The sequence below is a fragment of the Panthera leo genome, chromosome C1 (assembly GCF_018350215.1).
Source record: "Panthera leo isolate Ple1 chromosome C1, P.leo_Ple1_pat1.1, whole genome shotgun sequence".
Classification (NCBI taxonomy): Eukaryota; Metazoa; Chordata; class Mammalia; order Carnivora; family Felidae; genus Panthera; species Panthera leo.
The window spans coordinates 72,688,354-72,832,532 of NC_056686.1; the positions used below are offsets into that span (position 1 = coordinate 72,688,354).

General features: G+C 37.3%; 2 protein-coding genes and 1 long non-coding RNA gene across 11 annotated transcripts; 2 read left to right on the forward strand and 1 right to left on the reverse strand.

Moving 5' to 3' along the window:
• The first annotated feature begins 6,608 nt into the window (after positions 1 to 6,608).
• On the forward strand, positions 6,609 to 26,782 carry LOC122227780 (calcium-activated chloride channel regulator 1-like). The gene is made up of 14 exons (XM_042952491.1): positions 6,609 to 6,767; positions 7,785 to 7,925; positions 8,123 to 8,270; positions 8,628 to 8,736; positions 10,964 to 11,144; positions 14,926 to 15,153; positions 15,975 to 16,199; positions 18,607 to 18,784; positions 19,630 to 19,730; positions 20,087 to 20,311; positions 20,600 to 20,870; positions 21,641 to 21,811; positions 22,346 to 22,585; positions 26,442 to 26,782. The coding sequence occupies exons 1-14, from the start codon at positions 6,609 to 6,611 to the stop codon at positions 26,780 to 26,782; spliced, it is 2,718 nt and encodes a 905-aa protein (XP_042808425.1).
• LOC122227783 lies at positions 18,183 to 61,328 on the reverse strand. The gene is made up of 4 exons (XR_006206221.1): positions 60,799 to 61,328; positions 23,769 to 23,853; positions 22,711 to 22,901; positions 18,183 to 18,265 (listed from the first exon to the last, which is right to left on the reverse strand). It is a non-coding gene; the product is annotated as an uncharacterized LOC122227783 (long non-coding RNA).
• A 204-nt stretch (positions 61,329 to 61,532) lies between these two features.
• On the forward strand, positions 61,533 to 96,408 carry SH3GLB1 (SH3 domain containing GRB2 like, endophilin B1). Of its 9 annotated transcripts, none has more exons than XM_042952492.1 (11): positions 61,533 to 61,916; positions 72,325 to 72,466; positions 75,101 to 75,229; positions 77,369 to 77,502; positions 78,854 to 78,946; positions 82,444 to 82,530; positions 84,140 to 84,163; positions 88,321 to 88,410; positions 88,798 to 88,901; positions 95,347 to 95,572; positions 95,939 to 96,408. In XM_042952492.1, the coding sequence occupies exons 1-11, from the start codon at positions 61,845 to 61,847 to the stop codon at positions 96,044 to 96,046; spliced, it is 1,209 nt and encodes a 402-aa protein (XP_042808426.1). In that variant the 5' UTR covers positions 61,533 to 61,844; the 3' UTR covers positions 96,047 to 96,408. The 9 variants fall into 9 exon arrangements, with proteins under 9 accessions (XP_042808426.1, XP_042808431.1, XP_042808428.1 ...); XM_042952497.1 differs by having other exon boundaries at positions 61,534 to 61,916; positions 82,444 to 82,482; XM_042952493.1 differs by having other exon boundaries at positions 61,537 to 61,916; positions 88,798 to 88,898.
• Positions 96,409 to 144,179: the final 47,771 nt, after the last annotated feature.

The window sequence follows — 144,179 nt, forward strand, 5'->3', positions numbered from 1 at the left end:
ACAGAAAGAGAAATCAAGGAATCGATCCCATTTACAATTACACCAAGAACCATAAAATACCTAGGAATAAACCTAACCAAAAATGTAAAAGATCTATACACTGAAAACTATAGAAAGCTTATGAAAGAAATTAAAGAAGACACAAAGAAATGGAAAAGCATTCCATGCGCATGGATTGGAAGAACAAATACTATTAAAATGTCAATACTATCCAAAGCAATCTACACATTCAATGCAATCCCAATCAAAATTGCATTGGCATTCTTCTTAGAGCTAGAACAAATAATCCTAAAACTTGTATGGAACCAGAAAAGACCCCGAATAGCCTAAGCAATGCTGAAAAAGAGAACCAAACCAGGAGATATCACATTCCTGGACTTTAGCCTCTACTACAAAGCTGTAATCATTAAGACAGTATGGTATTGGCACAAAAACAGTCACATAGACCAAAGGAACAGAATAGAGAACCCAGAATTGCACCCACAAAATGTATGGCCAACTAATATTTAACAGGGCAGGAAAGAGTATCTAATGGAAAAAAAGACAGTCTCTTTAGCAAATGGTGCTGGGAGAACTGGACAGCAACATGTAGAAGAATGAAACTGGACCACTTTATTACACCATACACAAAAATAAATTCAAAATGTATGAAAGACCTAAATGTGAGACAAGAAACCATCAAAACCCTAGAGGAAAAAACAGGCGACAACCTCTTTGACCTCAGCTGCAACAACATACTCAACACATCTCCAAAGGCAAGGGAAATAAAAGCAAAAATGAACTATTGGGACCTCATCAACATAAAAAGCTTCTGCACAGGGAAGGAAACAATCAAAACTAAAAGGCAACTGACGTAATGAGAGAAGATATTTGCAAATGACATATCGGATAAAGGGTTACTATCCAACAGTTTCTATAAAGAAACTTACCAAATTCAACACCTGAAAAATAATCTAGTGAAGAAATGGGCAGAAGACATGAATAGACACTCTTCCAAAAGACATTGAGATGGCCAACAGACACATGAAAAGATGCTCAATATCACTCATCATCAGGGAAATACAAATCAAAACCACACTGCAATACCACCTCATACCGGTCAGCGTGGCTAAAATTAACAACTCAGGAAACAGCAGATGTTGGCAAGGATGTGGAAAAGCAGAAACCCTTTTGCACTGTTGGTGGAATGCAAACAGGTGTAGCCTCTATGGAAAACAGTGTGGAGGTTCATCAAAAAATTAAAAATAGAATCAGCCTATAACCCAGCAATAGCACTACTAGGAATTTATCCAAAGGATATAGGAGTGCTGATTCATGGGGACACATGTGCCCCAATGTTTATAGCAGCACTTTCAACAATAGCCAAATTATGGAAAAAGCCCAAATGTCCAGCAACTGATGAATGGATAAAGAAGATATGGTTTATATATACAATGGAATACTACTTGGGAATGAAAAAGAATGAAATCTTGCCATTTACAACAATGTGGATGGAACTGGAGGGTATTATGCTATGTGAAATAAGTCAGAGAAAGCCATATCATATGTTTTCACTCATATGTGGAATTTGAGATACTTAACAGAAGACCATGGGGGAAGGGAAGGGGAAAAATGGTTTCAAACAGAGAGAGAGGCAAACCATAAGAGACTCTTAAATACAGAGGGGTTGATGGTGGGGGGGAGGGAGGGGAGAATGGGTGATGAGCATTGAGGAGGGCACTTGTTGGGATGAGCAATGGGTGTTGTATGTAAGCGATGAATCATGGGAACCTACTCTCAAAGCCAAGAGCACACTGTATACACTGTATGTTAGGTAACCTGACAATGAATTTCATTTAAAAAAACAATAGAACTACCCTATGATCCAGCCATCACACTACTGGGTAAACACGAATTTGAAAGGATACACGCACCTCTATGTTTATAGTAACATTATTTACAATAGCCAAGATATGGAAGCAGCCCAAGTGTCCATCCATAGATGAATAAATAAAAGAGATGTGTGTGTGGGTGTGTTTGTGTGTACATAAAATGTAATATTATTCAGCTATAAAAAAGAATGAAGTCTTGGCATTTGTAACCACACAGATGGAGCTAGAGAGTACAATGCTAAGTGAAATTAGACAAAGAAAGACAAATGCCATATGATTTCACGCAAATGTGGAATTTGAGAAACCAAACAAAAAGAGAGAGAGAGAGAAGCAGACTTTTAATTATAGAGAACAAAATGATGGTTACTAGAGGGGATAGGATTGGGGAGATGGCTGAAATAGGTGATGGGGATTAAGAAGCACACCTGTTGTGATGAGCACCAGGTGATGTAACAAATTGTTGAATCAGTATATTGTGTACCTGAAACTAATATAACACCGTATGTCACTAACTGGAATTAAAATAAAAACTTTTTTAAAAACTTTTTAAAAATAAAAAATAAGAACCATATAATCCTCTCAATAGATGCAGAAAAACCATTTGACAAAATACAGCATCTATTCTTGATAAAACCCTCAACAAAATAGGCATTGATGAAACATACCTCAACATCACAAAGGCCATATAACAAAAGATCCATAGCAAATATCATCTTCAATGGAGAAAAATGGAGGGCCTTTCCCCTACAGTCAGAAACAAAACAAGGATGCCCACTATCACCATTACTATTTAACATAGTACTGGAAGTCTTAGCCTCAGCAATCGGACAGCAAAAGAAAAAGACATCCAAATCAGCAAGAAAGAAGCCAAAATTTCACTATTTGCAGATGACATGATACTCTATGTAGAAAACCCAAAACACTCCACCAAAAAATTGCTAGAACTAATACATGAATTCAGCAGAGTCATAGGTATAAATTCAACGTACAGAAATCAGTTGCATTTATTTTTTTATTTTTTTAAATGTTTATTTATTTTTGAGAGAGAGAGAAAGAGAGCACAAGCAGGGGAGGGGCAGAGAGAGAGAAGGAAACAGAATCCAAGGCAGGCTCCAGGCTCTGAGCTGTCAGCACAGAGCCTGATGCGGGGCTGGAACTCACAAGCGGTGAGATTGTGACCTGAGCCCAAGTCAGATGCTCAACCAACTGAGCCACCTAGGAGCCCCAGAAATCGGTTGCATTTCTATACACCAATAACAAAGAAACAAAAAAGAAATCAGTCCCATTTGCAATTTCACCAAAAACAGTTAGATACCTATGAATAAACCTAACCAAAGGGATAAAAGGTCTGTACTCTGTAAACTATAGAACACTTATGAAAGAAACTGAAAAGGACACAAAAAAAGTGGAAAAGCATTCAGTGCTCATGGATTGGAAGAACAGACATTGTTAAAATGTTGGGGCACCTGGGTGGCTCAGCCAGTTAAGCATCTGACTTCAGTTTGGGTCATGATCTCACAGTTTGTGAATTCGAGCCCCGCATCAGGTTCTTTGCTGTAAGCACAGAGCCCGCTTCAGATCCTCTATCCCCCTCTCTCTCTCTACCCCTATTCTCCCTCTCTCTCTCTCTCTCTTCCTCCCTCCCTCCCTCCCTCAAAAATAAACAAACATTAAAAAAAGTATTTAAGATGTCTATACTACCCAAAGCAATCTACATACTTAATGCGATCCCCATCAAAATACCACCAGCATTTTTCACAGAGCTAGAACAAACAATTCTAAAATGTGTATGGAACCACAAAAGACCCCAAATAGCCAAAGCAATCCTGAAACAGAAAAGCAAATCTGGAAGCATCATGACTCCAGACTTCAAGCTATATTACAAAGCTGTAGTCATCAAGATAGTATGGTACTGGAACAAAAACAGACACATAGATCAATGGAACAGAATAGAAAACCCAGAAATGGACCCACAACTATATGGTCAACTAATCTTTGACAAAGCAGGAAAGAATACCCAATGGAAAAAAAGACATTCTCTTCAACAATTGGTGTTGGTAAAACGGGATGATGACAGGCAAAAGAATGAAACTGACCACTTTCTCACACCATACACAAAAATAAATTCAAAATGATGAAATACCTAAACGTGAGACACAAAACCATTAATATCCTAGAGAAGAACATAGGCAGCACCCTCTTTGACCTGAGCCAGAGCAACTTCTTACTAGACATGTCACAAAGGCAAGGGAAACAAAAGCAAAAATGAACAACTGGGAACAACTGGCACTGCAAAGGAAACAATCAACAAAATTAAAAGACAGCCTATAGAATGGGAGAAGATATTTGCAAATGACATATCAGATAAAGGGTTACTATCCAAAATCTATAAAGAACTTATCAAGCTCAACATCCAAAAAACAAATAATCCACTGAAGAAATGGGCAGAAGACATGAGGAGACACCTTTTCAAAGAAGAGATCCATATGGCTAACAGACACGTGAAAAGATGCTCAACATCACTCATCATCAGGGAAATACAAATCAAAACCATGATGAGATACCACCTCATACCTGTCAGAACAGCTAAAATTAACAACACAAGAAACAAAAGGTGTTGGTGAGGATACGAACAGGAAACGCTCTTTCACTGTTGGTGGGAATGCAAACTGATGCAGCCACTTTGGAGAACAGTATGGAGGTTCCTTGAAAAGTTAAAAATAGAGAGGCGCCTGGGTGGCGCAGTCGGTTAAGTGTCCGACTTCAGCCAGGTCACGATCTTGCGGTCCGTGAGTTCGAGCCCCGCGTCAGGCTCTGGGCTGATGGCTCGGAGCCTGGAGCCTGCTTCCGATTCTGTGTCTCCCTCTCTCTCTGCCCCTCCCCCGTTCATGCTCTGTCTCTCTGTCCCAAAAATAAATAAAAAACGTTGAAAAAAAAAATTAAAAAAAAAAAAAATAGAGCTACCCTATGATTCAGCAATTGCACTATTATGTATTTAGCCAAAGGATACAAAAATACAGATTTGAAGAAGTACATGTACCCCAATGTTATAGCAGCATTATCAACAATAGTCAAACAATGGAGAGAGCTCAAATGTCCATCAACTGACAAATGGATAAAGGAGATTACAGTATAGAGAATTCAGATTGAGAGAGGTTGAACCAAAAAAAAAAAAAAAAAAAAAAAACCTCTTTCCTCCAAGGAGTTTACATACATATTGGGAGGCAGGGGAGGTATACTATGTATCTTAATAATAACAAATGCAATACAAGTAGTATTGCAATACAAGTGGTATGTAATAAGTGACTGAAATGAGTACAAAATAAAAATTACTTCTATTTTATGTTTATGTATTTATTTTAAGAGAGAGCGTGCACACACGAGCAGGAGGGGGCAGAGAGAAAAGGCAGGAGAGGATCCCAAGTAGGCTGTGTGCTGTCAGCACAGGGGCTCAATCTCACAAACCATGAGATCATGACCTGAGCCAAAATCAAGATTCAAGCACTTAATCGACTGAGGCACCCAAGTGTCCTGAAAGAAAGATTACTCCTACTGCAGATAGTTTGAGAAGATTTATGGGTGAGACAACATCTAAGCTTGACTGGCAGGGAAAGGACATTGTCAAGAGATGGAGATTGTTCAAGAACATTCCATTGAACTTATAGTTTCACTTCTGACATTCCTTACTCAAGTCGTTTTTGGGTAGGCTCAGAGACTCTTTATTCCCCAGTTAAACACTGGAAGACTATATATAAAGTTTTACAAAAGAATCCAATGAAAACACAGAATTGGCAAAAATTTACAAGAAGCTTTGTATTCATAATATAATATATAATGTTTAATAATAATGGCTAATATTTAGTGAGTGCTCATTAGGTGCCAGGACTCTTGTATGATTTCCAAAGAACCACACCCTGTTATTAAGGATCAAGTGCCTGTCAGTGACCAAGGCAGCAGTCAGGCTTAGACTCATCTGACTCCAAAGCCAGCTCACAATGTTATGTGTACAATTATTTTAAGCTAAGGGACATAGGCAGATTTGTGTTCAGTCCAAAAGAGAAATCTCAATTAAAGCACAGTAAATTGTCAAGTTATATAAGACTTAAAGCATCCACTGCTTCTTGAAAACTGAGATACACAAGTAGCCATCACAGAAGGTAACCAAAAACCCATTTTCCTCTTGACCCATAGTTGTCCCTGACTACTGTGATTATGTCACTCTCATCTACAGGAAGAAGGTAAACCCTAATTCATTGCCACTCCCATTCCAGTTCCTTCATTTGTTTTGTTTTGTTTTGTTTTGTTTTTTAAACAAACGTTTTTCACCTGCTTTTTCCTGGAGCTTCTTATTTCACTTCCTCATCCTTCCATAGAGTGCTTTTCTATAAAAAGATCCCAGGATTTGACAATCTCTTGATGATGAGGATGACGATGATGACTAACCACCATAATGAGAATGACAACTACACAATATAAGGAATTACTCAATTCGGTGAGTACTTAACACTTAAGCTGTTTTAGAAAGTATGATAAATGTGTTCAGCATAATCTCCATTGCTACTTAACAACTTAAATCTTTAGGATGAGGAAGTAAGATAAGGAAGTTCATCAATATGTTTTAGTAATTCATCATGTTATATTTATGCAAATATTTTGGGCTAGATTCAAATTCCTGAGTTAAGGACATACATAAATACTCTCCTTGCATTTCCACAAGGTTTATTGTAACATGCAAAAATGGTGCTCAGTCTGTATGCTATTCTATTCCTAGCTTTACATCTCTTGCCTGGAATGAAAAGCTCAATGGTACATTTAAATAAGAATGGATATGATGGCGTTGTCATTGCCATTAACCCTAGTGTACCAGAAGATGAAAAACTCGTTCAAAACATAAAGGTAAGAGAGAAAATTTTATTATCCACTTATTTTAATTTCAGTAAGTATTTTCCATCCATGTTGCCAAGACACATACACATGCTCGCACAGAGTTGTAACTTTCCAAAATTGCTTTGACAGTAGTCATCATTTATGTAGTATGTATCTAAACTGTCAAGATTAATATTTGCTTAGTTTAAGTATGATTTAGCACATATTAATAGTATTAGTCATTCCCCTAATAAATTATTAAAAGGCCAAGCCACAATATTTTTTCAACTTGTTTAACAGAAAGACTTTAGAGCTAGTGGAGAATTCTTTCCAAGTTTTACCTTTATAAAGTTACTTTTTTGTTTAAATAGTTAACCTACACTGAAGCGCTAGATTGTCATTACACATTTTTTCAGTTTTCGTACTTGTTCAACTCTAAAACATTTTAAAACTTTGATGTATTTGATTTTGAAGAAAATATTGCATATTCTTTGAAGTTGATTTACTTCTTAATTTTATTGGGGTTAGTCAGTATAATAAAACACTTTATATATATAGCATTTTAATATATACTATCCCTTTTGATCTCCTCAATATCCCTATGAGGTAAATTATTACCCTTGTTGCATAAGGGTAACACAAAATAAATCTAGCAAAGTGTTTTTTTTCAATTAACAAGGATAAAATCTACTAAGCTTTAAACTTTCAACCCGATTGTAAGCACCTCTCTTTGATTAAATAAGCAACTTGCCAACAGGCTCCAAGTCTTTTATCACCTTTATTTCTCACCCAGAACTCTTATTCCCCTCTCCAATCCTTAACAGTGAATGTAGTACTGGATAGGTAGAAAACAGCATTGATTTTTGAGCATATGGAAATGAGGAGTTTACAGAAAAAGAGACGGAGTAAAATTCAACGTATTTTTCAATTAATCTTTGCCAAAATATTTGGAGAAAGGGAGCTTAGATTTGCTTCTTCTTGTTTGTATATATACTTTCATGCTTATTTCACTGTGAAATTGTTACAATATATTTTTAATTTCTTCAGGAAATGGTAACCGAAGCTTCTACTTACCTATTTCATGCCACCAAACGAAGAGTTTATTTCAGGAATGTAAGCATTTTAATTCCAATGACCTGGAAGTCAAAATCTGAGTACTTAATGCCAAAACAAGAATCATATGACCAGGTAGAGTATTTTATCTAGCTCTTACATTGCTTTTTTCTTTCTGTGCTTCCTAAAAATTAATACTCAAATTTTTTTTAGTAATTCCTAATCACTACTTTAGTAACTAAATTAGAAATATTACTTGTCTTAATTGAGATAGAATAAATCTTTGTTTCTATCACTCTTGTGATGTTTTGGTTTGTTCCTCTGCTTTTTAGGCAGATGTCATAGTTGCTAATCCTTACCTAAAATATGGAGATGATCCCTATACACTTCAATATGGACAATGTGGAGAAAAAGGAAAATATATACATTTTACTCCAAACTTCTTGTTGACTAATAATTTGCCGATCTATGGGTCCCGAGGTAGGGATAGCTATTTTATTCTTCTACTTGTATTTCCGTTGGAAACAAATATAACACTATGATTAATATTTTTAAAGAATTAAAAAGAGAGAAATAAGTACTGATTAATACCTTTGTCTGGAAATATAGTAGTTATGTTTAACATAATTACACTTCTTTGTGTGTCTGTCAATAATAAATTTAGTCATTCACTGATACTAACCCATTTCAACATTTTTGACCTAATGAAAGGTGTCAATCTCTAAAGTTCTTTGACTCAATGATGCTATGGATATGGGGTAGGGAGATGTAAATTACATGGACACTGTATTAAAATATTGTAAATATAAATTTATGAATGGCAATATTCTTTTATAGGCAGAGTGTTTGTCCACGAGTGGGCCCATCTCCGATGGGGAATATTTGATGAGTATAACGTGGATCAGCCATTCTATATTTCTAGAAGGAACACTATTGAAGCAACAAGGTATCATTGTATTGAACAAATTTGTTTTCAAAGCTTTTCACTTATGACTTCTAAATTTTCTATACTTGGCAAACAAAGGCTATCTTGGTGATTGAATGTTCATTTAGTTAATTGCAATATCCAACCTCGCCCAATATGTATATGTCCAAATATTTCTGGGGATTCTACCTAGGAATCAAGATCAATCAGGAATTGGGACTCATTTCAGTATTCATGGGAATTGTACTAAAATATGTTATTGCCAGAGGAGAAAGGAAAAAGTTGTAGCCTAAACCTTGAGATATCTGAGAACTGGAGTTCAAGTTCCTACCCAATCTTTTATTTTTCCCAATCTTTTATTCCATTTGATTCATAACTCTTTAAGGTGAATCTGTTTCATGGAACTCAGTAAACCTACTAGAGCTTCATGTTATATATATTTTATTTTTCATTTAATCTTAAGCTGAAAAAAGTTCTTTTCATAAGGATAAGTGAGTAAATGACTTTTGAAACATAAATATATTATTATTATTATTATTATTATTATTATTATTATTATATTCTTTAAATATAAATATAATTCTGGGTAGATTTAGACAGGTCCTATTAAAAAATAGATGAGATATTTAAATACGGAGTATTTAAAGAGTATTAAAGAACAATAGAGGGGTGCATGGGTAGCTCTGTCGGTTAAGCATCCAACTTTGGCTCAGGTCATGATTTCACAGTTTGTGAGTTCAAGCCCTGCATCAGGCTCTGTGCTGACAGCTCAGAGCCTGCAGCCTGCTTCAGCTGTGTCTTCTCCTCTCTCTGCCCCTCCCATACTCATGCTCTGTCTCTGTCTCTTAATAATAATAAATAAACAATAAAAATTTTTTTTAAATAAAGAACAATTGAAATCAGTGTAACTGGAAATAAGTCCTTGGGATAAAAAAAATATATATATGAGAGAAAAGAGGTGTGAGAGAAACATGCCTCTCCCCATATCTTTCATGTTGTTTGCTTTATCCCCACTAAGCTGCCTGGATTCTCATGCAGACAGGGTTCTCATGCCATGCAACTCCTCCCTGAACCACCTCCCTTATCTAAACAATGTTTGTTCATTCTTCCAGACTCAGTTTAAACGTTTTTTTCCCCAAGGGCCTTTTGCCTCTCCCAACATTTGGGATCATATGTGAGAGTATCCTCAAGCAGTACACATGGGTTTCTCTCACACTGAGTAGCAGTGGTCTGTGTAATTTTATTTTCCACACTAGACTTTAATATCCTTGAGGATTTTTTAATCCCCTAGCCTTGGGCCTGGCACAAAGTAAAAGGTAAACAAACAACAAATTTTTGATAAGTCAATGAAAAATGAGTAAGTTTTCTTATCAGTCATAAAAAAAGATATGAACTCCAACTATGTGCCAGGTACTTTTGAGGCAGTGTAAGTTTAATTTTCAGGCTTACTCTAGAGCTAACCGTCTTGGAATATATGACTCACCATCATCTTTAATTCTTATAATACCAAAAAATATGTCAAAGTAGATTAATATCATGACACATAATATTAATGCAGAATAAAAGTAAATACTACAGATAAACAGGCATTCTTTAGAATCTTTTACCCATACCCCATCTCCCACTCCTTGCCAAGGACTTCACAATTATCTTACTTATCATAAAGACTAAATGGTTTGTTTGAATGCACAAGCATTTCCATGTAGGGTTTATTTTTATTTCTTCCTTCAATCTAGCTCAATGGTTTTCAAAATGTAAATTTCAAGATGCTATAAACACAAAACCACATGTGGTTTTGTACGTATGGTACACACGCATATATGTATATATGTATACATCTATATAGCAATATTTGTGTGTGTGTTTCATACATAGAAATTTAAGAGGGTTTTCAGCATAATGTTGACTCCCTCATTCCCACTAGGAAGCAACTCCTCTATATCTCTTAACTCATTTAATCTTTACAACATCCCTATAGCTTAGGAATTATCTTTAGCTCAAGGTCACACAGATAATAGACTTATTGGTCACATTAGTGAGCAATGAATGTTAATAAATATGAAATGTAATCATTGTTCTTGTTGACAACAATTGTAAATAGGGGTAGAACACTGTGCCTACTCTGTCAAAATGAAATGTTTGTCCGTGATCTATAGCAATTATCATTAAGGAAAGATTTTAGGATGTTAGTCTTTTTTCGTGATTTCTGGTCTTTATATGTAAATGTAATTTAATTCTTTCATCATAGATGTTCAACTCATATTACTGGCATTAATGTGGTTTTCAAGGAATGTCAGGGAGGCAGCTGTATAACAAGGCCATGCAGGCGTGACTCATTGACAGGGCTGTATGAAGCAAAGTGTACATTCATCCCAGAAAAATCCCAGACTGCAAAGGACTCCATAATGTTTATGCAAAGTCTCAGTTCTGTAAGTACCTTCTTTTTCTAGTGTCACAAAGGAACACTTCAGGAAAAAGCATTTATGGAAGCTGGATTTAGAACTATGAAATTATGTATACTAACAGAAATGAGGGAGATCATGCAGACAATTAATTAATGGCCATTTTCTCCAGCCTGTGTCAAGGTGTGTCTGGAAATGAGTCCACCTTTTTTTATTAACCAGTTTCTCTTCTTCACAAGAGAACTGTACCCTTTTCATTGATGTCACACAATTTCTTACAACATCCCTTCTTTCATTTGACTTCCATGGATTTGTGTAGTTCTAGAACTATAACCTTACTCTTAATTCTCTCTTCTAAGTGCTGGTCATACTACTTTCCTAAAGTAATTCATTCTATAGCTTTGGAAATGTACTAACATTCTAGATTTTCTATTATCTTCACACTAAAGTACATCAAGCTATTGCAAAGTGATATTGTGCAAATGTACATGGCTCTACATAAAAAATTAAGGGAAAATTTCACAATTACCAGTCTGACCAATTATAAAATATTAACAAAATAATTCAAGTTTTAAAGCTAATGTTTGACCTGAAATATCTGGTTTCAATGTATAAAACGTGGCAGATAAGAACAGGTGCCTTGGAGTCAGAAAGACTTGATATCAAAATGCAGTCGACCATTTTCAAACTGGGTCATTGTAAGCAAATTGCTGAATCTTAGATTTAGTTTTCTCTTCTCATAAATGGGAATTATAACACTTCATGACGCCATTGTTGTTAGGTTTATAAGAGGCAGTATAAATAAAGCATGATCATGGTGCTCAGCACAAGGTGAGTACAAAATAAATTTTTAAAGTTTTATTGTTTTAACGTATAAGATATTTGGATAATAGTCAATTGTCTCTTACCCTAGATATGTCCAGTCTCAATTAATGTAAACATATACATATTATAGTTACCTAATGAAGGTTTCTAAACATGTAAAAAAGATTTTTAAATATGAAAGTTATCAAAAAACAAATCAAAATAAAGCATACCAGCTCTAGAAAGTAAGACTAACTTATTTAAAAGAAGTAAATTTCAATATACTAAATCACTAGCAACAAATACTTCCATGGGTAGAGGTTGGAAAGACCTATTATTTCCAATAAAATTTAAAATTGTTTTAGAGCCTATGGCATTAATGATGAAGAACTTGAGTAAAAATAAAGATCTGATATTTTCTTCTAAAACTCTTAAATGAACTCAATTAGATATTGGAGTAGAAGTTGTTTTCCAGTCTAATAAAGCTCCCTCCTGGAAATAGTTGGAACACAAGCCAAGAAAGTTCATTTTAACCTGCTGAATCTGGATCTGCAAAGGCTAGCCAAAGAATTCAACATCCAAATAGACACCAGATCAGGTGACACAAGAGGATAATTGGAATATGTACTGTCTGTACCAAGCTATAAATCTCAAAAGCATCTGTCAAGGAGATAACTCATGCTGCCTACCTGAGACATAAATAATAATGAAAAATATCATGTAGCTGAAATATGGAAGGCATTTAATTATATAAGCCATGTCTCAGAGATAAATGCTGAACATCTTGTCCAGAATAACACTAATTTCTAATTATCATAACATAGATTAAATGAATTGCATAGCATCTGTATTCAAGGCATAAACTCAGACCCAAAAGAGATATGATTTGAAATACCGAATGCTCAATTCCATGATTTCCTTCCCTGAAACTTCGAATCCCACATCATGACCAACACTGTGTTAGGAGCTGGAAATACAAAAATAATTAAAGATAACTGTTCCTAAGTGACTCAATTTAATGAGAAAGGTAGAGATATAAGAATACATACAGAGAGAAAGATTTATGAGCCAAGTTCTGTGAGAGCACAGCAAACATCAAATGGAGGTCAGAAAATGGTTCCTAAAGAGATGAAAAAAATTTGTATTTGAAAAAGAATGAGTATGAATTTGCCAAAGCAGGAACAGGAAGGGCTATTTTAGGGGGAACAAAAGTTTATAAAAGCAAAGAGTGGGAAAAAGTTCAGAGATACCATGCATGATTACACAGTTGAGCACTGCCCAAATTATCTGCATCATGGTCACTAAAAAGTTTAACACTTATTGGACTAATTTTCAAGTAAAAAGCTGTTAAAACAAAATAAAACAAAACCAAAAACTTGAAAACAGGTCCTTTTCTAATTTGCACAAAATCTCCTGTCCCTTTTCCCAGTTGGGTTAGCAGAGACCCTTGTGAAAATTTCTAGCATACTCTAAGAACAGGAAAAAATTCAGTGTGGTATAAGCAAAGCATGGTGAGCAAGGACCAGGAAGCCAGATTGAAAGAAGGAACTGGGACCTACAAAGCTAAGGTGTTTGGATTTTATCTAACTAGTTTCAGACTGGTGATATGATCAGCTTAATTCTTTCAGGAAGATAACCATACTAATAGTGCAGGGGAAAATAGAGTGAGATGATTGAGGAGGTAGAGAGACCGGTCAGAAGGCCATGGCGGTAGGCAGATAAAAGAACATGAAGTCTGCAAATAAAGGCAGTGGCAGTGGCAGTGGCAGGGGAAAGAGGGCCCAGATTTGACAGGCATTTCATTTCAGCAAGACTTGATTCTCAGTCACCACTTTGACTGACACTGTGTTTTTCTCCCATACAATAAACCCCTTCTGGGAAATGTAAATCATTCTATAGTAAATGTAAGTCCTCCATATGAGAAGGAAAACAAAATCTTAAAACTTAACTAAAAAGTATTCAAATTTAATAATTTAGTTCTAAACTTGAGCTTACATCTGGAGACTATATCGGGAGGGCATTTTTAAATTTATAAAAACATTTAGGGGCGCCTGGGTGGCTCAGTCGGTTGAGCGACCTACTTCAGCTCAGGCCATGATCTCACGATTTCTGAGTTTGAGCCCCGCGTGGGCTCTGTGCTGACAACTCACAGCCTGAAGCCTGCTTCGGATTCTTTGTCTCCCTCTCTCTCAGCCCCTCCCCCACTTATGCTCTGTCTCTCTCTGTCTCAGAAAAATAAAAATAAATTTATAAAAATATTTCTAATAAGCTGAGGCTTATTGCAAGATGAATTCCTTCCTGAATGCTGCACTAGCTTATGGGAGAATTTTTCCAAGTTACAAAGTTTTCAAAACTTGGAGGATTTTCACAGATTCAATAGTAAGGAAACATCATTTGGCAGAATTACTGGATACAACTCACCACTTGCAACTGCAAGAAAAGCAATCACATTTCCTCATTTTCTCCCTATATTTTCATTACTTTGTCAGGAGTATTATTTTATGTCAGAGTTCACTGGAGCCAGTAACAATCCAGTTTGTTAAAATATCTGTTCTCAAGTTTTTTGGTCAACTATAAAGATACAGAAAACACTTGGGCAATTAAAGAAGGTCATTTTCTTTATCCCACTTTTAAAGGGCAGCTAAAAATCACTGCAAATCCAGTCCCTTTTCCATTAAACTAATTCAAGCTTGAGTCACCAAGGAGTTCAGAAGGGAAAATAAGAAGTTAGCTTAAGCAGTGGGAGTCACCACACTCCCCCCACTTCTACGATCTCCCTACACCTAAAAGGATCACCAAAAAACTTTCCAGTGATGGTTTCACCTTGCTTCCTCTCTACTGAGGTATGCAAAATGGATGCCAGATTGTTAGATTACAGCATAATTTTTAATTGTCAGGAGGTGAAATCTGTGGAGGATGTATATGGAAACCAGCTGCATATTTGGAATGGAAAGTAGTGATTACCAATTATTGTAATAGTGTCTTCTCATCGATTTTTTTCCAGGTAACTGAATTTTGTACAGCAGAAACACACAATATGGAAGCTCCAAACCTACAAAACAAAATGTGCAATCGCAGAAGCACATGGGATGTAATTAAGGATTCTGAAGATTTTCAGAATGCACCACCCATGACAGGAACAGATTCACCACCTCGTCCTACATTTTCATTGCTGAAGTCTAAACAGCGAGTAGTCTGTTTGGTACTTGATAAATCTGGAAGTATGGACTCAGTAAGACATTTATTTGTTATCTCTCTTAAATTAAGTATTTGAGCTACTAGAAACATAATTTAATCTTAGGTTTAGTTCTACTAAACTAAAATATATATTTATTACTCTAAGTTTAGTACAGTGATTCTATATGAACAAGTACTAGAAGATAATACACTAAAATGAAAATAATTGTTATGTGAAGATAATTGGAGTATGGATTATGTTTATTCTTTAACTTTTAGGCCTAACAAACTAGAAACAATGTAAATGAACAAAAAAATTTATACATACTGCCACCATTGAACATATGTCATTCCAGTCATTTTTCTGTTAGTGTATTTGTTTTTCCTCAAAAATGTTATTATATTTTATATAGTATAATATGATTTTTTTACTTACTATACCTTGAACACTCTCTATGGAAAAAATGATTTAATGATATAATTTTTAATGGTTGTATCATATGCATATACCACAACTTAGTCAAATAACCTCCTGTTATTGGACATTTTAGAGTTTTCAACTTATTAGTGTTAAAAATTATGTTGCAGTGAACATCTTTGTATGCATTTTTAAATTATTTTCTTAGCAGGAATTCTTGCATATAAATAAAACTGTTAAATAAAAAGGCATAGATTTTAAAGGCTTTTCTAAGCATAACATAACTGATTTTTAAATTTTTTCTTCAACATTATTTCTTCTTAATAAAATAAAGGAGTTAAATTCTAAAATACAGTAATCAATTACTATCATGATCTCTGGCCCATGAACAACTTTGTCTTTCACCAATCTGTTAAGACTTGAGACTCAGAAGTTATGCAGACATCTTTTTCTTACAGGAAGACCGTCTCTTTCGAATGAATCAAGCAGTAGAACTATACTTGATTCAAATTATAGAAAAGGGATCCTTGGTTGGGATGGTCACATTTGAAAGTTTTGCTACAATCCAAAATTATCTAACAAATATAACCGATGAGAATGCTTATGAAAAGATCACGGCAAACCTGCCTCAAGCAGCTGATGGTGGAACTTCAATTTGCAGTGGTCTCTCAGCAGGATTCCAGGTAAAATAAAAATGCTTTTCCAAATACCATTTGCCATTTACCATTGCTTTTCTTTTTGTCCCACTATCTTTTAAAAAGGGTCATGAGCTCACAGGGCCCTTATCTAAATAATTTATAATATCTAAATAACATACCACCTGTGGTTTACAGCTGGAGCCTCTCTGAATGTGATCATTCCACCAGCACACTCTTGAGGTACCAAGTTGCAATGGGAGTGGTTAAATAAGGGGGGAAATCCAGTGCACACATAATCACCGTGATTTCCTTAAGGAGCTCCCCATTTCTTTAACACTGCCACAGCCTGAACTTCTATGAGTGGACAATAATGCTGTGCCGGAGACTGTGCAGGGAAGAGGGAATTTAGCAATATTTCTATGTTATGGATAAAGAAAACCTTAGTTCATCGAGTTAAGTTGACAATTGAAAATCACAAAGGTAGAGGTAGTTCCTCAAGCAGTATAGTACCAAACCCAAGATACACAGGTGGAAGTTTAAAGAAATGAAAATTGTGAAATAAAATATTGGGAGAAATTTTTGAGCACTTTATTAAACTGCCTTTATGGTATGCATTTGAATTTCTTCCAACCTAAGATAGCCTCTATCTAAGCCTATTTATTGTCATTTTTTTAAGTTTATTTTTATTTATTTTGAGAAAGAGAGAGAGAAAGCAAGCAGGGGAGGGGCAGACAGAGAGGGAGACAGAATCCCAATCAGGCTCCGCACCATCAGCACAGAGTCCTATGCGGGACTCAAACTCACAAATGCGATATCATGACTGAACAGAAGTCAAGAGTCGGTCGCTAACTGACTGAACCACCCAGGTACCCCTAATACCATTTTTTAAGTCACAAAAACTTCGCTTCACTGATCCTCCCATTGGTTCACCTGAAAGTGGAGATTATTACTCTTTTCCAGGCCACTAACTAATACCATCTCTTAGCTCTCTCATAGAGTCTATTTTTTATAAAGCATATCAGTTTAAGGATAAACACAAGCTCTGAATTTAGACAAACCTAGGATTCTGGCTCTATTATTTATTACCTAAATGACCTTGGGTAAGTTATCCACTCAGAAAATCTCAGTTTACTCAAATAAGGAAATGTGGAAAACAATAATACCTAACTCATTTAGTTGTGAGAATTATGTAAAATAAGTAAGTGCTCAAGAAAGGATTCCTATTACTATAATAGACATAATTCTTATCTATGTCTATTCAGTTCAAAAATATGACAGTAATATATCTTGGGACTGTGTCATACTGTTTGTACATATTGGTTGGTATGTTTTTCTTAATATATTTTGATATACATCTTATGATCTTTTGACCAGAGTCTATTGCTGAATAGATTATGTCAAATCACATTCAAAGTTATGAATACCTCTTAATTACTTTTATAATTAAACATAGCAATATATAAGCATTTTTTTAGATAATCATGATCATAATCATAATCACAATAGCTAAAATTTATTCAGCATCTACTATCTTATTGCCTATGTTAAATACTTTACATGTATGATCTTATTTATCCTTACCATTATGTTTCCAGTCAAGTATTATTACTACACCTATTTTGTACGTAAGGAAACTGAGGTTCAGAGTAATTAAACATTGTTCTTAAGATCACATAGTCAGTAACTGGCAAATCTCGGATTCAAAACCTGTTCTTACCCCCAAATCCAAAAAGCTAATCACTACACTGAGCTATGGGGGGAGGGGGGTGGAGAACTAAACTCTAGCTATTCTATTTAGCAAATGGCAGAACGAGAATTTACTCCCAATTTGTCTGACTAAAGAGTTGAACTCTTACTAGAAGTCAGGAAAAGACAAAAACAAACAAACAAACAAACAAAACTTGTAATACTTGATAAATTTATAAACTTCCTACTTTATGTTGTTGGGTTTTTATCCCCAGGAAATCCTGAGATCCTTCAATAATCAACTAAAATACATAAAAAGGCATATCATTTAACTTTGCATACCTGCCTTTAGTCATGACTTTGCAAGTGCTGTCTAGTGTGCTGCCAAAATTGCCTGGGTCATTTGCCTCTACCCCAAGCATCTCCTGGAAAACAATAATAACAACTAACATTCACTTAGTACTTACTATTTGCTAGGCATTGTTCTAAGTGTTTTATTCTCCTTTCTTGGGTAGCTTGAATGTATATTGAAAGGATTAGAAGAACAGTTAACACTCTGTCTTTGAAAACCTAAAAGACCATTTTACACATTACACTTATTTCCATGCCAACTCAGCCTGGAACAACAATGCAAAAAAGTTTCCTTTTGCCTACTCTGATGCATAGGCCTAAAGACTTCTCCAAGACTAAATAACAGGCTTATTCTTATTTTAAATTGATTTAGATATGACATTCTATAACTAACAATCTGATTTTTCACTACCAGGCAATTATCCAGAGTAACCAGAGTACTTCTGGTTCTGAGATCGTATTACTAACAGATGGGGAAGATAATCAAATAAGCTTATGCTTTGAGGAGGTAAAGCAAAGTGGTGCGATCATCCACACTATTGCTCTGGGACCTGCTGCTGCCAAAGAACTGGAGACCCTGTCAAATATGACAGGTAAACCTTTGGAATGTGGCTTGAATAGAAAATACATTTTTAGTCTCTCCCATTCCAAGAGCTCTTTCCCCTTTAAACCACAAAACTGCTGAAAATTTTCCTATCCTAAAAATTAATCTTTGTCCCTTCCTTGTCCTTCTCTTTCAAATTAATCTTTCCTCTCTCCCCTCCCCCGCCACCTCTCTGCATTCCTACCTATACCAGTTTCTTCTAATATTAAGTCAATATTTACTGTCTTCATTCACTTCTCACCACTTTCTACCAATACCACCAAATTGAAATTTCTTTCTCCATGGTTATTAATGACTTCTTCGACTGTGATTCCAAAATTCTTGCTCATATTTGTCATGTTCAACCCTACGGTCCAGGTTCAGATAGCCCTAATTCATAGAAGAAGAAATGGAATCCTACAGAGTACAAACAATTTGCCCAAGGCTATAGATAAAGTACTGATTACCAATTTTTACCCTCAGCAATCCATCCTTTTCCATTCCTTATACCTAAGTAATTTCTCTTTTTGTTATTTCCTGTATTATTTTCTCACTTAATTTTTACTTAATTCTAAATTGTCATTCTCTAAATTACTTTAGTATACCTTAGTCACAACTAAAAAATAAGCAGCCAGTTCAAAAAATTGTCTTAAGTTTCATCTTTATAACATTATTGAGTGATTAGATCAGCTTTGTTACTGTGGCAGGCCCTTATATCTAATGAGTGATATAAAAACAATAATATTTGGCCAGTTCTTTAAGTTTTCTTCAAATTTTATTGATAACAGCACAAGAACAAGGATGATTTTCCCAATTAAAATTAATATTATAAAAGTAAATACAATTCCATTTTAGGAGGACATCGCTTTTATGCCAATAAAGACATAAATGGCCTCACTGATGCTTTCAGTAGAATTTCATCTAGAAGTGGCAGCATCACTCAGCAGGCTATTCAGGTTGGTATCTGAGAAAAATTACTTGCCTTTTCACATTTGTAATAAATCTTCATTATCCTGAATAGTCATCTCCTTCTGTAATAAATAATTTTTGCCTGAAAATATTTCAGGGGTAGAGAAAAACAGTCTTACTGTTTTTCCTTTTTTTGTGACACTTATAGCCATCTTTTCTTTTGATTCTTCTATTATTTATAACTACAAATGCTTTTATTTGCAACATTCTTCAAAGTAATTATTTTACTGAAATCTTATACATAAATTTAGAATTACTCTGAACTGACAAAACTTTGAAATTTTATTAACTAATTTTATTAACAAATTTGTTCTCTGTGTTCTTTGTTTTATTTACATAACAGTTGGAAAGTAAAAGCTTCACTATTCCAGGAAAGAAATGGATAAATGGTACAGTGCCTGTGGATAGTACAATTGGAAATGACACTTTCTTTGTTGTCACGTGGACAATACAAAAGCCAGAAATTCTTCTCCAAGATCCAAAAGGAACAAGATATGAAACCTCAGATTTCAAAGAAGATAAACTAAATATTCGGTCTGCCCGTCTTCGAATACCAGGAATTGCAGAGGTAAGAATATTCTTTTTTCTCCATGATTTATCAATCAATTTTGAGGGGAAAAAATGAAGATAACATGTACTACATTGTCAATATTAAAGCAGTGACAGATATCTGTCATAAAAAAAAGAAGCCAAGTAGAATGGTAAGAGATTCATATCTGTACTATTTACTTGCTTATAAAATTGAATATCAAAAACCATTACTATTGCCCTGCTTAAATTTCTAAATAATTTTGTATTCCAAACAAGAATAGGAAAATACCACAGAAGCTCTCAAATAGATATGTTGGATTTTCAGACAGGTACTTGGACTTACCACCTTCTAAATAAACAAGCCAAATCTCAAGTGCTAACAGTGACAATGACTGCTCGAGCAAGAAGTCCTACTACACTCCCAGTAATTGCAACTGCTCACATGAGCCAAAGTACAACACATTACCCTAGCCCAGTGATTGTTTACGCACAAGTCAGTCAAGGGTTTTTGCCTGTTCTGGGAATCAACGTAACAGCCATTATAGAAAGTGAAGATGGACATCAAGCAATACTGGAGCTCTGGGACAATGGTGCAGGTAATAAGAATCTGCATCAACTTCCACTGAACCTAAAATCCTACTACAGTCAGGTAACTTAGAAATAATGTGAATGGGGGCGCCTGGGTGGCTCAGTCGGTTAAGCGTCCGACTTCAGCTCAGGTCACGATCTCACGGTCCGAGAGTTCCAGCCCCGCATCAGGCTCTGGGCTGATGGCTCAGAGCCTGGAGCCTGCTTCTGATTCTGTGTCTCCCTCTCTCTCTCTCTGCCCCTCCCCCGTTCATGCTCTGTCTCTCTCTGTCTCAAAAATAAATAAACGTTAAAAAAAAAAAAAAGAAATAATGCGAATGAATCAATTTTAAGTAAATCAAATTTGATTTTAATGTTTTTAGTACTTTCTACCCAGTTATCTTGACCAGGCATAGATATGAGCACATTTATTTTCTTTACATCTTATGAACAGTTTTACTTTCCCCATGGAACTTGAGTACAATTTTTCTCCATTTTCATTAGTGTCAATGTTTTGCATATGTTTCTTCCAGTTTACATTTTCCTTATTTTAAGATTCCTATATGATATAATAATAGCTAATGTTAATTGAATACTTACTATGAATTACTTTTCCAAGCTTAAAGGTTAGCAAGTAGCCAAGCCAGTCTTTGAACCCAAGCAGACTGATTCCAGGGTTCATGTACTTCTACTCATTTCCAAAATTATTGCTAACATTAGTGCTCGTGAACAGTTAGGACTGTCACTGTTACTCTGTTGAATGGCTAATTATTACATTTTATTACATTGTATTATCTAGGTGCTGATACTGTGAAGAATGATGGCATCTACTCAAGATATTTCACAGATTTCCATGGAAATGGTAGATACAGTTTAAAAGTACATGCCCAGGCAAAAAAAAACACAGCTAGACTAAGTTTAAGACAAAAACAGAACAAAGCTTTATATATGCCAGGCTACCTTGAAAATGGTAAGTGTCATTAAGATCAAAATGTGTCATTTGTTTAGATAAGTTACATATGGCAAGCACTGAAATTATTATGTACTATGGAAAACAGAAGTATACAGTTATATATACAATCATCTGTGTATTTCAAAACCATATTCATGTTAATAGATCTAACACAAGACTATGCTTCCAATATGTTTTGTTTACATCCACCTCAGTGCATTTCATTCACATTGAAAAAAAATGACTGAGCACCTCCCTAGGTGACAACCACTGTGCTAGAGGCTTGAGCTACAAAGCTTTATAAGACATGATCCTTGTTCTCAAAGAGTTTACAGTTAAGTAATAAATACAGATATGTTAAGAGATAGTTCTAATATTGTCTAATGTCTCCTCAACTTTTAAATGACACCAATAAAACAAGCTTTTTTCACTAAAAGCTGTTACTTCTCAATGTCTGCTATCAATCAATATTAACCCTCTACAGCTGCAAGATGAGATTACAAGATAAAGAAACAGCATTATGAAAAGTCACAAAATTACTTTTTTTGGCAGGTAAAATTGTACTGAACCCACCCAGGCCTGATGTCAATGATGATACGGCAGAAGCTGAAGTAGAAGACTTCAGCAGACTAAGCTCTGGAGGGTCATTTATTGTATCAGGAGCTCCTCCTGCTGGTAGTCATACTCATGTGTTCCCACCCGGTAAAATCACAGATCTTGAGGCTAAGTTTAAAGGAGATCAAATTCAACTTTCATGGACTGCCCCTGGCAATGTCCTTGATAAAGGAAAAGGTAAGTTTCAAATTATGTTTTAAAATATGAAAAAGAAATCCCTTTGGCTTTCATCTGCTAAGAATTTTCTAATGTCCTATTTATAAATAACATGTATAGAGTGTTTATTATGAGCCATTACTCACCTACTTTCAGATGGAAAAATTGAAGCTCCAAGAGACGATGAACTGGCCCAAACTATTTCTATGTTTAATAACTTGGAAATCTAACCCACTCTTTTCAATTCTGTTGGGTCAAACAGCCTCTCACAATATGAATTGTCTTAGAAATGACTTCGAGAAGACTGCTCACACCTTTCTGTTGCATTTTCTTCTCCCTAACAAAGAAAAGATTTTCTAAGTGTTTATGTACTTGTATAATTTTATTCATTGATCTTTTGTTGAATTTTCAAACACAGTACTAAGTCCCTAAGACATAATCCCTACTCTCAACAGTCAGTTAAGTGCAGAAGACACTTTCTGCAAGTTAATGGCAGTCCATTGGAAGGCCAGAAACTCCTGGTTGGGGGTTCAGATCACAAGGTATATCATAACTTCCTAGGGAAGACTATCCCTGACCTAACTTTTAAAGAATGAGAAAAGTTAGCCAAGTTAAGTGACGGTGTCCCATGGAGAGAGAGGATCACATGCAGGGAAACTCACCAGTTAGAAGAGACTGGGCCATGGACTTTGAATAAAGTTGAAAGCTGAAATAGCTCATTCATTCAAAGTTCCTTCTAATAAATTGCCCTCGTTTCTGAAAGGTAAGGAACTTTTATCTATACTTTAAACTGAATTTAATTAGTATTTATTGAATGCCTATCATATTCCAGTATTGTGCTAGACTAGTAGATTCTTATGAGATAAAGCCAATCTTGCTATTTTCCCTTTAAGGTTGGAAAATTATCAATATCAATATGAGATAAAGCCTCTCAAAAGAAAAGATGCTTTTTAGTCTTTAATTTCCTATACAGCATTTTTCAAAGCTGTATTTCTTTTTATCATATTACATAAGGAAAAAATCATTCTAAAAAAACAAAGGAAACATAGAATATGCAAAAAGAGCTCTTTTGTACTTCAGTGTTGAAAACTCTTATCATGACAACTTCTGAAATATATTATTTTTTCCTGCTATGATCCTTAAAATTATGGCAGAATAAAATTTTAAAAAATACCTGCACTGAAAAAGCCACAAATAAAATTACCTGACCAAATGTTTAGTTCCAAATTGAATTCAGTCAAGACCAAGTCTTCAGTTCAAGATTGGGTTCATAATGCTGATTATAGGAACTAAAAGAAGGAAGAATGCATTACACATGGACACTGGGAGAGAAAGAACTTTACTATGTTTAACCACAAATGCCTAAAATTAGGTGGACCTAATCTCTATCTTTCCTTGTGACAAACAAGAAGAGGTTGTAGTTGCTAGCAAATGTTAACCATCAAGCATTGCAAAAGAAGGTAGTAGCAGTATCTCATTCTTAAAGAATAAATGAATATCTACATAATCTCCAATGAAGTACTTAAATTCTCAGGGACCCAATTTCCATATCTGTCAAATATAAAAATTACTAGGTGGCCTAGAAGTATTAAAACAAGTTGATGTAATTCTAATATTTTATAATTTTCTAATTCAATTATTTTGGGCATCAACTTAATAACTATATTGTTGGTCAACAAGAGGTCAAATACAAACCCAACACTGTGCCACATACTCTAGTTGATAAAAAAAAAGGAACGTAAAACCTACTCTTTGTCCTCAAGAATATAATCAAATTAAAAAGATAAATTGAACCTCCATAAAATAATATGGAAAACTCCATTCTGTGCAATAGGAGTCATCTGAGTGGATAAGATATGTGAACAAGTCTTCCTGAAGACATTGGGCTTCCTATTGGGCCTTGAAGAATGAGTACAATTTGCATCAGTAGGGAGAAGGAGGCACATTCAGGGAGTCAGACCAAATAATATGATCAAGTTCAAAAAAGCAAGAATTCATAATAAAATATCTGAATTAAAAATAAAGGTTAGATAGATAGATAAACAGACCCACCTAATTGGAATGCAGGGTATATGTGAAGAGTAGTAAAATGGATTGATCAGGCCTATTACCAAAAAACTAGAACGCTAAGACAGAGGGTCTGAATTTTTATTAAAACCACTAAATCGAAGTTATTCACCACACACTTAAAACGCCTTCAACATTTCATGATAAAATAGTTTTCACTTCAAACAAAGACATGTGATGTTCTTACTGTTCATGGCATTTTGGAATATGAGAATATATTTTTATATTGGTAGCTCTGGTAGATCTCTAAAAGCATTTTGGAATAAAAAAATATGTCAGGATCTTCCTTTCTTTTCTTGACAAAGTAACAGTTATAATAACTAATATTTCAAACATTTAGGTCCCAGACACTTTGCTAAACACTTTTCATGCATTATCTTATATAATTCTTACCAGTCAAGTACTAGGCATTCAATAAATATTTAAATTAATTGAATGATTGAATTTCCATTTTATACATAAGAAAACTGAAGGTAAAAAGGTTAAATATATTTTTCTTTGTTACGCAACTAGGAAGTAGTAGAATTGGAGTACTAATCAAAGTCTGCCTAGCTCTTAAGCACATTTTAACTAGTACCCATTCTAGCCTCTCTTCTTCCTTTTGCCCTTTATCCTTATCCCTGTCCCCCATACTACTGATGTCTACTCTCCCTTCTAGTCCTTCCTTTCAGCTTAATGAGAAATAACACAGATGTGGAATACTGGATGTCTTTCCTATATTTGAGCGTTATTGTGTTCCTTGTTCTAAAAATAGATTTAGCTCCTTATATTTCTATTTCTTAAAAAAAAACCTAGATTTCATTTTTTAGTACTATATGATTTTGAATTAATTTTTTGTGATTAGATAACTAGATAAAAATTGCTCACATATTTGCTTTTTTTTTTTTTTAAATTCTCAAGTTAGTTAACATACAGTATAGTCTTGGCTTTAGGAGTAGAACCCAGTGATTCATCACTTACATATAACACTCAATGCTCATCCCAACAAGTGCCCTCCTTAATGCCCATCAACCATTTATCCCACCCACCCCCAGCCCCCATCAACCCTTAGTTATTCTCTGTATTCAAGAGTCTCTTATGGTTTGCCTTCCTCTGTGTTTTTATCTTACTTTTCCTTCCCTTCCCCTATGATCATCTATTAAGTTTCTCAAATTCCACATATGAGTGAAATCATGTGATATTTGTCTTTCTCTTGACTGACTTATTTTGCTTAGCATAATGCACTCTAGTTCCATCCACATTATTGCAAATGGCAAGATTTCATTCTTTTTCATCACCAAGTAATATTTCATTGTGTATATATACCTCACCTTCTTTATCCATTCATCAGTTGATGGACATTTGGGCTCTTTCCATAATTTGGCTATTGCTGACAGCACTACTCTAAACATTGGGGTGCCACTTCGAATGGGCATTTTTTTTAATTTTTTTTTTTAACGTTTATTTATTTTTGAGACAGAGAGAGACAGAGCATGAACGGGGGAGGGGCAGAGAGAGAGGGAGACACAGAATCGGAAGCAGGCTCCAGGCTCTGAGCTGTCAGCCCAGAGCCCGACATGGGGCTTGAACTCACAGACCGCGAGATCATGACCTGGGCCGAAGTCGGCCGCTTAACCGACTGAGCCACCCAGGTGCCCCTGAATGGGCATTTTTGTATTAAGATGGAATAACCAGATAAAATCTACATCTGCAATTTCTATACCCAAATCCTAGTGTGTGTTTCTGATAGGCCCCTAAATGTAAGACAGTGTGGTGGTAATACGGCATCCTAGTGATTTTAATATACATGAAATTTCTATTTGTTTTCCAGCCAACAGCTATATTATAAGAATAAGTAAGCATTTCCAGGATCTCCAAGAAGATTTTGACAATGCTGCCTTAGTGAATACTTCTAGTCTGACACCTAAGGAGGCTGGCTCAATAGAAGTTTTTGAATTTAAACCAGAACCTTTTAAAATAGAAAATGGCACCAAAATCTATTTTGCAATTCAAGCCATCCATGAAGCTAATCTCACTTCAGAGGTTTCTAATATTGCACAAGCAATCAAGTTTATTCCTCCGCAGGAATCCAGTGTCCCTGCCCTGGGTACCAAGACTTCTGCAACCAGTTTGGCAATTTTAGGATTAGCTGTGGTTTTATCTATATTTTAAACTACAAAATGTATTAGAAATAAAATTCAATGTTATATATACTCGGTTAACATTTATTTAGAACTTAATTTGCAATACTTGTTTATTACAAAACTCTGTGTAATAGAAATGTACAAAAGTTGTAAATTTCCTGTTTGAGTTCATTAATAGTGATTAGTTGTTAAATGTAAATCAAAATGAATATACCATTTCCTATCTTTGAAAAATCCATTTATGAACTCAATATAAAAAGAAAATGCATATTTTACTTAAGGGTGTTTTAAGAAACATTTTCAAAGTGTGTTACAAATTAACTTGATGTAGTAACAAAATCAGAATTTACCTAAGCCCTTTGAAAAAAATGTATTTATCCACAACAGGAATAATTTTATAGCAGAATTATTTAGGCTTTATTCTTGCTTATGAATACTTCATGTTTACATAAACTATAGGAAACATCATAATAAAGTTCTACTTATATCCTGAGACCATTGTTAGGTCCTAAGAATATCATCACCATGATGCCCCATCAGGACAGGGATTTTTTTTTTTTTTCAATGCTATATCCTCAGCTTCTAGAATGGTACCTGACACATAGTAGATATTTTGTTAAACAAAATCAACAAATATAGGGGAGTACGGGAATAGGCAAAATGGGTAAAGGGGAGTGGGAAATACAGGCTTCCAGGTATGGAGTAAGTCATGGGGGTAAAAGGTAGAGCATAGAGGGGACAAAAGGAAAAAAATTAATGAATATTTTCATAGCATCAGAGATAACCAAATTTGGCCTGCTACAACAAAAAATAACCACAAAATATAATGTGCATGTGGTATCGTGAGGACCTGATATAATGAAAATAACCACTTAAATGGTGATCTGAATCAACACATAGCCTTTCAGGAAATTAACTGAATTATGTCAATCCAATTTATAACCCTCTAATAAAATGTAAATTCAGCTATCAATATAGCAATAGTGTGATTTTTTTTCTGAGAAATACAGAGAGTAACTGTTATATTAGAAGAAAATCCTTTGTTTCTAGGCAGAAAGATTTCAAAAACTCTTTGAATGTGTGAAAGGAAGAAGCTATATATGATATATCTGGAAAAGTCAGGACAAAAATCATAAAACATTAGTAAACCAAATCCAGAAGAATATATAAAAAATTATTATATATTATGACCAAGTTGAATTTATACCAAGAATCCAAAGATGGTTCAATATTAGAAAATCAACATATCTCATTAACAGGTTAAAAAGAAAAATTGTCATCTCAATACATAGATAAAAGTATATTATAATTTAACTATCATTCTTCACTAAAAATAAAACCTTTGAGGGCGTTCTGGGTGGCTCAGTCAGTTAAGTGTCCAAGATCATGACAGATCTCACAGTTTGTGAGTTCAAGCCCTGCATCAGGCTCTGCACTGACAATGTGGAGACTTCTTGGGATTCTCTCTCTCCCCTCTCTGTCTCTCTGTCCCTACCCCACTTGCTCTCTCTCTCTCTCTCGAAATAAATAAATAAATTATAAAAAATAACTAAATGATACAAAAATAAGTTTAAAAAATGAAACCTTTGAAAACTTTATTAACCTGATATTGTGAGCCTTAATGTCAAATTCTGATCATTTAAAAATAAAAGGGGGCATTAAATCTTCAAGTAAGGATAAGAAATTAGGTACCAGGGAGGTAAAATTCTAAATTCCTAGGAAAATAAATTATTTAAGAGCCTAAAAATCATTAAAAAAAATTATCGTTTACTATGAAAGTCTCAAAGGGTCAGGAGATAATTTGTTTTCAGCTATCTGGCCACTATACTGAGAAATCATTTATAGAACTTTAGTAGCCACTGAGGAAAGATTCTTATGTGGTAAGAAAACAAAGGAATAGAAGAATCAATAATTTGAAATAAATATACAAAACTGTAATTATTTGTAGATGACATAGAAAATCCAATGGAATTAACAAATAATTCAATCTAGTAAGAGAATTCTGTAAAGTTACCAGACACAAGGTCAATTTATAAAAATCAACAGCACTGGTCTCACATGTAAACAGCTTAGAGGTCATCACCCCATTCTCATAACAAGAAAAAAAATAACTGAAAATCAACAGTTCTTTTTAGATTTCACCAGAAAAGTAAGGTCACACCACAACTACTTTCCAGATACTATTAGGAAAATTAGCGCCATATATCTAGTAGAATAAAGTAGTAGTCCCTAATTCATGCTATACACAAAGCACATGCCATATTCACTGGGGAATCCTATCTGGAATGAAGTCTCAATTAGATAAGACAAATTTTAAAAGCTAATAGAAGAAAATGAAGAAAAATACCTGAGTGACCTTAGGGCTTAAAGGATTTCAAAAACTAAAGGCTTGAAACATTAAGAAGGAAAAAAAAAAAAAAACATGATGGGTTTACATACATCAAAATTGAGAAATTGTGTTCACAAAGAACATCATAGGCAAAATTAACAGCTGACAGTCCAGAGAAGATATTTGCAATGTTTAAAACCTGCTAAGGAATTAATACATGGCATGTGTAGGAAAGAGCTGCAAATGAATAACAAAAGCAAAGGAAGCCTCAATAGAAAAATAGACAAAGGTTATAAGTAGGCAAATCATTGAAAGGTAGTTCAAAGGCAAATAAGTGTATAAATCAGACAAATGCTCTAGAATCAGAGAAATACCAATTGTAACAGTATCAAAATATGCCTTGACATCCATTGGATTAATACAAATTAAAAATCAGATAGATAATACCAATTATAGGTAAGAAAGTAAAGAAATAAGACTTCTCATCCTCTACTGGAGGAGTGTAACTGAAGCAGTATTATAGAAAATAGTCTGATGGTACTTAATGAATTCAATATACACCTTGTCCAATGTTCTAACAATCACACACCTGGGTATAAACATCAAAGAAACCAGCACACTAATGAAAAGGCAATTCACCACAGTATTATTTTGTAGTTACAGAAAGTTGAAAGTTACTTTAGGTGTCCATCCCTAGGGGAATAGAGAAGTAAATGCAATGGATACAGAATCTGAAATACTATACTACACTTAGCAATAATATAATAGATGCATATACAGCAACAAAATTTATTTTAAACATACACTGTTGAGTGAAAAGGGTTGAAACAAAGTGCGGTCTCAAGACAATACCATTTCTATACATTAACACATAGACATATGCAAAAAAAATAACACTTTAGTTTACCAGCATATATTACAAACATCATAAAGCCTAAGCCTTTGAAGGAAGGAGAAATGGAAAAGGGTAGTGGATAGTGAAATAAAAATAAGTAAAATTATACAATGGAGTCAGAGGAGTTAAGATGGCAGAATAGTAAGAAGACCCTGGACTTGTCTCGTCCCTCAAACACAGATCAACATCAAGCCATTTTGAACACCTAGGAATTGATCTGAGGATTAACAGTACAATCTGCATAACTTGAGAGAAAGAATGTGGCAGGTACATGGTATAGAGAGGTGAATAGGGAGAGAGAAGAGCCATGGTGCCACAGAGGAGAGGGAACCCTTCTTGTGGAGATGAGAAAGGGGAAGAGAGAGCAGCACATTGTGTTTGCATAAGAAAGCACTCCCCCTGGGGCACCTGGGTGGCTCAGTCAAACATCTGACTTCAACTATAGCTCAGGTCATGATCTCATAGTCCATGAGTTTGAGCCCTGTGTTGGGCTCTGTGCTGACAGCTCAGAGCCTGGAGCATGTTTCAGATTCTGTGTCTCCCTCTCTCTGACCCTCCCCCATTCATGCTCTGTCTCTCAAAAATAAATAAACGTTAAAAAAATTTTTTTTTAATAAAGAAAGCACTCTGCCTAAAAGCAGCTAGAGAGAAAGAGTGAAAACACACACAAGAGCCTACAGTCTTTTATAAACAGTGGAGCACAGAGTCTGAAGTTTCAGAGGTCAGGCCCTGGTGGTGCTCTGGTAAGGAAGCAGGGCAGAGCCCTGGGAACAGGCAGCAAGGTCTGAGGATCCCATGGGTCACATGGGGAGACAAAAATGGAAAGTCCTCAAATACATGTAGGTTGAAGAACATCCAACTAAAAAATGAATGGGTTAACCAGGAAATTAAAGAAGAAATTAAAAAATAGATGGAAGCAAATGAAAATGAAAACACAACAGTCCAAAACCTTTGGGATGCAGCAAGGCAGTCCTAAGTGGGAAGTATATTACAATTCAGGCCAATCTCAAGAAGCAAGAAAGGTCCTGAATACACAGCCCAGCCTTACACCTAAAGGTACTAGAATATGAACAGTAAATAAAGCCTAAAGCTAGCAGAAGAAGGGAAATAATAAGGATTAGAGCAGAAATAAATAATATATAAACAAAAAAATACAGAACAGATCAATGAAACTAAGAGCTTACTCTTTGAAAGACAACAAAAATGATGAACCCCTAGCCAGACTTACCAGAGAGAGAGACAGAGAGAGAGAGAGAGAGACAGAGAGAGGACCCAAATAGATAAAATCATAAATGAAAGAGGAGAGATCACGACCAACACCACAGAAATATAATTAATTATAAGTGATTACCATGAAAAATTATATGCCAACAAACTGGACCATCTGTAAGGAATGGACAAATTCTTAGAAACTCACAAACTACCAAAACTGAAACAGGAAGAAATAGAAAATTTGAACAGACCCATAACCACCAAAGAAATTGAATCAGTAATCAAAAATCTCCCAATAAACAAGAGTCCTAGGCCAGATGGCTTCCCAGGGGAATTCTACCAAACATTTAAAGAAGAGTAAAGGTGTATCTGGGTGACTCTATCAGTTAAGCATCCAACCTTTAGTTTCGGCTCAGGTCATGATCTCAGTTTGTGAGTTCAAGCCCCACATTGGACTCTACTCTGACAGTGCCGAGCCTGTTTGGGATTCTCTCTGTCCCTCGCTCTCTGCCCCTCTCCCACTATTTCTCTCTCTCTCTCTCAAAATAAATAAATGAACACTTAAAGAAGAGTTAATACCTATTCTTTTCAAACGGTTCCAAAAAATAGAAATAGAAGGAAAACATCCAAACTCATTCTATGAGGCCAGCATTACTTGATTCCAAAACCAGACAAAGACTCCACTAAAAAGGAGAATTACAGGCCAATATCCTTGATGAACAGGGATACCACCTTCACTCCTGTCAGAACGGCTAAAATTAATAACACAAGAAACAATGAGTGTTGACAAGGATGCAGAGAAAAGGGAACCCTCTTGCACTGTTGGTGGGAATGCAAACTGGTGTAGCCACTCTGGAGAACATTTTGGAGGTTCCTCAAGAAACTCAAAATAGAACTACCACATGACCCAGCAATTACACTATTAGGTATTACCCAAAGGATAACAGAAATACAAATTCAAAGGGGTACATGCATCCCAATGTTTATAGTAGCATTATCAACAATAGCCAAACTATGGAGAGAGCCCAAATGTCCATGGACTGATGAATAGATAGAAGAGATGTGGTGTGTGTGTGTGTGTGTGTGTGTGTGTGTGTGTGTGTATACACACACACACACAATGGAATATTACTCAGACATCAAAAAGAATGAAATCTTGCTATTTGTAACAATGTGGATGGAGCTACAGTGTATTATGCTAAGTGATATAAGTCAGTGAGAGAAAGCAATACCAGATGATTTCACTCATGTGGAATTTAAGAAAACAGATAAACATAAGGGAAGGAGGGGAGAGGTGAGAGGGAAACAAAGCACAAGAGACTCTTAATGATAGAGAAGAAACTATGGGTTGACAGAAGAAGGTGTGTGAAAGATGGGCCATATGGGTGATGGTATTAAGGAGGGTACTTGTTGTGATGGGCACTGGGTGTTGTATGTAAGTGATGAATCACTAAATTCTACTCCTGAAAACAGTATTTCACTGTATATTAACTACAATTTAAATTGAAAATAAAAGGTAGGCCAGAAGGCATCAAAGACAACTTTGTCATCCTTATAATTTTGGCTGGTCCCCAGAACGCAAACATCTATACAGGGCCAGCCTGTTCACAATATTAATTTTGTTTTAATTGTGTTGCTAAAATATTATGCTCCGAGGCAATAGAAAAGGGTACCACTTCAAAGAAATGATAGAGGAGCCATGCTCCAGTGATGATAGGTTATCCTCAACTAAGGAAAATTATTAATTGAATTTTATACCTGACCTCTAATTGAAATGAAGAAACTAATAATAATTAAAAAAAACTAAAACTCATAATAATAACAAAGAAGAAACCCTATCAAAGCAATTCATCATATTAATAAATTCAAGGAGAAAAAATGCTGAATATCTCCAGAGATGCAGAAAAGGCATTGGATATATTCCACCACGTATCTGTGATTTTTAAAAAAGAAAAACTTGGCACATGGGTGGTTCACTCAGTTGAATGTCCCACTCTTGATTTCAGCTCAGGTCACGATCTCACCATTTGTGGGATCCAGCCCCACATCAGGCTCTGAGTTGACAGACAATAAATAAGTAAACATTTTTTAAAAAGAAAAACTTGCAGAACTGGTTTTTGAAAGGAACAAGTATCCAGACAGTTATTTTTAATTAATTAATTTATTTATTGTTTAATTTACATCCAAGTTAATTAGCATATAGTGCAACAATGATTTCAGGAGTAGATTCCTTAATGCCCCTTACCCATTTAGCCCATACTCCCTCCCACAGCCCCTCCAGCAACCCTTTCTTTGTTCTCTGTATTTAAGAGTCTCATGTTTTGTCCCCCTCCCTGTTTTTATATTATTTTTGCTTTCCTTCCCTTATGTTCATCTGTTTAGTATATTAAAATCTTCATATGAAGTCATATGATATTTGTCTTTCTCTAATTTCACTTAGCATAATACCCTCCAGTTTCATCCACATAGTTGCAAATGGCAAGATTTTATTCTTTTTGATTGCCGAGTAATACTCCTTTGAATATATATACCACATCTTCTTTATCCATTCATCTGTTGATGGACATTTGGGCTCCTTCCATACTTTGGCTATTGTTGATAGTGCTATCAACATTGGGTTGCATGTTCCCCTTTGAAACAGCACACCTGTATCCCTTGGGTAAATACCTAGTAGTGCAATTGTTGGGTCATAGGGAAGTTCTATTTTTAATTTTTTGAGGAACCTCCATACTGTTTTCCAGAGTGGCCACACCAGTTTGTATTCCCACCAGCAGTGCAAAAGAGATCCTCTTTCTCCGCATCCTCATCAACATCTGTTGTTGCCTGAGTTGTTAGTGTTAGCCATTTTGACAAGTGTGAGGTGGTTTCTCATTGTGGTTTTTCCCTGATGGTGGTATTTCCCTGATGACGAGTGATGTTGAGCAGTTTTTCATGTGTCTGTTGGCCATCTGGATGTCTTCTTTGGAGAAGTGTCTATTCATGTGTTTTGCCCATTTCTTCACTGGATTACTTGTTTTTTGGGTGTTGAGTTTGATAAGTTCTTTATAGATTTTTAATACTAACCCCTTATCTGATATGTCATTTGCAAATATCTTCTCCCATTCCGTCAGTTGCCATTTAGTTTTGCTAATTGTTTCCTTTTCTGTGCAGAAGCATTTTATTTTGATGAGGTTCCAATAGTTCATTTTTGCTTTTGTTTCCCTTGCCTCTGGAGGAATGTTGAGTAAGAAGTTGCTATGACTGAGGCCAAAGAGGTTTTTGACTGCTTTATCCTCTAGGATTTTGATGGTTTCCTGTCTTACATTTCAGCCTTTCATCCATTTTAACTTTATTTTTGTTCATGGTGTAAGAAAGTGGTCCAGGTTCATTCTTCTGCATGTTGTTGTCCAGTTTTCCCAGCACTTGCTGAAGAGACTGTCTTTATTCCATTGGATATTCTTTCCTGCTTTGTCAAAGATTAGTTGGCCATATGCTTATGGGTCCATTTCTGGGTTCTCTATTCTGTTCCATTGATCTGAGTGTCTGTTTTTGTGCCAGTACCATACTGTCTTGATGATTACAGCTTTGTAATACAGCTTGAAGTCCGGAATTGTGATGCCTCCAACTTCGGTTTTCTTTCTCAAGATTGCTTTGGCTATTCAGCTCTTTACTGGTCCTAAACACATTTTAAGATCATTTGTTCTAGCTCTGTGAAGAATGCTGTTGTTATTTTGATAGGGATTGCATTGAATATGTAGACTGCTTTGGGTAGTATGGACGTTTTAACAATGTTTGTTCTTCAAATCCAGGAGCATGGAATCTTTTTCCATTTTTTTGTGTCTTATTCAATTTCTTTCACAAGCTTTCTATAGCTTTCAGTGTATAGATTTTCTGCTTTTTTGGTTATGTTTATTCCTAGGTACTTATGGTTTTTGGTGCAATTGCAAATGAGATTGATCCTTGATTTCTCTTTCTGTTGTTTCATTATTGGTGTATAGGAATGCAACCAATTTCTATGCATTGACTTTATATCCTGAAACGTTGCTGAATTCATGGATCAGTTCTAGCAGTTTTTTGGCAGAATCTTTTGGGTTTTCCATATAGAGTATCATGTCATCTGCAAAGAGTGAAGTTTGACTTCCTCCTGGCTGATTTGGATGCCTTTTATTCCTTTGTGTTGTCTGATTGCTGAGGCTAAGACTTCCAATACTATGTTGAGTAACAGTGGCAAGAGTGGACATCCCTTAGACAATTCTTTTTTTTTTTTTTTAGTGTATTTTTTAAAAATTTTTTTCCATCTCTGCTACAGAGTTATTGTTGTTTTGGGTTTGATTGTGTTTGTTTGTTTGTTTTTTAGTTTATTTACTTTGAGAGAAAGAGAGCACATGGGAGCATAGGATGGGCAGAGAGAGTAAGACAGGGAATCCTAAACAGGCTCCACACTGTCAGCGTGGAGCCCAACACAGGGTTCAATCCCATGAACCGGGAGATCATGACCTAAACCAAAGCCAAGATTTGGACACCTAACTAACTGAGTCATGCAGGTGCCCCAGACATTTCTATATCAAGCATCATGATTTTTAGGAACCATGAGAAGCATTCTTATGAATGTCAAAAATGCACCAAAATACCTGCTAGTGCTGCTCCTATTCAATATCATGTTGGAGGCACTAACCAATGTAGAAAAACAAGATAATGAGTAAGTATGAGTATTAAGCGACAAAATTTTCGTTATTTTAAAACCATAATCATCCTCATAGAAAATCCTGAGAGAATACCAAAACTATATGCATATGAGAATTCAATATACAAAATTCATTAATATTCCTATTTATAAGCCAATATTTGGAAACAATAAATTTTAAATTCTCATTCACAATATAAACAAAACCATAAAATACCTAAGGAAAAAAATCTAACTAAAAATGAAGAAGACTGTTATGCAGAAAACCATAAAATTTTATTTACTTGAAGAAAAATTTTAAAGATCTGAATAAATGAAGAAACACATCACATCCATGTATTAAAATACTCAATATTAAGAAAAGTTTAGTTCTTGAATTATGATTATATATAAATTTTGATAGCTTAATAAAAAAACAATTTAAAGACACTAAAGTTTATGATAATAGGAAGCAGATATTTTCAGGCTCAAAAAAGGAAGGGGGCTGGGAAAGACATCAACAATTCAACAACAAAAAATGGGCAAAGGACATTCATAGAGAAGGAAAATGAAAAGGCCAACCACCTTAGGAACAGAGTCTCAATCTGGAAGGTAATCAGAGAAGTGCAGATTAAAACAAAACAAAACAAAACAAAACAAAACAAAAACACTAATTCCACCCAATAATAATTTTGATGAAAATGGGAGGAAATAGACTTTCTGCTAACAGAAATTTAGTTGCATTTAGTAAAATAAAAAAATATGTGCACATTTATAGGAGATCCCCCTAAAGAAACTCTTATATTTGTGTTCCAGGATACATGAAGACATTCAGTCCACCATGGCTTTTAACAGTGAAAACAGGAAACAATCTAAGTGTCCATCAGTAGGGGACTGGACAATTAAATGTGCTGTATTCGTGAAATGGGCCAATATAACAGCTAAAAAAAATAAATCATATCTATTCCCAATCTATACTGAAGAGATTTCAAATATATGATAAGTAAGGAAAATTGCACAAAGATAGGTACAGTATGGTATCATGTATATAAATTAAAACCATACAACATATACTATATTTGTTTGTAAGCACAGATAAGTAAGAGTATTTTAAAAGTTGTTTAGGCATAATATACATTAAACTCTTCATAGAGGAAGCTTTGTCAGAGTTAGAAAGGTGAATTGGAATGGGGGTGTTGGTTTAGTTCCCTAAGGCTTAAGCATAAACAGTAATGTTTTAGCCTTTTTTAAGAAAAATAGAAGATATAATAAAAAATTAACAATGTTTAATTCTTAATCAGAGCAATAAAAGTATTGTTATACTATTCTTTGTATTTTCCTGAATTTGAAAAATTTCTGAAAGTGTAAAAGAAAAATCTATTTCATTCCAGCCCCATTAAATAAATACGCAAATATTTTTTAAATATAAAGTTAAATTAAAGACATTAGTTAGTGTGCCCACATTCCTTGATCCAGTTCTGGATACAAAGGCATACCGTATGGTAAAAATGAGGGAAATAGTCTACAACATGACTCTAACCAAGATTTGTGTATCCTTACTTTGGTAGGCAATGGAAACTACAGATGTTTGAGCAAGTTATGATATGGTGTGAGCTGTACTTTTAGGAGTATTCATCTTTCAAACTTGTGTAAAGGAGACTGAAATGCAAAGATTATTTGGGAGGCTATTAATGAGAAATCTAAGCAAGAAGTAATATATTAATATTAATAAATGATGAATAGTAATAAACATGGAAAGAAGATAGTAAATCTCATTTCTCTCTCTACCTCTTTTATTATAATACCCAAGCACCAAAGGTACTTAAAAAATGTGGACTAAGTACAATTTTAATTCTTATCTCCTCAATGGAAATATTCTCAATAATTTTGAAAGTTAAATAATTATCTTTGCATGTAAATTATCCATAAATTTTAAGTCATTCAAGTATGAATTTGATCTTGTTATTCTACTGACCAGTAATATATTCATCTATCATGACCAAAATATCAGGGTTTTTTTTACCCATAGTATTCACAAAATTAATATCTGTTGTTCTCAGATTGAGACATTTATAGCAAAAGTAATAAAAAGTATAATTTATTGAACCATAACTTATTACATGGCAAAAAGTGGTGGACACCTTCATATATTTACCTATTTAACCTTTACTTTAGCACTGTAAGCAAGAATTATATTATATCCCCACTTAACTGATAAGAGAACTGAGGTTCAAATATATGAAATAACTTGCCCAAGATCAGACTAAAGCTAAATGTTGATACTGAGATGTAAACCAAAGTCTGTCTAATTCCAAATCTATGCTCTCTCCATTCCCTAATCTCTTCTTAATCTTAATCGATTTTATCAAACAACATCATTTATTTATCTGTCACATACACAAATTCCTGAGTTCTAAGTGGCAATGAGTATTGACAAGTCTCCATTATTAAAATATCTTTATAAATAAATACTTATTTTTATAAATAAGTAATTATGATACATTATGCTATCTCTTTTAGAGTTTTTAAGAACAGCTACTTAACCCCTTCAAACTCCAGTTCTTGAAATGGGGTTAGTAATATTTTTTATGTCACAGGATTGCTTTATTAATTGAGCTACTTGTAGTCACTGACCTAATTTGTTAATTGAGATTAAATGAGAGAAAATATTTTAGCATTTAACAGTGTTCCACATGTAGTTAGTGCTGACTAATATTATCAGCCACTATTATCTTATTATCATATTTTATATATATTTTGTTACTGATAGAGTTCGATCCTTTGATAAAGAATCCAAAGTCTCCATAACCTTCAACAGCACAGGAGAATCACATACTTGGTACTCAATATATAATCATGCAGCATCAACAACTTCAATTTCAAAGGTATCTACAAAAACATTCTCTCTCTTCATTAAATTAAAAATACGAGAATCATCTAACAGCTCAACCGAACACTGGAATCATAATTTTATAGCAATTAATTTTTTAGGTTAGCCTGACATCTAGTGGAATGATTGTAGCCACCCAAAAAGATTTAAAATACATAACTTAAAAAAAAATAACTAATAACTTCTGTTAAAGACCAATATGTGATATAAATGTTTTAAATAAAAAAGGAAAATCAACTTGAGTACTGACTTATTGTCAGGCATTATACCAAATGCTTCCATATACCTTATCTCCCTCATTCATCTATTCAAAGTATTTAGTGCCTGCTACATACTAGGCACTTATACAGAATCTTTTTTAAGTGGATTTGATCCTTGTCCTTTTGGAGTTCATAGACTAGTAAAGAATAAGCTATGAAACAAATAATTATGTAAATTATTAAAATTGTAAGTTGTGTTTAGAACTATGAAGGACTTTAGAAAAGAATCCTTAATTTAGTAGGAAGTTCAGGAAGGGCCTCTTTGGGGAAGGGATATGTGAGCCAACTTCTAAAGTAGCAATGGGGATTTAAGACAGAAGGAAAAGCATGTGTCCAGGTCCTGAGGTAGGAAAAGGTTTATTGCCAAAAGATTTGAAAAAAAGGTAGCGTGACTATAGTTGTAAGGGAAGCACACAGTACCCGATCAGCTTAGAGAGGTCTGTGGTAGCCATATCAAGCAGGCACTGTGAAAGAGTAGGCCCAGTTAAGGATTTATGATTTTTTTTATTTTATCATAGATAATGGAAGCCATCTGAAGTTTTTAAACAGGAAGAGATATGTAATGAGTAATAGGATTGTATTTTTTTTTAATGTTTATTTATTTGGACACAGAGAGTGGAGAGGGAGCCAGAGAGAGAGGAGAGAGCAAATCCCAAGCAGGCTCCAAGCTGCCGGCACAGAGCTGATGCAGGGCTCTATCCCACAAACCATGAGATCATGACCTGAGCCAAAATCAAGAGTTAGACACTTAACCGATTGAGCCACCCAGGCGCCCCAAATAATAGGGTTTTAAAGGAACACTACTGCCCCTACAGGGAAATGAAATGGAAGGAGATGAATATGAATGTAGTAAGAACAAATACGACCCACTGGGAGAGAATTTCAACAGTGCTAACAATAGATGGTTTGGGCTCAGACTACAGTGGTTACTATCAAGATATATTTTGAAAGTAGATTCAGATTCTGGTGATGAATTGGATATTGGAAAGGAGCTAGATAAAAACTGAGAATAAACTGACGGGTGATGCGGGGTGGGAGGGAGGAGAGGGTGGGTGATGGGCATTGAGGAGGGCACCTGTTGGGATGAGCACTGGGTGTTGTATGGAAACCAATTTGACAATAAATTTCACATTTTAAAAAAATGGAAAGGAGCTAGAAGTGAGGAACAAGAAATCACTGAAAATACTCCATTATTTCCATCTTGAACAATTGAATAGGTAGAGGTATTGAGGTGAGAAAGAATGAAGAAAGATTTGAGAGTGAAACCAAGCCTTATCAAAGAATAAATAACTCAGAGACATTTATCTATCTGCAAACAAATTTTGTTACATAGAGGGAGACAGTCATTAATTAGATTGTTGGCAAGGAAAAGCAAAGAACTGTACTTCTGAGAGAAAAAAATGCAGACAGTCTAGGAAAACTGAGTCTTGTTTGCACATCTTTAGAAATAAACTAATTAGCTGGTAGCAAAGAGGTCAGTCTAGGCAGTCTGTGCTTGTAAGGTTGTCCAGGGATAACACACAAAACAGTTTCAATTGTGTTCAATTTCCCCCAAACCCTGGGAGATTGGTGTGGAGCACACGTGGCAAGCTGTCCAAAGGTAGTGTCTACTGAGGCCTTTTAATTTGCCTTCGATGAGCTAGACATGTATCACTTCCCTCATCAGTATTTCTCAACTCCCTCCTTTGAGTCAAAACAAACTCCAGAAGATGCAAATTTCACCATGAGGGTTTCAGATCCTTTTCTGACTTGGTATTATCAGTTGTATGTCCACTTAAGATACTGGATGTGAAACAACATTTGAGATTTCTAGCTTTGATTCTATTGATCTGGCTGACCAGTTAAGCTAGGAAACAAATCACACAGAATTTGAAGGACAGGTTACAGATTTTCCTCTTTATTCTGATAATATTAACACTAAACGTTTGCAATCAGGAGAAAAACTGGATTAGAACCTGAATTTATAAAATTTGGAAAATGTTATGATATTTATGAGACAATTGGAAAGTTGCTCACTGACCAGCTACTTGCTAATATCAAGGAATTATGGTTAATTTTGTTTTAGGTATAATAATGGTATTATGGTTATGTTTTACCAAAAGAAGGAGTTCTTATTTTCAAAGATTTACATGTTGAAATATTAATGAAGTAAAAATAAAATTAGGAGTCATCTCTGTATAGATAGTTATACATGAATGAGGCAATTATCTGTGGTATAAAGTGAGAAGAGTCAGGGAATAAGGATGATGCTTTTGAAGAACTTTATCTATTAAAGACTGGAGAGGGGCTCCTGGGTGGCTCAGTCCGTTTAGTGTCCGACTCTTAGTTTTGGCTCAGATCATGGTCTCACGGTTCATGACTTTGAGCCCTGCGTTGGGCTCTGCACAGACAGCATGGAGCCTGCTTGGGATCCTCTCTCTCTCTCCAAAAACTAAATGAACTTTAAAAAAAAAGAAAAGAAAAGAGAAAAAAAGGCCACAGAGATGAAGATAAGCAAAGAAACTGAAGGGCACCTACTTGAGCAGTAGAAGGAAATCAGAGGAGTATTATATGACAGAAGCCAAAGGAAGAGAGGTTTCGACAAGCAAATAATGCACACAAAGTACTTAACAAAGTGGCTGGAATATGGTGCTCACTAAATATTGCATGTATTATGATGGTGAACGAGAAGGAAGTGGTGCAGAATACCAAGCAATGGTGAGAGAACAAGACAGAGACATCACAGAGAGTAATTTTTGTTGGGTGAGTGGGGAGGAGTACATTCAGAGTAGGAGGTTAAGTGGGAGGTACAGACATTGAGACACTAATCAGAGATAATGTTTTTAAGATCTTTGGCTGACATGGGAAGAAGATAAATAAGGCAGTGGTTGGAATGAGGCTGTGAGAATGAATAGAGGCAGTGTTTGATTTTGTGGCAATTTGGGAAGAGTTTAAAATGTAAAATGGTAAGGAACTAGTAGAAGGGGTGATATATATGAAAGATATATATATTCTTATATATATATAAGAATATGTATATTATATATAATATATTTATATTATTATTGTATTATTATTTATACTATATTATAATATATTATATATAATATATTTATATATAATATATATAATATATAATACATATATAATATATATAAATATATCATATATATAATATATTTATATATAATATATAATACATATATATGAAAAAAAAGGGATAAATGTATGAGTCCCAAAAAGATGAGAGAGGTAGGGTCCAGAACACACAGCGAAAGGACTGATCTTCAATGGGCAGAAGGACATCTCTTTTATTCTAACAGGTGAGAAGAAGAAAGGATGGGAGCAGATGTAGGCAGGCTGGAAAGATGTTCCCATTCACCCTTCTCTAGGAAAACAATTCTCTGGCACATATTCAGTGGTGTTTTAGTATGGAAATCTGTGGAATTTTCTGTTCTCATTTTCTGGTGCGATGTTTGATATTGTAGATCATTCTTTTTCTTAAAACTCTCCTGCCCTTTAAAATATATTTCAAATCGACAAAAAAAAAAAAAAAAAAAAAAAAAAAAAAAAAGCCTTAATATAATGAACGCCTATATACACTAGCTTAAGAAATACAAATGAAGGTCCAATTCTATTCTCTTACCTTCTCCCATGGATAATCACTATTTTGATTTAGGTGTTTCTCATTCCCATGCTTTAATACTTTTACCACTTTCTGAACTGCACATGTATCATATGTACATAATATATATGAATACATCTTTAAACAATGTATAGTCTTGATGTGAATATTTTAATCTTTCAGTGACAGTCTGGGAGAGGAAGATTTTATGTCTTTGTCTGAGAAGTGCCATTGTTTGGCACCCTGAAGTGACGGTTTAGTTGCATATTCTAAGTTTATTAGCTTTTCCTCAACTCTTTGAAGATACATTTAACTAACCTCTGGCTTCTACTATTGTTCTTGGGAAATCTGTTGCTGCTCTGTTGCTGATCTAATAGTTATTTTTTCATGGGTAATCTGTCTTTTATATGACTCTTTTCTAAATTTTATCTTTGCCTTTGCTGCACTACAATTTCACTGCAACACGCCTAGGGTGTACTTTTTTATTTACTCAGCTTGAGACTCCATGACTTTGAAACATGATTTCATCAATTCTGGGATATTATCAACCATTATCTCATCAAATTTCTCATCTTGCTTTCTGGAAATTTTGTTGGATAATATATTGAACTTCCTCAGTCTACCCTCAGGTTCTTAATTCATACTTTTCATTTCCTATTTCTCCATGCTGCCTTCTGTATAATTTTGTAAGAACTCTCTTGCATCTACTCATATCTCTTCATCTGTATCTAATAAGCTATTAATCAGTCCATAAAATTACTTTAAATGGATATATTTTAAATTTCTGGATGTTCTTTTTTAATCCATCCTTATTTTCACACTCTTACTATTTTCTTTAGGTTTTAATTGTCCTTTCCCTCTCACTCTGTATATCTCCTAATGGAAACATCATCTATCACATCTATGCAAGTGACTCTAAACTCTGTATCTTTAACCCAGTGTTCTTTCTTAAGCCTTAATTATCTATTTCTAATTGCCTTCCAGACATTATTAGATTTTTCGTGTCTCGTGTGGTGAGGTTTACCTGACACTTCATGTGTAGTAATGATGTGTCCCTTCTATGATTTGCCAAAGCACTTTTCTGTTCTACTCAATTAATACTTGGCAATACATAGCTTCACAGTGTAGGTTTTCTTTGCATGTGAATAAAACCAGATTGTAAGCCCTCAGAACACAAGGATCATGTTTTGTACTTCTTAGCAAGACTTCTGGATATCCTTAACTTCACTGACCACTTGAATGCCTTCAAAGCTAGACTTTCTTAGACTTGACTTTCCATAATATCATATGTGTGCCTGTTCTTTGGCAGAAGGACAATCTTTTATTGGTTGGTGTCCATTAAATTTATCATAGGGATTGCTCATAATAGGTTTGCTAGTTGATCTGATTGGTAAGCAACAGAAAAGTGGGTCCTTTTGAAATTTTCCTCGGGAACTTAATTTAAACTTATACCACTTCATTTGATGATATTGTCTCCTTCCTCCCATACCTCAAAGCATCAGTAAATAACTGATATGTACCCTTCAGGATAGGAAATTTATTGCTAGTGTGAGTCACATTAACCAAACTGACAACAATGTGAGCCAACCTGTTATTTTACTCTTCCTTTTTATCTTCATCCCAAGTCACAAAGTAATACCACTAACTAAAGTATAAAATAAAATTACAACCAAGTCTTATTTTATAGTGGAATGAATATTAAGTCCTCCCAGTGAAAACACGGGCATAAAGGGCAAGCTATTTCTAAGAAACACTTTAAAAGAGAATAACATTGCTACTAAACTAGCACTTTATTCAGGATTAATGGGTGTGGTGAACCAAATTATTCCAAAATCCTAAGCATAATAGGAAAGAAATTATGTCATTTTGAGGTGAAGAAAAGTTTCGGCTTGTTGGCTAGTATCTATGGCAAGCCATGTGGATTGCATCACAATTTTTCATTTGAAATGTAATGCAGATTTAAAAATTATATTAATTCTTAAACATGAAATACCAAACAAAATTAATTCAATTCCTTATTCTCACATAATAAGTTTTTGAGAAGAGGCTGGAATTCTGGTGGGTTTTTTTTTCTTTTTTCCTCTTCCTCTCTGCCTTTTATACAATGTATATACTTCTGTTGTAAAACACTAGAGCAGTTTTTAAGTATATATGATTAAATATGAAACTTCCCCTTTATCCTGCTAGGCCCTTCCCACTCTTTGTCCCTTTTTCTGCGTGTACCATTCTGTACTAATGTCGGCATATGAATAAATAAACCAAATCACACTGTATGTATACTATATGACTTACTTTTTCCCTTAACAATATAACTTAGAGATTTTTTTCCATTTTAGTATGTTTGTCTCCATAATTCTTTTAACAATTGTACAGTAGTCTACATTATGAAAGCACTACAAGTCATAAAACCATTTCCTTACAGATTAACATTTAAGTTGTTTCTGAGTTTTTATTACTAAAACCAGTATTGCAAAATAATATTTGTATACTTCTCTTTGTATAAATGTCTTTGGGTAGATTCCTGTAAGTGGAATTGCTGAGTCAAAGAGCTTATATATTGTAAATTTTGACAAACATGCAAATTACCATTCCAGATGTCTTTATCGGTGTATACTTCCTCCAACAGTGTATGGGAGTACTTGTTTTCCTACATCTTTCAATAACACTGGACATTAATGCTAACTCTTTGTTTAACTCCTGAGTGAAAAGTAAAAATAATAAATGATATGTACGGCCGTAGGGAGACAAAGGAAAAGTAAAAAAAAAGTGAGTTCTCATCATCTCACCTTTAATATAAGTTAATAGATAATGTCTAAGGTTGCAACAGATGGTTTTTTAAAAAGAAGGAAAAAAACTCACACAAAATGACTCTAATGAGGGGTTTTTTAGGATCTAGTATCTCTCGTGTAGAAGAAATAAATGAGGTTTAGCTACCCATTTTTTTTTAAGTTTATTTATTTTTTGAGAGAGAGAGAGAGAGAGAGAGAGAGCGAGCATGGTGCGCACAAGTGGTGGAGGGGCAGAGAAACAGAGAATCCCAAGCAGGCTCTGCACTGCCATCACAGAACCTGACTTAGGACTCAACACCACAAACTGGGAGATCATGACCTGAGCCAAAGTCAAACACTTAAACTACTGAGCCACCCAGGCGCTCCTATTCACTTTTTATTCCAGTTTTTTTTTTTTTCTCTCAAATGCAAGTAAATCCAACTTAATACCTTTTATAATTCTTTCTCTGTTTCCTCTCTTTCTTTCTGTGGTGTCTCTCTCACCCTCATGCTTCGTCTATATTTACAAAGAAAGATCTTCACCAAATATTAACATTGACTATTTGTGGGTGGTGGTACTTGGGTTGCTGGTTTCTTTCTTCTTTGTCCACATCTGTGCTCTTTGAATATTTTTAATGAGTAGAAATCATAATTATTAAATCAATAAAATTGCTATTCTAAAATCCAAAAAATAAAAATATGACAGAACTTTTACATACATACATACACACACACACACACACACACACACACACACACACACACACTGAAAACCCAAACAGTAAAGAAAGATACAAAATGAAAAATGAAAGCCTCCAACCCTTCTCACTCCTTACCCCCCTGTACTTTTACCCCAAAGATAACCCCTATAATAGTTTCTTTAAATTGTTTTTATTAAAAAGCCATGCATATACAATGTACTTATATAAAAATAGCACACACATTCCTTTTTTATTTACACAAAAGGACCCACGAATTGCTCTGCACCTTGCTTTTCTTATTAACACACCTTGGAGATCTTTCCATATCAGCACTTTCAGATACATGCGTCCACTGCAGGTCCTTGCTGCCCCACTCACTCAGTGTTCACAATATTCCAAGAATAAAAATTCCAACAGACCAGCCAGAGTACAAGGCAAGTGTGCATGGAACCTGGCAACAACTTATACGACTGAAAAGGATGACTGAAGGATAGGACAATCCAGAATTCCTCTTCCTTTCAGTCCTTCCTCACTCATCAATAAGCCAAACGTAAAGATAATGGTAGAATGAGCATATATCAAAAAATGAAATTTTAGAATTTGAATTATATTTGTACAGCACTTCCACCATTTTGGTAAGAATGAAATACAAATTGTGTAATTTCGATAATTATGCACACATGTTAAATGCTCTTATATTTGCATCTTAAAACTGGCATTGTATAATATGAAGATGTATGGTAAATTCATGCTAACAATTTAAATTTTGTTTTTCTTTGCTTAGGATGACATTAAATAGCAAATAAAAAAAATATGAAAGTTGAGAGAGAGACCACAGAAGAAAGGAAAAAGTTTATTTTAGTACCTTTGTACCTTTTAATGGCACTTTAGTCCTGCTTCTTGAACAAGAGCCTCCACACTTTCATTTTGCACTGAACTCTATAAGTTATGTTGCTGCGCCGTTTATCATTCTAAAAACTGAAAGGAAGTTGCAGTGTAGTAGAAAGAGCACAGGAGACTTTCAGTTCTTGCCCTTCAGTAGCGTGGCAGTTATTGATAGTTGTTTGTCCTGTAACTATTCTCACCCTCTTCTGTGCCAAGAGCACCACTGTTTTGTTCAGAACAATACGCCTTGTTAAACATTAGAATTTTTAAACTAGGCACACTGCACTTACCAAACTCTATTGTATTAAGAAGGAACCAAATGACCCAGGTCTGGCCAATGACATGTAAACACAAGTTTACTAGATGGGGCTTATGAAAAAGCTGTTTTCTTCATTTAGAAAAAAAGAGAAAGCAGCCTCAGTTGGCAAGTACCTTCTCCCTTCACCTTTCTTCCTTTTTTCTGCCTTGAATTTATATGTGCTGCCTAGAAATACAGAAGCCGTCTTATGAAGAGAGGATGAAAGCTACATGCTAAGAATAGCAAAACAGAAGTAAAGAAAGCTGCCTACCTCTGAGCTTCTTAGTAAGTGATAAAATAAATCCCTATTTGGGTGAGTCACCCTACCCAGGTTTCTGTTACCTGAGCTGATCAAAATCAATCTCTAACTAATACCAGCAGACTAAATAACATGAAAACTCTTCTACTACACTTGCTGGGTGAGGTGCAGAAATAATATTTTTAATACATACTTAAGCTTACAAAACTACAAGGAAATACTTAACTGGCAGAAGTAAAGAAGAAACTGAACACCAGAGCCGGGAGCACACAGTATGACCCTGTCTTGAGTTGGGAAAGGGATGGGTGAGGAAAATGCTGGAATATTCAAACCCATGGTAACTGGAGATAAGACTTTGAGCCTTTGAGAAAAGCAGGAACTAGAAACGATGAGCCCTTCCTCATACTCACCCCTACATACATTAAAACTCTGGGAAGTTCTATACCCTCAATGAAAGGGTAAATTAGACAAAATTCACACACACACACACACACACACACACACACACACACACCCGCAGCACATCAAGAGGACAAGGACGCTTTTCTGTCATGAAATGAACTCTGAAAAGAGGGAAAAAATGGACTTCCAAGACAATCTGTAATCATGATTTGTATTCCAGTTGCTCAGGGTTTCAAATTTACAATATCTGAATAATCTTGGAACTTCCAAGCCAAGAAAGAAGTTCATATAAAAATTGGTCTCTGGACATTGATAACCCTAAGAATCTCTGACAGAAGAAACATTTTTTAAAAATCACTAAAAATAAGTTTATTTTTTTTAAAAAGAGGCTACGAGATACAAAAGGTATCGATCTACAGTGAGTCAACAGACACAACAAACAGTATTATATTCCTAATCACCGAAGGATGCATCTGATTGACAACAGTTATGTAGTTTAAAATATAAACTAGTATCATTTACAGATCCATATATAATCAGTGAAAGTATAAAACACAATAGGTAATAATCATGCAACTTAAGAATAGTGGCTAATTCTTCAAAAAGAAAAAGGCAGGAATAGAATGTTAAAAAAAAAAAAAGATGAAGAACTGATCCAGTTTTAAGGAGGATTGAGCAACGTGACAAATGGGTACAACACCTGATCTTGGCCTAGAGGTTTTTGCTTTAAAGACGTTGGTGAAATAATTGGGAAAGCTTGAAGGAACTTTCTGGAAAAGGATATACAGAAGTTTTTGTACTATTCTTGCAACTTTTTTCTTGGTCTGAAATTGGTTCAATATGAAAAAATCGCTTTTTCAAAATAAGAGGATCGGTTCCAGTTCAACACGTAAGACGATCCTTACCTTACCTCTTCCCATAGGCATACCACATCTACAGCCACATATGGAATAATTTCCTCTGAAAAAACCTAAAGGCTGGCTGAGCAAAAACTACACATTGGGAAAACAAGAAAAAAGCCACACTGAAGCAGGTAAAAAAGGCTGGGCACAATCTTGCCATATACCTCACCCCAAGTGTGGCAACCTATAATCAAGAGGAAAATTCATAACCTGGAGCTTGTTCTTAAAGAGCAAAGGGTATGAACTCCATATTTGGCAACCCAACTTTAAAGACTTGCACCTGAGAGACAAGCTCCCAAAACACGTGGCTTTGAAAACCAATGGGGCTCATGCCACAAGACTGCAGCAATCTAAGAAACGGATCTCAAGGGGCTCACATGCTTGGACTCATCCCAGGGCCCAGCTCAGAAGAGCTAATAGCACTCAGACTTTAAGTGAAAGAGACTCACCTGCTTATATGAAAGCACTGGCCTGGGGGGCAGACATCTAATTTGACACACACACGCTGAAACCCTCTCTGGGGACACAGACTGATGGGCACCATCATTACACTCTCCTTCAGCCTTGCTCCAGCCAACAGGTGCCAACGTGTTCTTTTTTCCAACAAGCACCACCTTTACGTTTCCCTCACTTTGCACTAGCTGGTGGACGTCATCTTTGGGCTCTCTCACCGCCTTGCCCTAGCCTACAGTCACAAACTCGTTTTCTTTTTCTAGTGCCATCTTTACATTCCCCTTCTCCCTTGCTACAGCTGGAGAGCACCATCTTCATTCTATCCTGTCGTACACTAGCACATCAGTAACTCCCAGAAGCTAGTTTTTACACGTCTGGTGCTCTGATTTGTGCTGCTGCTACCCAGAGGATGCTCCTTGATCACCTGGCTCTGAAGCCCGGGGAGCTTGCATTCCTGGGTCCCATGGGGCTATAACAATCAAAGAGATAGTTCTTGGTAGGATACCACCCCTAGGATGGTGGGTGCACAGACAACACACTGAAGCACATCCCCAGTCTTTCTACAAAGAGGTTTATTACTTAACCTGCAGTTTCAGCCTGAAGGACAGCCTTCAGGTGTGGCACACACCTGGGGGCCTGTGGAGGCCCCAGGGAACTAATCCAGTGGATGCCATCTTTGCATTCTCCCTCTGCCTCACTACAGCTTGCCAGAATCACCTGTAAAAGACCTTATATATTTGTCTGGAGCCACAATTTTTGTGACTACTGCCCAGAGGATACCTCCAGATTGTCTGTCTCTGGTGGCCAGCAGGGCTTATGCTTGAAATCCCAAAGGACTGTGTATATTTGCTGCCTGAAGGTCTAGCATCCAAATCAGCCTGAATCTAGGTGCTGATTGAGATCCTCACCTTTGGGACACTGACAGGTTTTGGCACACCCTCAACTACTGGGAGCTATTAAAAATATAATAAGCTGTAATTAGACAATTACAAAGGTTTGGGAGACAACTCAAGCTAGGGCAGGGTTGAATGACAATGTTCATCTCCTACCCAAGGCCATTACTTCAAGACTGAGAGAGGTGTATCTTTCATCTAATACATAGAAACTAAGAGAGTCAAGTGAAATAAAGAAAGGGAGGATATGTTTCAAACAAAAGAACAATATAAAACCTCAAAAAAAAACTTAATGAAGCAGAGATAACTAATTTATCTGACAAAGAGTTCAAAGTAATGGTCATACAGATGCTCACCAAACTTGGAAGAAGAATGAACGAACATAGTGCAAACTTCAACAGACAGACAGAAAATCTAAGAAAAGTACTAAACAAAAGTCACAGAGCTGAAGATTCTGAACTAAATAACTGAACTAAAAAAATAGACTAGAGGTGTTCAACAGCAGAGGAGATGAAGGAAGAAAAAGGTTCAGTTAATTCGAAAACAGGACAGTTGACTTCACCCAGCAAGGACAGCAAAGAGAAAATATAATGAAAAGAAGGGAATATAGCTTATGGTACTTATGGAACAACATAAAACAGACTAACATCTGCATTATATGACTCTCAGAAAGAGAACAGAGAAAGGGGTGAAAAATTTTTTGAAGAAATAAGGCTTGAAAACTTCTTTAACCTCGAGAAGGAATCAGACATCCAGATTCAGGAAGCTCAGAGACTTCCAAATAAGATGAACCAAAAGAGACCCACACTAACACACAGTATAATTAAAATGTCAAGTCAAGGGCACCTGGGTGGCTCAGTCAGTTAAGTGTTAGACTTTGGTTCAGGTCATGATCTCACAGTTTGTGACTTCAAGCCCCACATTGGGCTCTCTGCTGTCAGCATGGAGCCCGCTCTAGATCCTCTGTCCCCTTCTTTCTCTGCCCGTCCCCCACTAATTCTCTCTCTCTCTCTCTCTCTCTCAAAATAAATAAACAAAAAAATAAATTAAATAAATGTCAAAAGTCAAACAAAAGGAGAGAATCTTAAAAGCCACAAGAGAAAAACAACTTGTTATGTACAAGGGAAACGCCACATGACTACAAGCAGATTTTTTTTGGTAAGAATTTTGCATGCCAGAGGGGGTGGCACAATATATTCAAATCACGGAAAGAAAAACTTTCAACCATGAATACATGAGTAGCTATCACTCAGGACTGAAGAAGAGATCAAGAGTTTTCTAGACAACCAAAAGCTAAAAAAGTACATCACCACTAAACTGGCTTTACATAAAATGGCAAATGTACTTCGTTGAGTTGAAAAGAAAAAATGCTAGTTAGTAACAAGAAAATATATGAAATAAATCTCACTGGAAAGGTAAATATATACTGAAGGTAATGGATTAAATGCTTATAAAACTAGTATGAAGGCTAAAAGACAAAAATAAAAGTAACTAAAACTATAATAATTAGTTAAGGGATACACAGAATAAAAAGATGTAAAATGTGACATCAAACACATAAAACAGAAAGGTAGGACAGTAAAAATGTAGAGCTTTAGAATGCAATCAAATCTAAGTTATCAACTTAAATAGACTGCCATAGGTACATAGGTTGTTACACGTAAGTCACATGATAACCACAAAGGAATATTCTATAGTAGATACACAAAAAATAAGCAGAAAAGAATCTATGCATACCACTAAAGAAAGTCATCAAACCACCAGTAAAAGAGCAAAGGGGAAAAAAAGGAATAGAGGGGAACTACCAAACAGCCAGAAAACAATTAAAAACAATTACGTACATAATTACAGTAGCTACTTTAAATGTTATGGACTAAATTCTCTAACTAAAAGACACAGAATAGTTAAATGTAACAAAACAAGATCTATAAATATGCTGCCTCCAGGAGACGTCAGATGTAAGGACACATACAGACTGAAAGTGAAAGAATGAAAAGGAACTCCATGCAAATGAAAACAAAAAACAAAAACAAACAAAACAAAAAACAAAAATAAAACAAACTGGGGTAGCTATATTTATATCAGACAAATTAGATTTTAAAACAAAGACTCTAATAGGAGATAAAGGGCATTACATAATTATCCAGGGGTCAATCCAACAAGAGATTTTAACATTTGTAAATATTTATGCATCTAATATAGGAGCACCTAAATATATAAAGCAAATATTAATAGATCTAAAGGGAGAAATAGACAGCAACAATAATGGTGGGGACTTTCCCCATTTACATCAGTGAATAGATAATCCAGACAGAAAATCAATAAGGCAACATTGGCCTAAATGACACATTAGACCAGATGGACTTAACATATGTATATAAAACATTCCACCCAAAAGCAAAAGAATGTGAGAATACATATTCTTCTCAAGTAGACATGGAACATTCTCCAGGATAGATGACATGTTAGGCCGCAAAACAAGTCTTAATAGGTTTAGAAAGATTGAAATTATATCAAGCATTTTTTCTGAACACAATGGTATGAAACTAAAAATCAATTACAAAAAGAATACTGGAAAACTTACAAACATGTGGAGATTAAACACAATGCTGTTAAACAACCAATTGGTCAAAGCAGAATTCAAAAGAGAAATCAAAAAATGCCTGAGACAAATGAAAATGAAAATACAACAGACCAAAATTTATGGGATGCAGCAAAGAGTTCTCACAGGGAAGTTCATAGCAATAAATGCATACCTCAAAAAAAAAAAGAAAAGAAAAGAAAAGAAAAATCTCAGTCTAACTTTACAGTTCTAGGAACTATAAAAATAAAAACAAACAAAACCCAAAGTTAGTAGAAGAAAGGAAATAAAGATCAGAGTGGAAATAAATAGAGACTAAGAAGACAATAGATCAATGAAACTAAGAGCTGGTTCCTTGACAAGATAAACAAAATTGAGAAACCTTTAGCCAGACTTACCAAGAAAAAAGAGAGAAGACTTGAATAACAAAAGCCAGAAATGAAAGAGGAGATGCACAACTAATACCACAGAAATACAAAGGATCATGAGAGATTACTATGAACAATTATATGCCAACAAATTGGACAACCCAAAAGAAATGAACACATTCCTACAAACATACAACTTACCAAGACCGAATCATGAAGAAACAGAACACCTGAACAGACTAATTACTTGTAAGGAGATAGACTCAGTAATCAACCCCCCCCCCCCCAACAAACAAAAGTCCAGGAACAGACAAATTCACTGGAGAATTCTATCAAACAGTCAAAGAAGAGTTAATACTGACTCTTCTCAAAATTCTCGCAAGAAATAGAAGATAGAATGCTTCCAAACTCATTTACAAGGCCAGTATTACCCTGATACCAAAACCACACAAGGACACCACAAGAAAAAAAGGTTACAGGCCAATATCCCTAATGGACACAGATGCAAAAGTTCTCAATAAAAATTAGCAAACCAAATTCAACAATACATTAAGGATCATACACCAGGTTCAAGTGGGATTTATTCCCCCAATGCACAGATGGTTCAACTTCTGCAAATCCATCAATGTGATACACTACATTAACAAAATGAAGCATAAAAAATCATATGATCACCTCAATGGTTGCAGAAAACATACTTGACAAAATTCAACATCCATTCATGATTAAAACACTCAACAAAACAGGTTTGCAGGAAACATATCTCAACATAATAAAGGCCATATATGAAAAACCCATAGCTAACATCATATTCAATGATGAAGAATTGAGAGTTTTTCCCTAAGATCAGGAACAAGACAGGGATGTCCACTCTCACCATTTAATTCAACATAGTACTGGAAGTCCTAGCCACAGCAATCAGAAAACATAAAGAAATAAAAGACATCCAAATTGGAAAGGAAGAAGTAAAATAGTCACTATTTACAGACAACATGATATTACATATAGAAAACCCTGAAGACTCCACCAAAAAACTGTTAAAATAAAGAAACTCAGTAGAAATTCAGGACACAAAATTAATATACAAAAATCTGTTGTGTCTCTATACAATGATGATGAACTGACAAAAAGAGAAATTAAGAAAGCAACCCCATTTACAATTTCATCAAAAAGAGTAAAATACCTAGGGATAAATTAAAACTAAAGCGGTGAAAGATCTGTATATTGAAAACTACAAGACATTAATGAAAGAAACTGAAGAAGACACACATAAATAGAAAGATATTCTGTACAGTATTGTTAGGAGCACCTAGGTGGCTCAGTGGGTTGAGCATCTGACTCTTGATATCCTCTCAGGTGCTAATCTCACAGTCGTGGGATCGAGCCCCATGTCAGGCTGTACGCTGAACACGGAACCTGCTTGGGATTCTCTCACTCCCTCTCTCTGCTCCTCCCCTCACCCAGTATAAATAAATATTAAAAAAATAAAGAATCAGTATTGTTAATATGTCTATACTACCTAAAGCAATATACAGATTCAATGCGATCTCTACCAAAACTCCAATGGCATTTTGCACAGAACTGGAACAATCCTAAAAGGTATATGGAACACAAAAGACCCCAAATAGCCAAAGCAATCTTGAGAAAGAAGAACAAAGCCAGAGGCATGCTCTCTGATTTCACACTGTATTAACAAAGCTACAGTGATCAAAACAGTATTCTCCAAAAACAAACACATAGATCAATGGAACAGAATAGATAGCCTAGAAATAACTGCATACATATATGGTCTACCCATTTATGAAAAATGAGCCAAGAACAATGGGGAAATAGTATTTTCAATAAACAGTGATGGTAAAATTGGACAGCTACATGCAACAGAATGAAACTGGACTACTATATTACACCAAAAGTAAAAATTAACTGAAATGAATTAAAGACTTATACAGAAGACTTGAAACCATAACACTCCTAGAAGAAAACATAGGCAGTAAGTTCATTGACATAGGTCTTGGTAATGATTTTTTTTCAATTTGACACCAAAACAACAAAAGCAAAAATAAACAAGTGGCACTATATCAAACCAAAAAGCTTCTACACAGAAAGGAAAACGTCATCAAAATGAAAAGGCAACCTACTGAATGGGAGAAAATATTTGTAAGTCATTATGTCCAATAAGGGTTAATAGCCAAAATATATAAAGAACTCATACAATTCAATAGCAAAAAAAAAAAAAAAAAATCCAATTAAAAAATGGGCAGAAAATCTGAGTAGACATTTTTCCAAAGAGAACATACTGATGGCCAACAGGGACATGAAAAGATGCTCAACATCATTAATCATCAGGGAAATGCAAATCAAAACTGCTACCTCACACCTGTTAGAATGGCTATTTTCACAAGTCAGGAAACAACAAGTGCTGGAAAGGATGTGGATAAAAGAGAACAACTGTGCACTGTTGGTGTGTATGTAAACTGGTGCAGCTACTCTGGAAAATAGTATGAAGATTCTCCAAAATTTAAAAATGGAACTCTTATATGATCCAGCAATTCCACTCCTGGGTATTTATCAAAAAAAAAAAAAAAAAAAAAAAAAAGAAGAAGGAGAAGTACTAACTCAAATCTGCACCCCCATGTTCCTTCATTACAGCATTATTTACAATAGCGAAGATATGGAAATAACCTAAGTGTCCATCAGGGGATGAATGGATAAAGAAAATATGACATGTGACATGCAAACACACACACACACACACCGTGGAATATTATTCAGCCATAAAGCAAATAAAATCTTGCCATTTGTGACAACATAGATGGCCTTCTTATGCTAAGTGAAATAAATCAGACAGAGAAAGACAAATACTATATAATCTCACTCATATGTGAAATCTAAAAACAACAACAGCAAAACCCAAGCTCACAGATACAGGGAACTGATTGGTGGTTACAAGGGGGGGGGGGGGGGGGGGGGCTCAAAGGAAGAAACAGATGAAAGGGGTCAAAAGGCACAAATGTCCAATTATAAAATAAATAAGTAATGGGGATGTAATGTACAGCATGGTGAATATAGCTAGTAATACCATATTGCATATTTGAAAGTTGCTAAGAGAATAGATCTTAAAAGTTTTCACCACACAAAAACAATTTTTACTACCTTTTTATTTTTTTAATTTAAATTTTAGTTAACATACAGTGCAATATTGGCTTCAGGAGTAGAATTCAGTGATTCATCACATACAACACCCAGCGCTCATCACAACAACTTCCCTCCTTAATACCCATCACCCATCTAGCCCATCCGTCCCATCCACCTCCCTCCATCACCCCTCAGTTCGTTCTCTATCATTAAAAGTCTCTTGTAGGGGCGCCTGGGTGGCTCAGTCGGTTGAGCGTCCGACTTCGGCTCAGGTCATGATCTCGCGGTCCGTGAGTTCGAGCCCCGCGTCGGGCTCTGGGCTGACGGCTCAGAGCCTGGAGCCTGTTTCAGATTCTGTGTCTCCCTCTCTCTCTGACCCTCCCCCGTTCATGCTCTCTCTCTGTCTCAAAAATAAATTTAAAAAAAAAAACATTAAAAAAAAAAAGTCTCTTGTAGTTTGTAACATGTTGGGGGGCGGGAAGGAAAAAAAAATTGTAACTTTACACATGGTGATATGGATGGATATTAACTAGACTTACTGTGGTGATCATCTTGCAATGTATATAAATAGTGAACCATTATGTTGTACACTTGAAACTAATGTAATATATGTCAATTATACCTCAATTTAAAAAAAGAAAAGGAAGATGAAGATGAGAAATAGTGCACAGAAAAAAATTGTCAGGATCTGATCTGTTGGACGTGATAAAGAAGAGGAAATAATCATAGGGGACTGGGATTTTTAGCTTAGGTGACTTGGTGCATATAATTCAATTTACCATTACAGGAAATCCAAGAAGAAAAACAACATTAAAGAAAAGGAAACTCAGCGCTGGAAATATTTAAGCGCTGTAGTTGGATGTTTAGATAGGAGAGGAGGGGTACAAAAAAAAAACTGTATACATCTTGATTTGCTTATTCATTTAACAAATGGAGAATCCACTGTGTTGCTGGGAATGTAGACCATAAAAGTATAAAAATTAACAATAAATGGTTTCTGCCCTTGAGGACTCAATCCAGTAAGAGAAATGGAATCTGCCCGTTAGCAAAGGATAGACTGGGGGGAGCACGTTCCCATAGGATGATGGGTTCGTTCTCAACCTCAGGCACACATTAGAACCACCTGGAGGAGCTTCTAAACATCCCAATGCCCAGTCCACATTCTGGGGGAGGGGATGAGGCACCAGTGGTTGCTTAAACTCTCCAGGTGATGCCAATGCACAGCCAAGATTAAGAGGCAATAGCTTGACTCAGAAGACAACACCTAGGATACCTTTTCCTTTGAAGCATTTGGTAATAATGATGAGTGTGCAGAGGGTGGGGGTGGAAAGGATAAAAGGTGGAAATAAGGGAATTTGATTGAAGGAGCTGCCAAATAGCTTTATGATATATAGTTTCTCTGTAAAGAAAAAGTATCAAAGGCTGAGAGTAAGGGTATATGAGAATAAAGTAGGAATCTTAAGGAGAGTGGTGAAGTTTTGCAGTAGGGTCTGCAGAGAGTGAAAAGGAGTTGATTAGGAAGAAGTAAAAGCATTTCTAGGCAGTTAAAGGTTCAACGGAAATAGGCAATCATGCATTGGTAGCAGCATCCACCTACAATGTTGTGCAATTTTCCCCTAACAACGCTTGACAGTTTGAGAGCATGAACAGAGAAAACATTCATCTGGGAACGTAGGCTGATGGGCCAGAAGGATGATGGGAACTCTGAGTTCTGGTGAGACTTAAAAATCGGTAAATAGTAATGAGTCATGGGACTGTAGCCCTTGATGATAGTAAGAACACACTAAATGAGTAAAGGAATCAGAGAGGTCAAGTGAGAGGCAATTTTGTCCAAAATGAGATTTCTAAATTTAAGATTTCAAGGTAGCAGAGTACAGGAAAAGTTTTGATAACAGAATCTTAATTGTTCATCCTAACTGTCTTTGTCCCTCCCCAATTGATTAGCCACACTGCAAACATGTTATAAATTAAAAGCCTGATCATCTCTCCCCACCATCAAACCTCATCCTTCCAGATAAATTCAATCAAAAGCCAGCCTAAGAAGTCTTAATTATCACTATCACCTCTCTTACCCTACTAATACCCCCTTCCTCTCACTCTCACCCAATCCTACACAAACTTTTATACTTTATAGTTTTCAGGCTGTGTTTTACTTTGCAAATCATCTTTTAATCCATATTTCAACAACCTTCCCAAAATACTTGATTCTGGCATTTCTTGTTTCCTTACTTTTAATGATGGTTTCTTTGGGGGAAATTCTTTAGGCTACTTGCCCATTTTTGTGAAGGTTTATTTAGTTAGAACTAGATAGATAATGTAATTTACAGATACACTTAATCAGCCACACTGTATTATGTTATCATAAGCTGATGCAAATAATCAAAGGAAATTACTAATTTCAACTCTTCCAAGTTGAGAAGTTCCCATTATTCTCTTAAGATCCTCACTTACTATCTGTGACGTGTCTATCTGATAAATGTAAAGTGAGAACACCAGTGTCAATCTATATTTTTTTAAAAACTTAGTGAAACAAATTTTTTTCTATTAGATAAAATACAAACCAACCTTCCAATATTTTTTCAGCACCCCCGTGGATCATATTGCACACCCCAATGAGGTACATATAAACCACCACTTTAGATGTCACTGGTCTAGGTATGAGGTAATGAACATCTTGTCAGCCACTAACAAAAAAAAAAAAAATTAAAATGCATATCATACTACCTACAATACCATTTCAATAAAGGTTTTATTTATTTTTTAAGCTAAAAATTTTGGGGAAGATTTCAGGTATTCAACACTTTGTATGATCTTAAAAACATCACTTTCATAATACTTTGTATTGGAATAAGAAGTTACTATAAGGAACAGATTAAAGAAAGCATTAAAAGGTAATCTAGAACCCTTCCAGAAAGACCTACCATCCAAATTAGAATTAGAATTCAAGTTACTAAGTACAGGCTGGAAGTGAATGTTTAAGAGCACTTTGGATTCCTCCTAGGCATTTCATCACATTGTACTTATTCAATTTCTGTCTTAGGAATTATTTATAAACTCCCATGAGAGCAAGGGCTATCTGTCTTGTTGCCTGCTATATTCCTAGCCACAAGAATAATGCCATTTGGCACAGAGTAGATATCCAAAAAATATTTACTGAATGAATGCATAAAAGAATGAAGTGGTATAAATACGGATTAAGAAACTAATCAAAGAAAAGAGAACAGGGGCACATGGGTGTCTCCGTCGCTTAAGCTTCCAACTTCAGCTCAGGTCATGATCTCACCAGTTCATTGGTTTGGCCCCGTAGTGGGTTCTGCACTGACAGCTCAGAGCCTGAAGCCTGCTTCGAATTCTATGTCTTTCTGTCCCTCCCCTGCTTGTGCTCGCTCTCTCTCTCTCTCTCTCTCTCTCAAAGAGAAATAAACATTAAAAAAGAGAGAGAGAGAAAACAAAAAAAGTGCTGAACATTGAGTTTAAGGAATACCTGCATTAAAGCCATCAGAAGTGCCAGCAGAGTGGAATGGGAAAGTCTACGAGGTACTGGGAAAGCCAGCAAACAATAAGGGCCTGGAAAGGGGTGTATTGCTGGGAAGGCACTGAATACAGTCACTGTGGAAGTCTGAGAAAAGGCCAATGAGTTTATCATGAACATAAAGGCAACCTCAAGAATGCTGTTTAGGTATAGTTACAGAAATAGAAGTCAATTGCATTGAATCAGGCAGGAAACGGATAGTAAGTTAATACAGGCAACACACGAGTCTTATGAATTTGTGAAACGAGAGAAACAGTATTAAAACTCTAAAGGGCTCAACAAAAAGAAGTGACTTTTTTTTCAAGTTAGGAAGATCTACATGTTTGAGGACAGGATTCAGAGTTTTTTCCTATAATGGTGGACACAGTTTTGTGATTCTAAACTAGAATGAACATAAATGATGGCAAACATATTTATTGTGAAGACAGACATCTGGAAAGAGAGAAAGTGCATTTCCACATAAAAACCTAAAATAAACAATAAATGAAAAACAGGATTCCTGATTACATATTTCCTTTTCCATATTTCTGGGAAAATAGGTTGAGATGAAATATACATGCAGCAATTTTGGTCTTGGAGACTCATTCTATTGGAGTTACCTTAGAAAGAAGTGGTTGTTTCTGTCACCACCACAGAGAATAAAAGAATACAAATATTTATATGAATCTGCTGTTCTTTATGTCTTCAGGAACTAATTTTTCAGCCGTTAACAATAGCTACTGCTTCTCTGCTGCTTCAGTAAAACATGAGCTCATTTCATTGCCTGCTGGGCCTGTATTTTCCCAGCCCTAATGTAACAAAAGGATACAGTGACAAAAAAAAATAACATGGAGTGTTTTATTCTTGAAATACTGTCTCTCCCTCTGCGCTATCGCCTGTTTTAACTTAGTTCAAGCATAGGTCGTATCGTGAGAGCTGCTTTGGAAGTTACTTGGCATTATGGGCTTTTGAACAGATTTCACTTCATATTTTCATTTGTTATTAAAATTCCCCACACTGAATGTTAAGGGTTAAGAGTTATTCCATCTCACTCACCATTTTATACTTCCTTGTGTCTCCCACCTGGCACTTTGTATCCCCCGTCACCGTACTTTGCACACAGTAGGCGGCTTGTGTTGCTCGAATAATCCAGCGTGGGCTTGCTGCCTTAAGGCACTCAAAACCCCCGCAGCAGCAAATAGTTAACGGAGCTTCTGGTGGGGGTGAAGGGCCCGAAGATTGTCAAGTAACCCAACTGAGAGCTCCTTGAGACCAGGGACAGTTTTGTTCAGTACGGTATGTCAGCCCCTGATTCAGTCCTGGTACACAGAAGATTCTCAATAATCCTTAATGAACAACACACTCAGTGGGAACTATAAACTCAGCCCTGCTCAGCAAACGTAAATCGAGTGCCACCAGGCGTCAGGGATCAGCGGGGCGTGGCTGCTACAAGATGCTAAGGAGTTGTCTGTTGGTTGTAATTTCATAATATTGTCATTCTGTGCTACAATTTTCATATTTTCCCTTGAAACAAAACGGGGGAATTTGGGTTGTCTCTGCTCTCAGTTTTCAGCGGCTAACCTGCAAACCAGGGCCCCCACGCCTCACTACTCGCTTCTGGGAGCTAACATGCCCCTCCCTCCGGTGGAGCTGGCCGAGCTTCCGGCGCGCCCCGCGACTGCGCCGCGGCGATCCAGAAGGGGTCGCTGTTCCCGCGACAACCTCTGAAAAGGCTCCACCCCGCGGCCGGCGGGGCTTCCTCCGTCCGGGACCCCGCCCCACACAGCTCATTACCAGTCCGTCAGTCTCCTTCTAGCTTTCGGCCGCCAGCGCCGACGCTAGCGCCAGACTCCGCCGAGCAGGCCCGACGTCTCGGCCGCCCCCGCCGCCACCCGGGCGCGCGGCCCGCCCCGCCCGTTCTCTCCCCTCGCCCCACCCTCTCGCTTCCCCCTCACGGAAACGACAGCTGCTGCGGCGGGGCTGGCGCCGCCTCCCTCCACCTACCACGTCTGCCCCCGCCACTCTCGCCCGGTGCCCCAGCCCGGCCTCGGCGCCTCCCCGCTAAGTCAGCCGGCAGCTCCGCCCGGCTGCCGCCGCCCAGGATGAACATCATGGACTTCAACGTGAAGAAGCTGGCGGCGGACGCGGGCACCTTCCTCAGTCGTGCTGTGCAGGTACCGCGGTGGGGGGGAAAGGGTAGCGCCCGAGAGGGCAGAGGAGGGGCCGCGCGAGGCGGCGGCGCTCCCCGCACCCGACCACACAGACCTGCTGGCAGGCCTGCGGCCGGAGGCCTGGGTGATGGGCGCGGCCTGGTGCCCCCTCCGGGCACGGCGGCGGTTTTCTGCCCCTTTCCAGTTCAACCGCCGCTTCCCCGGAAGCGAGGCGGGGTGGGGAGAGGGTGCGGAGCTTCCTCCGCCCCGGGAGGACACCTTGAATTCGGCTCCGGACCGAGAGACAGCACCGCCCGCCTTTCTGGCCCCACATCGCCAGGGCTGGTGTGGCCGCCCTCCCGGGGAGGGCAAAGGCCCTGCTAGCCCGGCGCGGTAACGAGAGAGACGGGCCTTTCTTGCACCACCCCCACCCTTTCCTTTCGTCTCTCTCCCTCTCCTCGCCGAGTCCAAGAAGGAAGTTTCCTTTTCCTGCCCCTGAACCGAAAGAGCTGCCAGCGCAGTTCCTTCCAGCCCTCTCTCTCCCTGAAAGGAAGGTCCCTGGGCTTAGGGCGGTCCGCGGGCGAAATGGAGATCGTCGGTTGGCGTCCATACTCTGCCAAGGCCTTGGGAAGCCTGGAGTTTGGGGGTTCCCACCTCGTTCTCAAAATGAGGAGCATCGGCAGCAGGACAAGGAGACGCTGGAGGGGAAGATTCGCGTTATGCGTGTTGTCAAGAGTTGTTATATTTCAAATACACTTTAAGGGGGAAATTTAGCCGTCTTGCGGCATTCCGCAGTCAAGGAAGTGTCAGCACTCGGGAACTTGGACAGTTTTCCCCAGCTATCACCCACATTATGTCAACTCGTTTAAATCTACGAACAGATGTAAATTTCACACAACATGAGTTATAAACAATCTGGTGCTTAAATTAATGACATAGTCATAGTAGCAACAACATTCCGTTTTGTAAAGAGAAAACAAAAATAATTTTCTAATACACATACCAAACTAATACTGAAATGTAAATCAGTTGCACTGCCTTATTACTTTTCTCCTTTACCCCAGTTTCATTGGTGGAGTTGATCTTACATTGCATTATTCTTGGCAAGAGAATGGTAGAAGTCGAGCTAGGTAATAGCTGCCTATATTGTGAAAAAAACTGTCAAACATATGCAAGGCATTTGACAGGTTATCTACTGTCCTTTCTGTAACTTTGCCAGATAGATGCTGTTAACCCCTTTTATATATGAGGAAACAGCCTCATAGAGGTTAAGTTACTTATTTAACTTGCATGGCTAGTAAATAGCCAAGTGCTGCCTGATCTGCTACTCATTGAAAGCTGCTTCTCTCTTGCAGAGTAGGCATTGCAGATATAGAATATAGAATGTTGCAGACTGGAGAGACTTTAAAGATCATCTAATATAATCTGAGCATTTCAATAACACTTAAGCAGATAATACTTAAGGCAGTGGGAAATTCCTTCTAGGTGTTGATTTCTAAGTTCCAAAATCTGCATGGTGAGTAATAAGCTAGCTGCCTTAACCCTTATCTCCTCCTCCTTCATTAAAATATAAGCTATAGATGGTTCATTTGGCCTGGATGGCTCGGTTAAGTGTCTGACTTCAGCTCAGGTCATGATCTCAGGTTTGGTGAGTTCGAGCCCCTCATAGGACTCTGCCGTCAGCGCCAAGCCTGCTCCGGATCCTCTGTCCCCCCCTCTCTCTCTGCCCCTTCCTGGCTTGCTCTCTCTCAAAAATAAATAAACATTTTAAAAATAAAACATATGCTATATTGTAAAGACATTGGTTAAAATGATTTATTGATTTAAATTAGCCTACTTCCGATAGTTAAAAGACAAGTGCAAGGAGGGTGAGTGGTTGAGAGTCTGAAATGATTTGATTTGTGAGACTTAATGTTGACTGAAAAGAGGCCTTCAATATTTTTTATTGCTGATTCCCAAAGATTTTGTTTGCCGAGCAGAGATTTGATGTTGTATTGCCACCCTTTTAAAGAGAGATGTGTTTTCAGGTAGAGAATCCACAGTGCTTAAATAAGACACATGTACTAGAATTTGATTGATTGATTGGTTGATTTTTAGAATTTGATTTAAATTGTTAGTAGACTTGATTTAAAAAATAAATCTAGCAGGCGCCTGGGTGGCTCAGTCAGTTAAGCATCCGACTTCAACTCAGGTCACGATCTCCTGGTCCATGAGTTCGAGCCCCGCGTCGAGCTCTGGGCTGATGGCTCAGAGCCTGGAGCCTGCTTCCGATTCTGTGTCTCCCTCTCTCTCTGCCCCTCCCCCGTTCATGCTCTGTCTCTGTCTCAAAAATAAATAAACGTTAAAAAAAAATTTTTTTAAATAATAAAAAAATAAATCTAGCAAAGCTCTCAAAAGATGTACTTTTCAGATGGATTTTAATTGCTCATTGCTTCAAATCCTTTAGTTTTTAAATTCTGTCCTAATCTTAGCTATCAAATTATTCTCAGTACTAAATACTTAAGTGCCTACTGCCATGTCTGTCTTACACTACTATTTTGGACTCTGGTGATACACTGGTGAATAAAATCAGCAAAATACCTGTTCTGATAGAGCTTATAATCTAGCAAAAGACAAATTAGTAAATACATCAGGTGGTGATGAAGAAAAAGGCCAGAAGTGATATGTTAATGGCGGGGATGGTGGTTTTTGCCAGGTTGTATAGATATATGATTCAGGACAAGTCTTTCCAACAGGATCAAATTCCAAGAGACCTCAAGGAAGTGACCATTCCAATTTTTTGGAGGAAAGGCATTTTAGGCAGAGGGAAAAAGTATGAAGACCCTGAGGTTCTGGGTTACCAGGGTTATCAGTTAGGGAGCTGTGGCCATAGGATAGGCAAAAGGTGATATTGACTTAGGTGACAGTAATAGCAGGGAAGATTCAGAACCTATTCAGTATTGCTTCTCAAGTTGGCTTGAGGCTAGGAGGGAAAGACGTGTTACGGATGACTATGAGGTTTTGGCTTGAGATTTACTGAGAAGGGAAAAATTTCAGGAGGAACAGACTCCTTAAATATTATCTTTTTCTATTAAGTCTGTATTTCTTAGAAATAGGTTCTGAAATATTTATGTAGAAGGTATATTATATCTGAGGATTGCTTTAAAATATTCTAGAAGAGAAAAAGGGAGTAGTTGAAACAATGGCAGAATGTTCACAGTTATGAAGCTGAGTTTCAATATACTATTATACTTTTGAATGTTTGACCTTTTACACAGTACTATTTTTTTAATTATGTAAAAAGAAAAAGATGATTCCAAAATGCAACATGTGAAATTTGGAATGCTGTGTAGTAATTTTCAACAAAAACACTGCTTTGTCATTTTGCTATTTAGTTAATAACTGAATTCCCAGTCTAAATTGAGTTGACATCAGTATAGTGCCAAGTGCCAAGTTTCATGCTAAGAATAGGGTAAGAGCTATGCCAGTTACTCATTATAAGTAATAAAAACAATAGGAATGGAATTCAGCTTTCACATTTCTAAATAATAATTTCTATTCAAATCAAATTATACCTTAAGGAATAGGTCATGCTCTTGGTGGCCAACTGCCATATCTTTTTTTCATTGTACTTAAAAGTTTTCAGATTAAAAAGTAAGCATTCCCTGTTTTAAAAAAGAGACTATTAAACATACAAATTGGTTTCATCACTACTCTCTTATAAAATCTGTTTATATGGGAGCACAGGGGTGGCTTAGTCGGTTAAGGGTCCAACTGTTTGTTTCGGCTCAGGTCGTGATCACAACAGTTTGAGTTCAAGCACTGCGTTGGGCTATATTTATATGCCTTGCCACTTTGAAAGAATATTAAGGTAAAATGTATAAATCAGTAGGAATATTTATTCCATTTGGGTGCTTTTGTTGTTCTTAACTCCCTCAAAATAATAGAATACAAAAGCATCAGGTAATTTATCCTCCATAAATTGTTACTTTATTAGGGACTTAAAAGCCGTTTAGTCTTAGTATCTGTCTTTTCAGTCCAGACTCCTTAGTTGAGTATTACATACTCCTTTCTGACCTTGTCTTTTTTTTCACTCATGTATACACACTATATTCCTATCAAATTATTTTTTAATTTCCAAAATATCTTGTACTTTTCTAACTGTAGACTTTTGTTCATACATTTAAATTCCTCTTCAGTGCCCTCCACCCTCTCTCTGTGTAGTCTTTTCCTTCCCTCTGGATGAAACTTCAGTCCATCTCAGACCCCAAGGGCTTGATGTGAAATCTTGTGTCATTTTTCAATTCTGTATGATCATTTGGCATTTTTTTTCTTCTAATGAAGGTCCTTGGAGCTGTAAAATTCTATTACTCTATGGCTTTCACATCTTTATAAGTTTGTATGTCCTAAGGAATCAACTCTGTTTCTTATTCCCATCTCACAATATCCAACATCGTTCTTTTATTTATATAATTTTAGGGGGTACCTGGGTGGTTCAGTTGGTTGAGCATCTGACTTTTGATTTCGGCTCAGCTCGTGATCCCAGGGTCGTGAACCTCCACTCAGCACAGAACCCGCTTAAGATTCTCACTCCCTCTGCCCCTCTCTCCTGCTCGTGCTCGCTCTCTGTCTCTCTCTCTCTCTCTCTCTCTCTCTCTCTCAAAAAAAGAAAGAAAGAAAGAAAGAAAGAAAGAAAGAAAGAAAGAAAAAAGTTTCTGTCATTTTAGTCAGGCAGGGTATCCATATTCAAAGTTTACTCTTTGAATCATTTAGTATGTTAAATAATTTGTTATTTTTATTAGCGTTTTTCTAACATTAAATCTGCTGAAGTTGAAGTTGACTAATGCCAGTCTAAAATTTTAAACTGTTTAATTTAACCTGTATTTATTGAGTACCTTCTAGGTGCTTGGCATTGAAGTACAAAAGTAAAGGAGACCTGGTCTCTGCCCTCATAGACTTCATAGGCTAACCCCAATTTATCATAATTAAGTATTTTATTCTTTGTAGTAAATATCCATTTTGTGAAGTACTATTCTGTTACTTCGTTTGATAAATGTTCCAAGTGGACACATTTCTACTTCAAAATTGATATTGAAGCAAAATTTTGCTCACCATCTTTAAAATAAGACCATATTGTTTCTAAAAAAATATTTTCAACTTAAATTACTTAGGAGTTTAATTTTCTAGTATTTCCTTTGAACTGCCTACTGAAGTTACTGTATAAACTTCATGAATGCCAGCTATTTTCTGAGGGGAAAAAAAAAGTCTTTAAAATTTAGTTGCAAGCTTGGCTTTCATCTCCAGTTTAATTTAGCAAAAATGGTGTGTCTAAGCCTAGAGGTAAAGATGAATACGCTGCTGCCCTCAACTAACTTCTGTTAGGTCCTATCTGGATGGAATTCTAACATGACCACTCACCCAAGCCCTTTTGAAATCCTGTTTCTTCTATAGAATTTAAACTGCAACAGCTTCACCGTGTCTCTCAAATTCTACTAAATAAAACATGTCACATTCAAAGTCCATACATTTTCTGATTGTGTAAAAACTTTACATATTTAGTGTTACCCAAAACTTTTCACATCCTTTGGTGCTTGGTGTTAATTAACTGATAGAAGATGGTTTGTTAACCTGATGTTAATATAATCACCTATGAGCTTAGAACAGTAGTTCTCAGTCTTAGTTGCACTTAGAATTACCTCAGAAATCTTTACAGGCTGCATCTCAGTCTAGTTAAAGAAGAATCCTTGTGGTTGGAGTTGGCATCATTGTTTTTGAAAGATTGCCCAGGTAATTCCAAAGAGCAGCCAAAATTGAGAATAAGTTGAGAAGGATCTAATTTTACAATTTACAAATTCATTATATTCAGAATTTGTGCTATACATTTTACCCTAAGAAGTTTAGACAACTTTTAAAATGTTACTTTACCCACTCAAAGAATTGATGGTTAGAGTTCATACTAAATAGATGTCTTTCATCATATAGTCTTTTTGCTTGTGCTTTTATCTTTGTAGTAAAGCATGGTATAGAATCCTGTAGGCTAGATGCCTATCCTGTAGTAAAGAAAGGATCACAGTGTCTGGCATAATGTGGCTGACTCAAAGACAGTCCTTTCCTTAAAGAAGTGTGTAAAGAAAATATGTGAAGAGAAGGGGATTATTAAGCTTTCGGTTCTCGTGTCATTTTACTATATTCCTAATGAAATCATTATGAAAGAATTGTATGTCAAATTACATTTTAGAGAACATTGGATTTGGACTTACAGAACATATTCTGACTTTCATTGTAGGTTGTTTTCACAAAAGTTTTTATTAAATGATACTGCTAAAAGTTCATTAAAATGCTTAAAATCAAACTATAGGGGTTTTTTTGTGGGTGTTTTTTGTTTTGTTTTGAGAGAGAGAATGTGTGTGGAGGAGGGCCAGAGGGAGAAGGAGAGAGAGAACCTTAAGCAGGCTCCATGTTCAGCATTGAGCCTGTTGTTGGACCAGATTTCACTATCATGACCTGAGCTGAAATCAAGAGCCAGACGCTTAGCCTGTTGAGCCACCCAGGTGCCCCTCAACTATTGTTTTTAACTAACAACTGGATATCCTCAGAAGACTACAAACTTAGTAGTGATTTTGGACTTAAATATGTTGAAAACAAAATTTTTTTATTTTTTTAATGTTTATTTAAACATTTCTGTTTAAATTTTTGAGACAGAGAGACAGAGCTTGAATGGGGAGGGTCAGAGAGAGAGGGAGACACAGAATCCGAAACAGCTCCAGAGTGAACTGTCAGCACAGAGCCCGACGCGGGGCTCGAACTCACGGACCGTGAGATCATGACCTGAGCCGAAGTCAGATGCCTAACCGACTGAGCCACCCAGGCGCCCCGAAAACAAAAATTTTTTAAAGTAAAATTTTAAATTTTTTGTAATTAGGGAAAGGATTTTTTTTTTTAATATTTATTTATCTTGAAAGAGAGTGAGCTAAAGAGGGACAGAGAGAGAGACAGAATACAAAGCACGTTCTAGGCTCTGAGCTATCAGCACAGAGCTCAGCACAAGGCTTGAACCCACAGTCTGTGAGATCATGACCTGAGCCAAAGTTGGACGCCTAACTGACCGAGCCACCCAGGCGCCCCAGGAATTTTGTGGTTTTTTTGGGTTTTTTTGGAAAGAAAAGGTCTTCTGTCTATCTCAGAAGGGTGCCATTATTATAATTTCATGTTGTGTTTAACCAGCATTCTTAAGATCATAAAATCCTTGATGGCAAAAGAACTGTGTCATATGCTGATTCTTTATCTCACTTACAATAGAAGAAAATATATACCCCATAAATATCTTTATTAACAATTTAAAACGCCTAAATTTAGCTGATGTAGCTCATTTTTTGTAAGCTTTCTTTAAAATATTTTAGAGAAACATGTATGTATTAAATATACTATATCGTTAACTTAATATGTCATACCTGCTGATTAATAGAAAAAAATCCTTAAACCCCCACAGTAAAGTCATGGGAGATACTGTGTTTTTTACAATTATAAGTTTGAGTAATAAAATATAAATGTATAATTTCAACCTAAATATATAACATTCGCAGTGTGTTTCTGTACTGGCACCTTTTTTTTTTTTTTTTTTTTTTTTTTTTTGCTCATTCTAGATAGGATTAAAGTTAACCTTAAGTTGATGGTTATTGAATATCATGTAAGAAGCAGAGGTGGACTATAGGATACAGCTGACCAGAGTGCTACGAACAAAGACACAGAGGCAAGGAAAAACAGAATATATTCATATAATGGTAGAAGAAAATACTAATTTTTTGAAGTCAGCAACTATTTACTGGAAGTCTTACAGTATAAAGAGACTGTGATTTAAACAGATGTGATATTGAAGATTGAATCGCAACACTGACACGTTAGGCAAAATGTTCATCACTACAGTTGTGATTCTTACCTGTGTGTTATAAGAGTTTATATTGGCTTTGGGTTTTAGGTTTTTTTAGTATTTGGTATAAAATGCACAGCTTGGTATATGGCATTTTCTAATTTATCTTAAGCCCTGACACTGTTAAAAATACGGAAGTATTTTCTAGAAGATTCATTAGCACCGCCTTTATACGTGTTAGTTTTTTATAGAAGTCCTTAACAGGGGCGCCTGGGTCGCTCAGTTGGTTGGGCATCTGACTTCCCTGTTAAGGACTTCTATAAAAAACTAACGTGTATAAAAGCAGTGCTAACGAATCTTCTAGAAATGCAACTGGAAGACCAGTCATGAAAGGACTTTATACCCTTCCCTTAGATCTTTACATAGCCCATTTCTTATCATTTGCTCTTAGATCAGTTGTTACCTGTTCAGAGAAGCTGTTTCTCTAACCACCCACATCTCACACCTTTCAAACTCCTGTTCCCCATTCCAGGCCCAGGTTGCATATTTCTCTCCCTTTGAAGCCTTCCCTGATTCTCCTGCTTCTCCCTTTCCCTGCAGAATGAATTCTTCCTTCTTCTACACTCAAATTCATTAATTCACTCATTTAATTGTTCAGTCACTCAAAAAATAATAGGACCAACTTTGTTGGTCCTATATCCATTGTCTTTTTGTATCCTTATTATCGAATTGTTTACTTGTTTATTGTCTGTTCTATTAAAATGTAAGCTTCTAAGAGCAGAAACTTTGTTCTGGCTCCTTAAACCCATGTGCTTAGAATAGTGCATGGCACATATTAAGGTACTTAAAAATATTTGTTGAAGGAATGAATGCAATAAAGAAATACATATACTTATTAAGGTGCTAAGTTAAGAATTTTTCTCTATTGGTAGATCAGCCTTCATAGATCATGTTAACCTGGATGTATTTCCTCCTTTGTTTGCCTCCTATTGGTTGCTTTATCTGGGAGATAACCTATTTAACCATTAGAGGTAGACCTCGAACATGTAAAATTCTAACCTCTGTAGGAGGTCTGTAGCCTAGAATCTAGGGATTTGTAGAGGGAATACCAGAGTTCACTCTTAAGAGTGAAATTATAGTAGTTACCCAACTGACCGTGGCATCAGGGTTTTGACCTTTTGCCCAATGCAACTCCTATTCCTATCCTCAGTTACAGTACATTGCAAGGTTGTGGGCTTAGGCAATAGCTTTGGAACTGCTATTTTCAGTTGCACTCACTGGGTCAGGGCTTGTCTATAAGCCAGTCTCAAAAAGACATAAGGCTTTACAAAAGCTATTGAAGCTTTTATTTCTAGCCCCTGAACAAGACCTTCAGTGGGGAGTTAACACCAGACTCTAAGAATAACATTCTAGAGGACCTTTCAGCTAAAAATGTTAACTGATAATCAACAGAAAGTATTAGACCAATAAAAAGGATGCTGAAAGAAACAGATAATAAAACTCAGAAAAATGAAGTAGCAGAAGATATTTTAAGAGATGAAAAGGGGGAAAAAAGCACAGTAAACATTACATTGTTACCCAGAAGTGAGTCATGACTAATGAGTATAGAATTAGTGCTAGTGATATGCCTGTGTTAGGATGAGAGAAAGCCACATATTCTAGAAGAAAATTTTGCATGGTAAACAGCCTGAGTCATCACTTCTTTTTTTTCCCCCCCAAGTCGTCACTGCTAGTGTTCAATTGAAAGTCTTCAGAAGTGCCCATAAAATGCACATGGAAATCTTTTTACCTCTTTGTTCTTGAATGGGCAATGCTGCTTTTCCTCAAAAACCACCACATTCAAGATAGTAAAAATTGATATGCTGACTATATTTAACTACATTTTATGATCTTTAAAACCTGCCTCCACAGTATGAATAAGATATGCCCCAAAAGTTAGTCTGTAGATCAATTGTTGTAACATATCCTGAAGAAACAAATGGTAGTTTCCCAGAACATCCCATAAAAGCATATTTAACTGGAGGTGATTAAAGTGCCATTAATACAAAGCCACGTTAACATAAGCAGCCCTTTTTAAATTCAAAATAATAATTACCAGACACTGAACAAAGTGATTTACATACATACTCTTACTTAATTCTCAAAGCACCGTACGATATGTATCATCTCTCTTTTATGATAGTAGATACCTAAGAAAACATTCAGAAGCTTGCTCAGGTCACACAATTAGCAGTGCAGCCAGAATCTGAATTCAGCACAATGGACTCAAAATTCTTACTCCTTACCACTATGCTATCCTACCTTTATATGTAAGAAATACTTATATACCAGGCAGTATGCTAGATTTTCTCTAGAATTCACACCATACATTTTTAGCAGAACTGAGGATATACGTTAATCTTAAGAGAGGGTCCAGATTAAGAGGTATGGATAAATTTCTATAGGGGCAAAAAAAGCACTCAGTGCAATGGTTTGCAAACAATTATTTGTATGTTTGGGAGTGTCTGGATTTGAGTTTTTAATTACTGATATAGGTTCCTAAAATGTGTTTGAGGTATATTTAATTTTTTTTATAATTAATAACAGTTCACAGAAGAAAAGCTTGGCCAGGCAGAGAAGACAGAATTGGATGCTCACTTAGAGAATCTTCTTAGCAAAGCTGAATGTACCAAAATATGGACAGAAAAAATAATGAAACAAACTGAAGTGTTATTGCAGCCAAATCCAAGTAAGAAACTTTTTACCTTTGTCTACCTTATTGACTAATCTCATTAAAGGGTACTGTTAGTAGGGGTTTTTTTAATATAAACAAACAAACAAAAAAGGTTTTGATAGCTATTGGAAAACAGAAGTTTTTGGTTTGTGGCTTTAGGGTCTATGGGTTTGTGTGTTGTGCTTTTGGTGAAGAGGGTGCTAAACAACTCTTTGTGTACCCTCTGACAACTGGACTAATCGTGTTTTTCATGCCTTCATAGAATCCTCTTGAAGTTTCAGGGAGTGACTTTAAGAGTTAGGAAGACTGTGAAAAAAAATTAACCTTTTTTTTTTTTATATATACAGGGGAATTGTCCCTAAATAATTAAGGAAAAATTATGTGAAAACTTAGTTACCAATTATTTATGTTTATGTTAAGTTTTATATTTTTACATAAATTATTCCATTTGATTTTCAGACAACTCTAAGGTTTCAGATCACCAATCTCAGTAATCTTTCAGATAAGGTGTACAACAATTGTTTATTAATTGCAAATCACAAGTTAGCATTTTATACAGTGTAGCTTAGCCAGTTAGAAGTGGAAATTGAACTTGAATTTGGTGTATTGACACCCAGTCTTTTCACTGTGAGCTTTATACATCAACAGTGAAGAACAAAGCAGCAAATGTTTTCATTCCCCTTTGCCCCAGTATTGTGACCATGTTGTGAAATTCCAGAAGCTTACTTTTAGGTACTAACTTCCAAGGTTTAAACTTTATTGCTATTCTGTGAACCTGAAGCACTACACAAAATATTAGTAATTTTGTACATTTTAATTGTTCTGAAACAGGCCTTTCACACTTTGAAGCCTGTTGTCTTTGAACACCAAGTGGTATTTCTTACTCATTTAAAGCTACTTAAATTATATACCATGGCATCTTAAAAAAGTAGTAGATATTTTGCCTTTTGTTCCTTGCTCTGTCCAGAGCTCCTTACATAAGTAGTCTATTCTATATGTTTTTCTGAATGGCAGACAAACTCATACACAACTGGCAAACGGGAATTTCATCAGCATAAAGTTACAGTGGCTCATATAGTACAATTTTACATTAGTGTTTTAAGTCTGAAGTAGTAAACAAAAATTGGGTTTTTTGTTTGTGCTCTGACTATAAAGTTACATAGATTATGAGTGGTCAGGCACAAACTTCATTTTACTCTAAACCCTGTTAATTTGGGGGTACAATTTTCCAGAACCTAGAGTTTTTCAGAAATATTTATTGCATTATAGCAGAATTGCCCGCAGATTTTTTTAAGATTTTATTATGGTCCATTGATGCCCTAATGAAATGAACATTTAGTTTAAACATACCAAATGTTTTATTAACTGAATGAAATCAACATAGGATTCAACTTTGAACTTTTGACCAAATAGATAGAAATGCAACAAAGCTAAGAATCCCTCTCACAGTCAGAAAATGAAATTCTGAAATGTAGTTAACATCTTTTAAATGGTTATGTTTTGGACTGACTCATTATGGTTTTAACCAATTTAAAGGTTTTAAAAGTCCTGCTTAAAAACTTCTGACACTGCTTCAGAGTCTACCACAAAAGCAAGTATTATTCCAGCAGCCTATTTTATGTATTATAATTAATGCTTATGCTGGCTCCTGAAGTGTTTGTTTTATTGGTTTAGTTCATTTTTTAAATTTTCAGTGCACTGTGTGAAGCTTCCACTTGTGGAGGAATTCTCTGAGGTGCTTAGAAGGGACCTATTTATTTTAGCTTCTCTTTGGATTGTAAGTTTGATTCATAGTTCATCATTATTTCTAGAAACTGACTTTTTCTCATTTGTCTCTAAAATACCTCACTATTGGGTGACAGTGTAGGTGTGAATGTCTTAAACATTACACTAACCAAGTGTTTATATTCAGATTTTACTGATTTTTTTTTTCCCTTTCCATGTACACTAGCCTTCTATTATTGCTTTTAACCTATTTTGTATTTTAACCTTACTGTTAATGTTAATGTGAATACATGCTGAGAGATATATCTTGTACTTTAAGCAAAATTAAATAAAATTAAGCCAAGATACCATATTGCTAATCTCTGTCTGTGGCTGTTCCATGCCTAGATTGTTCTATTCCTTAAATTCCCATGCCTGTATTTAGATTCTAGGAAAGAGAGAAAGCATGCGAGCGAGCAAAAGCATGTAAAGGGTATTAGAGGTATGTGACTCTTTAGTTCTTATAGGTGCCTTATCTCTATATTTTCATAGCTGGAAATCCCTGGTTTTGAAATTGAAATGAACATGTATTCAAAGTTAAAAATTAGACTGTGTATGAGTGGGACAAAGGCAACTTCATTAGGTATTAAGTGAATAACCAACTCTTTTAAAATCTCATAGAATACTCACTGTATAATAGTTTTACTTTAAGTATTTTTGTGCCAAAATATTTTACCATATTTTTAAAGTATAAGTTTCTTTGAGCTATATAATACTGCAACATAAAAATTAAAAATTCCCTGTTAAGATATGTACTTAGAAGCATGCTAACTTCATGTTTATTTGCAGAGTGATAAATGGCTCAGAGGGAAAAAAAACAACAATAAGTCTTTTAAGTAGTTTTGCTTTTTTGAAATCATTGATAGTTTTAAACCTTTCTCCTAGATGCCAGGATAGAAGAATTTGTTTATGAGAAACTGGATAGAAAAGCTCCAAGTCGTATAAACAACCCAGAACTTTTGGGACAATATATGATTGATGCAGGGACTGAGTTTGGCCCAGGAACAGCTTATGGTAAGCAAAAGGCAAAAAGATCTGCTAAGTTAATAACTTTCCTTTTAGATTTTTTACTACTTAGAGACATCATTAACATTTGCCAAATATTAGTAGACTCAATTTTAACTTCAAATTTTTTACGTTTAAATTTCAGATAAAGTGAGAAATACAGGTGACCAGTAAATATGTGCAGTTCAATGTAATGTTTTTAGTATATATTATTCTGAGAATTCACATTAATCTTTTTAGATCTAAAAAGTTGAATGAATTAATTGCTTACTGGTACTCCCATTGAATCTTGCAACCTCTGTTACAGTACTTCTTTTGATATATTGTAATTTTGTTTACATATGTCTTCTCTAGATGATTTCTTTAAAGCTTTCTTGAGAGCTTATTGATTTCTATAATAAAATGCCTGGCACATAGTGTTTGAACACATCACTAGTGCTTTCATTACACAATGATGTTGGTACCACAAAAATGTTAACAATGGTTATCTCTGGATAACTATTTGGATTACATGTTTGGATTACATTTCATTCTATTTTCTTCATGTAATTCAAATTTTCTATCATCATGCTTTATAGTTATGTCAGCTTTGCTAGTTGCTGTACTGACTTTTTAAATGTATAACTCTGAAGCTCATTATCCCTCAAATCTAATTTTCTCAGAATATAAGACTATTTCAGATTTCTATAGCGTCTTTCCCTATTGTTCATGGCTAAAATTTCTCTTTATTAAGACTTCTGCAAGAAATTGGTCTTTATGTGGGTATGAAATGGTAGGTAAATGATTTTCCTCATATAGTACTGATTTATAAAATAGTTACTAAATTCTGGAGCAAAATGAACTTAAAGTTTTAGTAGTTACCTTTATGTCAGAAGGAAATACCCTAAATACTGTATAATGAATGGCATTAATCCATTGACTGGCTGTTAGATATGCAACTGAAACTTTTACATTGTGGTTTTCAAAATGTACTTCTTTCAGAAGTCTGAAAATGCTTAAAATTTTTATAGTTTTATTTCTAAATTTTAACTATTTTACAAAAATTTTACACATTAAACAGATTTTTTTGTGCTTGCTTGTGTCAGATGCGATTAGATGCTGGGGGTCATAAAGGGCATCCAGCCCTTACCTTCATCAAGCTGAAGGCCTAGTGGGACATGAACATTCAAAAGGAACATTTTTTCCTTTTTTAATCCACTTAGTTTGTTTTTACCCATAGTAATTCTATTAATCACTCTACCCTGATTATTGGAATTGGACTTTGTGAATCCATTTATTAGTAATTGATAGTAGCTAACAATTGAGTGTTTCAGGCATTGGGCTTAACACTGCACAACATATTATTTCTGTAAATCTTCAGTTATATCCTACTTACAATATAAATTATCTCCATTTTGAAGACAAAGAAATTGAGTCTTAGATTACATAATTCATCCATAATCCTACATCTAATAATTCAAATGGAGATATATATCCAGACATGGCGCTCTTAACTACTGTGTTATATTATCCTCCTTGCCAATCAGATCTGATCTCATGCTAACATGGAGGAATCAAGATCCATAGAATTAAAATTTATTAGAGGTAGACCTGGGAGTAGAACCTTGGTCTTGTGGTTTCCTTTCATTTGCTCGATTTTCCACTGTACTTGTCCTATTTAAACATTAAGGTATATGTGTTACAAAACATGGCTTTTTCTTTAACCTAAGATGCAAATTTATACTATTATTTAAAGATACTTGAGGCCCACGCATTAATATAGAAACAGAAGACAAATTTTGACTTATTAAAATATTTTAAGCATTAATGCTTTTCTAAACATACCTCCACTGTTTGAGCTATGACCATAAATACTTTTTAGTATATTTATTCTCTTGTGTTCCATTGGTTGAATTGGTACAATTAACTATGGTATGATAAGGACTTCACCTTTGTCATTTTTATTTAGATATTTATAGTCTTAAATTTACCTTTTAAAATAAAACTAACTACAGTTAATTCTATTTTATTTTTTACTTAAGTAAAGAAGTGACAACTAACTTTAAAGCAGATCAAATTGCTGATTTTATTTTCTGACATTACCAGAAAATGGTAAAAAAAGAAAAAAAAAAAACACAAAAAACCAAACAACACTTTTTTCCTTTGCAGGTAATGCCCTTATTAAATGTGGAGAAACACAAAAACGAATTGGAACAGCAGACAGAGAGCTGATTCAAACATCAGCCTTAAATTTTCTCACTCCTTTAAGAAACTTTATAGAAGGAGATTACAAAACAATTGCTGTGAGTTGGAAAATGTTCCCTTTTTTTAGTACAATATTAAGATATATAATCCAGTTTTTAATGAATAATTTACCCTCTTATTGATCATGTAGATGTAGCAGATTAGAAAATTTAAATAATCTAGCTAGGTGCATATCCAGCAGAACACAAACCTAACCAGAATAAAGGACTCTTAAAGATATGTACTCTATTTTTGTGTCCCTGTAGTGTTATTGAGATTACTTTACATCAATTCTTGTCCATTACCAGCATTAAAATTTGTAGAGAAGTTCCTGGAATTATTATAAAAATATGGTACAAAATATCACGATAGTATAGACATGTAACTATTCATTTAAACTGGAAGCAAAAAACCTAATTATTGGAAGCTATATTTCCGGTTGTTCGACTTCCTGTTTTTTGCATCCCTAGAAACCTGTTATCTTCTCTTCACACAGCTATGTTTTATTGCCAAAAAAATAAATATCACCTTCCCAAGCCTAGTATTATTTTTTGTTTGTTTGTTTCAGTGATGGAGAGTGGAGATCTAGGTGGATTTTTTTCCTAAGATTTTTGCAAGATTATTCTTTATTGTAAATACTACTTTAAACTTTAATTTGCAGATTTCTTATTACAAATTATTTCAGAAACTCAGTATGTTTACAATGAATTTGTCTGGGTAAAAAGTATTTCACCTGAGACAAAAGAAAAGCTACCAAGTTGAAAGATGATTTAAAAGATTAAATTGTCAATAGGATGAAATTTGATATATGAAATCTGGAATTCCACTTTGGAGTAGTAGAACTGCATTCACTGCTATGGCACATTAAGTGAACCTGCATAGTTCTTAAAGTAGATCACTTAAGGTATCAAGAAACTTTGCCCTAGGCCCATATCTCCTTTATCATAGGTATTTCCTAGATAGTCTGTTTGAAACATTCTCATCCTGGACAGTACTGACATTTTGAGTCAAGTAATTCTTTGTTGTGGGAGCCATACTGCATTGTAGGATATTTAGCAGCATCCTGGCTTCTACTCAGTAACACACCCACACCCCCAATTGTGACAACCAAGAAGATAGAGCAAAACATTTCCTGGAGAGCAAAACCACAAAATATTAAAATTAATATTCGTTTGTTTCTGCCATCACCTGCCATCTTTCCCAGATTTTTCAAGCATCTAGAATGTCTCCATTATTTTAAAATTGAAAACCATGAGAAAAAGGAGTCAAGTGTCACTTCATAGTCAATTTTGTAATCCTAGATCTTTAGCAGATGATTCATATATTAAATGGAGAATAATACTTTAAATGTGTATGCTTTTTACTGGACTTTAGCATCATTAGCCTTTTTTTTCTTTTCTATATTTATAGAAAGAAAGGAAACTATTACAAAATAAGAGACTGGATTTGGATGCTGCGAAAACCCGACTAAAAAAGGCAAAAGCTGCAGAAACTAGAGCCTCAGTAAGTAGTATTTTTTAATAGAAAAACATTCTAGGTTGATAACTTTAAAATTTGTAAAATATTTTACTCCTGTACCATGCAAGGTATAGTTAATTATGAAGACTAGACTATGACTTTTAGTGTTTTTAAACAAACTTACCAGAGCTTAATGCATCCAAATCAATGCAGAATAGTTGTATCAACAGGTAGTATTATTTCAGCAATATACCTGTTGCTAAAAAATAAAAATTGTGAGAGCTCCTAAAGCTGTATCATGTTCTTTAAATATCATCAGTAATGTTAGAAAATATTCTTTTGGAGATAGGGTTATTATCTTTGAAATAGAAAAACAAATAGAAATTAAAATAAGAAAGAATCAAATTTGAGATTGCTTGTGTGTGACTTAAAAATTCAACTGGACTCCTTTTCACATGTGAGTCAAACTGGCTAAAGGAGTTGTCACCAAGAATTCCAAAACCATTCAAACAGTGGCAGCATGGACTCCCAGGTGACTATTTTGCAGGGGAGGAAACTCATTTGGATACATAAGTTCTGGTATATTTTTCATAAAATCAACCTCAGTTTAGTCTTTTTAAATAGAGTGGGTTTATATTAAATGTAGTAATTTAATGATTTATGTATGTATATATTTATAACTTTATTGAAAGATTTTATTTATAAGCTTATTTAGTCTAGTATTTATACTGTTTGTTTCCATTCCAAAGATTGGAGACATCAATCAGATTTGAGATTTATGCCTTTACGATAGTACAATGTAAACCGGTCTGAATTTATTATAGAAGGCTAACAAATTCTTAACATATATTAAGGGATATGTTTTGTTAAGAGGCATGACATTCCCCCTGCCTTCTCATCCCAACTCAACTACCACTGTCCTCATCAAGAACCATTGCCTTAAGGAACATAAACCACAGTGCTGGCAGAAGTTGACTGTGGCTCTCTTGTTTTGGGAAAGAAGAGGTTGACATTTGGTTTACAGTGAAATTTACAACTGGTAAAATTGGTATTGGGTTGTGATGTCTTATGAAATTACCCCAAAACCTTATATGAGCTGAATAAATTTTTTTCTAGACAGCTCCTCTTTGGAAGACACTGTATTAGTTACTGCTGGAGAGCTATCTTTGACAGAACGTTGAATCCAAATTCACTGGCTATTTCACCTCAGAATTTATTATGATGTCATCATCAAGAACACCCTAACTTCCCAAAACAGGCTTTTTGCAGAATAAGAACTTTAAAAATGAACAGTGTAGGTGGCAAGAGACTCTAAATTAGGATTGGTTTCTAGTTGCTAATAAAAGATTTATGTGGTAAAGTATAAATTGATTTTTTTAAGATACTAATGTCATAATCAGGAAAAAAAATGTTAAGATAAATAAGGATCATTTGGAAATAAGTGTTTGAACCAGAACAAAATCTCTTTATTCAAAATGCCTACATGTGCCCAATAATGATTGTGGAATGAGAAGAATACCATCGTCAAGTGTCAGTACAAAACTTTATTTTGTAGTGCTTACACAAGCACTATTACGGGATAATGACTGTGTCTACTTTTTTACCTGAAAAAGTTCCAGAAAACTCATAGATTTAACACTGTAAAGGTCCTTTAGTTATTCTAAATTATTTTGCCATTGCTATTAAAGTTTGTAAGAACTAAATATAATAGTAAACAAACTTTGAGAGATGTTTCCTTTTGATGTATCCAGAAAAGATCTTGACAATTTTTGTTTACTGAGTATTGTTGAGGGCAGAATTTTTTCCATGAGAAATTACATTTAAAATACCAAAGAGTATACAAATGACTTTATTGAACAATTTTATTTTTATACAACTTTTCTAGAATTTATATATTACGTAAAACAAATTTGACTATAGCCAAATATTTAAAATGTTAGTCCAAACAGAAATTCACATTTCCTGATTTTAGTTGTGTTCTTTTCCCCTAGATAACCAACTCCTTTTTCTTCCAACTTTATAGCAGTAAGTCTGAAATACTTTAGAAAGGAAAAGTCCTATTAGTTTGTTATTACATAAAACCTTGAGGCATGCCTATATTTTGTGATCTCTGGTGGGGTTTGTTTTCTGTATTTCTCTTCTGTTTACTTGAAGAATACAGAAAAATAGAAACCACTAGGAATTTGCGGGGTTTTTTTCCTTCTTTGACCCATTTCCTCGTTCCTAGTTGGCAGCTTGAAGAGGTTATTCTAATCTCAGAATTTCTTTGATTTCACTTTATAAATCTCCATGTATTGTTTTGTGAGTAGTTATTTCTCTGCAAGTAAGGTTTGGGACCTGTGTACCTGAAGACTTTTTTTTTTTTAGCTTGTTTACTGGCTTCTTGTGACCTCTTTTTCAATTCTATATTTATCAAATGCTTATTTTGTATAACATGCTCTGCTGAGTTCAGAGGTAAATAATGCAAAATTTCTGCTGCCCTCAGTTCACAATCTAGTACACTAGATTGAACTTTTTGATGATGTTAGCCCTATCAGTAAAATATTTATGCCTGTATACAGTATTGCTACTTTACTAACTTGTATTTTATTAGTTAGCATGTTGAAGAATGGTAACACAACATCAAAAGCTTTTCTCAAAAATATACCAGTTGAGCAGAAAGAAAACCTACTTGAATGTTTTATAATGAACAGAAACACAGTTTTAAAAATATTCTAAAACTTACATCATAAGTAGCAAAGGCAAATAAAATTTCTGCATTTAAATTATAAGGCACTGACATTCATTAACCTAGCTTTATTTAGTTCTATATAAATTTTTTTTAATTATTTTAGACTTCTGTTAATGGGAAGAAAAAAATCATCTGGTTTCAAAGCTAGTATTTCGAGGTTTAGACCTCACTTTTAGGTATACAAATACAGAAAATACATCTTCAAATAACACAGTATTATGAATGTCCCTCTGCCTGCTTAAGCATTTATTTCCACAGATGTCTAAATCTTTAATCTGCAAACTGAGCACCATCATATTACTTTAACCTTAATGTACACATATGAGAATTTAAAGCTTATTAAAAATATAAGGATTGACCTGCCTTTCATATTTCCTTAGGGTATGCCAAGACCTGGCTGAGGTTGACTGAAAAGAAAATGTAGTTAAAGGCATCATATATTCATAAAATAGAAATGATCTTTGAATAGGAAAATTGTGGGTAGGCAGAAGGGCTTTCATAGGTGAAAATTTAGTAAAAATTATAGGTAACTGCAGCAGTTTTTAAAGTGATGTTTCCTTAAATGGTTCTAATTTAAAATCAAGCATCAACCATGTTTTTTGTCTTTAAAAATTTGTATCTTTTGGAAAATTTTGAATAGGCACCACTATGTGACATTCCATAGAGCAATATAGTTTATTTTTTTTTAAGTAGAAGACCATTTTTCAGCTCTCTTAATACTTGTTTGTGTGTTCTTTATTGTGAAGAAGTAACTTGTTTCACTGTGTTCATTGGTATAATGTGTTCTTTGTCTCTTACCTATGCACTTAAGCAACTAAACTCAGCTCGCCTTGAAGGAGATAACATTATGGTAAATTTCTCTTACATGCTCAACTTCCTGCATGTAAAATGGCTGAAGGTTTGTTGGCCTACTGTGTTTTCTACATCCTCAGTAAAGTGCCTTCTCTTGCTATTATCTGCATGTAAAAGTCTAAAGTAGTCGAAGCCATGAATTCATTAGTCCAGCAAAAATCACAGGGAATACTAGCTGAAGTAATATTGGAACTTGAAGAAAAGAAATTGTGTTCTAATTGCCAAATATTATTATCTATGCCAAATTCAGGTTTTAAAATATGAATTTATATATAAATATATAGTGCCTTTTATACCTAGTAATTAAGACATTAATTTGGCTGGCACTTTGCATTTTTACTTTTAGCAAAGAAAATTAACAAAATTTACTTAGAGAAAAGTGTAAGGTATACAGATTTACATTGTTTCTTAGTATCTTTGATGTTTACCTTAACTTTCACCCAAACTCAACATTGAATTAATTTCTTCAGTTTCGGGCCAAGACACTCCACCTCCCCCTGATATTTTGGGTATTTTTATAGTAGCAAGGCCCATTCCCTATCCATTGCTAATTTACTTTGGAAAGCTTCAGGATATTAATTAATAGCCTTGGGTAAGAGTTGGGAATGAGGATTGTTCTATATATGTTGAGTCTGGTTTGAGGAAATTTTTGAGATGTTAAGTAATTTTTAATTTTTAACAAAATGGAAATTCATAAAATCTGAATATAGCCCCAGAACTCATAAACATTAGCCAATAAAGATTTATAGATGTGGTATTTGGCATTATACTGCTAGATAAATTACTTCCCTAGAAGTGACATGGAATCTGTAGTACAGTTAATAATAAATTCACAGTCAGTTGTTTTTATTCCATTAGCATTGAGCTGAAGGGGGGAAAATGTCCGTGTAATCGGAAAGTTTATGTAAACAATATTTAAAATGCATTTTTGTTGTTTAAACTACTATGATCACCAAAGCCCTGGATAAATCAGGGCATTCCTTAGATAGCAAGAGAATGCATTCATTTATTTCCATTGTCCTATCTGTAGGTGAATGAAAGTGTTAGACTATTTCAGTCATTGGTAATTGTCTATAGATCATAGGTTTTCTTTTATTTTAGGTAAAAATATCCTAAACAGTTAGCAAGACTATGTTCCATTTATTAGGCATTTGTGTTACTACTGATGTCATCTACTTATATGTGTTTAACTCTGGTAATTTTAAACTATTTCTCAAGTATAATGTGCTCCACCAGTGGCTATATCAATGTTCACTGTCTATTTATCCTTGCTTTATTTTAGTTTCCCAAAATTCTAGAATTTTAGACCTAAATGAGAAATTAGAAATTACTTAGTCCAAACCTCTCATTTTACAGATTAGAAAACTACAACTAAGAGGGGCTAAATAGTCCCAATTTTGGAAAACTATTACTCGTATTAATTTATAAAATTAGTATAAGATTCAAAAATTAACATTATTGATATATATGAAGGCATACTTTCACAGTATATTAAACTATACTGATTCACTATTGTGTTAATGTGACTCCGGAAGAGGAGAGTATGCCCTTTGAATTTAAAATAATTACATTTTTCTATACTAAGTTGTAGAAAATGTTAAATTCCAACTTTCTTTCATGCTGTATATTTTTCTCTAATTTTTAATGCTGGCTAGATTTGGGCAGAGGAAGTGACAAAAGTAAGTAAATTATTAAACTACAGAATTATGAAACAAGAATTTAATTGTCATTCATTCAGTAAATATTTCTTGGACAACAGCCAATAGGATAGGGCCAGTGACAGTCTTTGTTACTATATCTTTGTTACTTATAAAGTCTGAAAATTATTATAGAAAGCTCAGATCTCTTTGGCTAGTAGTAGCTCCACAGAGCAGTAGAAGAATATTACAGAGATGTACTGTGCACACACTCTGATAAATACTAGATACATGCTACATTAAGTAGTAATATTTACAGTGCTTGCCAGGAAACAGTTTAAATACTTGGTTTACTTACGTGACAATTATGTAAAATATAGTTTACGCCATGTCTTGTATATTCAGAGATTGAATATACCATATGTCACACAAATGAGTTTCCTAGGTAACCGAAGCTTGTTCCTCCAGCACCAGAGCTAAGTCTTCTGTCACCTTAGTTGAAAACAGTTTTAAAATAGTATTTTACTGCTCCATTAGGTAAATATAGGATAGCATGTATTTAATTTCATTTACAGTTAGGGTCACTATTATAAATGTACATTATTGTACTGTATAACAATTAGATCTGTTGTTTGTTTTTGAAGTATGTTGTCTCCTCCCTCAGTGTTGGACTGTCACTTAGAAGCCCCACATGACTGCTACTGCTACTAGTAGGCCCTCTTTCTGTATTTCCGTTTCTCATTTTATCTAGGCTGGGAAATAAAATAATAAGCAAGAATGTAAGGAATAAAATTATGACTTTAGGCAGATTTGTTTCAAATGCCACTTAAGGTCTTCAGAAGCATTTTTTATTTACTCCTCATGTTCATGCCTACCAAAATTTGACCTCCAGATGAGGACAGTGCTGGAGATTAAGGGCCGGTGGTAACTGTGGCCCCTGTTTTTTTTTTTTTCAAACTTTAACTTTTTATTTTTTGACTTTGTAGGAATGCTGACTATACAGTCTGTTCCCTGAATAGGTTATGGGGTTTTGACTCTATGAATTGGAAATTCAGTATGAAATGCTTGACTTCTTCCATCCTCTATTGTGAAATCCATTTGTCAGCTTAGTTATGTTTCTGCCATGGCCTCTGGTTGTTCCTGAACCTCTAGCATGAAAAGAGGGCAGAGTAACATGGAAGAGAATATAAGTTGAACAATGAAACCAGGGTCTCTTCCACTCTGGTTAGCAAACAGTTACACCAAAAAATCTCTGATACTGCAGTCTCTGTGAGTTTGGGAAATATGTGATATATACAATGGGAAGAAGCCCATGAAACAAATATTTATTGTGTGTGTGTGTGTGTGTGTGTGTGTGTGTAACTTCAGAAAATATATCAAAATGGATTTAGGGAGATTTTTTTCTTCCATACTCACTTCTGTCATTTTTATAATTTAAAAAATATATAATTTTAAAACTTCGTATCTTCAAATGTTTTAAGATTTAAGCCTATAGAAAAAAATAACACTGAACAAAATTTCACAGCAAATGCCTCAAAAGCATAACCACCAAATTTCTAGCTTCTAGTTACCCAGTCCTGATATCACAGATCAACAAATTCTTGCCCTTTTTCCAAGTTACATCCTAAAAGAGTTCTTCTTGCTTCCCTAACCCAAGTTATGCTGTCATATACTCTGGCAGGAAAAGGTCTTTCCCCTAGAATTCTTTGTCTTAATTGTAAAATTCGTCAGGGAATGAGGTCTTCTGGAGGACAGAATAAAAACCCTTAAATGTTTAAAGAAAGACAGTTCTTTCTTTAAACCCTTTTTATCTGTCTTTCTAATAGGGATCATTCTCTTCCTAAGTAAATGATGCCAAACCTATTTCAGATACCTCAGCCTTTTATATTAATTATTGTGATCATTATATATGTCAGCAGTAGAGATGGTTTGGGACATCTGACTGCAGCTACCCCAGACATACACTGAAACTTGTTCAAAAAATGGGATTCATTTCCTTCCTGTCATTTACCTTTTCTAAATACAAAGTCTGAATTGTTCAAAGAATGACTTCCGAGGCTTTGTAACATGGTGCCTTTCTTCATAATGAAATCATTCAGTTTTGCTCAAACACGGAAGACTGATCTCTTATCCTTTGTGAGATCATTTTATAACTTTTTTTACTCAGTGTCCTTAACTAAAACACTTCCACTTCATACTCAGACTTTCCAGTCCCTTAATCTATTATCTAGCTTACTTGTTTACACCTTGTATAGAAATATTGCTATTTAGTAGGCTTTTCTGCCCTTTCTACTAAAAGCCATTAAATCAAATTGTACTTTCACTAGTCTTGTTTACTTCTGAATTTCATTTATTTTAGGTTTATTATGGTAACTTCTTAAAACCGTTTTGTATTCAACCAAGCAGAACAGTAAATAATGCAAATGTAACTCTGAAGTGATTGGTTTTCCTTAACACTTTACTTAGGAAGAATATTGATTGATTCTTTCCTTCTCCTGGGACTTTTTTCTGCTTCATACTGGCTTCTAGATGAAACTTGTAACTTCAGCTCTGTTATCAAAGCACCATGCATTCTGGTTTCAGCCAAGTAAAATTTAATTTTAACTTTTGAATTATTGAGTAATTCAAGCTCATTTCCATAAGTCCAATCTAGTGGTCACTTCTTAGTCACTCTGCCAGGTCTGTTACCAGTGGGATGAAAATGATTATAGCACCTGATTATTTTGCTTCCTTGTTGACTGGTTCACTAGGTTAACTATTGCCACCAAACGTTGATGGAGAGGAAGATGGGATGTGCAAGGAAAAAGTTTAGACCTAGTTTTTATACTTACTACAGTCTTAGAAATATTACTTGGATAGGTGGGGGAGCTATTTATCCTGGAGAGGTAGTATAACATAACATATATATCCTGGAGAGGTAGTATAACATAACAGTATTAATGATATTCTCACCAATGATGATTCCCTGTGTGGGATAAGCTGAGTATTTTGAGTGAGATGTGAGATTTTATTTTTCTCCTCCTCACTTACTACCAACCAACTCTGGCTAAAGGTTTAAGATGTTTTTTATTGAGTATTTACTATTTTTATTGAGTTGATTTTTTAGTGAACTGTTTTGTCCCAGCACTGAACCTGTATGAGAGGGTTGAAGCTAGTAGTAGTGGAGTGCTATTACATACACCTCTTTCCAGCCACGAGGTCAGTGACTTCACCTTGGTAGCTTGAAATGATGTGTGGTTGGAGTATTTGCACCATGAAAATCAGCACATTAGAACTCCCCCAACCCCAGCCAGTTTATCAGCACACTACTGATTAAAGGTCACCCATAACTTGCAGAAAAATCCTAGTACATCCTGTAGATAATAGTGATGCTTAAGCCATATAAAATGCAAAGTTTAGAAAGAAAACTAAAAAGTCACCCCTTATGCAAAAAGAGTTCCTTCTTAAGGAACCTAAGAACTATATGCCTAGAAACGGTATGTTTGATAACTAAACATAAGAGGTTAAAATCTAGGGCACCTGAGTGGCTCAGTCGGTTAAGCGTCTGACTTCAGCTCAGATCATGATGTCATGAGTTTGAGGTCATGAGTTCAAGTCCCACATCGGGCTCTGCGCTCTCAGCTCAGAGCCTGCTCCTGATCCTCTGTCTCCCTCTCTATCCCATCCTCCCTCACGTGCTCTCTCTCAAAAGTAAACAAACATTAAAAAAGAGAGAGAGAGAGATTAAAATCTATGGCTTTACTCTTAAGTTTTTTCATTTGAGATTAAAGGCTATCTTTAACTTCAAAATAAATTAACTATAGTAATAATTGAGAATTTTTTCAAATATACATATAAACTAATATTCTTAAGATTTTATAAAATGTTATGACCTTTTATATTGACATGACAAAATACATGACAGTATATTGACTGTCCCATAGTAGCGTTTCTAGGCTTTTATGTGTATGTCATTAAGCTTTGACATTAATAGATTTTTTTGAGTCAAGTAATGGTAAGGAATACATTCTATCTAGATTGAGTAATATAGAAAAGCTGAGGTGTAGAGTTCAGGGAACAGTTTAAACTCAAAGCAGAATGAGAGCATTGCCAGCTCATCATTCAGGGTTTACCTGAGAGATTTGTAAACTGTCTAAACAAATGTACATAAAACGGACTAAGTCATTAAGCAAAATTCTAAAACTATATTCCAATTTAAGTCTGAACAGGAATTGAGAATAACCCAAAGTGAATTTGATCGTCAAGCAGAGATTACAAGACTTCTATTAGAGGGAATCAGCAGTACACACGTGAGTGTTCATTAACTGGAAGTTTGTTTGAAACAGAAGACTTTGATGGTCCTAAGGCACTTTGAAGGGGGAAAACTGAACTTCTTTTTCAGTCACTTATCAAGGAAAATTTAAATTGTGGCACTTTCCAAGATACATGGAGAAATATTTTAAATTTTTGTTTATACTTCATCACCTAGTTCTCCCACTATCATCATTTGTTGGCCTTTATTGGCTGCACGTTTTGTTCTTACACTGCTGACCGAGGTCAGTCTCAATAAGCCTTGTAGTAGAATGCTAGTTACTGGTGTTTTGCCATGAGTATATGTCGTGCTTTCTTGCCCCTTGGAATTTAACACTTTTAAGTAGATTATAGAGCTGAGAAGTAACTGTAACTTTCCTTTACAGGCCCATCATCTCCGCTGTCTGAATGACTTTGTGGAAGCCCAGATGACTTATTATGCACAATGTTACCAGTACATGTTAGACCTCCAGAAACAACTAGGAAGGTGGTAATTTCCTTTTCACACATAAAACTCCTGATAAGAGAAGAAATTCAGATTTTTTCATATGAACTAATGATAGAGGTGAAGATTCAAAGAATTAAAGGCTTGTGTTAGCTTGCTTAAAATCAGATTTTTTTTTCTTAAGGAAAGTAATTGTCAGACTTGTGAGGTAGCAAAAACATTTTGAACTCTCCTGGCACCAAAAGTGTTTGAAGTTCACTTTTCTGTGGAATACCTTTGCAATTAGTTGAGGAAGATTAACTAGTTACATTGACACTTATTTGCCCTTAGGGATCAGCTAGCTAATTTATACTTATTCATTACTCACTTGTTCACTGCTTAAAAAAAAAAAGTTTTGAAATAGTCTGTAAGACCTCAAGCCCATTGATGTTATTATTAAAAATTATATTTTAATATACTTTAAAGCAAAGTGATAACGTATAACATGCATAGCTCAGTCATTCATTCATCAGATATTTATTGAACACTTGCCATATACCAAGCACTGTTCTGTACTCTAGGATTATATCAGCACACAGAACAGGCAAAATTGCTTACCCTTATGGAGTTCACATTGTAAGGTTACACTGGAAATAAAATGATGTATAGGACAAACATGGTCTCTACAAGGTCTAGATGGAAATACCTAGGTATTTAAAGTCTAGCTAGAAATAAAGGCCATTGGGGGATGGGCCAGATGGCAAGTGGAAAGGTAGAAGTGTAGGTTCCTGCAAGGGACATCTAACTGTGACTCAGGTGGGTCTAGCAAAGTTTCACAAATGAAATTATTTTAGTGGAAATAATTTAGATGAAGAAAGGGGCAGGGACAACAAATATTCAGACAAAGGAAGAACACGCATGTAAAAAGGCCAGGGAAAAAGAGTAGTGTGGCAAGTTCAGGGAACTGACAGTAGTTCGTTCTGGCTAGAGTGTACATGGTGTTTGAGTTAAGGAATGGGATGGTAGATGAGGCTAGATGAGTGACGCAGGGTGATGTCACCAATGTCCTGTAAAGTAAGTAAGAGTAAGGAGTTTAAGATTTATATAGTGAGAAACCATTAAAGCAGGGAGTGGGTGATACATAATATTTGAAGGAAAAATATCAAGAGAAGATAATTTTAAGGAATAAGGTGGGGTTTTTTTAAGTGGATTCAATATTCTTTTCTGCATAATCCTTTAAAACTGGGCTTAGAACAATATTAGGCACATCCACAAAACCAATTTTAGATCTTAAAAATGAATCATGGTCTGATACCATTGGTTATTCCGATAGGATTTACAGAAGATTTACACTTCTGTATATTTAAAGTTTTGTTAGTGGTGGTAAATACCTGAAAGCAGAACACCACTTTATCCCCACATCGTTACAGCTATTTTAAGCCCAAGAAGCCTTAGTACTTTCTTTTCACTGTGTCCTGATACAGCAGAGGGGTTGCTGTTGTTACCATCTGTACTTGCACTCTGCTTAAAGCCATACAAATGCTTGGAACTCTTCCATCCAAACAAAATGCTAGTTATTGCACTTGAGGGTAAGCTCAGACATTACCGTGAAATGAGTGCTGCTGTTCTGGGGAAGAAAGCCTGCCCTCAAAGAATTAGATTACTGGTAAGGACCAGTGATAGAGAGTAGGGGAGGGGGAGAGAGTTTGAAGTCTTTAATGTTGCAGGTTATGCTTTTTAAGAGTGTATAGAAGTATTCAGTTGCAGAACTTGACAAATCATCCAATTCCATGCGAATTCAGAAGCTATTTCTGAGAAGTAGAACCAGGTTATAATAGCAGTGTTAGTAGCAGTAGTAGTAACTGAAAACAGTAGTCATTTAGGAAGGGCTCTAGTTGTCCCCAGGCACTCCTCTAGACACCTCATATGTAATGTTACAGTCCTCATACCTGTGAGGGTAGGTACCATTATCCACATTTTACAGATGCGGAAACAGAAGCACTAGTCACAAGGCTAGCAAATGTATTTTATTTTTAAATAATTAGAAGGTTTTAATACATCAAGCTACAGTAGCAGAAAGTCTATAGTTTTTAAAATATCAGTAAAAGTTCTTAGAAGGTAAAAATGGTCTTTCAGGGTTTTTGTTGTTGTTTGGTTGGAGGGATGGAGGTTGGGTGTTTTTCTTTTTACCATTAATTCCCCCAAAGTGACATAGGTAGAGGTCAGTGGTGAACAAAGGTTAATTATACTAGTAAATTTGAAAGTAAAATTCCATAGAGGCTTTAAAAACACATGTGTATGAACACACTTATGTGGGGAAAGAGAGGGTTTTTTTGTTTTTAATCTTCAGAAATGTATATATTTAACCACTGCTGAGGAACTGAGTTCACTGAGCAAGAGATGCTAAGAAATGTGTTCCTGACTTTATAGTAAAACCTGAATTAGAAATTAGTTCTTTTTGTCATTAAAACCCTGTTATCTATCAGAGAAACATTTGCTTTTAATTTTTAAAAATGCACTATTCCAGGCATGAAGGATACAGCGTAAACAAAACAGAGCAAATCCCTGTCTTCGTTGAACCTACATCTATTTGGGGGCAGAGGGAAGTAGAAAATCGATATGGCTGTGAATTACATACTACATTAGAAGGTGATAAATGCTGTGAAGAAAAAGAAGTGGAGAAGTGCCTTGGTTAGGGGTAAAGGTTTGCACTAGTTAGAGAAGACAGACCTGAAAGATGAGAGGAAGCAAACCATGCAGGCATCTGAGAAAAATTGCTCCAGGAGAGGGTACAGCAAGTACAAAACCCTGAAGCAGGAACATAGCTGTAATGTTCAAGCAACAGTAAGGAGGGCTCGGCTGGAGATGAATCGAGAAAACGGGAGAAAACGAAAACGGGAAGCTGGGACACATGGGGCTTTGGCCTTTATTCAGAGGTGAGAAGCCTTTGAGGGTTTTGCCCTGAAGAGTGACAGATTCACCTAGCATCTAATAGGACTATTCTTGCTGCTCTGTTAAAGATAAATGCTAGAGGACATGAGTGGAAGCACACAGAACTGTTTGGAGCTGATTGCAAACTTTTAGCCTATCCAGTCAGGAGATGATGGTGGCTTGGATCATGGTGAATGTGATAGATGTGGTAGAAATGATCAAACCCTGGGTACATTTTAGAGGTAGAACCAGCAAGATTTGTTGACGGACTTCATTTACATAGGGCTCAGAGGAGTTAAGAATTATTGCAGGTGTTTGGCCTGTGCAACTGAAAGAATGGAGCTGTAGTTAATTAAAATGGGGAATGTCACAGGAGGAGGAGGTTGGGGTGGTAGATCACCCCAGTTTTACACCAGAAGCCCAATTTTAGACATAATGAAGTTTGAAATGTCTATTAAACATCTAAGTGGAGATGCCCAGTTTTAGGATATGCAGGTCTGGAGTTTGGGAGCTAAATTAGAGATACAAGTTAGAGAGTGGTCAGCATATCAGGGATGTTTAAGTCTCAGACTAGATGAAAGGTAGTAAATATAGGCAGAGAAAAAAAGAGGGCTAAGGGCTAAACCCTGAAGTACTCCAGCACAGCTAAGGAAGTGGCGGTAAGGAATGAACAGTAAGGTAAGATATAAACCAAAAGTGTTGCCTGGAAGTCAAGTGAGGAAGGTACAGGAAAGTGGAGGGAAAGGATCCACTGTGATCACCAGATATGTCAAGTGAAGTGAGGAATGTCAATAGACCATTGGATTAGAACATTGAAGTCCTTGCTGACCTTGACAAGAGTAGTTTTGGTGGAACAATAGGGCCAGATCATGTCTACAGTGTAAGAGAACAGAAGAGGAGGGACTATGATGGTAAGTTTAGATAAATCTTTCAAAGGAGTTCTAGTGTAAAGAGGACCAGAAAAATGAAGTAGTAGCTGGAGGAGAAAGTGGGTCTCGCAGATTTTTGTTTTTAAGATAGGAGAAATCAGAGCATGTTTGCAAGCTGATGAGAATGATACAGCACATAGAGAAATAAGATAGCATGGGAAAAGGAAGAATTGCTAGCGTGATATCCTTGAGAGGTAAAAATGAGATTTTGTGCACAGGTGGAGAAACTAGCCATAGAAGCATAGACAGCTCATCTGTAGTAAGAGGAGAGATGACCACAAACACGTAGATGTGTCCTGATTGTTCTTTTTCCTCTCTGTGAAAAAGGAAACAACTCATCAACCTAATATAAGGTTAGAGGAGAAATTGCTAGAATTTTGAGGATGGATGAAAGTGTATGAAATATTAGAAGAATGGAAAGTGAATGGACCTAGAGAAATGTATAGTAATTGCTAAGCAGCATTGTGGACCCACTTGAGGTTCCTACTCATAAATCAAGGGCAAGGCCAGACAACATGGTTTTGTACTTTTCTCCTCTCAACAGTAAATAACATGGATACTGAGTAGGTTCATAGATTTTTACCAAATGAGTAATTTAAAGTGAGGAATATAGGAGATGAAGACATATGCAAGGGAGTGATTATAGTAATTACCATGGCCATGAAGGACGTATTAGTAGGACCATAGATCCACTATAGACTTGTTGGAGAGTACTGGGGAAAAAAAAAGGATGATGGTCAGACAATGGGATGTTGGGAATTATTATTGCAAGGGTTATAATTTTTGGAATTAATGAGGTCTAGATGAGGCAGTAGAAATGGGTGACTGAACTACAGGATCAGGTACAGAAAGAGAAGATACCATGGATCTGAAAAGGCAAAGTGTTGGAAGAATTGTCTCTATGGATATTATAATCACCAGGTGAGATACAGTATCTGTGAGCCAGGAACTAAAATCTTGTAGAAATGGAGAAGGGAATGAAACATCCATAGATGATGGCAACAAGAGGTGATGGGTAGTAAAGAGTCAAATAACCTGAAATTCCAAGATTGGGCAAGATTGGTTAGAAGAGTGTAGAAATGGTAATGAGGACCATACAACTCCTACTCCATCCACTTGTAGACTCAATAAGTATGAAAAATAAACACAAGCATAAGAGGGTGAAGGAAGGTTTAGAGAAGAGGTTATGAGACTAACGAGAATTGTGTTGTTGGCTGACTGATTTCCAGATGGCACAGTGGTCATAAAGAGAAGAAGGAAGTTGTGTTTTATTTAGGGATGAATTTTACCCACCTTACCAGATGAGACCTTTTATATTTATTAAAATTTAAATATGAATTTTCATAGGAAATTTTCAACCTTAGAAATGGCTGGATTAGAATGAATATAGGCCAGCCATTTTATGCTCTTTTCCATGTAGTATTGGAGAAACAGTAGCTTTACACTAAATTGAAAACTTTAATTATCTTTAAAATATTTACAAGCACATTTGTCACAGAAATTTCACTAACTTCTTTTTAAAAAAAACTTTTTTTTTTAATGTTTTATTTTTTCGAGAGAGAGACAAGAGTGTGGGCAGGGGAGGGGGAGAGAGAGAGGGAGACTCAGAATCCGAAGCGGGCTCCAGGCTCTGAGCTGTCAGTACAGAGCCCAACGCGGGGCTTGAAATCACGAACCATGAGATCATTACCTGAGCTGAAGTTGGACGCTTAACCAACTGAGCCACCGAGGCATCCCTAGATTTCACTAGTTTCTAATAAAACTTTACTATTTTTCCCCTACAAAAAATACAGACAGAATAAGCTTGTGAAATTTGCCCTATTCTCCCATCGAGTCTTCATTATGGTAATTATTACTCATAACATAGTATTTGTATGTCCATGTCCTTCCCTTGTGTATTATGTCCATAAAGGAAGGGTATTGTTTCATCCTTGTGTCTTTAGCTTGTGGTAGTGATGTTGGACATGTAGATTTTCCATAAATATTTGTCATTTGAATGAATAGGAAAGTGTGATTGGATCAGTTTTATAAAAAGAGTTTGGTTATTCAAATATTTCTCAAAGAATTAACTTGAGAAGACTTCACTCTTGTGGTGGTATCTAGTATAGAAGTGTTATTCATTGATATTTTTATATAACAATTCATAAAGGCAAGAAAAGATTAATAAAACATACTAGTAGAAGTTTTTTGGAAGTGTTTTAAGGATAAATTCATTTTTTCCTGGAAATAGCATGTTTTGTTTTGGGGGGGGGGATTTGTTTTTAAACTTCAAGTTTATAATTGTAAAGACAGCTTTGAAAAAAACTTCCAAGTACTTATATTTGAAAACCACCTGCATGGGGCGCTTGGGTGGCTCAGTCAGTTAAGCGTCCAACTTTGGCTCAGGTCATGATCTCACGGTTCATGAGTTCAAGTTCCACATCAGGCTCTGTGCTGACAGTTCAGAGCCTGGAGCCTGCTTCAGATTCTGTGTCTTCCTCTCTATGGCCTAAGAGGCATAAGTTAGTTAGGGTACTTTGCTATTAAAATATTACATCTGTAAATCTTTAGCCAAAGTGGAAGTTGGTAGAAAGTAAACACTGCCACCAAGTGGCGGTATTCAGAAGCTATAGTCACTTGGAAATTGATAATTGGCCATTTTTTCCCAACAGTTTTCCATCCAATTATTCTAACAACAATCAGACTTCTGTGGCACCTGCACCATCTGCTTCATCAAATGTGATTGGTTCTTCTGCCTTGACTTCAACAAGTGGTCTGGTAATCACCTCCCCTTCCAACCTCATTGACCTTAAGGAGTGCAGTGGCAGCAGGAAGGCCAGGGTTCTGTATGATTATGATGCTGCAAACAGTAGTGAATTATCACTTCTGGCGGATGAGGTGAGTAATATATGGGTTTAAGAAGAAAACTGTATCATAGATTGACATACCTTCTAGTATTATAATAAAATGCAAATTCTTTATTACTTCTTGGGAGATAGTTTATCATGAATGCTTTCATAGATTTAAGATGGTTATATCAACATTTTATAAAAATTTTAACTACTATTCTTTAATAGAATAGCACAGATTTAAAGTTTTTAACTGCTAAATAACTAGAAAATTTCTAAAACTGCCTCTAATAAAATCCTTTATCTTTCAGCAAAATTAATAATGTTTAAAGAACTTTGATAATGAATAGCTTAAACAAGTTACAGATGTTTATTTTCTAACATAGTTAATAACTGGAAATATTTTATTTTGTAGGTGATCACTGTGTTCAGTGTCGTTGGAATGGATTCAGACTGGCTAATGGGGGAAAGGGGAAATCAGAAGGGCAGGGTGCCAATTACCTACTTAGAACTGCTCAATTAAATAGGTGGACTATGGAAAGATTACCCATCATGACACCAGTATTTATATACAATTAACTCTGAATAAAGCAGGTTTAAGTATCTTCCATGTTAATGTTCTTAGGAGACTGAAAAGAAATACCAGCCATCAGAAACCAGCCTTTCTGCCAGTGAAATTGCATGGTAAATATTTCATTACAGAATTTATGTTAGTGCTTTCATGCCAAGAATGTTTTCTTACAAAATTCCCTTTCTACTGAGTTTCACTAATAAGCAGCTTCTACTTTTGAGCTCCAACTTAAAGCAGAAGAACTGTTTTCTACTGAATTTTTTCATTAATGGCAAGCTTTTTCTTTTATGTAAAATAAATTTATTGTGAATTGATATCAGTGACTCATTTATTAGGTATAATTTAATAGCCAAAGAATAAAATTAAAATTTGTTTTAAACTGTTGGTTTTAAAAGAGCTCTAGGGTGTAAGCCTCTTTTGTGAAAAATATAATATTTCTGAATGTTTCCATAAACAGAAATGCAGTGAATCTACCATGTTTACCTTGTTTTCCAACAGAAATGGAGTGATTTCAATATTGTATCTCAATGGTTTATTTCGGAAGTTTGGTGTTGGGGGGGGGGGGGGGTTGGTTATTAAACACTGCTGAATGATTTCTTTTAAATTTAAGAACAACTAGTCCTTGAAATCCTTGAAAAGGATTACCATATTTCTCTGGTATATATTTCGTTAAGGTTCTAAAACATCTGGAACAAGTTCAATTTGCTAAACAATGTTTTTAAGATTGTTTAATTGGCACAATTTAATGCATAATCAGAACTGGATCTGTTAAGAACATATTTCAGTAAAGAGAATGTGTTCTTATGGAACAACAAATTCTTATCAAAATATTGATTAGTGCAACTACACTCATTATAGAGGAAAATTGCATACAAACAATACATTTTTGGTTACTCAATTTACTAATAAAATTTTGAATATTTATTAATGAACTTAGGTTATCTTGATCAGGATCTCCGGTTGTGAAACACACTTACGGTCAGAAAATTGCTGTTTGGAGCATTGCTGTGAATCAGCAGATTGTTTCCATGTTAGGACTTCTGCATTCATTCTCATTCGTTCATTCATCAAACATTTGTTTGAGGGCCAGGCACTATGCTGATCATCTGGGGATACTACCCTGAACAAGATGCACAGTCCTTCCCCCTGCAGACCTTAAGGAAATAAATAGGCAGTTGCCATATAACAGAATCCATGTCATGATAGAAGGAATGCAGGGTGTTGTGTTTGAGACCTTTTGAGTCACTTAATTTGGATTTGGGGAGTGGGAGATGGTATGGAGGGGAAGTGTTCGAGGCAGAGGGAAAAAGAGCCTCGAGCCAAGAGAATGTGACACGTTCTGACAATTGAAAGGAGTTCATTCTGGCTTACTCGTGAAGTGCAAAAATGTAGTTCATTTCTTCAGGGAATGTTAATGCATTAAAACACTTTTTGGGACTTTAAAAAATGAACACATAACACAAAAAGTATTTTCAAATTTATTTAAGAGCTCCTAATCAGAACTTTGTCAACATGTTGATAGTAATTTAGCCCACAGTCCAAACTTTAACAGTAGTTGTTACCCTTTTATTTCTGTGCTGAGACACATTCCTCTACAATTTTATAATTGTACAAAGACACTTTGATTCACACTGTGAATCACCATACTCGTAACCCTAACAGGTGTTCCAGCTGGTTAGTTAGCTATAGCACCAGCCAAGTGAGTGAACTTTTTCTTTCCCCAGAAGGGAAGTTCTGTAGCCAGCCGAGAGTACCATCTTTTATGTTACATCAGTCCAGGTTTAGGATTTAGGAGATCACAGAAAAAATCTAGGTCAACTTAAACAGCAACTGGAAGTGAAGTTTATGAGGAGTAGAGTAGTCAAGGAGAAAAAGTATGCATACGGGAGTGAAACCACCCTGAGTTCAGATCCAGTCTTCCTCATATCCTGTGCTCTTTGAGCTTCAATGTTATATAAACTGTTGCTTCCTTTTTAGTAAAATAGGGATAATAGTTATGCCACCTTAAGGTTATTGTGAGGATTATATAGCAAATGTTAACTTGTATGGTAAGTCTTTTTTAGGGAAAAGTTTGACACATAGTAGAAACATTCTGTAAATACCAGTTTCCCTTTGTTAGCCCCCATAGCTTCCTGACCAATCCAGACTATAGGCCTTGTTTATGACTGTGTACCAGAGATACCTTTTATATCCAAGCTCTGTTCTACTTAACTGTATCCTCTACCCCCTTTAAATCAGACCTAGATCTAGGTTTAACCTCACCAGAGCATAAGTTTTATCAGAACCTTTTGTTTTCCATCAAATGAATGTTGACTATAGTAATCCAATAATGTTAGTAACCTTCAATAATGTTAAGGTCCAAAGGCTTCTAGTGCCTTTGTCTACCACAAATCCACCATAATATATGGGCTTGTTCTCATGTTCATTGCTTTTTATGTTAAAGGAGTTTTGTTTGCTGGTTTGGGAGGTTTTTTTGGTTTTGTTTTTTGTGGGTTTTTGGTTTTGGCTTTGACTTATGAAGTCATAAGTTTAATTTTTACTCAGGTAAAAGCCCATAAAGTTTCTTAGGCATAGAAGAAAAGCTTGGGAAGCCTAATAATTTATGGTGCAATTTAAAATTATTTAAATAAGCTCTGTGGCCCAGAGCTTAAAGGTATAGTAACGTGAAAGATGCACATACGAATGATGTAATAAACTTGGAAATAATTGTAGGCTCTTTTGCAGACTGAAAAAAATTACTGGATTGCCTCTACATCTGTTGTCAAAGTAATCTAACCTGAAAGGTCATGGTGTTAAATCTTTTTTTATGGTGCTAAATCAGAAAAACTGATTCATTAGAACATTAGGTCCCAGAAATGGGAATGTGCCTCATTCTGAGTAACAGGAGAAATAAGAAACCTGAGGCTAGGGTCACCAGTGGGTTCGAGTCCATCCACACAGTCTGCTGTTACCCACTAGGACAAAAGAACAGAATGTGAATGGAGGAGCTGATACGGGAGCACCTTTCTGAGATACTGTGGGAGAGGTGACAAGTGCAGGACAAGAAGCAACAGCTCCGTTTACCCAGAGGCTCAGCTCACCTCCATGCTTTGTTGACAGGATTCCTCAAAAATCTCTTCCCTGCCTCCCAAATGCTTAAAATTTTGAGATCTGTGTTGCCTAGTATGTAACACTTGAAGCCTGAGTAAGGAGCCATAATAGCTAGCTAGCTTTGCCTCAGCCCCTCCCCCAGATGGTTAAATGGCTGTTACCTTGTGCCCTTCCTCCCACATTATCCTAATTAGAAAGTCTACTCAGTTAGGGCACAGTGGTTCTCAGTGTGAGACCCTAAGATGCAATATCAGCATCACCTAGGGACTTGTCTAAAATGCTAATTCGTATTTCCAAGTACTTTGTTTGTACTTAATTTTTTGTCTTGAAGGGGCTATAGAACTGGTCTTAGTTCTTTCATGTAACATTTTTAAAAAACAGTTTTAAGACAAAAATTGTCTTCTGATCTTTATTCTAGCACTATCATAATGTTAAGTATATATAGAGTTACTTTTATAATTTATTTAATATATATCTGTCAATCTACAATATAGGCTCTCTGAGATAGAGGCTATAATTCTTTTGATCACAAATTTCCAACAATACAAGACCTAGCACGTTTTATGTACTCAATAAATACTTGTCAAATGAAAGGGGGGGAAAGGCAATTCGTAAGCCTTATCTGAGATCCGCTGAATTAAACCCAGGGGGTAAGGCCCTGCAATCTGTTTTTGGGAGTTTGAGAACCACCTCAGTAGAACAAAAAACTTGCCTTTCACCTTCAGGTACTCTTTGACATCACTTGAGAAATTTTCCCTGCCTTCTGTACTGGCACCCAGCACCGTTCTCAAGGGTAGAGGCACCTTGCTGGGCTCTGTTACAATTGGGTGAGATAAAGGTATGCTTAGTGTGTGCAAGGGAAATCTTGCTTGGAATGCCAGTTCTTGGTTGCTGTGGAAGGTTTCTTAGGAATGAATCCCTTAGTCTGAAGAAGGGTAAGCTCTACGACCACCCACATTTCCACTTAAACACAGTGACAGTTTGACATCAAAGCACCCTGACAAGCCATTAAAGCAGTTTCAGACTAATGTTTACATCCCTGTGCCTCAGGTTACTAAGCTCCACTCTCATTCCTACTTCACAGGAGACTTTTTGAGAATTGTTCATGCTTTTTTAATAATACAAGTCATAGATGTGTTGGTAAAAAGGGAAAAAAAATGAAAATTTAGTTTGAAAGATAAAAATCACCTATCATCCCACCATCCGGGAGGACTGTTAATTGAGGTATATAGCCTTCCAGACTCTTTTGTGCATTTGTACATTTTTTTTTAATTGGAATCAAGTTGTACGTACTGTTTTGTAACTTTTTTTCACTTGACAATACCATAACTATCCTGCTGTGTTGAATCTATTTCTACATCTTTTTTAATGGCTGCACAGTATGCCATCATATGTGCCACATTTTATTAAACTATTGTTGACTTCTAGGCTGTTTCCAATTTTTCACTAATAAACTGCTCTAAAGAACATTGTGTTGCTAAATCTTTTATGTGTTCTTAATATTTCTTTAAGATGAATACTTGGAATTGCTAGTGGAGAGAATATGCCAGTTTTTAAAAGCTTCTGTTACTGCCACTTTGCCCCCTAGAAAACACCAATTTACACTTCTATCAGTAGTACGTAAAAGAATACTGTTTCTTTTTGGAGGGCTTCCAACTAAATATTCTTAGGGCCTTCAGTTTAAAACTGAAGTGTAAGAGGAAGGTAAAATGACCCTGCAAAATTAAGACAAGATCAGTCTTAAATTATTCCAATGTGACGTCATTTACTGTCCTACTTTCTATTATGTGTTTTGTAATCCTTTGGGAATGTTTGTAGTACTAGCTTGCTCCTTTAATTCAATCTCCTGGAAACACAATCACTTTTCTGACTGTGGTGAAACGGTAAGAGAACAATCTTGAGTGGAACCTTGTGGTAATTTTTTTTATTGTTTATTTTGAGAGAGAGAGAGAGACGGGGGCAGGGTGCAGAGAGAGGCTCTGACAGTGCAGAGCCCGACTCGGGGCTCAATTCCATGAACCAGGAGATCATGACCTTAGCTAAAATCAAGAGTCAGACCCTAAACTGACTGAACCACCCAGGCACCCCTGTAATGGGGCCCCTCTGCATTCTAATGCAGGCTTGTAGTTGGTTTTAGAAAGCTTAGCTATAAAAAGAGAAGTAAAAACTTTGGAAGGTAAGCAGAACACTGACTTTCCTCCTTGAGCCTTTTTGCTCAACTCTAGAATGAGAGTAACATAAACCTTTCTTGTAGGGTTGAAAGGAGTACCATGTTACAAAGTGCCTGGCACCCAATAGATAATAATTTATTACGCTTTCCAGCTGAGTGTGTTAGGGCAGTTGATGTTACCAACCTCAGTGGAGTGAATATCACGGCTGTTGCCGAATAAAATCTTCCTGGAAGCTGTCGTGATAAATGGATATTGCCTGGTATATCCTGCTATACCTACAAAATCTAGTTCTTTAAAAAGCTGGCTAATTTTTGCACACTTAGGCATTCAAGTACCTAACCAGAATAAATCTCTCGGTCAAGGTGTAACATAGAAGATTTCAACTGCTATGCTTTTATGGCCATAACAAAGTGGTGATCAGATTATTCTAAAATGGTGAGCTGGACAGGCCGACCATGCCAGACTTCTCCTAATGGAAACTGCCCCACACTAGTCTGAGAACCTGGCACAAAGGGCTCAGCTCAATATACAGGTAACGGTAATTTGCTAAGTCCCAATAGCATCTCCAGAACTAGAGGACAGAGAATTGATCCATCCATAATGGAAGAAATTTAGAGATGTATCTAAATTCTAAAAGTTGCTCAGCAGTACTTCCAAAACATAGATGTCTCAGGGTTAACAGCTACAGTAATCATAGCAGACAAAACCCCAGAAACCAACTCGTCACATTTGGATGAACCCCAGTAAGCTTAAATTAGCCTCTAGTCTGTTGATTATAACTGGGAGCTACTCAGCCAATAAAAACTGAGTAATAAGAGAACTAAAGAGGGATGTAAGTAAGAAAGCCTAAAGAGGCTTCAGGTTTGTGAGAACAAAGCAGAAGTTAAATGATTATAAGGTAAAAGAAAATGGGCTGTTATTACAGCAAATATTTGGAAGCCTGATGCATTGCGGGGTTCAGCGCACATGTTTCTGCCCTGTGTCACATTCTAGTGACAGTGTCTGAAATACTGGGTAATCCCCAGCAACCACATATTCTGATGGCTGCTTGCCTTCTGTGTAGTTTCTTCTGTTTGGTCTGCCTGAAGACCCTCATTTGTTAAGAGCAAGCTCAAAGGCTCCCTCCTCTACGAAGATATTCTGGACTCCCTTAGGCAGAATTAATTATCCATATATCTATACGTGTAACTCACCTATAGCATTTATTGCCTTGAATTGCAATTACTTGCCAACATAGCCGAGCTCAAGGACAGGGACCTGGTGTCCCCTAACTCCTAGCTCACCTAAAGCTGAGTTCCAGCACCCCCGAAGCTGCTTCCAGCATTCTAATTTCTACAAAAGATCTATTAATGATTCAGACTTGGTGCTATTAAATGTATGTTTGCCCTAAGAAACATTTCTCCTTTTGCACACCAATATAGAAAATGATGCCTACTTTGAGCATAAACTCCAGAATCTACTGTTATTACTTCCTGTTGATTCTGATCCACTTTAAACAATCGCCATCACTAACTTGTATTTTGCAAAACTATAATTTATTAGGATTTTTTTTTTTTTGCTGGTTAGATACTTCAAGTTAAATTTAGGATTAGTCATCTCAATTAAGTGAAGATTGGGCAATTTAGGTCATTAGCTTTTCCATGTAAATGTCCTCTGTAAAATGGGTTAACTTTCCTTCTTGTCTCCTCTCCTTTACCTCTTTTTTCATCCTACTTTTTTTTTTCTATTTCTGTGCATAATCCCTCTCCCTTCTTTCAGAAAGATTAGATGGTTAGGAGAATGTATACCACATAACAGGAAAAAGGTAAATGTATAAAAGAAAAATGGTCAAATAGGAAAAATAAAATGTATGATTGATTTTGGTCAATTTCTATTCCTGAGTGGCAAATCTGACTCAGATTTTAGCAACCAAAAAAAGAAGGAAGTATGATTGAACTTCATATCAATGATCCACCTATAGAAACATGCTGGTGCTCCAAAGGCCACTCATTGGGGTGGCACCAAAGACAATATCAAGCACCAAAGCAGAGTTAAAAAAAAAAAAAAAAGAGGCCAGAGCTCTTGCCCTGATTCAGGAATTAAATGTTACATATCTGCTATTTTGTAGGTTTCCTCAACCTGGGAGTATAAATGAGCACACAAGGATTCATTTAACACCCTGAAATACAATGACTCCCAGCTTTCACCTGTCAAGGACTCCCCTTCCCTACATGTTTCTCACAATCTCCAGGGACACTTAAAGACCACAGATCAATCTTCTCCTTTCTACCTGCTAGTGCAGAAAGGATTCAGGGACCAGCTTCCTGCCTCATTCTAGGTCAGCCTAGGCCCTCCACCCCATCTTGCACACCCCCCATTCCAGTTGCCTCAAAAATTGCAGCTGCGGCCAATGATGCAGGGGTTACAGTGGCAAAACTGGAAGGTCACCCTTGGCCTCTGATGTAACAGTCTACAGAATTGAGCAAGGAATGCTGTTTTAATTAATACAATTTAATTGCAAGCAATAAAGTTGCTCATCATGACTCAAAGTATTATAGCTGTTACATGACAGAACTTTTCCCCTCCCCTATTTAACTCATGGGGATGCACTACCTTAGCAATACAGGTCTTACCCAGTCACCTATGCATCTTGTTAACCCTAATCCACCACCCCCTTTTTCAGTGCCAACTACAGCCCCCCATGCCAGGTTTACTGCTCCCTTAGAGGTAGAAATCAGAGCACTATGCACAATAAGCCATTTCTTCCTCCTTATGATGCTCAACTGAGGGCCTCTCAAAGCACAGCTCCCTAAGCTAAAGAGTTCTTTCAGTTTCCACATGCAGCCAAATCTTTTGGGAACAAGCCCCAACGAGGATGACTGGTGGAGACAAATCCCACGATCATACACTTTGCAGTGTCCACCTGGAACAAGACTCCCCTTCATCCCATAGCCTTTGGGGGAGGAGGGCTGCTCACCAGCCTCCAGGCAGACCTTCTTTCGTACTTCCCTTTAGTATGCTTCACAGGTGTTGCATTTTTTTACAGATTGAAGGTCTGCAGCAATCCTGCATCGAACGAGTCTATCAGTGCCATTTTACCAACATTTGTTCTCATCTTGTCTCTGTGTCATAGTTTGGTAGTCTTGCAATATTTCCAACCTTTTTCGTTATTATTATAAATTGTTATGGTAACCTGTAATCAGTGATTTTTTTTTTTTTTTTTTTTTTTTTACTTTTTAGAAAAGTTTTTGATTTGGGTATAGTTGACACACAATGCTGTATTAGTTTCAGGGGTCAACGTAGTGACTCAACAGATTCATAAGTTATGCTACGCTCACCACAAGTGTTATTACCACCTGTCACTGTTATAGAATTATTACATTACTGACTATATTCTCTATGCTGTGCCTTTTATTCTTGTGACTTATTCATTCTGTAACTGGAACCCTGTGTCTCCCACTCCCCTTCACCCATTTTGCTTGTCCCACTACCACCCTCCCCTCTGGCAGCAATCAATCTGTGATCAGTGATCTTTGATGTTACTATTGTCATTGGTTTGGGGGCACCACGAGTCGCGCTCATATAAGATGGGGAACTTAAATAGTAAATGTTGCGTTTGTTTTGACTTCTCTACCAATGAGCCATTCCTGTCTTTCTCCCTCTCCTCAGGCCTCCCTATTCCCTGAGACACATAATATTAAAATTAAGCCGTTTAAAAACCCTATATCGGCCTCTAAGTGTTCAAGTGAAAGGCAGAGTCACACATCTCTCACTTTGAATCGAAAGCTAGAAATGATTAAGCTTAGTGAGGAAGGCATACTGAAAGCCAGTGCAGGGTTAAAGCCAGGACTTTTGTGCCACTTAGCCAAGTTGTGAATGTAAAGGAAAAGTTCTTGAAAGTAATCGAAAGTGTTCCTCCAGAGAACACATAAATGTTTAAAAAAAGGAAACAAACAAACAAAAAAAACCCAACAGGCTTATTGCTGATATGGAGAAAGCTGGAGTGGTCTGGATGAAGGATCAAACCAGCCACAACATTCTGCTAAGCCAAAGCATGACTGATCCAAAGCAAGGCCTTAACTCTCTTCCTTTCTGTGAAGGTGGGGAGAGGTGGGGACGCTACAGGAGGAAAGTTTGACGCTAGCAGAGGTTGGTTTATGAAGTTTAAGGAAAGAAGCTGTCTCTGTAACAGAAAGTGCAAGGTGATGCAAGAAGTGCTGATGGAGAAGCTGCAGTAAGTTATCCAGAAGATCCAGCTAAGAAAATTCATGAAGGCGGCTACACCAAACAACAGATTTTCAATATAGGCAAAACAGCCTTCTACTGGAAGAAGACGCCATCTGGGACTTTCATCACTAGAGAGGAGAGGCCAATGCACGGCTTTGAAATTCAAAGAAATGGCTGATGCTGCTGTTAGGAGCTAATGAAGCTGAGGACTTTAGGTTGAAGCCCAGGCTCATGTACCATTCCGAAAATCCTAAGGCCCTTAAGAATTACACTAAATCTATTCTGCCTGTGCTCTAGAAATGGAACAACAGCCTGGATGAGGGCACATCTGTTTACAACATAGTTTACTGAATATTTTAAGCCCACTGTTGAGATCTACTGCTCAGAACAAAAGATTCCTTTCAAAATATCTCTGCTCATTAACAATGTACCTGGTCACCTACAAGATGGAGAAGCACAATAAGATCAATGTTGTTTTTTGTTTTTTGTTTTTATTAACACTTATTTATTTTAAGAGAGAGAGAGACTGACAGGAAGAGCCCGATCAGGGGAGGGGCAGAGAGAGAGGGAGACACAGAATCCAAAACAGGCTCCAGGCTCTGAGCTGTCAGCACAGAGCCCGACGTGGGGCTTAAACTCACTAGCCGTGAGATCATGACCTGAGTCAAAGTCGGATGCTCAACGGACTGAGCCACCCAGGCGCCCCAAGATTAATGTTGTTTTTCATGTCTGCTAACACAACATCCATTCGGCAGCCCATGGATCAAGGAGTCATCTCAACTTTCAAATCTCATCATTTAAGAAATATATTTCATGAGGCTATCACTGGCACAGACAATGACTCCTCTGTTGCATCTGGGCAAAGTAAATGGAAAACTTTCTGGACAGGATTCACCATTCTAGATGTCATTAATACTATCCGTGATTCATGGGGAAACTTCACTATATCAACATGAGAAGAAGTTTGGAAGAAGATTCCGGCCCTCATGGATGACTTGGAGGGGCTCAGGACTTCAGTAGAGGAAGTAACAGCAGGTGTGGTGGAAACAGCAAGAGAGCTAGAATGGGAAGTGGAGCCTGAACATGTGACTGAATGGCTGCAATCTCATGATCAAAACTAATGGACGAGGAGTTGCTTCTTATGGATGAGCAAAAACAGTCGTTTCCTGAGATGGAATCTGCTCCCGGTGTAGGTGCTGTGAAGACTGTTGGAATGACAACAAAGGATGTAGAATATGACATCAACTTAGTTGATGAAGCAGCATCAGGGGTTGAGAGAGCTGACTCTAATTTGGAAACAAGTTCTACTGTGCTAAAATGCTATCAAGCAGCACCGTGTGCCACAGAAAACTTATTCTTGAAAGGAGGGCTCAGTCGATGTGGCAAATTCACTAATTTTCAGATATCACCACAGTCACCCCAGCGTTCAGCAACCATCACCCTGATTAGTCGGCAGCCATCAACATCGAGGCGAGATGATTTGTTGAAAGCTCAGATGATGGCAAGCATTTTTTAGCAATAAAGTACTTTTTAATTAAAGTAAGTACATTTGGTTAATCTTTATTTATTTTTGAGAAAGAGAGAGAGAGAGAGTGTGAGCGGGGGAGGAACAGAGAGAGGGAGACACAGAATCCAAAGCAGGCTCCAGACTCTTAGCTGTCAGCACAGAGCCCAACACAGAGCTCGAACTCATGAACCATGAGATCATAACCTGAGCACAAGTCGGATGCTTAACCGACTGAGCCACCCAGGCGCCCCTAAAGTAAGTACATTTTTTAGCACAATGCTATTGCACACTTAATAGACTGCAGTATAGTGTAAACGTAACCTTTATATGCACTGGGAAACAAAAAAAAAAAAATTCATTTAACTTGCTTTATTGCTATATTTGCTTTATTACAGTAGTCTGGAACCAAACCTGCGAAATGTCCAGAGTGTGCCTGTATTTGAACCTCAGTATTGGGAGCAGTAGAGTCCTATACTATTCTTCCTAGACAGAATGTCTTCTTGCAAAACCAGCTAGCACAGAAATTAAGACTATATACAGACTTTGGAATCAAAGAGGCAAAATTTCAAATCCCACCTCTGCCCGTTATTAGCTGTGTGTAGAGCATGTTACATAACTTCAATTCTTGTTTCTTCATCTGTAAAATACGGATTGAAATCCCTACCTCCTAGGTGAATAGCAAGCAGTAGTTCTCAAAACATAGTCCCCAAACCAAGAGCATCAGCATCACCTAGGAATTTATTAGAAATGCAAATTCTCAGACTCCAAATGAATCAGAAACAATTTGTGTTCTAACAAGCCCTCGGGTGATTTGGTGCATGCTGAAGTTGGAGAACCGCTGATTCTAAGGATCAAATAAAACAGTGCACGAAAAAGCTCGACTCATGGCGCATGGTAATCGGCATATGGTAAATACTTAACAATGTCTATTATTATTACTATTATTATTCTTATCATCTCTATCAGAATTTCTAAAGTAATGAACTACACACCCTTCACACAAAGTTCCATATAGTTTTTTCATTACCAAACTTTTCATAAGAATTTGGCAACTGAACGTTTGAAGTTAAGGTCTCTGATGAAGAAAGGGAGCACAAATCCCTATACATTAACCACTTGTGTGGAAAATGAGTTGAACTTATTTTTACCAAAAATTAACCAACTGAAAGTACAGAACATCATTCCATCTATGCAAAAAGGAGCAACTGGAGAGTCAAGATTTTTCTCAGAAAACAGTCCAGTGTGTAAATACATGAATGGAAAAGGGGGACATTGAAGCTCCAATGTTCTTTATCATAGAATACACCCAGGACCCATGATGTTTTGACCCGAGGTGTTTGAAAGCGTATGTTACCAGTTGCATGTTGTGGTTATGAAACAGTTGCAATGATGCAATCATAAAATGACTAGCTTTATTCCCTGTAACTTCCCGAGAAATGTCTCCAGATAAATTTGTTTCATGTCACCCTGTGAAACTAAATGGATTTACCTTCTACTTAGGGTGTGTGGATATAAACCAATTACATATTGCAAGAGACTAAAATACTTGTGGTTTTAGAATAGTTCATCATTAGCCATTCCTTCTGAGAGCATTTAGATAGCAAGTCCAGTAACAATTAAATTTGCGGTTATGTATCCTCCGGCAAATTATTCACTTAACCTGCCTGACCCAGAGGTTTCTTATCTGTAAAATAAAACTATTGAGGCTGGTGATCTCTACCTTCCTAGCTCTTGCATCCTAAGATATTCTAAAAAAGGCAAAGCTGTTCATGTTTTAGTAGTAACTGATGCTAACCCCCAATTTATTAATTAACTTAAACAGCACGCACAACCTATGGGCAGATAAGCAATGGGGCTGTTTTATTAATATTTAATTTTAGAGAACAAAACTCTTTAGTGTGAATTTTCTAGAAAAGACTGAGTGACAACTTGAGAAAGATTCCTTTGGAAATCCCTCTCCACATGGACTGACAGAGTCTAACTAGCCTTCACGTCATGAACAGTGGCACTCAACAGTCTTGGGCATTGTTGAGTTTTTACTTTGCTTTGAAAAACATTGCTAATATTTATTGAATTGTTTATGTGCATTTCCTGCTTTAAACCCGGCAACAAGCTATCCTTGACCCCATTTTACAGACAAAGGAAACAAAGTTTGGGGAGCCACAGAAACAGACAGTGGCAGAGCTGGGTCTCATTCTTGTCTTCCCACCCCAAAACCCAAGCTCTTAATCAGTGTGTAACGTAGACACCATTTTTATTTTTATTTTTAATTTTTTAAACATTTTATTTAAAAAAATATTTTTTTACATTTATTTATCTTTTGAGAGACATAGAGAGACAGAGCACAAGTTGGAGAGGGGCAGAGAGAGAAAGAGACACAGAATCTGAAGCAGGCTCCAGGCTCCGAGCTGCCAGCGCAGAGCCCAATGCGGGGCTCGAACCCACAAACCACGAGATCATGACCTGAGCCTAAGTCGGACGCTTAACCGACTGAGCCACCCAGGTGCCCCTAAAGATTTTATTTTTTAAGTAATCACTACACCCAATGTGGGGCTTGACGTCTCACCCCCAAGATCAAGAGTAGCAAGCTCCACTGACTGAGCCAATCACCCAAAACCTTTTTTTATATGTGTCCCCAAATATGGTCAATGACCTATTATTCCCTGCCGTCCTCCTGGCCTAGTAACTTTTCTTAGAGCAGAAAAAAATTTTTTTCTTGATTCTTAACCAATGAAAAAAGTATCAACAAAGTTCATCAAGCCAAGTGGGGATCTTTCATTAACCAGCACAGCTAAAAGGGCAAAAAAATCAGCCTGGGCTTAATCAGTAGTTCTCAAAGCACAGTCCTCAGAATCTCTGCAGGTGAGATCTAGCCATCTTGTGTTTCAAGAGCTCTCCAGGTGATTCTGATGGGCACATTTGAGAAACACTGATGTAAATAAAGCAGAGACTGAAACTGCCTTTTTGTCTTTCACTTAAAAGCTGACTTACTGCAGAAACAGTAAAAAAAAAGGAGCAATGACAGTCCCCCTCATATTACTCTAACTTGTTAAAATAAGCTGAAATGTAATACCACTTTACTGACTCTGTCAATTAAATAGGCCATTACTAGTGAGAAATTTGGCGAGCAAGTGAAATACTCAGAATATAATCAGAACAGGGGAAAGGGCCCATGGATTAAAGTAGTTTTATTCCAAAATTTAGCCATAATGGAATATGTTCTAAAAATTTGTCTTTTATCAAGATAACAGATCTATATAATCGTTAGTATTCTTTCTAGCCAGAGTCTTATTTTCCACGGAGGGGCTTATATGCCCTATTGGGCAAGACAAGAGGACGCCATTACAAAAAACAGCAGGTGCCATTCATCGGCATTTACAGTATGCTGGTCACTGTATGGAGTGCTTCACACACATTCTGTCTTCACTCTTGAACCAACACTGTGAGGGAGACCTTGTCCTCACTCTGCAGATGAGAACACTGAAGCTTCACTAGCTTGGAGCTCGGAGTCTCCAGAGACGGTACATTCCTTAAACTGTAGCTCCTCTTTCCGTTCCCTCCATATTGCTAGCTAGCCCTCCATTCCTTTACCTGGGGGGGGGGGGGGGGGGGGGGGAGTACTGTTAAGCACTGGGGCCAGTGCTCTAGGTCTTTCTTCTCAGCCCATTTCCACTTTTTCTCTCACTCCCAACATGATGCCCATTGTGGCTGATTTTAAGCTCAATTTCTGCAAACTCTAGCCCTCCAGCTCCCAGACAGCTGATCTAGGAGGGCTGCTGAGACCCAGGCACTCACTGGGAGGGGGGACAGGAATACCTCCTGGGAGGACAAAGGAAGAATAGCAGTAGTAGCAGGAGGCATGACTTCTAGAAAGTGGAAAACTATGTCAATAGTGACCCTGAGCAGAGAGATACTAGGCAACTAGCAAAGAGAACAACTAAAAATATGACTGGTCCATATGGAAATCATGGGAAGTGTCAAAAGTTCAGAAATAACAGTAGTAAAGCCAATTAATCACTGAGGAAGTAAGTAGTAGAAGTTTAGTGTGCCCACACAACAAAAAGGCAGTTTGCAAACCAGAGGAACACAAACCAAAACATGGAATGAGGCTGAAAGGTATATTACTATAAAGCAGCACATATAGTGAGGAAGAAGGGACTTTTATTCTTCACAGTGATTAGTTATATTAGAATTTTCTTTTCCTTTTTATTTTGTTGGCTTTTAATTTTTTTAAGTTTGTTTACTTATTCTGAGAGAGAGAAAAAGTAAGCACAAATGGGGTAGGAATAGAGAAAGAGGAAGAGAGAATTCCAAGCAGGCTCTGCCTCACAGAGCCAGACGCAGAACTCAAATTCAAGATCAAGTCGGACACTTAACTGACTGAGCCACCCAGGTGCCCCTAGAATTTTCTTAAATGATAGGGAATTGGTTAGTGGTTACCTCTTATTAACCCTGGAGATGGTTTAAGCTTTTTTTATGATTTTCAGAGGCATAAGCAGGAAATAACCCAGGTAAAGTTTGTCTTACAAAGTAAGCTAAATGAAGATTTGCTTGTAGAACTACGTTGGTTTTATCTGCTTGGGGAATTTTCAAGGCTGTTTTTCATTTTATTCTTTGGTTTTGGTTTCAACAGAAGTATGGTGATTTTTATAAATAGCTTACCATGTCTGCTTCACTAGCATATAGCAAAATAATTAGTATGCAAATTATTAGATGGGTTGGATAACTTCATGTGTTGTTTTGCTGGAATAGTGACTTTGCTACTATGATAGTGCCACACTTCAGGGGTTGCAGACATGGGACAGCTGTCTGCTCACTACTTCAGAGTTGGAGAGGCCACTGGTCACACCTGTATTTCCCTAGATTAGAGAACATAGATCCACCAACAGTGCATACATTCCAATGCAATAATGCAAAAAAAATTCTCCTTGGATTAGTAGTGTACAAACACTGGTGGTGACCCAGAAACTTGTCAAGCCCTTAGCAGCCAGGTGTCTATCTTAGAAACCGGTCTGGCTGTGCTGGAGAGATCTCCTCCCATCTGGGGTCACTTGCTTCATTTGAGGTGGCTTCACATCGCTGATCACAGGAACCACAGTCGTGAGCAGGTAGTGGACAGGGATTCCTTTGCTGGTCTTCCCTACCCCCTTCCCAACTTCCTCTCTCCAAATGTCCTATCAACAGAAACCTTGCAACTTAAGAAAACAATGAAATAATAATAGCTGCAAAGATTTAAGTGCTTCCTGCATGCCAGGCACAGGTGACTTACACCCATTATCTCATTCTAACAACATGTGAGGTGGGTACCACTCTTATCTCTGTTTTACAAAAGGGGAAATAAAAGCTTTTGAATCACCCAGCAGGTAGAGTAGGAAGCCTGGGATTTGACCCAAGTCTCCCTAATTCCAAAAGCCTCGCATTCAGTTTCTACACTGAGGGTTCCCCCCAATGAACTATTATACCATTAAGCCTAACCAATATTTAAAATGGGTAGGAGCAGACACTTATTCTATGAACAAGATAGAGTGCAGCTTCTCAAATGCAGCTAAACATAATACTCAACCACAGTTTGATGGTTCCTGCCCAGTGGATGCTATTCCAAGAAATGGTTTCTCTTTCCTCTTGTTTCTTTTTTTTTCTTTTTTTTTTTTTTAACGTTTATTTATTTTTGAGACAGAGAGAGACAGAGCATGAACGGGGGAGGGACAGAGAGAGAGGGAGACACAGAATCTGAAACAGGCTCCAGGCTCTGAGCTGTCAGCACAGAGCCCGACGCGGGGCTTGAACTCACGGACCGCGAGATCATGACATGAGCCGAAGTCGGCCGCTTAACCGACTGAGCCACCCAGGCGCCCCTCCTCTTGTTTCTTAACCCATTGTGGTGCCCACCGTTTTGGAATGTTCAGCAGGTTGGGAACGCTCCTCTCCTAATCAGGGACCCTCCCTTCCTAGCCTCATCATTAGTGTAGGAAATGAGTGCCTCTTCTCCAGTCTACTCAGCTCATCCCAGTAAGTGAACTTTCCCAAGGGTCCTTGAAAGTTAGTTGCTCAAACTCAGAGCACATTGATATGTCATAAATGGTAACAAGGCTCCCGAGTCAGTGCACCAAAATCTATTTAACCAAAAATATGCCTAAAATAGTATTAATACCTAGAGCAGTCCATAAAAATGTAAGGTTGCTGAAGACCCCTAAATTTATCTGAGCCCAGTGGGGTTTTTTTTCATGCCTCTTTAGTCCTAGGACAGTATGTAGTAAGACATAATAATAGCTAGTATTTATTGAGCATGTGCCAAGTGCTTGAAACTATGTGCATTTGACCTTCACAACAGCTATAGACAGTAAGCATGATTATTAGCCTTAGCAAACTGAGGCACAGAGAAGCTGACTGACTTCCCAAGGTCACAGAGGGGATCAGTAATAGAGGAAAGAATAGAGCCCAGGAGTCTGGATCCAAAACCAGAATGACTAACAAGTGTGCTGTATTACATCAGTGAGCCTTTATTTGCTGTCTGAGGGTTGGGGAGAAAACCATGGAGGCTCTATCATGCAGGCAGAGGCCATGATGTGCACAGGGAAATCTCACAAGCAAGCAGGTGGGGAGTGGCTGGGAAGGAGCTCTGGTGAATCCCTCCACAAAGGTGGGAAAGAGTGTTACACCCACACAAGCTTCTGCACCTCGGGGACAGAGGGTGTCAGTGGGACAGCCATAAGAGATGATGAAGCTGCTTGTAGTGGAGAACAGTTTTCTCTTTTCTTCACAGTTTCTACTGCTGCTCTGGGCCACGGTCTCCGGCAAGTTGGTTATTGCTCTGTAAAATAAGCACCGTAACAGTTCTCACCTCTAGGGTCTTTATGGGCATTAAATGAGATGATACACTGGAAATACTCTGCACAGTGCCTAACTGAACATGTCTTCTCATAATTATAACCATGATCATAGCATAATATCATTTGACTCTGAAAAAAAACCAAAACCTGCTGGAAAGTTCTTCTCAATAGACATTGTTAAGACAAGCTTGGAAGGAAGGAGGTTTTACCCCTAAACTGTGATGTAGTGCTGAACAGCAGTGCAGGGCCCGCCTTCCATTGCCTCAGTTAATGAGGGTCATAATTCCAATCTCTTTTCCCAGCAAACCTCTTACCAGCACCACCACCAAGAGGCATAATGAATTGGCATGAGTCCCTCCTCTTTATTTCTGCTTCTGTGCTCTCAGAGGTTAGGGCTAAGAAGCTGTGAGATGGAGGGACGCTGGTTGGCAGGAAAAAGAAAGCAGCCAAGCCAAGCAGGCCCGGAATAATCAGGCTTGAGAACAGGCCATAATTTACTCCAAAATGGCCTCTAATGGTGACGGGGGGTGGGGCGAGAACAGAGAGGGGAAAACAGATGCCTCTTGAAGTTTTTCATCAAAAATCTAATGAACCATACTTTATGAATGTAATGGTGTTTTACGATCTACTCTGCAGTTCTTTAAGATGTCTAGGTCCAGAGCCAGCTCTCTTTGCTTTTTCCACCCACTGCCGAGAGAGCTGCTATCTTTGCCTCTGCTAATGGTATTCTTTGATTGACCAAATAAAAAAAAAAAAAAAAAAGGAAAAAAAAAAAAAAAAAGGGAAAAAAAAACAAAAAACAAAAAAGAAAGCCATGATGAATGGGTCCTAAGCTTAACATTTGGTTTTGCCATCCCATTATATATTAGTTGAAGAGGCTTTTGGAAGACAGAACAGAGACATTATATGTAAATCAATAACAATTTTTCTTTTGTGTTCAAATCATGAATACTGACTAGCTAATTTTCATGGCATCTCTCTAAGATAAGTGAGTTTTATTACCCTGTTCCAATTCAATTCTTCTTCAGGGTTTTAATCAGCCTAGGCGATTTTATTTTAATTTATCTACATGAAATGATTTTTGCCAGCACCCTACATTTTCATCAGATTTTCTTGTCATAGCCGGATGCAGCTGGTACAGACAGTTAAATGCTGCAGAGAGGGGCAGACTGATGAGGATGGAAAATCAAACAAGGCATTGGCATGAGCCGTGATGGATGGTTGGAGGGGCCCGGAGAGGGGGCATGACCTACCTGGAAGTGTCAGGAAGAACAGTCTAGTTGGTGTCAGTACAATCTACAAAATTATTAGCATTCATAGATCAAAAGGGGGAGCCCAGGCAATAGTCATAATAGGTAAGGATACAGGGAATTTGACAAATGTAGAGGATTGTCCCCAAAACAGGATGTACCCCTTTTCCCTCTCTTCCATGGATCCCCCAATGATGCTGGACTTGGTCATGTGACCTGCTTGGTCCAATGGGATGCTTAAAGCATGTAAACAGTGGCTTGTAATGTGTTTACACAATTGGGCTTGCCTTCTTGGGCTTCTGCCAGCACCAGAGAAGAGCCTACCCTGCTAACATTAGTTCAAACAGGATGAGAGACTTGTGGAATAACCTGGACCACACCTACAGCTCTGAGCAGGCCCAGGCAAACACATATGTATTAAGTATATTATACACGGCAAGTTCTTTGGGCTTCAAAACCTTCACAAGTGCTGTCTCCTATGCCTGGATTACTCTTCACTGTATTCTTCCAGTAGAAGACAATTGCCTTCTTATCCTTCCAATCTCAACCTAAATGTCACCTCTCAGCTCTTGCAAATAATGCTGGTATGAACATGAGTATGCAAATACCTGTTTGAGTCCCTGCTTGCTGCATTACCTTCAATGAGTTAGCCTCAGAATTTTAATAACATCACTTATTCTAATGTCATAAACCCACTCAAATTCAAAGGGAAGAACATAGTATCTACCCCCTGATGAAAGGAGTTTAAAAGTCACATTATAAGAAGAGCACGCAGAGCAAAAGAGCTTGTTATAGCCATCTTTGGAAAATGCAACCCGCCATACAAGGCTCCAGCTAGAAATAGAGGGTAGGGGTAGGAAGGACTGGGGAGGGGTCTTCAACTGCGGTAAGAGAAAAGTTGTAAGGGTTGACATGTATACATCTACCACACCAATTAAGGTCATCAATGAAGACTTTGCTGGCAAATAACCTTCATCCTATAGAAAATAGTACCCCACCACTTTCTATCTCCTTAGCCTATTTTTTTCTTCTTCATAGCACTTATCTTCCCCTCAGTACTTAAATGTTTAATTGTTTATTATATGTCCTTCTCCATTAGAATATAAATTTCAAAAGGATAGGGACTTTGTCTTTTTGTTTGCTGCTGTGTACCAGAGCCTGGCTTGGTGACTGATACATGGTAGGCATCAAATAAAATTTTATTGAATGAATGAATGGATTAAAGAAAGAGGAAATGTAACTTGAGTTCTATATTTTAATGTTGATTCAGCATTGATTTTAATGTTGATTCAGACTATATAGTCTATACCAGACAACGCTGCATATAAATTCCAGTCTCATCCCATACCATCTGGGTGGCCTTCAAGGAGATATCTAACAAAGAGAGGAGGTTGATAGGAAGGTGGCCAATGCTGAAACTAATAATAGTATAATCATGGTAAATAGAAGATTGAGGTCAAGTGATAGAATATCGATTAAGGGGCTCCTCAAAATTGGTGTGGCCCACCACCCTCATTCAACAGAGGAGGAAGCTGAGGCCCAGATATGTGAACGGTCCTGCCCAAGACTACACAGTACTGTGTGGAGCTCAGCCCCTTGACTCATCCTAAACTATAAGATTAGTCAGAACTCAAGGTTGCAAGTGATGGCAAAGTATCTTCATAGCATCATATCCTCTCAGCTACAGCTCGCAGGTATCACAGTTTCACCTGAAGTGTACCCCTGCCTTTCTCTGTTCTTCCATTTCAAGGGTTTCTCTAAAAACACAGGAAGAACCCACTCAACCGGCACACATGTTCTCCAGGATATGGGAGTAGTTAAAGCCCCCAGGGAGAACTTTCAGCCAAAGGGAAATAGGATCCATTGGACAGATGCCCCAACCTCCTTTATGATGGAGAGACAATTCTGGAAGCCTTTCTGTAGGCCTCAATGGTCCCTGCAGAGTTCAGCCCCTGTAGTCAAAATCGGTGATTTTGATACTGCACACCTGACTTTTTCCTTCTCTCGGTGCACTCTCCATGGTCCCTCAGGGAATTATTTGGAATCACTTCCCAAATAACTAGATTCCTATCTAAATGCTTGACTTTCTGAGAAACTTAAATTAAGAGATCAAGTTATTAGTAACATAACAAAAAAAAAACCCAAAAAACAAACAAAAAACCCATCTGAATATGCCTTAGTTATTCAGAGATTGGTCATGTAGTCTCTACCTGCAGAAAACAGGGATTAAATGAGATAATATATAAACAGTGTCTAGCTCAGTCCCTAACCATGACAGATGCTTAATCAATGTTACTATATTTTCTCTTCTCTGAGACACACCTTCTCTTTAACATTTTAACATTTCTAAAGACAAGTTATATCTTAAAATCAATAAAATCTCACAACCATAATTAAGAACATTTTTTTCTTTCTTAGAGATACATAAATATTGGGTGCATCTTGGAATTGTCATTTTAGAGCCTTTGGAATTTGGTAGTTCTCTCTTAGATTTTCCCTATGGAATCTGGAAATTAATTGGTAAAATTCAAAGAGAATATGTGCAACAGAGCTAGTCAAGAGACCCATACTTTTCTAACACCTGATGAATCTAAATACTCCCAGCCAAAAGGGAAGAAGACAGGGAAGATCCAAAGGTCTTCCAGATGGATGTTGGAACTCTAAGCTCATAAAATTAGAAATTGCATTTCATTCATCCCTAACACCTGAGCATTTTCTCAAGGTAGAGCCCTGGTAAATGTTCACCTATAGAAACAAAGTGAGTGGGATGCCAAGATGATATCTCCTACCTGTCCTGGAAGTCCATATAGGAGTGGGAGAGGTATGGCCAAGAGGGGCAACTTCGGAATTTCAGGAACACTAAAGCGCGGGTCCATCTGAAGAGGGTGAACCAGCCCTTCAGAGTGACTTCTCACACCTAGGAGAGGCTCTCACTTGACTGGGTCCATACTGGGGGTTGCAGTGTGTCCTAGCAGTAGATAATTTGCATCTACTTCATGACCCTCCTCCTTGCCTTCACTTCCTATGGCTCTGCAGTCTCCCCATGTGGGACTCTCACTGCTTTCTCTTTCTCCTCCTGGCAGGCAGCCTTTTCCCACCCCCCCACAGGTCTGACTCCCATAGCACTTTATATCCTGGCCTTTACGTCTTTTTCCCTCCATCCAAATTGAACCATCATGTGTTCCATCTCTTTAGGCTCAGACCACTCTCCAACAAACCAGAGACACACATTTGGCTTTCAGGGTTGATAGATGACTTATATCTTAACAGGGACTTTCAGTGCATCGCGTCTACAACCACAAACATGTGCCAAGCTTTCCACAGTGAACTCACTGGGGTACTGTGGGATATTTTAAATTTTGGAGGGAAACATAGAGACATTTGCCAGACTCTGCAGGAACTACTACAAACTAAGTTACAGTATTTGGTCTTAACTACTTAATAAATAAAACTGTTAGATCTTTCTTTTGACCTAGGAGAACCATGAAAAAAAATAAATGTACCATAAACTGAGAAAGTTCAGGAAATTCTGCCCTAGGCTAACGGAGAAAGTAAGGGTAGCATCTGGAGCTCCTTAGCAAGCTCTGGGGAAAGTATTTGTGAGAAGGATGACTTCAGCATCCCTAAATCACACCATGTACTTTTCTGGTGTCTACTTTTCTGGTGACTCAAGATGCCCAACCTTGTTACCAAATTCCTGGTCATAACCTAAGTGACATCTGGCTCCTGTACTGTCAGCCCCGCAAAAGTGGAGCTTGACCATGGTCCCATGGACAAAGAGACATATGCTTAGAGATTATGATGGCTGGCAGTCAGAGATGGGGAGAGCCTGCCCTTTTAGCCCTTCCTGTTGGTGGAAATGACCAGAGCAGAAACCATCCAGGTACTGGATCCATTTCCAGATGGTCTGGCCTTCCTAGATCATGTTGAATGGCTCCCCCTTCCCTTCCACTATCCAAATTCCATTCTTTTCTTCAAGACCCAAGCATATAGCATACATATTATTTATATACATACAGAGTGTGTGTATGTGTGTTTGTGTGTGTGTGTGTGTGTGTGTGTGTGTGTGTGTAAGCTCCATGAAACAGGGACTTTGTTTTGTTCATTGCTGTATAACCAGTACCTATAAGAGTATCTGGCACATAGTAAACATTCAATAAATATAATGAATAAATGAACTGTGGTTCCATGAGAGAATTAAGCCCTAATGCCCCATCCACTGCATGAACTAATTTATTCTCCCATGCCTCATGAATGGCGCTAGCTTTGTACCATTCTTAGAATGAGAAAACAGTCACTCAAATCACTGTTTGTGTGCTATAGTTCAAAAGGGGAACCCTAGTTGAGAAAGGCTGAGTTTATGAGGAAATGAATGAATCAAAATCCTACTTCCTCCAAGTTGCCCCCTGTGACCATCCCATTTTAGGGTCAGTTAATGGTATGTTAACAGAATAAATAGAAATTTTTATTTCCACACAGATCTGGTGAGTTTCCCTGCATCTGTTAAGTATGTCGTGGGTTGGCAATGGTTAAGAGTGAAAGGCTCCAGCTTGATGACTGCTATGCATTTAGGAGAGGGATGCTCAGCCATCCCTGTAAGGTGACTTTTGGGACCCCGTAGTTAATGGCTCTGTAAGCAGATCCAGCCTTTTAAAGGTTTCACAAAAGGGCACACACACAATTGAGGCTGCAGTTCTGAGTACTGTCTGGTCCTGATAAGGCTGGCTGGGAATGCCCTGTTCTATCCTTTCCCCAAATCAAATGCTCTTTGAGAGCTGGCCAAGCATTTGAGACCGACCAAGCAGTACTAAGTGCATTATCTTGTCTAAGCAAAGCATGAGAAATAAATTAAGATCCTTGCTGACCTCACCAGCTTAAAAAAAAAAATATCTCTGCTTTTACCTAATGTCTGGTCAATGCCCTAAAGGGAATCTTCTTCCTTCCCTTAAATTGTATTTAGGCTAAAGAGATTTGGGCCTTTCTGCAGAAATTCCCACTGTACAAGGACACTTCTGTTTTCACTTTCTCTGGTCATTTCTAAACCAATCACTAGCAGGGGAAATGAGATTATCATAATTAGCTTAGATCTGTAGGATCTATCCTAGGAGCTGGGGACGCAGTTCCAGAAGTCATATAGGAAAAGAGTAGATGCCTGAAAAGGAAATTAGGGTTTTCTTAGCAAGAAAGCAAGGAATGGGTATTGAGTTTGCAACTTGTAGTGTCCATTATGAAGGATTCCATAGATAGGACAGATTTTAGGGTGAAAATAATTTAAGAACTAGATAAAAAAAAGAGACAAGTTATGTTTCTCGGGTTGCACTTTCAGATGTTCTCTATCAGCTGCTGTGATCCAAGGCTTCAAGGAAAAAAACATTTTTTTAAACCTAGGTATTTCCTTGAAGTGTTGCTTTTTTTACTACTGCACGCTACCAATGTGTGAGTTATATCAAATTTCATACACCTAACAACATAATAATGACAAATTAGTGCTAATACACCAACCTGAAAGTGCAAAGCTACAGACAGAGCACAACAGCTGGTCAGAGGAGAAAGGATTTCCCTTCAGCTGGGAGTACTTTGGAGAACTAGCACACAGTCCCTGGTATACAGGACTATATAGCATATTGGGCCTCTTTTCCTATCTCATCCCTTTTTGCCTTCCTTTTGGACTTCCTTTGTTTATTATTTTATTTGTGAAAAAGTTTATAAGATCCTATCACTTGAGGGAAGACGTGCTGGGCCTTGGGGTTACAAAGATATATGAGACATAACCGATGTTATTGAAGAGTTCACAGACTAATAATGGAGGAGACCAACATGTAACCAAACAATTGCCATGACATGAGAGACATCCTCCAACAGAAAATGGAAATAATTTTATGAGAATCCAGAAGAGCAACATGCCCTGCTTAGAAAAGTTGAGGGACTAAGACTGAGTAAATCCTGCTTTGTTCATGTGGTTTCAAATCCTTCATGGGTTTTTTCAGGGCGCCTGGGTGGCTCAGTGGGTTGAGCGTCAGACTTCAGCTCGGGTGATGATCTCATGGTTTGTGGGTTGGAGCCCCCATCGGGCTCGCAGCTGTCAGCCCATCAGTGCAGAGCCCACTTCAGGTCCTCTGGCCCTTTCTCTCTGCCCCTCCCCCACTTGCTCTCTCTCTCTTAAAAAATAAAAACATTTTTACACAAGTCCTTCATGGGGTTTTCAAAACCTTTTCTAACCTGCCCTATTTCTCATTCACCTGTCCAATCTACTCCCCTACTACTCCCCAGCAAGAACAATATTAAATTTTTCCAGGCTGAGACAGGTGGCCCAAGTATTTGTCCCTTCCATCCCATTGGTTCCTGTCCTGAAGTGACACCAGTCATATTATCATCCTGCCACTGGACACATTTGGCATAACCTCGAAGTCCTTGCATGTGCTGTCAACATTGAACAAATGACCAGGTGTCCTTTCCCTGACTTTTTACTTTGAACCATCCTAGCTAACACCCAAACCAATCCACTTCAATGAACCTCTTCAGACTGATCTAGCTTAACCTAGTCCCTGCCGAATCCCCAGAGCAGCTGTCTTCAAATTTCCTTGCACATTCCGTTACAGTCTTTGAAAAATAATCTATGTGACCCTCCATGATTTTGAGCTGACATTGAGAAACGTTCATCATATGTTTAACTTCCAACATATTCTATCATATTCTATGATGTCTATGTGCTCTGAATATGTTTTTTTTGGTCAAAATCTTGGAGCTTCATACTTAATTCAGTTAATTTATAGACAATATCTACCATATATATTAGCAAACCCAGTTCTCATTGCCAAACCAACCGTCCCAAACAGAATCACTTTCTGTCAGAAAGTCTTACTTTATTTTTCAATTCAAATAAGCATGTTAAAGCTCAGTCCCGTGATAGCCGTCTCACTTTTGAATTTTAACTAGAGGAGGGATGGATGGATGAATGGTTAGATAAGCAAGCCCTCAGAGCCTTGCCAAGAGTTTGCCTCTCAGATGAAATAAGGGACTTCTCCTTTCAATAAGTCCTGCTGGCACTTACAGGACTCCCCTCTGGAGCAAGGTATTTTGGAATTGTCCTCTTCTTTGATACTCTGGGGCAATTATAAGACTTAAGATGGGTAAAAGGTTTGTCTTTCATTTGTAAAAAGGTAATTTAAAATAAGAGGTGGGAAGAATCAGCAGAACACAGACTTGGCAGGTCAAATTTAGAAAAGAGTACAGTTGGAAATTGAAGATCTAGAAATTTATTAACTTAAACTTAAGGGCCCCTTAATTTGTTAAGAACTCATTTGTTCTCCTCCAGTGGGTGGGCATTCCCTGGGTTGTAAGGCACCATCCTGAAGTCCCAAGAGGAGACCCAAAGTCTAATTTGACACACGGGCTTGGTTGCATTGGAGTATTGAGTTTGCCAACTTTATGATCCACATTTTGGTTTCAGAAAACCCTTTCGTGGTTATACACTCAGTCCTCCATTTTTTTGTTGCCCATTAACTGTGACTTCTTTTCATTTTTATTCTGAAAGGAGGTCTAAATACCTTGAATGAAGACACTGTGAAAACTTTTTGTGGCTTCTCTTGTCCTGTCTGAAAAGAAAGTCCTGGCTGGGGCATCCCCTTCTTGGTTAAAAGTTATCAGGAAACCCACAATGGAAATTTAAGGGCGGGTTGGTGAATGCAGAAACTGAATTTGGAGTTGGATTATCTTACTTATGAATGATGGTCAAATAACTTATGAATTTGAAGTTCCTTGATGCAGCTGTGGAAAAGCTTGAGCAACTTCCCCTGCCTCCAACATAGACCACACACCCTTCTGTAGTGATAGGAATATTTCTGGGGAAATATGCTTCTTGTTCCAGGGGGATTTTCAGCCTCCTATTTTGTGAAGGTTTCTTACTGAATTTGCTAGAAAGTAGAAACTACTGTGTTCGCTATAGTCTACAACAGTGGGACATGTCCTGCCATCCACTGAGTTCAGTTCAGTTCAGCTCAGCCATGTTTGTTACACTGTCTGTGCCTACTGAATAAATGAAAGAAACAGGATGTCTACTCTCAAGGAGCTCAGATTATAGGAGGCTGAGGTTCATACAAACAATTGCAATTTATAACTGCAATGCTACCATATCTGCCTTCCCAAAGACTGTAAAGTTTCCTAAAATTTAAAAGTGGTTTTCCAGAGACATTGGGCATTGGTCACTTGGTTCTGCTCTCTGGGTGTTGCCTGGTTCTTGCCAGTTCGACACACCCTGAACAAGCATCTGATTTGACTTCTCCCTTCAGAAGCTAATAACTGTATGAAGAACTTCACAGTTGCCTCTTAGTGTTGTTTCATGGCACATTCCCGGTAAATTAATCTCTAAAATAATCTATCCTAATAACAAGGATTGAACAAGGTATTGCTTCTTTACCATTCCATAAACCAAATCCAGATTTTTCATTCTGCTCTATTATATATGATGAGTTAAGTATTCTAAATAATTTCTGAAGCATTTTCTCTTTCCTGAGGCCTTAAGAGAGGCAGCTCTAGGACACTGTCCTGGAGCTTCCAGGACAAGCAGGTACTCCTGAGCCCAGGTTTTAGTATTGTGATAGTTCTTTGGTTTTCAGCATCCTGAGGGCCAGTTGACCAGGAGGCTGCTATCCTTCCAACTAGAGGCACATGGTTGCCTTTTGAAGTAGAGGAAAGTTTGAGGAAGTGAAATCCTCTTATTTTAAGAACTTAATCAGGAACTGAATCAAAACACCACTTGGCAATACTTTCATGCATGAGTCTCTTAGGCTAACAAAAAAAGTTTTGAAGAAATAGGTGAATAGTTTGTATTTTCCATGTAGATAAAAATATTTGAAAAATACTGGAGCCATAGCAGAAAGAGTAGAATACAAGGACTTATCACCTGGATATCACATATAAAACAAGATTACTATTGAGAGCAGGAAGGGATATTTCTACCTAGGTCTGAAACCTCAAACGAATGAGCCAGAACTTTGGCTTTCATTCTCGCTGCCTTTTTTCTCCCCCCAGTGTATCAGATACCTTACACTAAATTTGATTTGGTTCAGGCAAAGTAGAAAAAGTCAGGGGGAAAGATATCTCCTAGCAAAGATCATAGCCTTCTACCAGATGAACAGTCTGGGAGCAAAAATGGGATTTTCCCACATTTCTTGAAAACAAGCATGTGTATCCACAGGGAGAAAACAAATGAAAGCATTCTCTTAACCAGAACAGCAGCTGAGAAAGAGCCAGGTGCAAACTTCTGTGACAAGACAAGCTTTCTTTCTCTCCTCCACAACCACCATGCTTTCCCAACACCTACACCCCACCCTTCAGCTCAACACTTTCCCCCTTCCATCCCCTTAAAAATCAGCAAAAGCATTGGCTATGATTAATGGCTAAAGGATAAGAGCAAATAGCAATCTTCCTACATTTTTGGTAGGGATCAAGCTGACTCTTCAAACTCCCCTTCCTAAAACCCCCAGCGATATTCCTTTGCCATCTATCTCCCTCCTCCCTTTTCCTCTCTGAGACATGCTAATTAAAGTTCCACCAGTGAAGAAGGACTTGAGCTGGCTCTCTCTGATGGGTCCCTAGCTGTGTCATGCCCCTGCTTCCTAATTGGACATGCCAGCAGAAATCAGTGCAAAGCAACTTCTGCGGGAGCAGCTGCTGAGGCTGTTGTTCCCCTGCCCCCATGCCCATCGCCCCCCCTCAAAAGAGGATATTTTTCTGTTGTCACATCTTGGGCAATATTTCAGAAGCTTACTCATCCTGCCGCTTACTTCCCCCCACCCCCACACACCTCTGCCCCAAACAAGACATTAGGAAAGAAACATGAGAGATTTTATTTTAGCCTAATTGAACAATGGCACTTATTTCATCTCAAGTAAGATAAATGGGCTGTCCAACTTCACTCCTCACTTTATCTGTAATGAGGCTTCTCTCTCAACTGTTTACTAAAGTATTAAAAAGCACTTTGCAGCACCTGCTGGTATATTCCATCAAAGAGAGTCAATGGAACAGATGAAGACATATGAGAAAGTCAGAGAGATACGGTGCCTTTTATGAAACTTCAGATTCCAGAACTATTAGAGCGAACTGCTTCCCCCTCTATGAATTCAGTGACAAAAAATGGCCCTTCTCTTCTTGCCAGCAAAGTGGTTTCTATAGGGTGGGACAGCACTTGGCAGGTTTTCCCAGGGTCAGACCAAGGTGTATAACTGATTGCAGCCATTAATGTCCAGGTGGTAAGAAATTGCCTAAATTTTGAGATCCTAATAAGTTATTAGCATTTCTATACTGAATGTGCTTTTGTGGACCCTTCTCTCACCCACAGTGATAAAACACATGTCTATTCTTGCTCAGGCTCTATCTCCAGCTGTTCTTTGAAAAGATGGGAACATTCGGATGTTGATTGCTACAATGGTGAGCACCAGGGATTGGGAGCCCGAAGAACAGATCCAACATGGAGTTTTTGACATTGAATGCCGTGTGACCTTCCACAAGTAACTAAACTTCCCTGCTACGTGATTTCTTCCCTTACAAAATAAAGAAGCAACATGTTCTACTGATAAGTATTCTGATACAGGTAATGAAAAACCATCTGTTTGATGTACTGAGATTTTCATGTAAGAATTAAGTGTGGATATTTGATTGCATTACAGCCATAGTCCTGTTCAAAGCTTGCATTCAACAATTTGAGGGCCTACTGCGCACATACATGAGGTGGGGAGGAAGATAACACATATAAATGTGCAAAGTGAAATAAAAGGCACAGCTATATTAGTCAAATTTCTACTTCTCCTCCAAGACCCCACCAGTGTCAGATACTGCCTCCTCAAGTATCTAAGGTAAACTGCTCATCCCATAGCAGATCAAGTCCTTGTAACCTGGCTCTGTCATCTGCCTTTTTATCATCTCGCCTGCTAGACTGTTAGCTTCAAAAAGAAAGAACTGTGGGGTGCCTGGGTGGTTCAGTTAGTTAAGCATCAGACTCCAGCTCAGGCCATGATCTCACTGTTCCTCATTTTGACCCCCGCTTCGGGTGAGCTTGAGCCCTGCCTGGGGTGAGCATAAACCCAACTCTGGGTGAGCGCCACTTCTGTGCTATGGTGAGAAAAGTCCTAGAATAGGAGCCAGAAGGCCAAGGTGCAAATCACCAACTTGTCATTCTACAAAAGCCTGACTTCAGGCTCTCTGAGCTTCATTGTCCACATCTGAAAAATAGGTATACAACTACTCACACGAAACAGGGATATTGTGGGCATTAAGTAAGATCACGTAGGTAAAACACTACTAAACACATTTGTACTCTCTTATCCTTTTTCCCTAAACAGTTGGACACAGCACTGGAATTCAAAGCACCAGGTGCAACAATAGATTTCTAGGTTATCAAAAAAGTCAGAAGTTGTAAACCACAGGAGTAGATGAATTCTCAAGGAGAAAGGGAAGAGAAAGAGGAAGACTTTATATGATAAGGAAGACTTTATTCAGGCCTCTTGTGATAGGTGTCAGGACTCTCACAGTAGGGGAGAGCCTCAACTCTGAATGTGGTAAAGGCAGCTGGGGATTCAGAGCCAAGGGGGTGGGGGACGTGGTGGGTGGAAAATTACTAAGAGGAGAAATCAAGGGTAGGGGGATTCTTGCTAGATAGACTCAACAGGATTCTTTCTACAACTGGAGTAGGCAGGCTGAAGACAGGGGCCCAAAGACAAGACCTAGCAGAAAGGAGGGCTAAGAGGGGCCTAGCTAAAGCTTAGTCAAGGAGACAGTCTTTGTCAGTGGGGCAATCACGAGCTAGAGAAGAGTTTAAAGAAAGAGGATGTTGTGTCATGGAGGCAATTCAAGAACAGAATGGTGAAATCTATGGAATGTAATGATGAGATCCAGGAAAATCCAGGAAGACTAAACTCTATCCATGAGTATTCTGGCTTTCATCTCTTAAGTCTGGGTCATTATTTAAAACTTCTTCTGTTTGGGTGATTATAATAATTTTCAATGCATTTTCAACAGCCTATTTACCAAAAAATGAAAGACATACTTTATGGAAGAATAGGGAACTTATGAATATATCCTTAAGTAATGTGGTACTCCAAACCACACACCATTCTTTCTGAGCAAGACTAGACCTGAACAGTAGACTGTGGTGTCATAAGTTCCCTTGTTCCCGATGTGCTACATCTATTATTAAATCCTCCAGCTGCATTCATGCTTGTAGCAACCACATTGTGCTCCTGGCTCATGATGAGTCTGTGGTTGACTAAAACAACCTTACTGTTAAAAAACAAAAAACAAAACATAAATCAGAGGTTGTTCAACAGTACACTTGCTTAATTAATTATTCTGAAACTAAGTCAAGGTTCAACTTGGACTTAATTGATTCTGATATGTCAGAACTTTTTAAGAGTACTTATTCAGACATCCACACTTTTAGTCACCCCTCCAGGTTTTTGTCACCTAAAAATTTGATTGTCATGCCTTCTGTGTCTCTATACCTTTCTTTTTTCAGTTGAATAGCACTACACTAGAAGTAAAAATCCAGTGAACTCTTCATTAATCCATCTATCTTTGTGATATTTTTAACTGCTTAGAATTAATCTAAACAAAAATCCACTAAACTGAGAGCTTCTTGAGGGCAAGAAGTATGTTTATTCATCTTTGTATTTCTATTATCTATAAGCCCAGGGTCTGGCAGCCAGTTGTCTCCCACCCATGTTTCTCTCCCATGTCTTTCAGGACATCCGGCTCTGACATCAAGGCCTGTTGGGTTTACAACTTCCTATGGCCTCTAATTAAGCAACCAGCTTTTTTAGGAAAGGCATTATTTGTTCCTACTGGATTCATGCTAGCTCTGAAAGGTATCACTTTCTTTTCTTGGTCTTCACAAAATATCTGCCTAGCAATCATACTAGACTCTAGCCAAACTTATAGGTGACTTACCACCTGTAGACACAGACAACTCAGCAATATTTTTTAAGAACTAGTTACTTCTAAGCTTTATGCACTCGAGCCCAAGTTTTTCTAGGATTTCTCATTTTGCTTTATTCACCTCCCCAACGTCATTCAAGATGGGTCTAATCACATCATTCCTCGCAGCTACCTGTTCATCCTGCGTTTACTCCATGTCTGAAGAGAAGGCAGCAACCCGTGCACAGTTAGAATGGGCACGTGAAGGGAACACATTTCCTGGTGCCCAGGGTGCCCTCTTCTGAGAGCCCTTAGTCCATCTCTCGCAGTCCTCCCCTGGGATGAGGATGAGTGGGGACTCTGGTTTCCCTGTTCTTCTCACACCCACTCTCAGATTCTGCCCCAGCACGATTCCCATGCATTGCTTCATCCCTGGATTCAGCCCTCAGTTCCACATAGGCAAACTAAGTCTCATACTCCTAGAGGAACTCACAGAGAGGAGCAGACATTGGCATGCCAGCCAACAAACCTGTCAGGTCTCTTTGGCCAGGTTCTTCTGGCCTAACTTAGAATTTCTGGCCTATCCCTGAGGCCTGCTCAATATAGGCAGGGAGTGACTTTTTCTGGACAGAGTCTCTATCTTGTTTCTTTTTTGGAAGTGGAAAAAACCATATTCTGGTTACCTATCATGTACAATAAGCTGTCATAACTGACATTTACACCAGAATGCAATTTTCCACGTAGTTGCAATATATTCACACAATGATTTAATTTCCATTTTTCAAATGCAAAACTACTCCATTGGAAAGTCAATTGACCTATCCAAAATCACCTAATTGGTAAGTGGCCAGGTGACTGACTCTGGTCTGTGTGACTCCTGCTACCTTGTTCTTCCCAATGCCCGACCTACATGACTATTCATTCAACAAATATTTATTGGGCCCCAGTGATAATAGGCTTGAGACTAAGTGCCAAGATATACTAGTGAACAAGCTATAGAGCTTTCAGTTAAACAGAGAAGGCTTACAGTAAACAAATACTTGTAATTGTTATATGTACTAAGAAAAACAATTACTACATAGTGGTTAAAAGTTTAGGCTCTGAGCCAGATACCTGTGTTTGAATTCATACTAGCTGTGTGATCTTAGGAAAGTTAGCTAGCTTTTCTATGTCTTGATTTCTTTATCATAAAATGGGGGTAATGCTATTACTATCCGTCCCTCATGGTCTTTGAGGACTAAATGAATTTATGCATGTAAAGTGCTCATAACTTATACCAATAAATATTAGCTGTGATTACAGGGAGCTCTGAGAGGAAGGGGATCTTAGCCTACAGGGATGGGGTGAGACAGGGGTTTGTGAAGGTTAGGAAAACTTTCTTGAAAGGGAGCCTGGATGGCTCACTTGTTTGAGCATCCAACTTCAGCTGAGGTCATGATCTCATAGTTCATGGGTTTGAGCCCCATGTCGGGCTCTGTGCTGACAGCTCAGAGCCTGGAGCCTGCTTCAGATTCTGTGCCTCCCTCCCTCTCTACCGCTCTTCCACTCACTCTTTGTCTCTCTCTCTCTCTCTCTCTCTCAAAAATAAATAAACATTTAAATAAATTGTTTAACTTTCTTGAAATAAATGGAGTTGAATAATCTGAGGCCTGAAGGATGAGTAGGAGTAAGGCTTGTAGGGCTGAGTGATGAGACGGAGAGAGAGTAGAGTAGGATGAGCAGGGGTCAGGAGGGAGGAGGGCAAGCAAAGAGAACAGGATTCATCAGACAGAAACTGAGCCAACAGTTGCCATACCTCATGATTGGCCCCAATCCCAGATCTTACTAAAATATTTGTCAGGGTAAACGGTGGAGAGTTTATCAGAAAGAAAAAATGTAAGGTTTTTATCCCCCACCCAATCAATCAGTTCCTTTCTCTCTCTCTCTCTCTCTCTGTCTCTGTCTCTGTCTCCCTGTCTGTTTCTCTCTCTACCTATCTCAGCAAAACATAATGGGAAAGAGCTCCAAAAGAAACACTGGGCTGACACTTTGGCTCGGCCAAAACACCTCATGACTTTGGCAATTCCACCTCATCTCAGGGCCTCAGATTTCTTCTTTATGAGAAGGTGGCCACAACAATTCCTACCTCAAGTGCAGTGAATTCACTTTAACATAACATTAAAATTGTGTGAACACACTCAGGTTGAATTCCCAGCTTTCCTATTGTGTGACATAGAGTAGGCTGCTAACCACTCTGATCCTTGGTTTTCTCATCTATAAAGTGGGTGGATAAGAATATCTTGATGAAACTGGTGCAGTCACTCTGGAAACACTATGGAGTTTCCTCAAAAGTTAAAAATAAAATACCCTATGATCCAGCAATTGCACTACTGGGTATTTACACAAAGAATATAAAAATACTGATTCAAAGGGATACATGCATCCTGATGTTTATAGCAGCATTATGGCCAAATTATGGAAAGAGCCCCAGTGTACATCAACTGATGAATGGATAAAGAAGACATGGCAGTAATCAAAAATCTCCCAAAAATCAAGAGTCCAGGGCCAGATGGCTTCCCAGGGGAATTCTATCAAACATTTACAGAGTTAAACCTATTCTTTTGAAGCTGTTCCAAAAAATAGAAATAGAAGGAAAACATCCAAACTCATTCCATGAAAGAGGCATATTACCTTGATTCCAAAACCAGACAAAACCCCACAAAAAAGGAGAATGACAGACCAATCTCCCTGATGAACAGGGATGGAAAATTCTCAACAAGATGCTAGCAAACCAAATCCAACAATACACTAAAAGAATTACCACAATCAAGTGGGATTCATTCCTGGGCTGTCGGGGTGGTTCAATATCTGCAAATCAATCAATGTGATACATCACATTAGTGAAAGAAAGGACAAGAACCACATGATTCTCTCAATAGGTGCAGAAAAAGCATCTGACAAAATGCAGCATCCTTTCTTGATAAAAACCCTCAAGAAGGGTTAAGAAAAGATAGAAGGAACATACTCCAAGACATACCCCAAGAACATACCCCAAAGCCATATACAAAAGACCCACTGCTAATATCATCCTCAATGGGGACAAACTAAGAGCTCTCCCCCTAAGTTCAGGAACATGACAGGGATGTCCACTCTCACCACTGTTGTTCAACATAGTGTTGGAAGTCCTAGCCTCAGCAGACAGCAAAAAGAAATAAAAGGCATCCAAACTGGCAACAAAGAAGTCAAACTTTCACTCTTCACAGATGAAATGATACTCTACGTGGAAAACCTGAAAGACTGCATCAAAAAACTGCTAGAATTAATACATGAATTCAGCAAAGTCACAGGATATAAAATCAATGTACAGAAATCGGTTGCATTTCTATACACGAATAATGAACCAGCAGAAAGAGAAATCAAGGAATTGATCCCACTTACAATTGCACCAAAAACCATAAAGTACTTAGGGATAAACCTAACCAAAGAGGTAAAAGATCTGTACTCTGAAAACTATAGAAAGCTTATGAAAGAAATTGAAGAAGACACAAAGAAATGGAAAAACATTCCATGCTCATGGATTGGAGGAACAAATATTGTTAAAATGTCAATACTACCCAAAGCAATCTATGCATTCAGTGCAATCCCAATCAAAATAACACCAGCATTCTTCACAGAACTAGAACAAACAATTCTAAAATGTGTATGGAACCACAAAAGACCCTGAATAGCCAAAGTCAAGTTGAAAGAGAAAACCAAAGCTGGAGGCATCACAATCACGGACTTGAAGCTGTATTACAAAGCTATAATAAAGACAGTATGGTACTGGCACAAAAACAGACACACAGATCAATGAAACAGAATAGAGAACCTAGAAACGGACCCACAAATTAGGTGGGCTTCATCTTGGACAAAGCAGAAAAGAATATCCAATGGGAAAAAGACAGTCTCTTCAGCAAATGGTGCTGGGAAAACTGGACAGCATTAAAGTGACTGAGTCACCCAGGTGCCCCTACTATTGATTTCAAATAAGTAGTATATATCCAAATTTCCTCAATTATCCTCAAAATGATATTTATGGCTTTCTTTAAGAAAAATCAGAACGCAATCAAGCTTCATGTGCTGCACTATCATATCTCTTTTGTCTCCTTTAATCCAGAATACTCTCTCAGCCTTTTTTGAGGGTGGGGGAAGACTTTTATGACATTAACACTTTTGACATATGCATGCTAGTTGTCTTCAGATTGTCCCCAGATCTGTTTAATTATTTCCTCATGTTTAGATTCAAGTTAAACATTTTTAGCAAAAATATTGTGTAGGTTATGGTGTGACTTTAGCAAGATGCCAGAATAGGAAGCTCCAGACCTTGTTCCCCAATAGAGACATTGACTTAACAACGTATAGTCAAAAAGACTTTGTGAGAACTCCAGAAACCAGTTTGGAAGTCACAGCACCTAAGGCAAGTTCAAAGCCAAAAACAGCCACATTGGAATGAGCAAGAAAAGCTGTTTCATTTGAATGGAATCAGCAGTCATAGTGATGATGAACTCACTCAACTTGTGTTTATCTGGGGAGCTTCCTTGTACCTGATGAGTTGCTTTCTCAAGAAGGCAAAACTGTCCTTCAAAAATGAAGGGGAGATAAAGATTTGCCCAGAGAAACAGAAGCTGAAAGGGTTCATCATCACTAGACTAGCTTTGTAAGAATTGCTGAAGGGAGTCCTTCAAGTTGAAACAAAAGGATGCTAGAGAGCAATAGAAACGCGTATGAAAATATAAAGCTCTCTGGTGATGGGGAATACACAAAGAATGTTATACTACTTTAATGGTGGGCCATAAATCACTTTTAAGGCAGGTATAGAATTTAAATGATAAAAGCATAAAAATAACTATCACTATAAAACTATGTTGATTGATATAAATTATAAAACACTGATCAGTTTGCACTTATTGGTAATTCACTGTTCATTTGTCTTATAGTGGAGAGAAGGTGAGTTAATGCACGTAAAGAACGGTGCTGCAGCAGCCAAGATTCTCTCAGGGACAACTGTGATAATGATGGTGACTCTTGTGCAGGCTTCCCTGGGTGAAGTGCCCTACTTCTTTCCTTCCATGACTATGGTATAGGCCCCTCAGAAGGACTGCCCAATATCAGAGTCCCTAGTTTTTAACGTGTACAGGTCCACAAAGAGGCTCTGAATCATTGTGGTAACAAGATAACAGTATGATTCCAGAATAAAGACATCTGAGCTATCTTTGGAGTTAGTCTGACCACTTCCCTATGGGAATAATTGATCTGGCACACGCCACCAGTTACCTGGTTGCTAACTGAGTTTTTACATGAAGCAATCAGTCTTATTTTTTTTTTTTAATGTTTATTTTGAGAGAGGGCACATGGGGTAGGGGCCGAGAGAGAGGGACAGAGAGAATTCCAAGCAGGCTCCATGCTGTCAGTGCAGAGCCCGATGCAGGGCTTGAACCCACAAACTGTGAGATCGTGACCTGAGCCAAAATCAATAGTCGGCCGCTTACCCAACTGAGCCACCCAGGTGCCCTGCAATCCGTCTTTCTTAAGCATGTAAATTTAGAATCAAAGACTTCATCAGGGCTAGGATAGGAGATTCCTTCATCTCCTCAATCAGCGAATGATATCAAGAAGCAGCTAAGCACTGGCACTAATCCTACTGTCCCTACCCTCAGGGGCTCCCAGTCTAGTGAGGGAGACAGACTTCTCACAGGGCCCTCCCAGTGGGTTGCAAGTGCTGAGCGCAGCTCATGTGCCAGAGCGCAGGGCTGAGGGATGCTAGCAGGGCCCTGGTAAGAAGCACCCACCACCCCTCCTTAGCCCAGCACTGTGCCCTTATTTGTCCTTGTGTGCCCTCCTTATATTCCCTATTTAAAGTGATTCGCTTAAATAGGGAATAGACTTAAATAAACAAGATGTACTTAAGACCACCCATGAGGTAAAAGACAGTTATGTAAGTGCCATGAGAAAGTAGAGTCCGTAGAGGATGAGGAAGAGGAGCATAGATCTGAAGTCAGAACCATCTGGCTTCACTGCTCACTTGATCTTTCTGTGCTTCCGTTTCCTCATTTATGAAATGAGACAGTACCAGTACCTACCTCACAGGGTGGTCAGGAGGTTACTTGAGGTACTATGAAAACACACCTCTAGCAAGCATAAGCAGCAGCCATGGTAAGTGTTACTTTTATTATTTGGGTCTAGGCATGGTCCTTTATCTAAATTATAGTTATTTAGGGGCACCTGGGTGGCTCCATCAGTTAAGCATCTGACACTTGATTTCGGCTCAGGTCGCAGGCTCACAGTTCGTGGGATCGAGCCCTGCGTGGGGCTCCGTGCTCTCCATGCAGAGCCTGCTTGGGACTCCCTCTCTCTGCCCCTACCCTGCTTGCATTTTCCCTCTCTCTCTCTCTCTCAATATAAATAAACATTTTTGAAAAACAAAATAAATAAATACATTGTAAATAATTTAAAATCGTGGAGGCATGTGGAGAATTGCTCACGCTAAAAAGCAGAACTGCCAAATGCCTATGTATAGAGCCGTGGCTCATTCCTCCCCCATTGGCAGAACTGGAATCTTTTTATATCTGATTCATGGATGAGTTGGGCCTAATTTTCTGGCCCTTATTATCCCCTGCAGTTGAAGACAAAGCTGCTCTCCCCACAGACCCCAGAAGCTCTGCTTTATCCTTTCCTGTAGCTGTGCTTATAAAAATAGCACCACCACCCTTTTCTGTTTTAGTCCATGCTTCCTTCTGGTACTGAAATTTTGCTTTATCAAATTTTGCTTGAAATAAGCGGGTAGGCACTGGAACCTGGACATCCTGTTGTTATTTGATCGCTTTGGTAATGAGACTTGACCAGGAAAGAATTTACTAGGCCACATTTAAAAACCAAGTCATACAAAGTGATCAGAAAACAGTGTGAGATAATGAAGTAGCCTATCTCGTATTTTACCATTTTACAAAAGGTAACAGGAATAAATGGAAGCTGGTAACTTTCAGATAAAATCATGCAGTTAAAGAAAAATACAGGGGGAAAAGAAATGTTTCAGGATACATATTTCATCTGTAAATATGTAATAGACATTAAAGAGTATGATAAATATGTCAGGTAAAAGTAATTAAAAGTGCATTGAAAGTTTAAAAAATATTAGAAAACTAGGTAAGTAGATTTATAAAAAGTGTTATTAAAACAAAAAGTTCTTAGATTAAATCTAATGCCAAGGAATGACCTCTCTTCAGAGCATTCTGGGAGGAAATAAATCATTTTTGAATTAGCAATTGCAAAAGATTGTATTTCTATTTTGGATACAGATATGATGTTTTAAAAATTAGGAAGACAGTCAAAGTTTGGATTACTTAGCTAAAAGACTGTAATATTTCTTAAAATCTAAAATTAGGAATGAACTCTGAAAACAAACAAACAAAAAAACCCACACATTTAAATAAACACTAGCTTAAGAAAAATTCCACTACATTAAAATAGAACAATTGAGAAACAAAAGAAAGAGGTGCCTGGGTGGCTCAGTTGGTTAAGTGTGGACTTTGGCTCAGGTCGTGATCTCACAGTTCATGAGTTTGAGCCCCATGTCAGGTTCTGTGCTGACAGGTAGGAGCCTGGAGCCTGTTTTGGATTCTGTGTCTCCCTCTCTCTCTCTGCTCCTCTCCAACTCGCATTCTGTCTCTCTCAAAAAAAAAAAAAAAAAAAAAAAAATTTAAAAAATTTTTTTGAAGAAAAATAAACAAAAATTTTTTAGATAAAAATCAAGTCATAAATTTTTGAAGACATGTAAAATTATATCAAGTCTGGTGCACCTGGTTGGCTCCATCCATTAGGTAACCAATTCTTGATTTCGGCTTTGATTTCAGCTCAGGTCATGATCGCACAGATCAAGCCAAGTGGGGCGCATGCTGACAGTGCAGAACCTGCTTGGGATTCTCTCTCCCTCTCTCTCTCTCCCCCTTCTCTGTGTGCATGTGTGTGTGTGCAGACTCTCTCTCTCTCTCTTTCTCTCTCTCAAAAATAAACATTTAAAAAAATTATATCAAATCCATTTCATTACCTAAACTTGTAGAAATAGTAGCAGAAAAGTTGATAAATTGGACTTCATCCAAGTTGAGAATTTCTGCTCTTTAAAAGAACTGTGGGTGGGGGGCACCTGAGTACTCGGTTTTGTGAAGAGTCTGACTCTTGGGGCACCTGCATGGTTCAGTTGGTTAAGCATCTGACTCTTGATCTCGGCCTAGGTCATGATTTCACAGTTGGTGGGTTTGAGCCCCACATCAGGCTCTGTGCTGCCAGTGCAGAGTCTGCTTGGGATTCTCTTTCTCTCTCCCTCTCTCTTTGCCCCTTACCTGCTCTCTCTCTCTCTCTCTCTCTCTCAAAAAGAAACAAATAAACATTTAAAAAAAAAAAAAAAAAAGAGAGTCTGTATTTGGCTCAGATCATGATCACAGGGTCATGGGATCGAGCCCTGAATTGGGGTCTGCACTGAGCATGGAGCCTGCTTAAGATTCTCTCTCTGTCTCTGTCTCTCTCTATCCTCCTCTGCCCCTCCCATGCTCTCTCTAGAAAAAAAATTAAATAAATTAAAATAAATTAAGCAAAAATAAAAGAACTGTTAAGAGAATGCAAAGACAAGCCACAGACTGACAAGAAATATTTGCATAATAGATCTGATAAAGGACATGTATCCAGAATACATAAAGTACTTTTTTTTAAGATTTTATTTATTTTATTTTTTAAATTCTTTTTTTTTTTTTTTTTTTTTTTTACTTTATTTAATTTTGAGAGACAGGGAGTATGAGCAGGGTAGGAGCAGAGAGAGAGGGAGACAGAGAATCTCAAGCAGGCTCCTCACTGTCAGCACAGAGCCTGACATGGGCCCTAACTCAGGAACCACAAGATCATGACCTGAGCCAAAATCAAGAGTCAGACGCTTAACCAAATGAGCCCCCCAGGCATCTCAAGATTTTATTTTTAAATCTTCTTAAAAGATTTAAAAGATTTTATTTTTAAATCGCTACACCTAACGTGGGACTCAAACTCACAAGCCCAAGATTAAGAGCTCCACTGACTGAGCCAGCCAAGCACCCTTATAAAGCACTTTAAAACAATAATAGGAAAACAAACATCCTAATTTAAAAATGGCAAAAGATGTACAAATGACAAACCCGGGAAAAGATGCCCATCATCATTAGTCATTGGGAAAATGCAAATTATAGCCACAGTCAAACACTACTACATATCTATTAGAATGTCCAAAATTAAGAAGACTGACTATACCAACTGTTGGCGAGGATGTGGAAGAATTGGAACCTTCAAACACTGCTGATGGGAATGTAAAATATTGCAACCCCTTTGGAAAGCAGTCTGGCAGTTTCTTTAAAAGTTGAATGTACCCATACCACAGGACCCAACCATTCCATTCCTAGGTATTTACTCGAGAGAAACTAAAGTATGTGTCCACATTCAGACTTGTACACAAATGGTTGTAGTAGCTTTATTTGTACTAATCCAAAACTGGAAACAACCAAATGTCTATCAATTGGCAAATATACAAATTGTGGTTTAGCCAGATGGGATACTATGTAACAATAAAGAGAATGAACTACTGATATACACAGCAAGATGGATAATGTGCGGAGTGAAAGAAGCCAGGGTTTTTTTTAAATTTTTTTTTTTTTAATGTTTATTTATTTTTGAGACAGAGAGAGGAAGGCCGGAGAGAGAGGGAGACACAGAATCCGAAGCAGGCTCCAGGCTCCAAGCTGTCAGCACAGAGCCCAATGCGGGCCTCGAACTCACAACCGTGAGATCATGACCTGAGCCGAAATCGGATGCTTAACTGACTGAGCCACGCAGGGGCCCTGAAAGAAGCCAGGTTTTAAAAAGAGTATACAATGTATAACTCTACTTATATAAAGCTCTTGGAAGTCCAAAATAGTGACACAAAGCTATGTCACCCAGATGTGGTCACCTGGGATGGGGATAGGGGAGTGTGGAAAGGCCAGCCATGGAAAGGAGGGCTTACAGAGAGGAAACTTTTGGGGGTGATGATCCTGACCGAGATGATTGATATGTAAAAACTTACCAAATTGTACACTTTAATCATGTCTAGTTTATGTCCATTATATCTCAGTAAAACTGTTTTTAAGAAAGAAAAATTGGGCACCTCAGTGGCTCAGTTGGTTGAGTGGCTGACTTTGACTCAGGTCATTATGTCTCGGTTCATAATTTTGAGCCCAGCATCCGGCTCTCTACTGTCAGCACAGAGCCAGCTTTGGACTCTCTCTGCCCCTCCCCCGCTCGATTTCCCTCTCTCTCTCTCTCTTTCCTTCTCCCTCTCTCTCTTCCTCTCTCTCTCCCTCTCAAAATAAATAAACTTTAAAAAAGAAAAAGAAAATTTTCAGAAGGCTTACACTATTTCTATTGGAGAATGGTCTTCTCTGTGTTTTTCTCCATACTCAACCTTTTTGCCTAATATATAATTTACTAGGTACCACAAGCAGAAATCAACCACTCCCCTTTTTCTCTTCTTCTATTGTTGGTATTGCCCTCAGTAGTTAGTAACCAGACTTCCGGAGATCTGCCTCCACTCTTAGAATGTATCTAACAGCTGCCAGTGGGTGGAGACCACTTGAGCCCTCAGCAACTGCTCAGACAGCTGAGGGAAGCTGCCCGGTGGGGGCTGGGTGCAGGAGTTAGTGAGGGGCAGAGGGGCTGGGGAGCAAGGAGAATGGCACACACCTGCCACTGGATGCTGGGCTGAAATCCAGCCCCTCCCTCAGGGTCAGATAGGGATGACTTATGTGCCATAGTACCATAGTAAGGAGGCAGAAAACCCATCTTTGATGGCATTTCAGCTCCCTCTTTTTCCGGTCTGATTGACCTCTCAGACTTTATAACCTTTTGGGGGAGCCTGTGTATTTATCTGTCTGCCATTGTCTGAAACTTGCTCCCGGACAAGGGCTGGTTAGCAAGCCTGTCCCTTTGTTTCTTAAAGCCAGAGAAAGAGGATCTTTGACCTCTGTTTCCAAGCACTGTAAACAAAGACCTTCTTGGCTGCCAGTAAGCTCAAAGTGCTCATTAAGCAAGAAGTTTTCTGGCCAGTGGTTGAAATGACATCATGCTTCCTCCTGGAATCCAACTAGAGATAAAAATCAGGTCATTCAATTTACAATGAGAAAATGCTCCCTTCTCCTGCCAGCATTCAGAGGTTGCTGGCTTTCAAAGAGATCAAGGAAGAGCAAAGCCTGTTTGAACTCCGGCTTTGAGAATGTCTCCTGAACTACCTCCATTTAATTCCTCATAATATGCAAAAGTTTTCCACTATAAATTGCCTGGTGTCAGAGAGCAGGTGATGCTCCTCACTTATCTTTTCTGAGTTTTCAAACTGAGTGTTTAACCAGACTGGGCAGTGGGCAGGTGGGTTTCATTAGCTGATAATGGGACAATCCTTCAGCGCTCTCTAACGAAGTACCTAGGAGGGCAGGAATTCATTATCTTCATCTTTTTACATCATTGATCACCATATGACACAGGGAAGAAAAATACATTGTGATCTTAAAGAAGTCCATTCAGATTCCTTTAAGATTCAAACAAAAAAAGTACAATTTTCAGAGGATGGTGATATATGTCCTGTGATATTTACTTTTTAGACCACTATAGAGATCTTACTGGCTTTACTCAATTTATGAATCAAATTGCATACAATCTGGCAGATAGAAAGGAACACTGAGGAACTGTACAAAATGAAAGACTTCTTCTACAGGCAGAAAGGAGCAGAACAAAGAAGTTATTAGAGGCAAAAAAAATAGGCTGGTTATTGCAAGGTTAACTTCCTTTAGAGGATGGCAGGGATCTATCAGCCAGATGACCTAACTAGTGCTGATCGGATGATTCCTGATTGACTGGTTTAAGATTTCATTTCTGGGAAAGTCAAAACTGTAATTTAAATCTTGATTTGGTGATGTGGGGCAACTTAGCATAAGTGACTGCATTTGGGTCTTGTCGTCTTGTTTTTAACACTGGTATAAATTGATATTTTTCCAAAGGCTTTTTGCCAATAAGGGAAATCTGAAGATGATACATCTGTAACCAGTTTCCTGATCTAGAATTTACAGATAATTTAACCAAAATACTAGATACACTTAAAAATTAAAACAGAAAACCCAAAACACCTACATGGTAAGAGAAGTTTGTTTTTGTTAGTCTATGTTACATTTTTTTATTCTATGTTAAAATGTGCAGCATTGATTTTTAAAAAGTCTTCAAAACATATTTTGGTTCCAAATAAGTAAAATTATTATTTTAAAATACAACAGGAGGCTTTTTGCAATTCCTCAAAAAATTAAAAATAGAAATACCATATGATCTAGCAATTCCATTTCTGGGTATTTCCCTGAAGAAAGCAAAAACAATTCAAAAAAATTTTTAATGTTTATTTTTTTGAGAGAGAAAGAGAGAGAGAGCGCAAGCAGGGGAGGGGCAGAGAGGGAGACACAGAATCTGAAGCAGGTTCCAGGCTCTGAGCTGTCAGCATAGAGCCTGATGCCAGGCTCAAACTCACGAACTTTGAGATCATGATCTGACCGAAGTCAGATGCTTAACTGACTGAGCCCCCAAAAACCTTAACCCAGGTGCCCCCAAAAACACTAATTCAAAAAGATATATGCACCCCTATGTTTATTGCAGCTTTATTTACCACAGCCAAGATATGGAAGCAACCCAAATGTCCACTGATAGATGAGTGGATAAGGAAAATTCAGTATCTATATATAATGTAATATTACTCAGCCATAAAAAAGAAATTTATTTAGGCAAAAATTGATTTGAAATAGGCATCACCAAATCAGTAGTTAGGAGTAGTCCGCATATAGGAGCTAGGGGAAAGACTTATAGAGAAGAGGCAGAAACACAGTGAAGGAATTATTTGACTAGTAGCTTAGGTAGTTGCATTATTTGGGAAACCCGAGTCAACTATTTGTGATTGGCTGTCCTTAGTTTTGTATTCTTAGGCTTGAAGCATTACAGGCTTAGGTTTTAGTTTGCTTATGTAGGTTACTAAAGTGTTAGAATCACCTCAGTCTAATGGCCTCCTTGTTTAATTAGAGGGGGTCATATAGCCTACTACCATTGTGAGTGACATTGGAGTTTAATCCCATAAGGAAACTGCAAGAAACATTATAAAACACACATGTCAGAGTTATCCTAACCAAGGAGGGTCAAGCTGTGGTATTTACACCCCAATTCCTTTCAATCATTTATTGAGGACTATTCCTGGGTAGTATTAATTCTTCAGTACTTCTAGCCTGCTAAATGGCAGTTTTCCTCAGTTCTGGAAAAAGTTCACAAGCTTGAAAAGACCAACACAGGCAGTTAGAAATCTTGGAGTTTATTGAATTAGTAGAGTCCGAGGTTTTGGACAGGGCGCTTAGAACTTTTTCTTTTTCTTTTTTTTTATTAAGCATTTCCACTGGGGCACCTGGGTGGCTTAGTTGGTTGAGCATTCAACTTCAGCTCAGGTCATGATCTCCTGGTTTGGGGTTCGTGAGTTCTAGCCTCATGTGGGCTCGCTGCTGTCAGTGGGGAACTAGCTTCAGATCCTCTGTCCTCTCCCTCTGTCCCTCCCCTGCTCATGCTTTCTGTCTCAAAAATTAGTAAAAACATTAATAATAATAAAAAAAATAAAGCATGTCCACTTATCAAGAAATAATGTCATCCTCGAGGTAATAGAACACAAGATAAATGCACCAACTTCATCATAAGACAGAAGAGCTTTTATTCTGTGGCAAAATATCCAGATTTGAATCTCTTCATCAAAGGAATTTGCCTCAAGATTAGTCAGATTCAAAGTACTCAGAGCACAATACAGTTGATTTTCTAAAAGAAGCCTCTATTCCCAAACCATTGAGGATTTTCATGTAGTACATTTGCCATCAGAAGTAAATTTAACTACACAAAATGGTAAATGATCTTTTGTAACATGAATGGAAATTTTTTGATCAAATATTTCATTATCAGTTTTTTATGGAGTATATTTAGAATTTCCCATAAGTAAACAAAGACATTTATAAAATATTGTCCCAAATTATTAAAAAACATTTTTTAATGTTTATTTATTTTTGAGAGAGAGAGAGAGAAAGTATGAGCAGGGGAGGGGCAGAAAGAGAGATACAGATTCTGAAGCAGGCTCTAGGCTCTGAGCTGTCAGCACAGAACCTGATGCGAGGTTCGAACCCACAGACCATGAGATCATGACCGGAACCGAAGTCACATGCTTAACCAGCTGAGTCACCCAGACGCCCCCAAAATTACTTTTTTTTTTAACTTTTTTTTTTTAACGTTTATTTATTTTTGAGACAGAGAGAGACAGAACATGAACGGGGGAGGGGCAGAGAGAGAGACACAGAATCGGAAACAGGCTCCAGGCTCTGAGCCATCAGCCCAGAGCCCGACGCGGGGCTCGAACTCACGGACCGCGAGATCGTGACCTGAGCTGAAGTCGGACGCTTAACCGACTGCGCCACCCAGGCGCCCCCAAAATTACTGTTTAAAATTATTAATTTAGTGTGTCTTTAAAAAAAATCTAACAAATATCATTCACCCTAAAAAAGGTCTTCTAGATACTACTTCTAGTTTTATAAAAAGAAACTTCCTGTCTTGTCTGATTGGTAGAAAATGCCCTTGTGAGGTTGTGGAAACTTTACCTGTGGTCCAGCTCAGCTGCACTAGTCTGAGGCTTTTGGAAAATCCCCAGTGAGGCCAACTGGCATGGTAATGTGTCCCATGGACCCAGAGAGTTAGGAAAAATACCCCCACTCAAGTGACATGGGAACAAAATAATACTTAAATCCTGGCCCAGTATGTTTCTGTTTGTTTCCTTGACACCAGATTGGTTCAGAGACCAGGCCTCCAGCCCATAACTACAAAATGAGATTTCTTTACAGTTCTGCCCAAATTATAAGGGCCCGCTGGGACTTCTACCGCACACCCCTTGCATTTACACACACACACACACACACACACACACACACACACAAGTAGGAGCTCAGCTCTTCCCCTAAGTCCCTTCCCCCTCTCCCCAAGTATTTCTTTTTTTTTTTAATGTTTTATTTATTTTTGAGAGAGAGAGACAGAGCGGGAGCAGGGGAGGGGCAGAGGGAGAGGGAGACACAGAACCTGAAGCAGTCTCCAGGCTCCGAGATGTCAGTGCAGAGCCCAACACGGGGCTTGAACCCATGAACCATGAGATCGTGACCTGAGCCGAAGTCAGACGCTTAACCGACTAGCCAGCCAGGCACCCCTCTCCCCAAGTATTTCTAAAAGAGGGTTCATGTGCTCCATGAAACACTCTATGAGCTGTATCACCCACAGCAGCCACCATGTTCTTATTTTCTTGCTTGGATCCCACACTATTTCCTGTGAACATCTGTCCTCTGGCCTTTATCCCCCTCCCAAGCCTCACAGACACTGGCTGGAAAAATAATTCCTTCAATTTCTTTCAACCAAAGAGACCAGCTGGGAAGGAGATCTCTACCATCCATCTTTCCTCCTACTTCACCTCTTCCTTCCCCCATCTCCTCCTCATCAGCTTCTCCTCTTTTCCTCCAATTGCCTGTTCACTATTCTGTATCCTTCATCAGAGTTATAACTTCTTAAAGGCAAAGATTATGTTTTATTCATTGTTGTCCTATTCCACATAGAGTGTTTGATATAGGTATTCAAAAACTATTCTTTGAATCATGATAAAAGCTGTACTTACTGTACATTTTATACCCTAAGAAGTAATTACTATTTTATGTCCATTTTAGAGACCAGAAAATTAAGGTGCAGAAAGGGTAAGTTATTAACCAAGATCACACAGGTAGTAATGGCTAAGCCAGAAGTTAAGTCTCTACAATCTGGCTCCAGGGACCACGCTCTCAATCATTGGGACACAAGTCCTCACCATGGTTACCATAAATAAGACAGGAAGGAAACAAAACACAGCCCCTATTCCTGAGTAGCTTACAGAATTATTTTCAGTTTTTCCTGTGGTTTTTCATGTTTTGGGTAATACCCATTTGGTACTTTATCTCCTGCAGTCTCATCTGATATCTCTTCTATTCCTATCCTGTA

Excerpts from the sequence above, each read along its gene's own strand:
- SH3GLB1 (XM_042952492.1), top strand. The coding sequence starts at position 61,845 with ATGAACATCATGGACTTCAACGTGAAGAAGCTGGCGGCGGACGCGGGC. Across the intron at positions 77,503-78,853 it reads GAGATTACAAAACAATTGCT|AAAGAAAGGAAACTATTACA; the intron begins GTGAGTTGGAAA and ends CTATATTTATAG. Across the intron at positions 82,531-84,139 it reads TGCATGTAAAATGGCTGAAG|ATTTGGGCAGAGGAAGTGAC; the intron begins GTTTGTTGGCCT and ends AATGCTGGCTAG.
- LOC122227780 (XM_042952491.1), top strand. The coding sequence starts at position 6,609 with ATGGTGCTCAGTCTGTATGCTATTCTATTCCTAGCTTTACATCTCTTG. Across the intron at positions 11,145-14,925 it reads TTATGCAAAGTCTCAGTTCT|GTAACTGAATTTTGTACAGC; the intron begins GTAAGTACCTTC and ends ATTTTTTTCCAG. Across the intron at positions 20,871-21,640 it reads GCTCTGGGACAATGGTGCAG|GTGCTGATACTGTGAAGAAT; the intron begins GTAATAAGAATC and ends TGTATTATCTAG.